This window comes from Indicator indicator, chromosome 15 (genome assembly GCF_027791375.1).
Source record: "Indicator indicator isolate 239-I01 chromosome 15, UM_Iind_1.1, whole genome shotgun sequence".
NCBI classification, from domain to species: Eukaryota; Metazoa; Chordata; class Aves; order Piciformes; family Indicatoridae; genus Indicator; species Indicator indicator.
Genome location: NC_072024.1, coordinates 3,635,115 through 3,779,293, shown reverse-complemented (window position 1 = coordinate 3,779,293; position 144,179 = coordinate 3,635,115).

Here is a 144,179-nt window from a genome sequence, read left to right as displayed (position 1 = left end):
CTTGCCCAGGATATATGTTTCAATTATACCTCAGTGCAAAACACATCTGCTGCAAGAATCTTCATATGCCAGGATCTTGAGTAATGAAATGTTTTAAGTGCTGGAGAGCCCAATACTGGAATCTTTACTCAGGCAATCTCCCACAAAGGCAACCATTTCTCTCAGCATCTTTGATCAATATCCCAATATGCCAGACCAAAAAAGCTTTAAGAGCAACATGGATTCCTTCTGTTCTTATCAATAAAATATGTAATTAATTGGAAATGGAAAACTTGATTAATTTGGGTTTGATTTTCTTTTTTTTTTTTTTTAATTTCAATTCTAACAGCCGTATTTTCAGATGGATTTGGCCTTCAACTGACATGAAGAAGGGAAGCTCCAGTGAGCCTTAAAAATCTGATTGAATTTGAGATCTGGAAGGAAGAAACGGCTGAAAAATCACAGATTTCACAGAATGTTAGACATTGGAAGGAACCTCCAGAGATCACCAAGTGCAACCCCCAAAATGAAATAACTTCTGTATAGTGACTGCATTTACTTTCTGCATATCAAGTACTTCCAGTGCAAGTGCTATATTAGCATGTTAATTAAAACAGAAGCTACCCCAAGTGAAAAAGAGATGGTACCATGCAGCCTTGGAATGCTTGGACACTGAGAACTCCTGAGGACTCAGTGATCATTAGTATCTAAAGGGCTGATGTCAAGAATATGGGGACAGACTCTTTCCAGTGGTGCCCAGTGATAGGTCAAGAGGCAGGAGGCACGAACTGGAACCCGGGAGGTTCCATTTGATCACAAGGAAAAAATTCTTCTCTGCGAGGGTGCTGGAGCTCTGGAGCAGGCTGCCCAGAGAGGTTGTGGAGTCTCCTCCTCTGCTGTTTCCAAACTCACCTGGACATTATGATTCCAGGCAACTTGTCCTGGGTTATCCTGCTTTAGCAAGGGGGTTGTACTAGATGATCCCCAGAGGCCCCTTCCAACCTTCTCCATTCTGTTGTTCTGTGAGGTCTCCCCACAGCAGGAGCCATCCAGGCTGAGCCCAAGTCTATCCCAGGGCTGCTCTCTGGGCCAGGAGGAGATGAAGAAATGCAAACGTGGCAGGTAAAACAAACAGACAAAAAAGCCACAAAAAACCCCAACACAACAAAATACAAACAAAGAAATGTAAAAAACTACAGAAAAGACTCAAGGATTTGAACAATTTACACTGTGTCACATCCCGAGCTGGCTTTAGAGACTCAGATTGAGACAGGGCACTGCATTAGTGTCAAGGACAAAGCTTTTATCACCATAACCTGTTAGTGAGGTGCTAAATCTGAAGCCTCCCAAGACTGGGAATAAACATGTGTTTTAATCTGATTTTTTCCTGCAGCCGGAGTTGATCTAAAGGGCTTTGTAAGTAACTATTTAGAGTTGAAAACTGCAGTGCTGCATTCTTGGAATGGCCATTGCATTTTTGTGCACAAAAGTTGTTTCCTACTAGAGTAAAATCCTGAACCAAGTGAAAATAATCCAGTAAAAATGGGCAATAGATAGAGATACATGACATTTATACGCTTTCCACATTAACAGATCTTCTCTTATAAATCCCTGTTAATCAGGCATTCCATCAATATAAAGTTTTCCATTAAATTCAAAGAGGAACTCTAGCAAAGTGCAATCATAGAGCTTGTTTAATACAGTGCAATGATGCCAACATTTCCATCTCATCTATCTAGCTGCAGAGCTTTTTTCCTCTGAGCTCGTCAGTGGAGTAGCTGAAAGCTCAGTGACAGAGTGGAAAATTTTCCTGAATATCTACAGGGGAGAAAATAAATAAATAACTAAAATCCTCTTCTCTGACTTTTGTCAGTTTTAAAGCAAAGCCAGTAACAGCAGAATGGTGAATTACAAGTTCCAGGACAGATGTTTACAGGTTTTTTGAGCCCACAGATCACCAATTTAAAAATTGCCTCGACCTATCTGAACAGCTTCTTCTTTTCAGTTCTGATTTTTCAGGTGACATCTGTACACTTCACAGGAGCTGAAATGAAAAGCTGCAGTGCTTGGGGTGAAGCACAAATGGAAAAAATAGGCATTAAGAAAAAAAAAGTTGTATTTTTTTTATTGTCCAGTATTAATACAGGAGAGGAGGGAAGAGGCTAAAACAAGCAAAAGAGACAAAAGGAAAGGATTGAGTAACTCAGACCTCATAATGAAGCACTGTGGAAGGAAACAACAGTTTTGAAAGGAAACATTGTGCAGTCTTGTTAAAATTAAATGGTAGATATTGAGTTGGATTAGACATGAGAGAGAGAGGAAAATGAAATGGAACAGCATAGGGATGAGAGATGCTTAATTCACCCAGCTTCACTGGCAGCAAGTCAATGAGAAGGAGAAAGGCTTTTCAGGGATCATTAGGCTTCTGGAGAATTTTTGTTCCTTTGATTATAGAGGGATGTTAAGTGAGATGTTGAAGTGGGATGGAAGCTTCTCTACCTCAGGGCGCTCCTGAGGCCAGCACCTTCTACAAGGCTCCAAGAATTCCTCTTACAGCATTTTTTTTGTTTGTTTTTCAATAAAAATCAGCAGTGGTATTTTTTTCTTTTCTTTATCGTCTCAAGCCAATTTGTTGTTGTGTCCCTGGTGGAGTTCTGTCCTGTTCAGTCTTGTTTGCTCCAGGCAAAACATCCCGGGCTTGACTCTCTGCCTTGCCACCTTCAGCTTCCTGCAACAACAGACATCCCCAAAGAAGCTGGATTTGTTTTTCTTTCATCTCAGAAGGAAATGAAATCAAAGAATGAAACATTACATTTTGAAACACACTACAATGGCTTGTGTCCTAGGTGGTCTTTGGTGAGATTTATAGTCTGTTTGCAGTATCACTGACACTACAGCACAGTCCAAGAAGGCTCTTTTACACTGCACACTGTATTCCTAGTATAGCTGCCCTAACCCAGTAGATTGCCTGGGCTGAAAAGAAGGTCATTGGTCATAAACATCTTCCATGTCGGTCCATCGTACTTTGTTTGGATTGAGTCATGTCCTTTGTTCACTTGTGCTTCCCAGCCCTGTGTCACCAGCTTCCCTACTTGGACTGGTGACAGTGACACAAGGCAGAAGGCTTTACACAAAGCACAGGCTTTGCAGGTGAAGTGAAGAACAAAAGCCCTCTGGGGAATTTCCTGGGGTTGGAGGAACATCTAAGGCACCAGCTGAGTTTGCTTACGGGTGACCGTATTTTTACATGATCCAGAGCTCAAGGCCTGTTGCACAGTCCCAGAGAAGCGAGCATCCCCATTGTAAGATGAAATATAAACAGTCAGGTAGATGAAGTGGAAAATGCAGCAGGCACAGTGAAAGGCTCAGAATCAATTTATTTTCCACTGCTGAAGACGATCACATATGCCAGGCTCATCTCAGAGCCCTGCTCCACCACTCATGAGTTGCATGCTCACCCTTCAGTAGTGAAACCTATTTATTTGGTCCAGCTTGAGTTGATGCATTCAGTCTGTGTACAACTGTGGACAGACAAGAAGAGATAGTTGGAGACACATAAACCATTATATGTCCTCTCTCTTACTGTTTTAGCACGACTTATCTTGACTGTCTGATCTAATACCACAGCTTTCCACATCAGGCATAACTGCAGTAATGTAAATGGACTTTGAGAGAAAGGAAATCCAGGAGGAGACAGGGTTGAATAGCAAAGGAAGACACTAACGTTTTCATACAAGGGCAGAATAAAATATTTACCTTTTCCTCACGTTTATCTCTTCCTCCTGTGCCAGTTCCGTGTCTTTCTGCAGGATGACGTGCAGACAATGAGGTTTCTTTTCAGGGCAGTATAATATTTCTACCCAAGAACCACTCATGTGCTTCAAGTTAAATATGTTCTTAAAGGCATCCTTGACTCACGACCCAAGACGTCATTTGTCATTAAAAATCCCTCTCTTCTATTTCTCTTTTGGAGCTAATAAGGATGTGCATTTACACAGCAAATCCAATACATCTCAAAAACCCAGTTCTGCGAGCAGTACATTATTTCCTGCCTTTCAAAGGCTCTTTTAGAGCAGAATATAATAGATTGTCTCTTAACAAGTACTCCCCCAAAAGTAAGAGAAGTCAGTGTGGTGTAGACTTTGCTATCAACATGTTAAGCAACTGAGCTGAAGCCCAAGTTCCTCTCATGAGCTGTATTTTCAGCAGGAGAAAAAAAAGTGTATTCTTAAATCATGAGGCAACAAGCAGAAAGTTAAATCACAGTGACAGCAAAATGTAGTTTAATTCAAAGTTAGCAGGTCAAGAAGGGCTATGAAGGATCCTCGTGCTTACCCCAAGCTATTAATTCAGATAAAAACTACTAGCTGCTTCAGTCCTCAAGGATTTTATTTTTCATGTTTCTGCTCGTGAGCTCACACAAATGAAGAAAGGATTATTTTTTTTCTCTGAGACATAAGTTTCAATTGACTTGTCTAACTTAATGCCTTGGACTGGATTACTTAGGAAATGTCCCTCTTTGAGTGCCACAGCCAGAAAACTAGCAGTGCAGAGAGTTGTGCCTGGCTGCAACTCCACTGCTTCCACCCTATGGAGGCTGCAAGCCCTCCATGACATGCTGCCTTCAGCATCCATGAAGATACATAGCAGCTGCTAGCATCTGTCCCTTCAGCTCCCCAGAGTACAATGAAGCAAATAATTTCTTTAATTATTTATCAAGGGCTGCTTCCTCAGTCAGTAAATTTGTTTTGCTGTCTCCTGGAGGCCTGGCTTGCTGCTTTATTAGGTTCTTCTTCCTCATATGTTTGAAATATGTTTTATTATTCATAGTAATATCTACTGCAAGGCTCCTTTCTTTTTCTGCTTTTCTTTTTACCATCTATTTTATGCTATTCTTTCATTTTGTTCTGTAAGCTTTTTGTTGCTTTTCTTTTTCCTGTGCCTGATGTTTTATGAGACAAGACTTGACCTTTAATTAACCTTTTAGCCACTTTTTTCGTTTGCTTCCGTCCTCCGTCTTTATATTAGAAAAAAAACTTTGCATATGTATTATTTTAATTGACCACTGAGTCATTTAATTCCCTATCTATTGTCAGGGCTTGACTTGGGGGAGAACTGAACTATTCTTTTGAGTGAAACTCCTCCAAATAAGCATATTTGCAGTTTTGTAATGAACTCTTTTAATCAACAGCTATGAAACGGCCAATGAAACAAATCTGTATTCAGGGCTTATGCAGTGGGAGAGATGATTTATGAATTTAAACAACAACAACAACAAAACATCAAAAAAACAACCAAATAAAAATCCTTCTTGCCTTTGCTGAAGTGGTGCCTGGTTTTGGCTCAACTCTCCAACTGCCAGGAGGCAAAATGACCTTTTATTTCCCCCCCCCCCCCTCTCCATTTTGGCAGTCATACCTAAAATGAATCAAGCCAACACCTTGCAAATTGCTTGGCTACTCTAAGAAGTCCAGAGGGGTTAATTATTCTTGTTAACAATTAGGAAGAGAACTGAGGGAGGAAGCAGGAGGCAGGAGTGGGAGGATGAGAGTGTAGGGAGAAGAGAGAGGGGAAGAGCAGAAGTTGCTGAAGTTATTGCTGCTCTTTCACCCATCCACAGTTCAGTCTAAAAAAATCACTAATCACTTCACTAATCACTAACTTGATGAACAATAACTTCACCATGAGCCAGCAATGGGCTCTTGTGGCCATGAAGGCCAATGGTCTCCTGGGGTGTATTAAGAAGAGTGTGGCCAGCAGATCAAGAGAAGTTCTGCTCTCCCACATACTGTGACCTAGTGAGGCCACATCTGGAGTATTGTATCCAGTTCTGGGCTCTTCAGTTCAAGAGAGACAGGGAACTACTGGAGAGAGTACAGTAGAGGTTACAGAGATGCTGAGGGGCCGGGAGCATCTTTGTGAGGAGGAAAGGCTGATAGACCTGGGGCTGTTTAGCTGGGAGAGGAGCAGCCTGAGAGGGGATCTTCTCGGTGCCCAGCAACACTTAATGGGTGGTGGGACAAGAGGCTGGGGCAAGAGTCTTCTCAGTGATGCCCAGCAACAAGACAAGGGGCAACAGGCACAGGTTCCATCTGAACATGAGGAGAAACTTCTTTGGTGTTAGGGTGCTGGAGCCCTGGAGCAGGCTGCCCAGAGAGGTCGTGGAGTCTCCTTGTCTGGAGAGATTCCAAACCCCTGTGGCCATTGTTATCCAGGGCAAGCTGCTGTGGGTGACCCTGTTTTTGCAGGAGAGTTGGACTGGATCATTCCCAAAGATCCCTTCCAACCCCCACCACACTGGGATTTTGTGATTTTGTGTTCTTCATACAAAAACTTGGTGTCTGCAGGTGCAGCGATAAAAATCTTGCAGTGCAGCACATTTAAGCAGGAAAGAAATTTGAAGCGTGTCACCGACACCCCCATCCCTCTGTGCAACATTACAGAGCTTGCCATGGATTTCACCCCAGCAGAGCCTGCCTTTCTCATCAAAGGTATAGAGTGATAATTCAGCAGGGATTGTTCTCTGCAAACAGCATGCTCATTTTTTTTATCACTGCTTCCATATGCAGTTTATAGTCTTTCCTTACCTCAAAATCGTACACTGCAATATGAAAGCAGCCAAAGCCCTGAAAAACAAACACAAGAGAAAAATGGAGTTAAGTAAAGCTGACAGAGAATACAACCTGCTCTTTTATGCCTGTACAAAAAAGAAAAACCCAGTGAAATATTAATTGCATCTTGAAAAATCATGTCATCTACTCTGGTACAGATGATGGCTTCAATCATACTGATGCCAGATGTTCTTAATAGAATTTTGACGTTTTTCAGCTGGTGGAATTTTGTCTTTCATACCTAATACTCTGCTAGGAGTGCTGCGTACCTACATTACCATGCTCAATGGTCTTTTAAGACAAAGAAAATAACTCTTTTAAGGCTGTAATTATGTGAAAAGTACAGAAATATAGAATCATTGTAGAATGGTTTGGGCTGGCTGGGACATTTAAAGGTCCTCTAGTCCAACTCCCCTTCAGTCAGCAAGGATATCTGCAACTAAACCAGCCCCAACCAACCTAACCTGGCTGATTTAGTTTTCTAATGTTTAAACAAAAACTTTAAATATTTTTAAACACATACTAAGGACAACTTAAGTTCCTCTTTGGTTTGTTTCACAGTGTTACAGATGTAAAAATTCAGTCAGTGGGAATTATCAAATCACTGTGCTGGATTATTTTAAATTATTTACATTTTTTTACTAGGTAAACCCCTTCTTAGAAGGCATTATCTGTAAACAAGCTCTGCTCAGCCACAATGTTTTCCAGAGCATGTCTGTCACTGCCTTCATGGAAAAGCAGACAGGAATCTCTGCACAACTCTTCATTATTTCTGTAGATTCACAGCCTACAAACACTTAGAGTTTATGCATAGTTACACAAGATTCATGTTGTATGCTTTAAGGCAATGTATTTATAATGAGTAGAAAAAAATTTGCTTTTACTTAGAATACGTCAAGACATCATTTAATTTCCCATCTACAGCTGAGTCTCACCAAGTGATTTGGAAAGAGACAGGTCCTGTGCTGCTTGCTGTGTTTGCTGCCAAACAAGCCACACATATTCCAAAATTAATACAAATGTTTTGTGCAACAGTAAGGGTTCTTTCACATCATTTTGAATCATTACTTTGCAATCCTTATTTTATTATTTTCATTCCCCCTCCCAAAAATAAAGAAGACTCCACTGTTAATTCCCAAACAAGGACTGGGAAGCAGAATGGTTGCCAAGGCAGAGGGTTTCCCTGCCAACACAACACAACTTGTGCAGTGATCTTTGTCAAGCCTGGAAGCATCTGTGAATAAATACCCATGAAACTGCAGTGAATCTCCCAGAAAGTTCACCTTTCTCACACCACCAACACAACTCAAATGATTGGGCACTTTTGCAACCATTTGCTGTGACCACCTTGCTGGCATCTTGGGCTGCCCCATCTATTTGAAAACACAGGATATTGGGAACAGCTGCTCCTCTACTCAGTACATTGATGGCTTATCTTCTTGTTCAAGGCAAAATGTCTCTAATTAGAGCACAAATCAGAAACACCTTGGCACACAGAATGTTTTACTTGGTAGGAAGGAGCAGTATTAATTATTTTACATTAATTTCTAAACAAACAAAAAAAAACAATGAATGAATACATTGAATTCTTTTGATTATTGGCAAAAGGTAACATGAAATCTGTCAGCTTCTGAGTAGATAAAGTGGCATATTGTTTGCCACCATAATGGACATGTAATTGAACCTTTTTGAAGTGTAAAGGATAAAACAGATTTGAAAAGAGCATTTTTTTTTTCTCCCCTATAATACATTTCAACTTGGCTCTACAATAAATTAGAAAGTCTAACTGGCTGCAGTTCAAACTCACGTCTTGGGCCTTTTCATTCTAGACTGAAAGTTGATGCTGATGGAAAGCCTTTTACTGAATTAAAACATTTTGGATGAGGTAGTTCATTGGGAATTAAGCTGATCAAAACACTGATCTCAGTATGACTTTACAGCTCTGCAACAAAGATTTTATCATGAGCTGATAACAAGAGTTTTCACTCTCACTCCTCATTATGTGCCAGCTTCAGTTTTCAGGATTTAATCTATGTTATCTACAGTGCATTTCATTCTAGAGTCTACGAGCATATTTTCCACCACAAATAATGTTTTTTACATGTTGGCAGCTTCATCTTAGTGGGAAACTCAAGTACAAAACACCATAATTGATGAAGTGAAACCAAATATTTAAAAATCGGGGTAAAAGTCCAGAAGATATAAAAACATTTTGTGGTTTTTTTGTTTGTGGTTTTTGTTTGTTCAGTTTTGGTTGGTTGGTTGGTTTTGGGTTTTTTTTTAAACTTAATCTTCTTGTGGAACATCTCTTTCAAGGCTTAATAGGCAACAGTTACCTATCCAAGTGAAGTATATTTAAATACAGTCTATTTCAAGGAGGCTTACCAATACTTTTGTGGAAATTCATGTAGCATCCTTAGTTCAGCTAATGCTACTTGCTCAGTGCCTGGTCACTTTATCCCTTTTCATTACTTATAAACTGATCTGAATAACAGAGCTGTTTCCTTAGTAAGTCTTCCATTTTTCCCATTCCTTCTAAATCACATCTCTAAGAGTTCTGCTAAATGGAGAACAGATACTGTGGATATCAGAAGTTAAAAGACACTTTGCCACAGCCTTCCCTGAAAGCAGGAGGATCTGTTTTTTAACATACTCTCTGCATTTTAATACACTTTCTTCAGTCCCACAATAGAGGCTAGCAAGATGTATGCTTAAGAATTGATCACTTGGGCACTATCTAACTCCAGACTTAAAGACTGGCAACAGTTTAAGGAGCACACAGCTTTTTATGTGTGTTAAGCTGTTCACGTCAAACTACCTTATGCCCAGGAGACATTTCCAGTAGGTTTGCTTCACATATTGTACTGCAACCTTTTGCCCCAGCTTACACAAGACCTTAACAGGGATATAATTCTTGAGCATCTCGTGTGAAGCTGTTCTCCCCTTAGCACTGCTTGCTTTATTTTCCCATGTATTCTAATTTGCTAAAGATGCTCAAAATAGGCTCAAATTGCTCCAATTATGCACAGTTCAATGTGATATGGGTCACAGAACACAGCAAGGGTGAGGAGAAGACTGGCATATAGGAGTAATAAATCAGAGTTTTACAAACTAACCAAAAAACATCTAACACTTGCCTCATCCTGTAAAAGAACAGAGAAATTTTCTCATTCTTTTTTACTCAGTCTTGCTAGGTTCTAGTAACAGAACTAGAAATGTTAGAGCAGGTCCAGAGGAAGACCGTGGAGATGGTCAGAAGGCTGGAGCACCACTCCCCAGAAGGCTCTGGGGAGACTTTAGAGCAGCCTTCCAATATTTGAAGGGGTCTACAGGATAGCTGGAGAGGGACTTTTGATAAATGAGTGTAGTGACAGGATGACCGATAGTGGCTTCAAATTGGAAGAAGCTGGATTTAGATTAGACATTAGGAAGAAATTCTTCCCCCTGACCTGGTGAGGCACTGGAACAGGTTGCCCAGAGAAGTTGTAGGGGCTCCAAGCCTGGAACTATTCAAAGCCAGCTTGTCTGAGCCCTTGAGCAACCTGGTCTAGTAGGAGGTGTCCCTGCCCATGGCAAGGGGGTTAGAACAAGGTGATCTTTAAGGTCCTTTCCAACCTAAACCAGCCTATGATTCTATGATTTTATAATTCTGTGATCCTATGACTCTTTTACTGTATCCATCACCATTTTGAGGATTCACTTCTAGTCCTTAGCTGTCAAGGGATTTCCCTTTTTTGCCCTGTTCTTTATAACTTCATAAATAAGTGTGTGTTTACTTGTCACAGTTTCACGGGAGCCAGACCAAGAGGAGTTTTTCCCCTACACTCATATTTCTATCATATCCTGCATGGTTTTTTTTTTTGTTTTAAACTGGCTGTGCACAGTGGATGAAGCATAGGCCAAGTAGTTTGTGAAGGTTTGGTTTAGAAATCACAGCTAACCCACAAACTGTAAAATGCACTGAGCACTGAAATGTCCATTAGCCATCTCTGGTTTGGAATTTCACGTGTTAAACCTCTCAATAATCCATCCATGAAAATTCTGTACTTTTGGGAAGTATGAGGTAACAGGAATTGTTTCAGCCCAAACTGCCTGTCTGTCTTGCTAGCAATTACAACAAGGTGCAATTTCATGGGACACTAAAACAATTTGTCTTCCTCGCACAAAGAGCACAGTGAACTCTTCCAAGCTATCTTGGTAAAACTAGATGTTGTCCCTACTCTCCATTCACACCACATTTAAGTTCTTTTGGGCCACCTGTTTTCCATGGAGAAAGGTCCTCCCCATCCCTTGCTCTGCACATGGCTTTTCCTACCAAGCTGTCAGCACAGCAAAGGACACAACAGCTGTGCAGACACATAATCCTACATTCTCTTCAGCTGCTGCTTCTTCTTTCATTAAAGTCACAGCAAATCATAATGGCTATTAAAATATTCTGCAGAACAACAGGGATTGAGCCAACAACAAAGCAATCCCAGTCTTCTGCTTCCTTGCAATCAGGCTGAGCTGTTCCTGGCTGCTCACAGTGTTAGAGTGTACAAAGGACCATTACTTTCTCTCCCTCTATATCAAACAGAATCTCTTTCCTATTGAGTGTCCTTTTGTAAAACCTTTATGATTTTCAAATGGGCAAGACTCCTGGATTACATTTTTTGACAAGATAGATGAGAATGATTTTCACATGAGACTCCTTTTCACATGAGACCAAGGAAAGTAATGAGCTGTAATCTCTGAGCTGGAAGATATCTATCTTTTTTAATTACAGGTAGATTATTTCTGTATTAGCCCCCATGGCAAAAAAGCAGCGCTGCAGAGGTTTCTCAGAGCAGTGCTGCATCAAGAGAAAGGGATTAAAGGAATTTTCCAAGTCCCTGTCTCAGGGGATAGGGCCTCAACCACATCCCTGGGCAACCTGTTCCAGTATTTCACCACCCTGATTTAAAGAGCTTCCCCCTTATGTCCAACCTAAATCTACCCTTCTGTAGTTTAAAATCATTGTCCCCTGCCCTATCACTACAAGCCCTTCTAAACAGCCTTCCTGTAGTTCTCCTTCAGATATTGAAATGTAGCTATATGGTCTCCCCAGGGCCTCTTCTCCAGGCTGAACAGCCCTGAGTCTTTCAGCCTGTCTTCATAGGAGAGGTGTTCCAGCAGGTCTATGTCCCTCTTGTGTTGGGGGTCTCGTAGCTGGACACAGTACTACACAATTTTAGCTTTTCCACTTGTGTGGAAAGAAAAAGACAAGTCTAACAGGAACTTAAAACTGACTTTAGGGAGGAAGTCCATGATGAAAGACATCTTTGGTAGACCTCCTAGATACTGAATTGAGTGCTGTACACCTGGAGATTATTATGTGAGCATCCAGAAATAAAGCTGAAGAGCAGAAAGATGTAACAAAGTAAATTCATGCTAAAGGAAGTCTTTACCAAGTTTTACTTCCTGTGTTGCACCTCACAGGTTATATAACTTTACATTTAATGGATATTCTCAACTGGAGTCCTATTTGTGAACTGGAGGGAAGGTTATTACTATGCTAATCAGTTCTGCAGAGTAAATTGGTTGTAAGAGTCTGGTTCTAGGAAAGGTACAATAGGGGAATATTTTTAAATTAGCACACTATGAAGCCTATTCCCCCCCTGATGCCTGTGCATGTCCCCTATTGACATTAATTTCAGCCACACAACTTCTGTAAAAATCAAGAGGTATTGCATGACTCTGCTCCAATGCAATCTGAACATATACACAGGAAGGGATGATAGCCACTTTCTGATTTGCAGCCACAGAAGTGTTGGCAGGTTCCAAGCACAGCTTCTGCAGTAGGAAAGATTGTTTCAGAATCCCAGCATGGCACAACTAGAAGGAACCTCTGGAGATCACTTAGTCAAAACCCCCTGCTAAAGCAGGGTCACTTGCAGCAGGATGCTCAGAATTGCAGTGTCCAGGTAGGTTTGGAATCTCTCCAGAGAAGGAGACTCCACAACTTCTCTGGGCAGCCTGCTCCAGGTCTCCAGCACCCTCACAGCAAAGATGCTTTTCCTTATGCTTCTGTGGAACTTCCTGAGTTCCACTTTGTGCCTATTGCCTGTTGTTCTGGTGCTGGGCAGCACTGAAAAGAGTCTGGCCCATCCTCTTGACACCTGCTCTTTAGATTGTGATCAGCATTGAGGTGAACAGCATTCCAGGGTGAACAGCCCCAGGTCTCTCAGCCTTTCCTTGTAGAATTTATGTCCACTGTTTGTGTCCCATCAGACACTCTTGGTTGAAGGAACATGGATTCTCTCACTGTTGAGTTTAATCATAGTTTCAGTCAACTCTCAGTTTTCATCATGAATTCCAGATGACTTTAGTGCTTATCCTGGACTCAGGCTAAATTCACATTTGCTGCAGATGGACTTGTGGAGTTTATCACTGGTGTTGGAAATACCTAAGACAATCAGTTCTGCAAAACACTCTCTCTCTTTGACTATTTTTTTTATTAAAAAAGTTTCTAAGGTTCACAAGCCTCAAATGAACCTTTAGAAGAGTTGATGGAGAAAATAATTAAAGCACTGAGAAAAATAGTGGTTTGGGAATCATAACGTGAATAATGAAAGCAGGCAATAATAATCTGCAGTTTGGTATGTGAACTTTATCACTTGAACCACATTCTTTTAAATTATTTTCCTTCAGTATCAGCCACCCCAAGGAGAGACAGAATGTTTTCAGTGTCACCATGCAATGCCCAAATGTCCATTTCCTAGATAATGTCTCATTGACCTTATGCTAGAACTTTTCTACTTGATCCCTCAAACTCTTAACCAACATTAAAAGTTGGCTTTGTATCCTACTAGTTCTACTTTAGTCACAATGTTCACATGAAGTATTTTGGAATCAATTCTGTTATCAAGAACCTCGAGGCATATCTGTTAAAGAGTCCTGTTTGAGAGGTAGATATCATTGATGAAGGAAATCCAGCAGCTAGGGAATTTCTGTAAAAACAAATCAACTGACACCTCTGCATGCTCCAAGGTTTTCTAAGTACATCCCAAACATGCCCCTACACTTAATGGAAAGTAAAATACTGCTGAGCATACTAAACTTCCTGCTTATTATGACAAGGCCAGGTTTTCATTTTGTACTTTCATTTATTTATATTTTACTAAGCAATAACTGATAGAATAATCAAGGATGTAGAAGACCCCTAAGATTGTCAAATCCACCTATCAACCCAACACCACCATGCCCACTAAACCATGTCCCAGAATGTCATGTGTAGAATCATAGAATCAACAAAACCTGAGCTGGAAATCCTTGAGAGAAAGTAAAGCTCCTTCTATGACATTCTTGACTAGAGTTTCAAAACAGCCCCAGCAGTACTGCAAGATCCTCTGGACAGTCAACTTTAATTTCCTTTCTTTCACATAAAGAATAAGTGACAGTTCTGCTGTATTAATTCCTAAGTAAATTTCTTTTGCCGAATTAAAAGGTTTTAGCATTATTAGAACACAATATTGTCTAATGAAAAAAGTTAAAGATCAGTGGGGGTTTCAAGGGCCACAGTCTTAATCTCATTGCAATAACCACCTCAAATATATGCCTAAGGATTATTAAAACACCGAAGAAATGTTGTATTAGAACATATGAACATCAAAGTATCAGTTTATTGGTCTACACATCAGGCATTCTATCATCTTCATCTCCTTTATCTCTGGCTCAAGAGACATTTACAAAGACAACCCTCCTGCTGCCTTTTTAAAAATAGTTTTGAAATGCAGACTAAAATTTTTTTTCTGGAGGAAATGAGAAGATAGTTAAGATGATCTGGAACTGTTTCCTTCTGAACCTAAATTGTGCAGGAGAAAGAATTCAGGGCTACAGTTGGGAACAGTAAATATAACCACAGCAAATACAACCCCACCATCCTAAAGTCCCACTGAAACCAATGAGCAGGACACGTCACACATATAGCTTCTGTAATTGGTATGGATTTTCTTCTGCAAGATGCCTTCAGACCCAGACCTAAAGGCTGGAAGGTGTTTTACAGTGCTTTGCCTAGCACAGACTATCAGACTCTCCTGAATTAATTCTTGAGAGAACTAGAGCAGGTCACCTGGGAATACTTGCAGTCTTAAGTTTGACAGAGAAGCAGCTACAACATATTCTCCAACAGTTAATCATCTCAACTACAAGCACTGATGATATTTTAGAGTGATTTAAACTCCTAACCACTACTAAACTAGAAGAATGTGTTTCTTGTATCCATGTTCCCTGTTCACAGTGAGTGACTAAGACTTTAATGATTTCTTGCACGATGGTCCAAACTTTTGCTTTTTAAGGACTACATATTTCTTTTATGGAGTGTTCACTGACCAAATATGAAGTTTAAAGACTTGCAACCTGCTGTACTATAATGGCTGGTGCCAACTTGCAGAACAGACTAAGAGATTTATAGCCATGATGAATCATAGACAAGGTGGGACTGATGGACATGCTTGGATTTCAGCTAACAACTCTGATTCTAAGATTATAGAAGCTTATTAGGACAAGTTATACCAAATTTTTAAACACATCATCCCTGAGGTCCTTTCACTACTCCCATCCTTCCCATCTGTGAATTCAAGAACTAAGTATGACTCTGCTGGCTGATTTAGTGCCCTTCAGGGCAGACCAGCTCCAACCCATTTCAGTTTTCCTGGTCCATACATCACTGATCTTATGATATTGATCTGTCTCTTCTCCCCAGTGTATCAACTCATGCCATTCTCCCAGTGACTGAGCAGTCATGAACTCTGATCCAAGGAACTCAGCAGAATCATGTGAACAGAGATAGAGGCAGAGCCCTGGGTTAGATTAGAGCAAGTGTTTTATGAATGTTAACCCAAGCTGGAGCCCTGCCAAGGGTCTGACATTTATTAGCCAGTATGGTCTGCAATGCTGCTGGGGTTTGATAATATATTAAATGTAATTTATATTAGTAACATGGTGTGGTCATCTGTATTAAGCAAAATAAACAAAAAGGTGTATGGAGCATAATATTAGCCATTATTGTGTTGGAAGATCATGTTCAGCCTGGTTAGCCACCATGACCCCTAAGGGCTTTCTTAGAATAACTGTTTCCCAGAGCTGAGCCTGACATCAGTGAAGATTCATTGTTCTTAGCTCTGATTTTACATATGTTTATATTAAAATTCCTGTTTCTTAATCTGGGTGCAAACAGGTAGTCCATATATAGATTTTGTATCAGTGATTTGTCTTCTTTTTAGGTGATCCTCCAAACCCAGAGTTATCAGGTGCACTTGAGGATCTTGGAAGTCTCCATCCTTAATGACACTATGATTTATTTGCAGGCTTGCTCAGTGACAACTATTTTTCCTTTGAAATTGTAAATAAAATGCCTGAAATAAGAATGGGCTAAGGAATTCCTGGAGTCCATCAGAAAATGAAGTATATGGCTAGTAACGATCACTTCTTAGAGTTAGTTTGAGCTCTGTCAGCCGATTTTTAATCCATTAAACGTGAACTGTTTATTTTGGATCTCTCCGGTTTTTTAATCAGTGTCATGCAGTTCCAGGTCCAATGCTTTACAGAAGGCTATTACATGAACATTATTATGGTTATCAACAAAATTTGTAATCTCATTCACAGAAAAGCAATTTTGACAGGATCTGCCTTCCCTAAGCCCACGTTGATTGGCATTAATTAGATTTCTAACGTTAATCCTTTATTAATCAAATTCTACATCAGCCATTCCCGGACCAGTATCAATCTGACAAACCTGTAATTACTGAGGTCATCTCATTTTACTCTTTTAAATACTGGAACAACATTTGCTTCTTCCAGCCTCCTGGAACTCCCCCACCATTCCTGAACTCATTTAAGAATTCTCAATAGCAGCTGGAGGAGCTGAAGCACAGCGCAGGCTCTTATCAGCCACTGCAAGGTTTGGTAAATTTGGAGTAGCACTGAGCTGTTCAGGGCAGTGCTTTCAGCTGTCTCATTGGTCACAGGCTCACAGCAGTGTTGCACAAGATACAGTCTTGGTTGATTAAGGGAGGCTTTTGCTAAACAGAAGGTAAAGAGATAGGAAAGAAGAAATAAGACCAAAAATAAGACCCCATGTTTCATAGTCCATGCCTGGTATAAGCGTGTTCATGAGCTCACTCCAAAGATCCCCTCTCCCGCCCAGGTGAGGAACCACAAGGCCATGCCAAGGCCTGGGGACAATATGCTCATCCTTGGTTCACATCCTGTGATCCCCAAATCTTGCTGAAAAATCAAGTGTTGCACCTCAGCTTTGACCTAGGACTACTTTAATCTTGACAAACAAGACATTCTATGCAAATCTTCAGATGACTTCCTTGAAGCTTTTTAAGATTTAACCATTAAGCATCCGGAGTAAAATGCCTACAAATTCTGTATGCATGGAAATACCTGAAGCAGAAAGCTGTTTTTAAATCATGGTACTGCAGCTGATGTTTGCTGGTGACCAACTGTGGCTCTTGTGGAGGTGGGCTTAGACGCCTGCATGCATTGCAGAAGGCAGCCTATGGACCACTTCAGTGTTTGACACAAGCACACAAGTTAGAGATCTCCAAGTCACATTTTTTCCTAGAAGATTTTTTCTAATCTTCTGCCAAAAACCTCACATCTGAGGAAGCTCCAGTGATGCAAAGAAAGGAAATGTCAATATTGTCTTTATTTTGCCATCTAATGAGTCTTTTCCAACCCTCTTCACTTTTCCACCACTTAGTAACTTGAGTCATAGAGTTGTCTGTATAGCCCCACTTCTCTAGGCTAATTTTGTCCATACCATTTTGTCTTAAGCTGTACCATTCCAGAAGGCTGAAGGAGTTATGAAACTCTCAGCCCTTTTCCCACAAGCAAGCACATGGTCTAGAAAATTTTACTAGGAAAGATTTTTTTTGTGTGTGTCAAGGAATCCTTTTTGTTTTAATGGTAAAAAATTATCATAGAATGACATTAATATTAATCTATATAAAAGAACAAGATAAAGATAGATTCTGCTTATTAAGTTTCAGAATGACAATCAGTAAAGTGTCTACTAAGTGTGGCTAAATTAAAATGAAACACCAAGAGAAGTATATATGACAGGCTATAGTGTATTAAATGGTTTCATTATCCTCTGATATAATGTATAACAAATGGATCTGGAAATTGATACAATGTTTTGAAAAAAGTATTGTTGGAGAATTACAGTAGAATTAGGCTGAATTTATGTTTCCACCATTGCAATTCTCCCTGCCATCTCCCAATGTTAGCTGTGTGGTTTAATGCCTGTTTATGTGTCTTTCTCAAGTAGAATTTGAAATTAGTTGATCAGTATTCACGTAAGACCTGCTTAGGAATAAATCCAAATTAGAAAAAAACAGGTGACATAAGAGTGCAGCACTTGCAACATCAGTAAGACAGAAATAGGTTTAAATTAGAAATGAACTAATTTCATTAGATATTAGCCAGAATTCCCAAAGATTGTGCTGCTTCTGTGTTTTCTACAGAAGTTCTCTTGCAGCACAGCCTTGTTATCACGTTAAACAATTTTCAGTGTGTTATACCTGAAAGATCACAACAGATTAAATTTTGTTCAATAGATTTTACTACTGAACCAGACTGTTTGAAATTCTCCATGAAATGTAAGATGGATTTAAAATTTATGAACAGGAGCCTACAATGACAGAGGACAGATTAAAAAAAAAAATGTGTAATTTAACATAAAGTATTATTAGTAATAACATTGCAATCAATCACCCTTCTTATCTACTCATATGCCTTTAGATTATATCTTTTAAAAGCCCTAGTGAAGACAAATCACACAGCACTGAGCTGAGCACTATAGCTGGGGTTTTCAAAGGACCATGGTGGAATTCATCACTCCAGTGCCCAGCTCCTTGTTGTAGAGCCACACAAGCTGCTCCTTCTGCCTGCAGAAAAATTAAACTAGCTTTTGTTTGAGAAAGAGAAAGAAGAAATTGAAGATTCCTTTTCTTGAAGAAAAACTCCAGAACCTCTCTGCTCCTCTCCCCCTGCATTTTAATCTAACATGAATGATTATAAAAACTGTTAAAACCAAACAAATGCTTGAAATCTACAATGCCATTTCACAGAGATTTTTAGCCCTCTTCTAATGGCTTGTTAGGCAGAAGAGGTTTTTGTTACTCCAGCTATTGTTCTGCCTGCAGAGTAATTTCAAGGTCACAGAAAGGAAATACAAATAGAAAAATGGGTGGGAGAAAGGCATTAAGTGGGAATAATACAGTTCTCCTTTAAAAAAAAGAACAGCATTAGGGGCTGAAAAGGAAAACCAAGAGACAAATGGAGTTTCATCAGCATTCTCTGTTGTTTTTGCTAATCCTTTATTCCTTCCAACATGTCAACAAGAAATAAATAATGTTTCAGAAATTCAGGAAATTAAGGAGGTCACAACAAAAAACAACTGGCAAAAGAGACTGCAATCTGAATTATCCGGGGGAAAGACATTTAGAAGCGAAGTGGAGCTGGTGCCAGTGATGTGGAAGAGTAAAGCAAATCAGCATAAAGGGAAAAAAAGTCTCAGCATATAAACAAACCCAGACACTTGCTGCAATTAAGCCCATAACCCTCAGCAGACAGTGTGCAGCCCGGTCCCTGGCTGCCAGCAGCTCTCCTGCTACTGCCAGCCCACAAGATTTCAGCAGCAAAAGTTGGGCATGTCAGCAGCCCCTTGACAGGAGGCAGAGCACTGGCAGGGATGGCTTGTTTGCTGTGAAAAATAGTCAGAGCTTTACCCTGAAACCAGGTTTTCCAGCCTGTGTGCTGTTGCACTTTAATCAATACTTCACTTTGATGACTTTGTTACATTAGGATGAAAAGTTTACAGTTAGCTCAAAACATCTTAGATCACAGAATCATTTTGGTTGGAAAACCTCTCTAAGATCAAGTCCAGCCATCAACCTAACACCACCATGGCCACTAAACCATGTCCCAAAGTGCCACATCCACATGTTCTTGAACACCTCCAGGCATGGTGACTTCACCACCTCCCTGGGCAGCCTGTTCCAATGCCTGATCATCCTTTTAGTAAAGAAATATTTCCCAATATCCGATCTAAACCTCCCCTGGCACAATTTGAGGCTGTTGATACTAGGGACAAGAGATTGACCCCCACCTCACTACAACCTATCCTAGAAATCACCCTAAAACATATCTTCCATTTTTTTTTAGTCCTCACCACCTAGGTGTTAATAAGCACCAGGATTAGGGAAAACTAAAACACTCCTAATCCATAGCAACCCAGAGGGAACTAAAGGCTACTTGCTTTTTAAAACTGTATGAAAAACTCCACAGAAATTAGACACTTTGAAGTCCTTGATTGCTTTGTTTTTCCTCTGGTCTCTGCCATCCTCTTCTGAAAGAGACAGCAAACCGTGCCAAGAAGATAATACATTCCAGGCATAGGAACACGGAGATGCTAATTCATGCACAGACAGCTCTTTTGCAAACCTATGCTAATATTACATGGGAAAAGCTGCTGGAGTTAAAGGACAGAATGGTTAGCTGCATTGCTCTTCTAGGACCAGCCCAAACCTCCTTATCTGACTGATCAAACAAGAATTTGGTAGGGTGTGTGCAGATGTGCAAGGTGTGGAGGTCAAGGTACCTGTCACAGGGCACTGAAGTGGCTAAGAAACGTGTTGCAAGACCAGAAACTGAAGCTGAGAGTGGTTGGCTCCTGAACCAGCTCCTGTCCAGGGAAGAGACTTACACAAATTCTTCTTTACCACTTCCATATTAAACTAACACTGTAGGGGCTGTGGTCTTGCTGTGCATATGGTTGCAAAGACTAATTTGCAGGTGGTTTAGCTGGGATGTGTTCAACCAAAGCCACAGGGAGATGTCTTCTCTCACATGAAAGTTACTAAATTAGTCCACACAGTTGCTGTCTTCTGTTTTATAGGCTTATCTTCAGAAAAGTGCCTCCTTGTCTTGAGCACAAGGTCTTTTGGTATTTCTGTGGTCACATCTGATCAGCTAAGCACTTCTTTTGCTGGAAACTTCCTCTCTTGAGGTCCTGGTGCACAAAGGGTGATGCTCTCCTCCCCTCCACAGTCCATCAGCAGCTACAAGGGGATCTCAAAGAACATCCACAGCATCAAGTCTTGTCTGTCATAGTGGGATGATTTCAACACAGCAGTGAGAATACAGTACACCTCAGATGAGTGAAATAACCTGCTATTTTGGAGAATGGTGCTGGGAAAAAACCTGGAGCCTTACCAGACATTAATAAAAGCCAATATGATGCACTCCTTTCCTTATCTCGTTCCAAATAAGCTTTCCACATAGCTCTTCTTTATTATGTTTCAAATTATGCAACATTTTTAAAGATACTGCTAGTAGTCCCTATTCCATTTCCTAGCCAGTGTTTTTGATGGTAATCACATACGTGACTTGCATTTAACTTAGGCTATGAGTTTGGGTTGTGTATGTTGCAGATTCACTGTTCTGAAGCAAATCTGATTGATAGCAATCACTGAAACAGATAGAGGATCAGCAGATTTCCACAGCAAAGATGACTGTATAGAGTACTTCAATGGTATTGTTTATTTGTTTAGAAAGCAGAGTTATCAGAGGTGAGCTAATCTGGTGGGAGGTAAGGTGAGAGGTTGGCTGCTCTCTTGACATAAGCAGTCACAGGAAGAGCAGGCATCAGGAATGGAGATGTAGGAAGGACTTTGGGGTTTAAAGTTCTAGAAAGCTGCTCCAGGTGATTTTCCACACAGCTGTGGGTATTCTGGATTACTTTGCTGAGTTATTTTGTCCTTCTCATGTGCAGCATGAAAAGTGTGGATGCACATCTGGGCTATGGCTTCCCTTTAGGGTTAGAAACCCAAGCAATAAAAGTTGCAGAGCCAAGGCTGGAACTGTCCCAAAGAACCCAAGTACTTAAAAGTGAAAGAGCAGTGGTTAAAGCTGTTATTCTGAAGGTTATGGAAGATGTCACCACCATAACGCCAACAGGAGGCCCTCCCAAGTTCACAGCTCTTCACACAGTATATACTGAGAAGAGATGTGGCTCCTTTCCCCCATGGAAACTCTGGGGATTTCAGGAGCCTCACCCTTCTCTGAGGCATTTTGTGGAATTACGGAGTCTGTGGAAGTGGACTCTCCATTTTGTTATTCATTAACTGCCTTCAGCTCTTTAGTATGCCACAGAATCCTCCTTCTACTGAGAGCCAGGGAGAGAGATGACAGAGCAAAGGGCAGCACAGACAACATCAAGAAGCCAGAAAAGCAAGGAAAGCAGGGAAATATCATTTCATCCTTTTCTTAGAGCCACTTATTTCCATGCTGAAAGGCAGCATGTAGGCTGAGATGCTTTTCTTTGCATTTTACATGGAAACTACAGAAACTGTTCTCCACTTAATGCTGAAGGGGAATGGCCCAGTGCAGTTCAATTCTGATGGTGTTAAACCATGACCATTAGGCCAACCTACCACTGGAAAGTGAGTAGAAGAGCCATTGAAACATTTAGCTTTTAACCGTAATGTGTCATCTGCTACATTGGATTATTTATCTGGGAATGAAGGGGCTGTAGCTTTCTCCTTGCTAGACCAGCTTCTGCTCTTCAAGGGTGCTTATCAAGATCATATGTAAGTGACATAAAATACTTGAGAGGACTTTCTCCTTTTCAATTGCTTCCACTACTTATTGCCTTACTCTATAAACCTGAGCTTTGATGGTCTACTCTGTTTCCCCACTTGCCCCCAGCTTTTGTATGCTGAATTTATAAAGGGCTGTAAGTGGGTTACTGATATACCCAGGAATTACCCATGTGCTCAGAACCCATTGGAGATGCAGTGAGACTGCTGAAGAATGATTGCTAAGTGCCTCAAATACAGAGATGGGACTCAGGAAAGCCAGATTAGCCTCTCCTCAGCAGATTCCCTTCAAACCCCTGGGGAATGTCCTTTCCCCCTGGGTTTCACTCCCTGTCCAGAAAGCTTGAATGCCTTTCCTTCAACTGAGCAGCATTGTGAGGATGGCATCCAAACACTGTGACACATAGGAAGTAGCTCTATTAGCTTGTAATAGGGCATTACTCCACTTAACTTTCTGAAAGTGCCATAGTTCTGTTCCTGTAGAAGACATCTTTCTTTAAAATGGATTAATTGAGTCTCAACCAGGCAGTAGCATGCCTGTATCCATTACTACTGGAGGTCATCTCTTTTTGCATAGACAGATCATGCAGTGTGAGCCACGCTGGTGGCACACAGCCTGCCTGGTACACCCAGCTCCATCAGCACTTCAGCCTCAGTGCTATCCTGGTGCTAAAATCCAGTATGTGTGCAGGCCAGGAAGGCTTCCTTTCACAAGGAAGCTGATGTTTCTTCACTGGCCAAATATAAAACAAGTAAATCCAAGCTGTGAGTAACTTTTTTTTCCATAACTGTGGAGATATCTAAGAAGCTACCTTTTTTAAGAGCAGCACACACAAATAAGAAAGCAGAGCTGATTTCAGGCAACTCTCCATGTACCTTAGCTTCTGGCAAATGAAGCTTTTCAAATTAGCTGAGCTTTTTATACAGAAAGGTTACAGGATGTTGTATTGCTTTGTGTTATGGCAGGGTTTAGAGCCTGCTCATCAGCCCTGCTGGAAAGGTGGATAGTACAAAGTAACTGTTGTGTCCCTAAGCCCTGAGCATCATACCTTAATTAACAGCAGAATCAGAGAATGGCAAATCAAAGCAGTTGATTGGGAAACTTATTAAAAATTTTGGACCAAACTCTATTATAACATGCACCTAGAGCAAATTTAATGCTGCAGTTGAGAATTAGTCCTGGTACAGAGGAGAAACAACATTACATTTCCTAGCTAGAAAAGATCTGTGTCTCATAACATCTGTGTTATCCCAAAACAGAAATATCAAGTCTTGATCTGTCCTAGGGTGAAAGAATCTTTCTCTTTGGCCAGCTGTCCATCACCAGTTAAACAGCCTTTCAAACTGTCTTGTACTCTATTCCACCTTTGCCATGCCTTCAGGTTCAAGGCAGAACATCCTGTCCAAAGCACAATACAAGTCAGGGCATTAATTTTCCTGTGCCTCTAACACACTGACAGTCTCTGCCACAAACTAGACCAAGTCAAATGAGAGATTCCATTTAGAAATTCAGTGTGAGGCTGAGACTCTCAACCTGCTCATGATGAGGCTGGATCATGTAAAGTTTATGAACAGTGAGCTTCTGTTTCTGTATTACACACATGATTGACGAAGTTCACAGATTGATACTTGTCTGTCAAGCCCCAGTGCTGCCATTTGAAGAGCTTTTTAACAATAAAATGACTATTGAGTAATTGACATTTTCTTTTGCCCATCAGAATATACACAAGCTACCTTTTTTTCTTTTTCTTTTTCTTTTTTTCCCAGCTAAATTTATCCTGAAATGTGTGCAGGCATGTATTTCCTGCTTCCAAACTGAAAATCAGATTACTGTCTTGAGTACTAGCTGGGGTTCTGATGAATGTTTATTTGGCACCATGTTCGTACTGTTATGCACAAGTGCATAGAATTAAAATAATAATTTCTACTTGATTTCATGCTTCTCTGGCTTAATGGTCTCTGATGTTTTTTAGCAGATCCATTATACATACTTAAATATAGAAAAGACTTGCTGCAAGGGAAAAAAAAAAAAAAAAAGAAAGAAGAAACTGGTGACCAAATTTACCCCAGAAGTGAAGTTGGAAAGAAACCTGCAAATATGACTTCTGCTAGGATTTGCCACTATGTTTTTCCTGGAAGTATTTGTAATAATCAGTGGTGTACCCAAACCAGTTTTCTGCTTGTCTCTACAAAATCCTGACAACTCCTGTTTTTCCTTTAAGTGCAGTTAAATGTAATTAGCAAATTGCTCAAGGCTTGATTAAAATGTCATTTTGTGAATCTGTGCTATCTTCAGCTCTTTTTCTGAAGCCACTCATCACCTGCTCAGCTTAACCCCATGCCAGTCAAAGATCTTGTCACCAGGGATAGGGAAATTTTTGTTTTACTGTCCAGCTTGACAGCATCCACTGCTTTCTATCCAGCACAGATGGTAGGAACCCAGAGCGGCAGGAAGAGGTACCAAAAGGCTGCTGAAACTTCCAAGCAGAAGAGGGGTTGTCATTTTGGATGGCACTGTCAAAAGCCATGCCTTGGTAAAACATCCCTTTGGGGAGTGACTCTGCTGTGCTGTGGAGTGCTGACATGCTGAGAGTGCTCAAGCAGTCTTATCTGAGCTGGGACTCGAGAATTGAAGGAAAGAGATGGAAGATAATGTAAATACAAGTGATGGTGTGTAACATGTGCAAGCCAACATTCCCACCCCCAGAGCTGCACCAGCACTGTGTGTTCCTCACAGCTCCCATCGCCCTTCAGCTTTCACAGCATCTTTAAATATTTGCTGTTTCATTCAGGCTCAGCTTTAAAAGAGAGAGGTCAAAACAGTTTCATTCAGAGCAACTAGGAGCTGCAGAAGTGAAATGCTTCCATTTGCATTGCAACAAATAGACTTCCAGTGGGAATGCTCTGGCGTCTGTTCTGGGAAGGCTTAAGTGTTCATGATCTCACCATCTACCTCAGCTTCTTCAGCTGTTGTCACCATCTAAAGAGATTGTTTAGTTTGATTTTAAAGAAGACTATTAGCTTTTCTCCTTTCTCACAAAACACAAGTTATTTTTATCTCAGTTCTGCCTGGGGAGAACACATTGATATTGCTTAGCTCTGCAAGAACTATTTATGCCTTATAGATAGGATCTCACACCAGGAGAGCTAATACACTTCAGTTACATCTCTAAAAACAGAACTCAGCTCCTCTCTGCTACCATATGTGAACACACACACACACATTCCCACACTTCAACATCAAAGATGTTTCATAACTTCTGTCCTTCTCCTATTGCCCAGCTTCCCGGGCAGCATTGCTCCTTCTGTGTGGCTTTCTATGTTCTTCTAAATTAGGTTACTTTGTGCTGGTTTCCAGCAATTTTGACATATTAGCTGGCAGAAATAAATCGTGAAAGGAAATCTAAGGCTCACCCAAGCACTTGTTAACACAGCTACTCATGTTTGGGTTTTTTTTTCCCCCACTAGAAAGAAGGCCAGAACCTGAGCATTTATTTGGAATTCTCTAGCACTGCCACGTTATAACCAAGGTTGTTTTACAATTACATCTTCATTGTCTCAACACAAATCATGCTTTAAATGATTAAATAAATCTATGCAAAGAGACAGGATTTTCTGCACTGCTGTCCATGAGTGATTTGAATGCGAGTGGAATAGATTTGGACCTGTCCCTGAAAAAAATTAATTTTCTAGGGAGCTGTGAATTTTGCATATTTAATTATTACATAAGTGAGCTTGTTTGGTGCTATTCTGGTAAGCCTATATTTTATTAGGGCTCTGGTGATTTATAATAATACATGTTTGTTCAGCAGTAACTGGTCTCAGATCATTATCCTATCAAATATTCTTTCTTTATTTATCCCATCTCATTTTTAACCCTTGTGGGTTTTGTTTTCTTTCTCTTGTCACAACATTTTTAGCTGGAAAGATGTCAATCTCCCTTTGAAAATACTTCATAGCAAATTAAGGTCACATGTTTCTGGACCAAACATTGGGTAGTGCTTGAGCATGCAAGCAACACCATCTGCAGACTTTGTGGTGTGCTCTTGATGGATAGGGACTGCTCTAATAGTAACGTAGCCTCTGACCTCCCCACACAGTTGTTAGCCTCTAAAAAATAGACTTACTGCACTGACAGGAGGCTGGATGTTATTAACTGATATCAGTGGGAGTCCTGCTCTTGATACCATCAAGGAAGAGAAAACTTCAGACCATTAATGTCATGTTCCTTTGAGGTTTGTGGCACGCTTTATAGCTAATGCTCCAATGGAGACGTACATCTCCAGTATAATAGGGAATGAAACAATCCCCATCTCGTGTAACTCACCTCAGGGCTACTGGTTTAGATCCACAAAATGGGTGCCAGCTTAGCTCTGCTTTCCTAGCTCTGGAACCACCTCCTGATGGTATTCTCAGGTCCACCATGCTCTTAGTGGGATTCTGTGGTCCTGCAGCTCTGCCAACAAAGCCAGCCAGGTTACGATAGCAACATCACCATCTGCCAGGAGGAAATACTGAGGAATATATTATGGCCTCATTCTTGCTTTTTGGTAGGTGATGTACTTGTCCCCTGGCTGAAGGGGACTCTATGCCATTCACAGCATATAGATCTGAATGTTTTCCTGACTAGATCAAATCAGATCCTAGAGGGAGAAGGTAGAAACAGAGCCCTTTGTTCAGCTGCCCAGGGTTAATCACAAGAATGTAGGTGATTTAAGTTCAAATCCATCCTCCTTATTTGCAGCAGAGAATTGAACTTGACACCTCTCCTCATCCCAAATCGGAGTGCATTAACCATGAGACCAGAGAGTCAATTCCTCAGTTTTCCTTTGCCTTCATCTCAAACACAATTAAAGTTGACATTACTCAAACAAAGAGGAAAATAAGGGAGAGATTGGGTATATCTCAGATGTTGTAGTGGCTTCAGAATTTTTCTGTAGGAGCAGCAAAAAGAGCACTAAACCTTAACTCAGATGAAGCAGAAAATAGAAGATGCATAATACTGAGAGAGATGAAGCCACAAAGTGTGGGTCTACCTCAAAGTCTACCAAAATTCTGAGCTGTATTTTCACTGACGTTACAGAGGTCATATCAGCAGGTGGATATCCAATTTTTAAAATAATTTCTTCACATTTTTAACAGAGAAAAATGCTGACATAGTATTGAAGGTATCAGAGGGATTAGTCCAGCAAGTATTGATTGAAATAAATATTTCAGCAGAATAAAAACCAGTCAAGGTATTACTTTCAGTAACAGAGTTTTGAAGCCCTATTTGTTGGATAGGTAATGCTCATTCAAAAATAATTTGAGAGATGTTCATGAGTAGATCCATCTGTTTGGAGAAGGTATAACCTAATATTTCAAAAATTGCAGCTCTGCATAACATTAGTTCCCTATAAAGCTAATATTCAAAACAAATCAGAAAAGTACTGAACTTAATTTATTATGGTCAGAGGTCAAGAGAGAGCAGCCATAGTTCAGATGGGAAAAATCCTGACATTCAGATTTTAAGTAGAAGGGAGAAATAATTTTATTTCCCCTTGTTGTTGCAGTTTTGCTTTTTAAGCCTGGCTTCACTCCACCTTCCTTCACCACGTCTAGATGTCTTATCATGAGCAGTTCCATACAACTGGTCTCAAGTGATGCATCCCTTTGTCATCTTTAGAAGTGCTGAGTAAGAAGCTCATTTGTAGACCGTAATAAATGCTTAAGAGGTACTACACATTATTCAGACTTGCAGCTGGATAGAGCTGGCTTTATGCCCCATCACTAGGAGTCTGTAACTACCTATCAGAACTCTAAGAATTAGTGGGTTCTGTTACAGTTCACAGCAAGTAAACAAACTTATTTCTAGAAGCTTCTATTATCTTTATATTAATCTTTGAGCTGTTGATTAATGGAACCCTACTAAAAAATATGAGCAGTGTATGGAAATACACAAGGAGAAGAATAAAGGTGAAAAGCCTTCTCAGTTACCCAGACTTGAGTAACTATAGAATATTTGCAAAGTGATCATTGAAGAGAAAACCCTGAAAGTCCCCCAGGTTGGCGCAGTCATCTGAAATCCTCAATATATGTGCTGTAGCAGCATTATATTTTAAGTAAGTATTAGCTTTGGATATGGCCAGTATTTAAACATTTGTTTTAGATGTTCACTGATCACTTGAAGGTGAATAACCCTCTTCTAAGTGTATTTTGTCTTTGTTATGCTCAAGTGGGTTTCCTGTAGTATCTCATGGGAAGGGCACAAAGCAGGAATATTTTAGAAGCTAATATTGTTGAAAAGCAAAGCTAGGACTATGGATTTTATCCACCCACACGTAAATCCACAAGATGCTCTGCAATGCAAAGCTCTAATTGTCAGGGTCCTGACTTCCAAAAGGTAACATACAATCTTAAATTCAGGATCTCACCTTCACAGCATGGTGAGAAAGGTACTTCCAAGAGCCAGCAGGTTCAAAATAGAGCTACAAGCATCAGGGCAAGCACAGGGGGCGAGACCCATACCTCTAGGTCCTGCTTTGCAAAAGCTTTTCTCAAGTATGCATGTGCAGGCACTATTTCATTCAAGGATGACAAATGCAAACAGCTGTTCCTGGCAGGTAAAACGTCTACACATGGATTTTGGGTGAGACTTTTAATATTTGTGATCTCAAACAGAGCTACTTTGCCAGATCTTGCGCTGCTCCTCAGATAGTTAGGAGTTCAGAACTAAATTCTTAAAAAAAAAAAAAAAAAAAAAAAGCCATTTGCAAAAAACACTGAAGCATGTTCAGTTATTTTCCAAGTGACTGGTCAGTTTTTCTTTCCTTTCATGTCATTCAGTCACAACCCTCATCCATGAACACAGGCTATGGCAGCGGAGGCAGCAAGGACCTAAATTGATGGCATCATGTTGTTTTGGCTTTTCTTGCCAGGTCTTGTTCGCTTCTTTAATCTCTGCTGGCACTGTACTCTCAGCCCTGAGTGCCACCTGCAACAAGGATCCACACTGAACCACTTCCCAGATATATTGTACAGGTTTCTCTGACAACAGAAATCCTCCTTGGGAAGTCTCAGTTATTTTTTTCATGCTCCAAGCAGTCCTCAAATCTAGTTTATGAGGATGATACTATTTTAGTTCTCATCATTTAGATTTGGAGTATTACACAACTTTGGATGAAGACTCCCAGTATGCACAGCATTATGGTATTGGAAGACCCTTCATATCTCACTGTGTCTTTTACAAATACACTGTGACAGTTTCCTCTTAAGGTTTTTAGAAGTTAAAAGTAGGGGGGGAATCTAAAAGGACAGGAGAAACTCAGTTTCCAAGTCAAAATCAGGTGTGTAGAGCTTTTAAATGCATCTTCTGGGTACTGCTGCTCATCATTTTTCTTCAGATTGATAGTCAAGTCTTTTTTTCATTGGAATGATAACAACAACAACCACCACCAAAAGTGCTCAGAGGTTTTTGTGTTTTTGTGATGAGCACAGTAAGCCACATACTCTTCACACTAACACTTTCTTTAAATAGAGGCAAAGTCTGAAGCTGGTTAATGATATTGATACATGTTGATTTTATACTTTCCTGTAATGAAGTGTGGAGCAGAGAAAAAAACCAAACCAATAGACCAGTCAAGTAAATAAAGATTGTGCAGAGCTTAGATGATCTGGTCCTGAGGAACAGCAATAAGCAGAAGAATACACAGCAAGTGTGGTGGGACATCTCTAAACCCACAACTACTATTGCAATGGTGCTTTGAGAAGCTCCATGAGCCAGAAATAGCTTTTGGCCTGAAGAAAGACTACAGGAAGGCAAGGAAAAAATAATTATGAGCTAAAATGTGGAGGGGTTTGTGGAGATGGCTGCAAGGGCAAGGTGTTTCAGGCTTTTTGGTCAGAAAGAAATGTGTAATATTTACATAGTTTGAAGCAATAGAGAGAAGAGGCAAAGGTGACTTGTAGATCAAGAATTCAAGTGACCTGGAAAAAATTAAATTACTTAGTAAGAAAGATCTGGAAAAGAAGGTTAAGATGCTACTGTTTTGGTCGTGTTTATATTAATGAAGTGATCTAAGAACAGCAGATCAAAAGCTTCATTTTGATGTAAATTAACTTGTGCAATATCTTCCACTTTTCTGTTTAAAAGTTTTTTGTATTCTTGGACCAACTTCTGTAAGTCAGAAGAAAAAAAAAATAAAGTTGTGGTTTATAAAATGGCAGTGTAAAGCTAGGATGTGCAAATTTCTCTGCAGCATGGAGAAATATTCCTATTCCACCATTCCTCCTTCCCAGGCACCTCAGATTTATGTAGTCAGTCAAGTGAAATACATCTTCAGAAAATTCTGCAGTGTTAGAAGACTGACATGTACATGAGACAATGCCTTCAGCCATCCACACAGTGCTACTGCATTAAATTGGCTCTAATATATTATGATTCCCACCTGTAAATGAAATAGCAATAAACCATATCTGGCTTTTCAAGCATTATAAGCTTGAAAATGTTAGTGTCTTACATATTTACAATCATATGCACATAAACAGAGCTTGAGCCATCAACTCCTGATATAACAGGGCCACATGCAGTGACAAGGGATTTGCAGCAGTGATTTGGATGGAAAAATACTGGGGGCTGGAATACATCTTCCTTTTCATACAGTTTGCAATGTGTTAGTCTGATTCAAATATCACTTACAGCATTCTAAGGTTAATATTTGCAATGCCCTGGCAAGTCTTTAAGAAAGCACATCTTTCAGATTATATGCTTGCATCAGTTGGACATGCTTAGGGTCCAGACCACTACAGTTTCTCAATATTTGCAAGGGTGCACAGGATCACTCACATGTGAGACAAGGAAAAAGGCACAAGGTGAGATATTATGTAAAAGCTCACAGGAAAGTTGCAGCTGAGTTAAGAAATAAACACTTCTCAAGACCCAGCCTGGTACCCTAACCACTGTTTCTCCCTTCATATCTGCTGCCCATCTCTACATAACCAACTTCCACTGACAAATCACTGAGCCAAAAACTGTTCTTGAAGTTTCTTAGTTCAGCACACTCATAAAACAGATTAATTCACATATGGAGTAGCTTTCTGCTGGTGGATGAGTATCTCTGAAGCCAGTGGAGTGCCCAAAACAGGCTGCAAGAAAATACTATGGTGGGATGCAAACTTCAGGGAATTCATGGCTCCTAGCAAACACAGGTATCAAAGAGGGGAAGACTGAGAATTTTCAGTATCCTATAGATCATACTAAAAAGTACCAGTTCATCAGCAGGGAGACTAAATCTGGCTGTCGTTGCCTGGGTCATGGGAATTGGGAGGTGTCTGGCTAGGTCCCTCGTCCTGTTCTGTCTAAGAAAACTAATGTGAAATAGAGATTACAAGATCTGATGTAGGAATTTAAGGAGGTGAGGGACCAGTCATACTGCTTGCTGATAGCACTGTGTTTGCAAGAGGCTTTTGAAGCAATTACCTAGCCCTTCTACAAAGTGTGAACACACCTGACTGGTCTGAGCAGAGACATCGGCACACAGTATTATGCCTTTAAATAAGGTATAACCTTCCCAATCAGAATGAACACAAATGTCAAAACATTTCTAAAGAAATTAATTTGAACAGTTTGCTGAAGCTGATAAGAGAAGAAGGATTTTGGTACAATTTGACTCTTTTGATTCTTATTTTCCCTTTCTGACATATTCACATATTGCTTCAGTCTAACATTGCCTTTGCTTTTTCAAGAGCATATCAGATTTTATTTGAAAGTAAAGCAAACAATATATATTTTTTAAAGCCTTCATGTATATTTTATCCTAAAGCAATCTGTATCATTATTGATTGTTCCTGCAATAAGAAAGTTAATAGGATGAATTGCAAGTAGTTGCCATAGTAACTACCATTGGTCTCTTTCTCTTGAAAAGGAAGGATACAATTAATTTGTATTTTAACCTCCTTTATTGTTGGAAAGCCTATATAAATGCAGCAGCCCAGGTCCAGATTCATTATAGACCTCTGTGTCATTGTCCTCTTAAATCATCTTTTCAGATATATTTTTTTAAGTGTTTATTGGAAGGAAAGTTGTCATTCAGTGCATTTCCTGGTGTCTGTTTTACCTAGGATGAAAGCAGAGACGTTCAGAGGACTAGGAGTCTTTCTTTTCCTATCATTCATCCAACACTGCACAGCCCATGCCCTACCCTTTCCCCCTGCTAGGAAAACACTTTGGAGCAGACAATTACTTTGACAAAACACATCAGCTCTGAAGCCAGTGCACCATTTTAGGCTAGACTTGAGTTGTTTTACACTGTATTACTGACTGGATTTTAGCTGGCATTTTGATACTTCTATCCTGTCCTTCTGGCATTATTAATGAAGGTTCTGGCAGTTTTGCCTCAGTAAGGACATCAGGATTTGGCACATGTTAAACCCACTCCTTTCCAGGTTAATCAGAGGAAGACATCTGCTAGCTTCTGCAGGAGTTCTTCTGGGGGCTGTTTCCTTACTACAGGCATTAGAAGACAGAAAAACAGTGGACCAAGGTGTTTCTGATTTGGTTTGCACTCCCTTTATACCAGAGAAACTTTATGTCCTTTTTATACCTTCTACTTTACAACTGTAAAGTGGAACAGTGAACACTTTGATATTTCCTTTTCTTTGATAGGAACCATGTTTTATAGGGGAAAAAATGTTCTATAGGTTTTCTTAGGTTTCACATAGACAGTTTCACTTTGGTTAGTAAGGGAAAAGCAGAATCATAAAATAGTAGAATCATTTTGGTTGAAAAGACCTTTAAGTTCATCGAGTCCAACCGTTCTCTATCAAGTCTGGATCTAAACCATGTCCCTCAGCAGTACATCTCTGCATTTTTTAATCACTTCCAGGGATGGGGATCCAATCACCTCCCTGGGTAGCCTGTTTCAGTGTTTGTGAACCCTTTCAGTGAAGTTTCCTTTAATGTCCAATCTAAACATCCCCTGATGCAAGCTGAGGCCATCTCCTTTCACTCTACCACTTATATCTAGGGAGAAGAGACCAACACTGACTTTGTAGTATCATGCAACAAAACAGATACATGATGGAATAATCTTCAGTGTGTGTACTTTCCATTAAAAAAAAAAAAATTGAAAAAGTTTAAATATTATCAACATCCATATGTATTAAGCATAAGTCTGTGGAAGCATAAAGGAATGTCCCTGCACTACTGCACCTTTTCTATTTTCCCTCCATTAGATCAACTGTTGATGACCACTGCCCCACCTCCACTGTGGTCTGGACTGGACAAGAAAAATCCAGTGACCAGTGACCTCTACTGCAAGGCAGATCACTATTGGATGGGGAAAGACACAACTGGGAGTCACAGGGCCACACAGTTTTGCAAGGGGTCATTTGGACTCTCAGCCTCTATGCTGAGAGGAGAAAAACCCCACAACATGCCATGCAGTAAAGGATGCCCACAACGAATGAGAAGCACAGATTTGTTTATCCCAAGACATTGCACTTACAGTCATTTATAAAACACTAAACAGCTCCAAGGAGCTTTGGATTGGGTACCAAAGATTAAAAAAAAAAAGTTTCTTTATGCGTAGTTCTTCCCTACCTCCTTATGGAGGCCGAGGAAATTATTCACAATGAAAATATCACCATATGCTCAGGTATGAGCTGACAAAGACATATTACAGTTTTACTCCACAAAATGAGAGGTCAGCCCACAGAAAGATTTGCCTGCAGAGTGTTTGGGGAAGTCATCCACCACAATCGCATAAAAAGAGAGAATAATATTGGGAGGAAGAGGAGGATGAAGATCCCACAACTTCTAAGATGCATCAGAAAGGAGGGGGTTGAAAAGGTTGAAGGCACTGAGATAGCAAAAAAAAGGTGGATGACTAATATTGCAGAGGTCGGGGAGTGGGATCCTCACAGTCACAGTTGCAAGAGGGGAATATTAAGCAAATTCCTTTCTGAAGAGAGAGCAAAGGTAAATTCTTGTAGACAGGTCATTCATTTTTACCACCTCTTACAACTTCAAACCCCAATTTAAACCTTTATTAGATCAGCCCAGACATAAGCACTTGCTGAAACATGACTCAGAGGGTGTTTTTGATTTTTGTGGGTTTTTTTTCTATTTTATTTTTAGATCAGCTACGGAATTGTTTGTTACAAGTGGGCAAAGTGAGGTCATTCTTCTTTTCTTTTGATGAAATTACTATAGCCAGAGAAGGGAACATATAAGAAAAATGCTTTCCTAAAAAACCACCAAACAACAGAAAAAAAAAAAAAAAAAACAAAAAACCAAAAAGCCAACAAACCAACTTGAAACAAATAACTAAGGATTTAAAAATCTTAACAAATGTAGCAGAGCTCAGAAATTAGAATATTAGTACATGAAAGAAGAATTAAGATAATTTAAACAGTCATACAAAGGAAAGACTTAAAAAAAAGTTTGTGGTTTTTAGGAGGTTTTTTCCCCCTCCTTCCTCATGAGCCTCAAGTGAATTTTTGGTTTAGTTTTTAACAGAAAACAATGGCTGTATCTGTTCATGTTTGTTGACAAAAGCACTTTTGACAGCTCCAAGGAAGGAGAAAGATTTGAAGGGAAAGAGGTGTCAGCCACTTCACCACAGTGATGTTTAATGGTATGTGTGAGGAAGAAAGACAAGAGGAAGAGATTGTTGGTATCAGGACTTACCTCCTGAGAAGGAATAACTCAACCACTCCAGATGCAGTTCTCCATAGAAAATTGGATTTTTAGCTAACAATTCTCCTTATTTCAGTACTTGAAAGTCAAAATTTATACAGGCACCTTCCCTGCTAGAAGCAGAAGGTACAAACCTAACAGGTAGGCTTGTTAGCTACTTCTGCTAACAGCAGCAAAGACAGGCTGTACATGGCCAAGCATCTAAAGCCATCATCCCCCATTTCCAGGTGTTTCAGCTAAACCTATCTCAGATGCACCTATGTGACAGTTGTGCCACAGCATAATCTTTAATCTCAGGTCTAATTTAATATTTCTCAACATCACCACATCTCTGCCTCTGCACCTGTTATGTGCAGGTACCCAGCAAAGATTATTAAGGTTATTACGTGGCAGCATTCTCAGCTTTTTATGGCTTTGTATTGTTGGTACTCGTTCGTCTCCTTTTTTCTTCACCCTCTCAAAGGATGTCGACACCTTGCCATAAAACAGCAGTTTTATTTCCCCTTTTTGTAGTTAGTTATTTCCCAAAGGACAGAGAAAGCTGTTGTTTTGTCCCTCAGGACCGTGATGTACCTACAGTGAGCACAACCCATGTTTTCAATAGAAACAGAGGAAATCTTACCTCAGAGGGACCTCTGAGAGAGCATCCAAGCCTGGTGCCATCTTCTTCATAGATTCATGAAACGGTTTGGGCTGGAAGGGGCCATGAAGACTATCTGTTTTCAGCCTTCCTGCCATGGGCAGGGACACCTTCCACGAGCCCAGGTTGGGCTCAAGGCCTCATCCAACCTGGTCTTGATCACCTCCAGGGAGGAGCATCCACAACCTGCCTGGGCAACCTGTTCCAGTGTCTCACCACCCTCACGGGAAAGAATTTCTTCCTAATATCCAGTCTAAATCCATATTTCTCCAGCTTGAATCCATTACCTCTCATCCTCTCATGACAAGCCCTTTAAAAAGTCCCTTTCTAGCGGGCTGCTTTCATACCTCTGAGGTTTTCCCTCAGCCTTGTTCAAGAGCTCCTCTGTAGCAGCCTGCTAGCTCCTACACCAATGATGCAGGCACACCCATAAGCTAAAGGCTGCAAACTAGTGAAGCTCTTCTAAGCTGGTCTCAGAGCACACTTGCAGACCTCCCATCTACACTTTGTCCTCTATTTATGAGTTATTACCCTCTGTCCTTATTAAATTCTTTCCCTGAGCGTGACTTGTAAGCATGGCCCTGTAACACAAATCCTGCTCTCAGCTGTGCCCAGTTTTGGATGATTTTGTCCCACACACAAACAACTGATTGCTCTAACCTACAGGAACATGCATACCCACAAGAGGAAACAGGGCTTTGTGTTATCTCTGTCATTTCGCCCTCTTTCTTTAAGCAATAAACCTTCCAATCAAACATGGAGATTCTCATTGTGCCTTCAAACTATAGCTGCGGTTTTGTGGCAGGTATTTCAGTTCTAAACTTTTTGTGTGTTATCAAAACAGCTTCCAATTTAGAAGGAAACAAAAACCCTTGCTCAAGCATTTTTTTAATTATAAAGAGGATATCTATTCAGGTTTCCCCTCGTGCTTCTTTTGTGTACCCCAGTTAGATACCAAGGGACTGCTTTTATTTTTCCTTGCCAGGGTAAGTTGTGATGTCAGTGGAGCTATTTTGAATAACCTTATTATAAAATAGGTCAGAATCAAGTTCTTTTAGTGGATGAGAGTGATCTTATTACCTCTTATTAAAATTTCCCATTGAGCTTTACAAACTTTCTCAATGCATCAGCAGAACTTGTGATGAAAGCTCTAAAAAACGAAGCTTTATTCATTATTGTTCTTACTATTTATATATGCAGTGCTATGGTGTTATCTGTCATTCTGTTAGCTCCACCACTCTGGAAGTCTCATTTTGTGGTCTTATCTGGAGTGTTAGTGGGCAGGTTGATATAGTTATATGGTTTGGTTCCTTCACTGGACTCTCCCAATATCTCTTCCCTTGTAACCCTGCATCATTAATTTCATTATAATAAATAAATCATGTATATAGCAGTAGTGCTGGCTGAGAATAGAGCTGGTCATGTTAGGCACTATGAAAAAAAGACCTGAAGAACAGCAACAAGCCAAGATGTGGTTGATGAAAGGTCTAAACATGAACTAGATGGACAAGATCAAGACTGGGACAAGGAAAGACATACAGAGGGAGTAATGTGATCCTGCAGACACCCTGTTATTCCTGTGGGTTTGTTTATAGCTTCATCCCCCTTAGTGGGTGGCAGGGCATTACTCTAGCAGGATTTAACCACTCCCAAAGCTAAACAAAGGGGAGGGTTGTTGCAAGAAGTCAGACTGTTTAGGTGAAAAAATATTCAATCTAAAGGCTGCACAGATTCTTAGATAGGTCCAATTTGGTAAATAACTCACGTCCCAAGGACAGCAGCATTGCCTTAAATTGCTTCCTGCTACTGCTACCCTAGCACCCTTCACCATTTCAGTTTGCCTTCTCTTGATTCAATTTAGCAGTTCCTTTTCTCATCTTTTCAAGTATATTCCAAATTGTAGGCTGTTGGTGGGCAATAAACATTCAATTTTAGACCCAGACTGCATTTCCCATCCAAATTTCACATGTGGGGCCAGAATGTGCACAGAAACAGTCAGTTTGTTCCTTTGGATCTCCAGAACAGGCATGAATATGCTTTGAATGGCCAAGCAGGTCTCCTGGGCAGTAAGGAAGAAGGCAGCAGCACATGCTGGACCACCCTATGTATCAGACACTACAGATACCAGGAGGGGATCACAAATGACACAGAGCCTTCTTTCACCCTGCACCATATTTTGGAGGAGCTGTGTTTTGATTCAGGATAATTAGTGGGGGAAGAAACTTCTGGCTTGCTTATCTCCATGAATGAAATCTGAAAGAAGACTAATAAGTTACCTCAGAAGATTGTTCCTACTTAAAACTTCCTCTGGAAGGCAATGGAAATTGTTTGATTGCCAACTTGAGCCTTGATGTTTGAAATTATGAGGAGAGCATGTGCAGGAAGATGGCAAATCTTGCTTTTTTAAGACCTTGTATTTCTTGCATTGGGGATGACAAAGCTGTGTGTTCCCATTATGCCAGAAGCAAAATGCTGGAAGACTCTCAGTAAATGTGCTCTGCCTGTGCTGACACACGTTTGGCACCATTATTTTTGCTAATGTCATTAATGAATTTGTAGTGCCTGCTGCAGCACTTCAGTTCTATCGTCATTCTATTTTCCAGGAAAATGTTAAAAGGATAAACTAAGGCAGAAAAAAAAAAATCAAACTGATTTCCCAGCCAGAGAAAACTATTGCATCTAAATTGTACATTAACTGGGCTGCGTTCCACACAAAGGAACATGAACTTCTGCTGCACCATTTTTTTTTTCACATTCAAGATAATTATGTATTTGTCCTTGCCTTACCTTGTTCCCTTTTTTTTGCAGCTCTAGTTACTTTTTTTCTAGTAAGAACTCATTTAAATGCTCATATTAATAAAAGGACTGGTCAATGTGATGGGTTATGTGAACAAAATCATGTGCTAAATCCTCCACTGCTATTAACTGATACAGCTCCCAGTGATCCACAGCAACTGAGGGCAACCCCACAGCCTTTCTCAGCTGAATATGAAGGTGTGGAAAACTACTTCTGTATCTTAGTAGTGTGTCCTCACCAGATGCTTTTTAAATGTTGTTTGTTGAGTTTGATTACTGCTAATAGGGAACAGGAGACAGAAAGGGAGTGGTAGGGCCCCAAGGACACTCAGGGGCCTTGATGGCCCTAATTGGTCTCACAGAATCACAAAATGTTAGGGGTTGGAAGGGGCCTCAGAAGATCATCCAGTCCAACTCCCCTGCCAGAGCAGATCCACCTTTCTAGCCACCAGACCTCACAGGTCACTTTCCCCTGTGCTACTCTCCTATGGGTCAGTCCCCAACCTATACTGGTATATGGGATTATTCTTTCCCATTTCCACCCACCCCACCCATAGACCCCACCCACAGGACCCCACCCATGGTCTCTATTTAAGGTCAGCCCTTGATGCTTAGTCTGGTTTGAAGTGTGCTGAAGGAGTGTCAGTCTCTGACTTAGCTAGTTTGTTTGGGGGCTGCTCTTCCTTGCTGGACCTTGGACCAGCATTGTCACCACAAGTTTGATGATTTCAGTGCTTGCTGCCTCTGGACATGTTTTCCTCAGTATGCTCAGGTACTGTGACAGGACTGGGTTCTAGGTGGTGAGCTCTAGCTCATGCTTGGATTCCTAGCTGAACTTTCCACTGCTAGCATGTGGGTAAGAACCCAAAGATGTGCTGCTAAAGCATGTGGGATGTTGAGTTACCATACCTGGAGTTATTTACAAGATATGTTGACGTGATGCTTAGGGACATGGTTTATTGGCAGTGCTGGGTTAATGGTTGGACTTGATGATCTAAATGATTCTATGGCTCTGTGCTGTGGAAGGAACCTCTATCAAAGGACTGTGAAGGGCCTCTTCTAGGGTAGAAAGACTTCCCCTGAAATAGAAGCGTCTATAACAGAGAGAGCTTGTGTCACTTCTGTGCTGTCTGTACCACTGTTGGAGGCCACAAAGGCTGTGGCACAGGCTTTGGTAAAATCACTGTGTTTGCTTGGAAAAAAAAAAAAAAAACAACAAGGTGAGGGGAAACTGGGATAAAACAAGAGCTTGGCTAGCAGCAGACTTGACAGCCATTCTTTCTTGCTGGTGTATATATGCATTGCCTATTAGGTTGTAAAGAAAAGGCTCCTTGAGAGCCTGAGGATCATGTTATATATCCTAGAGAGAGGGTTGAGAAAAAACAGGCTGGAGAAGCAGTGCTCTGAGCAATGGCAAGAAGCAGGGTGCAGTTGGTACATAGCACTGTCTATAACCCAGGGCCGATTGCCCAACCTCCAAGGGTATTATTGTATTTTGAAATTCTTATACCTGTATTTTAAAGGGTATGCATGAAATAACATAGCTGCTGTTGATTCTTTGTAACTTTTTTTCTCTGTCACACCACAGTTTTTAAAGACTCTTTAATACCTGAAGTTTGCTCAGATGCTGACTATAAAACACTTGCTGCCTTGTTGATGGCAGCTTCATCACTGAAAGGTTTTTCTCCTTGACAGATTTGACATTAGCTTTTCTTGGTATCTTCTTGTTCTACCTGTGACTGGCTTCACCAAGTGGCATATTTTCTATGCTTCTCTTACTAAATCCCTTGTTAGAGTGTGGCCTCATTTGACTAGTGCTCTTTGTTAGCAGTCAGTGGGGCTCTTGAATCTGCAACAATAGCTAACATGGAAGCGTGGTGAATGCAATTTTGCATGAAAGTGCACAAAAGACCTGGTGAAAAGCAGATTAGGAAGTACAAACCCCATAATGCTCTTAGTTGCATTCCACAAGGTAAATTTGCTTTCATCTCTGAAGGACAATAGGATTGTCATGGCATAGGGGGAAAATAAAAGCAACTTTAATATTGCGTAAACACTCTTCCTTTTTTTCTTCTGGTTTGTCTCAAGACTGCTGCAACAAATCCTGTGTATGTGGAAATCATCCAATGTGACTAGACCTTGGATTTCTGCTTGTAGATGAGCCTAGAGGAGAATGTCCAAGATCTTTGAAGCTGAAAATTGAAAAATGAATAGCAGTGAGAAACTAGATCTCTTGAAGCTCATGTATAGCATTTCAGAATGCTTCACAAAGCTGATATATAATTCCAGTTAGCATATAAGCTGCTTGAATGGTAATATGTTGGGCTCCTTTGCTGTTTCCTTGCAACTGGTGAAGCAGGAAGAAAAATCAAGTCATAAGCATGTTTTAACCTCTAAATTTCACTACACCTGTAAAACAAGAGGTTGCCTCAACCCTTGGAGGAAGGAGTAATAGCTGATAATTTATGTGTGCAATTGGAGGAAAGCACAGTTCCATGGGGTGATTACTGCAATAAATAACTGAAGTAGAATACCCTTGTCCTAATATAAACTAAACTACATTTTTCCCAATACTCTGCATAAAGAACCTGATCTGGACTGGGAGGCTATGGGGAGGGAAAGAAGGTAGGAGAGAATCATATGCAACCTTCCTGTAGAAGTCAAAGACATCAGAAAGGAAGAATTTCGGATCCAGTAGATGAGGTCCCAGTTTTTTCTGCAGTAGCATCAGTGATGTTATCACTGTGTTATGACAAGTGAAAACAGGTAGTAACAAAAGCAATAGATGTTATTGCATAAGTAAAGTGTTTAAGGTAAGAACTGTCCTTTTGTTTTATTGGAACATTACCTGGCACAGCCTTGTGCAAACCAATGAGTAGAACTTCGGTGAGCTGCTGGCCAAAATGATGACAATACTATTACATAGCAAATAATAAATTGATAAACATTTTTGGCTTAGCTTCATTTTAAGAATGTCTACATGCAGCAGAAACATCCATGAAGTTCAACTCCTTTCTAAAACAACTAGAAAGTTAGTTCCCATGGCCAAGCCCCCAATGTATTTTGCTGCAGAAACGTGAGCACTATTTGTTTTATCTCTTTACTGTGGCTTTTGTGATTTATGTTTCTTTCCCACACCTGGTCTGTTGCTAAGCTTAATAAATAAAATATGGGACAGACCAGAAGGTACAGACGTTCCAGAACATAATTTACTGTGGATGTGGAGAAGCAGTTGCAAGGTTGTTCCATAGCATAGAGTGGAGCACCTGACAGAGGATGTCTCTTTAACCCCACTTGACTGTTCCCCACCATGTCTGCATCTGGCTGTGCTTATTCCAAGGTCCTTGTGTTGCCCTCACTTCAGCCATGTGCATTCAAGGGACTTAACTGAATATTTTTGCTAGCATTAGCTGCTGCAGGGTACCAAGAGAGGGGTGAAACGAGATAGTCTCTCTGCTGAGAACCAAGCCTACCATGAAAAGCTGCAAAGGTCAAAGCCAGCTTGAGTCCCACCTAGAAGCCTGAAGGCAGCCAGCTCATCTGTCCAAGCAGCAATGGGACATGCTCTGAACAAAACATTCTGCTTACCAGGCAGGTGGCCACTGTTTCTCCTTCCAAACTGCCTCTGAGGGCAGCCTTGAGTAGGGCTTGCTGCTGTACACTGAAATGGCAGTCAGAGGAGGAATTACACCATATTTCTCATCCAAGATTGCTTGGCCCAGCAAATGCACATGAAAGCCTTCTCTTTGGTTTTGCTGCCAACAGAGTCCAGCAAATTCCCTGAACTCTGAGCTCAGTCTACAAACCCATGGCTTTGCACTTCCAGCGCCTCAATTTGTGACTGCTACCCTACTCCACTGCCTTCATCAGCAGTCACCCAGCCAGGCTGCCCTCACCCAGACACACCTTATCATTCTTGTTGCTATTATGGTAGAGCCTATGTGACTGTGATTACTGTGATTTATTTTTTAATGTTTAAAACCTAGCAGTAGATATCCAGCAGACTTGTTCAACTGGACTCATGCCTGTAGACATAATGAACGTCTCTAGCTGGGCACTACCACTGCAGATGAGGTAGCCAATAACAGTCCCCATAATACTCCTGGGTGTATAATCAAAGAGAAGTTGACAGAGAAATTAGAACAGAATGCAGAAATGATTTATTGGTTTTCTGCCCACAGTGAAGATTTTCAACTTTAGGTATTTTCTTTGCTGAAAATCGAAATGTGCAGTTCATTTTACAGTTTCTAGCCCCTCTTTAAACTCTGCAGTAAGAGTGCTGGAAATTCACTAAATTAAGAAACTCAGCATGAAAATCTTGTGGTGATGTTTTTCTCAAATACCTATTACTCAGACATGACCTGCCTGACAAATACTTCATGTTTTTGTTGGTTTTTTCCCCCCTACACTATATTTTTCTGTACTTGAGCTCTTCAGCAAAAAAGCCCAAAGAACCCACTCAGAAGTCCATAGCCTTCTCCATCTCTGAAACAATAACACTTAGCTCTGATATCTAAAAATGAACAAACATCTCTCAGACCTCAGGGTGGAGATTCCTATTCCTTTACCAGTTAAATAATTGGTCCTAGAGATCCCATTACTGTCTGGTTTTTCCCTACTCCTTAATGTGTTCACTCCACTGTCAATTGTTCTGGCACATTTGCAGTGTTGTGCTTCAGACTCAGTGAAATAACAAAGATTAAAAGTATCATTTTTTTTCTTTCCTCCTTTCCCATTTTCCCCTCTTCTTATTGATCATAGCTGAGACTGGAGCTGTTACAGAGCTAGAGACTGCATCCAAATTTTTGTGAGAATTTTGTGCTAAAGCAAGGTGTGGTGCACAGATGTTAACTACCAATGTTTGCAAGCAGCACTTTATCACATTGATTCAAGTAACAGAGGTTAAGTCATTAAGAATATAGAATGGTAGGAAAAGATGTTGCTTTCCATCTGGTTCTTTCAAGCCTTTTTTTTTTTTTTTTAGGCTAAACTTTGGGTTCAGAAGGAGACCAGCACAGAAACTGTTGTGTAGATGTTCAAGCTTTGAGTCAAGCTGCATGTAAAAGGGGTGAAATAAACTGTAAAGCTGGTGTTTGAGGTAGATGTTAACTAAAATTCTGCATGTATTTAAAAACTTCTATTGTGACTACAGAAGATTGAAATCACCAACAGAATTGGGTCTTCAGGCCATAAAGACAAATCCACGTTCTGTTGTCCCTTTCAGTGTACCTGATGGAGCTCACGAGCCACAGTGGCTGTTATGAGGGGAAAAATAGCTGGTGACAGGTGATTTTAGTGAAGCTGACAGTAATGTATGAAAGAGAAAGTATCTGACCTTCTGAGATGTTGTTTCTATTTGTGCCTTCTCTCACAAGTGTTAGGGAGCTGCTCTCCTACCATGCTCACTGGTTCTGCACTTCTTCATTTTATAGCAATCCCAAACTGCATCCTGTAATGATTCATTTTCTGCATGCACCTGCTGAGCTATATTTATTCCATCTGTTTGCTGTAGGAAATGGACTGGACCAGAGAAGAGGAATTGGTGTAGGAGTGAGGGGTTTTAGGTCAAGAATGATGATGTATGGGAATATGAACAGCCTCACAGGCTAAATTCAGAATCCAGGAATGAGCTGTGGACCAGGAAGCAATCAATACATCCATGGGAGAGTAGTGCAGGGTCCAGGTTAATGAATTCTTTGAGAAACAGGTTAATTTCTCTGAATTCTGAAAGATCTTGCACAAATATGTGGACTTTCAGAAGCTGTATGATGTATCTGGGAAGCCAAATGTCAACCTAGATACTTGGAAGTTTTCCTTTCAAACGTTTTTTATCTTCCAGCAGTCCTTAAATGAAGAGCAAAGTACTTTGTTGTTATTGCCAATCTGATTCTGTAAACAGCAGCTAGAAAATAAGCAGCAGAAGTTGTAAATGAGATCAATGCAAATGCCTTGGTCACCCTTTGCTGTGGGAATGTTAAGTAATGAACAGTTAGATAAGCAAAGGTCTTTATTAGGACTGCAGAAACTGGGATAAGAAGGAATTGCCTGGATGCAGCTCAGTAGCAATGCACCAAATTTTCAATTAAATATTTTAAATTCTTTATATTTACAAGATCCTGCCATTTAGGTTTGTGTGGTTTTTTTTTTTTCCCAATAGTCTTGTTAATGAAGACAAAGACATTAGAAGTTATCATCTATGCAATAATAAGATTGCAGAAGACTGCCTGTGTGAGAAGTTGACCCACTGGAGGCAAGCACTGAAGTGGCTTTGTTACCACCTCCAGGTTTCTACCCTAGATGATAGAAAACACAGTGAAGCTGGTCAAATTATATCAGACTTACCCAAAGCTTTTAATTAAAGGAGGAGACCTCTGTTACATGCAGAGTAGTGATTTTTTTTTTTTTCTTTCAGGAAGCCTTTTCTTGTTGGCCAAATCACTGTTAAGATGATCTGACATATGCTGCTCACAACCCCCTATCAGGACATGCTGTCAGTCATTTTACCTTCTCTCTGCTGCAGGCGTACTTCAAGATGATAGAAAGCTTCATCAAAACCTATAGGACTTGCATTAAAAACTATGATGACATCTTTTACTACAGAAAACTACTTTTACTTCTATAGTTTTCTGAGATCTTGTATTATCCCTTCATAATTAGTGGTTATTATCTTTTCCAACAAGAAAAGCATGTTCAGTGTCGCAATTACATCAGAGTCACATTAAAGCAGCAGCTCCATTTGTTTCTTAGCCTTCTAATAAGAGGGAAATAATGAGGAAACCAAATATTTCCTGGAAAGTTATTTTCTAGCATTTGTTTTTTGCTTTCTCTGGAGAGGTAAATCAGCCTTGTTTCCAGTTGTGGGATAATTTGTGTAATATAACAGGAGTTTTCAAATTTATTTTCTTGCACTTTCTTTAGCTCATGACAAAAAATATTTTGTTGCAAGGAGAAATAAATGTGCAGTGATACAGATTTGAAAGGGATGTGAGTTGCTTTGGGGTAGTTTTTGTTTGGTTTTTGCTTGCAGAATTTACATTTTGTGCAGAGTGGAAGATTTGCTCCTGAAGAATTTAAAATTGAGGTATTTGAAATGTTGAGAAATGAGAGGGAAGGGGGGGCTACAAGGGCACATGGGAATTTGCTCCTGAGGAATTTAAAACTGAAGTATTTGAAATGTTGAGCAACAGGAAGGAGCTGTGGTACAAGGGCACATGGGAATTTAGTAATCAGGTTTGCAGTCTTGGGAAGAAGAGATTGGCTGTTTTATATTTAAAATGCTGATCTTGGTGGCAGGCTGCATATACTCCAACACTGAGTATTTCCTTCTGTCTGCTTGACACGATACTGACTTTCACAACTGATTTTTCTGGGGGTTTTGTTTGTTTGTTTTTTCTTTTGCTCAATCTTGTAAATACTGCATGTTGGTTTTCTTGTGTTTGGGTTTTTTGTTGTTTTTTGTTGTTTTTTTTTCAGTAGAAGTTGTTATATAAAGCTAAAATTAGTTTGGATACTGTCATACTTTTTGGAAGGAAAGCAGAATGCTGTTCAGTAGAAGTGACATTGGGTTATAGTGGAGCAAATGAATAGCTGATGGTTTAAATGCCCCTCTGGAACATGAATACCGACATTTTGATTAATGTCTTTGTCATGGGCAAAGATTATTTAGTTAATGATTTGCAGTTTCCTTTGCCTGGAAAGGCATGCCAAATCCCAGGGTGAAAGGGAGGAACCAAGCAGCTTGAAGTCATTGGGTTATTCATGTGTTTTCAGCACATGGCCAAAACCTTTTCTGCATCAGGCCTGAAGCTTACAGGAAAGTAAACCTCATGAAATAGTAGAAATAAAAATCTCTGTTATTCATACTTTTTGATTTAAGGAATTCAAAAGCTTAAAGGAACTCTGGGGGTGTGTGGGCATGGTACAATTCAGTGCCTTCTGCTGACTGCACTCCTAGATTGTGGAAGCAGCAGCAATGCTCCTTCGTGCTGCTGTTGCATGGCAGTGATTCCTGGACAATGGAATGGACCTTTCTGCTTTGCCTAGGGGCACAACACAGGGCCCAAGCCAACTTTTTCCAAACCTGTGCTGGCTTGTGAGAGAAACTGTTCTGTTTCTGTCCCATGTAATGAGAATGGGAGGTGTGGAAGGGCACAGTGTAGCATTGTCCTGGCTGCCAACTTTGCTGGTGGGGCTGCAGAATGAACAGCATCAAAGCTGGCAGCTGAAGCAGGGGGATGAAGCAGAGGTGGCCAAGTGAAGAAATGAAAATGTGGCAGTGTTTCTGGGTTACCTGAGGCAGCAGTCACAGTGAAGAGGAGAGGATGTGCTCAAATGACAGGATAGAGTCATCAGAACACTGCTGGCTTACTCCAAAGGCTCAAAAAGAACGACAAGAAGTTAGGGATCTTATACACTAAATGCCTTTATCAGTAGAGATCTTAATGCTGACTTCAATCAGTAAACCCAGCTGTGATAACAGTGAGAGCAACCTTGTTCATGGTGCCATTTTTAGTCTCAAAGCTGTTTTTGAGCAAAACATTTCAATGTTTACATGTGAATTTCTTTGTAAGCAAATTTATTTTTCATGTCCTGTTGTGTAGAACCTGTTCCCTTCTGTTCTATACGCCCATTATATTTTTTTTCCTCTCATCCTTCTTTCATTCATAGCTTTCGCAAAGATTGAAATGGAAGAAGCCCTTAAAGGTTTAAACAACTTCAGCAGTTACTTTTAAATTATCTTAACATGTTCAAAAACCTTGCCAGATTTACCCTTTGGAAGGCAGTAAAATAATTGTGAATGGAATGTGACCAGATAAAATGAATATGATTTTATTATTCATGAATACTTTACCCTGAATGCTTTAGTGCCTACATCTCTCTATTATATTAAATTATGGTGAAACATAAAACTGTCACACTGGGGTTTGTAGATTGGTATTCCCTATGGATTCCCCTTATGTTTTTCTATAGCTATCCCTGCTGCTGCTAATGGAACCAGTCCTTAGATACCTTTTCCCTTCTAGTTCTGTTCTATTTCTCTATTGACTGCTTCGAAGCAGCTTCATGTCTGGTGGGGAGGTTAGGTACATCTTTTCATAGTGAACACGCAAATAACCCTCATGTATTCCCACCCACATATGTACTTTTGTATCTGGCTTGCTCTTTCATAGTTCTTTTTTCCACACCTTCTCTCTGGGTATTTTTTTTTCTCCAGATATCACACTTTAGGGTATACTTTAGAAGTGATGCTAAGATATTTAGGTGAGGCTCCCATTAAAGTTAATGAGACATGTGGCTAAATGCCTGTGCACTGCATTAACAATACCCTTTACTGTTTATTATCTGGCTTAGAGAAAAGGTCACATTGGCTCCTTACTCCTAGATCTTTACTTTCTCTTTAGATCTTAGAGGTCACTGAAAGAAGAATGCAATGCACAGGGCCTTGGAATGCTTTTTTTTTTTTTTCAACTGGCAATATTGTTCCTGTAGCTTCATTTTCTTTCTCTTTTTCTTTTCTTTTTTTTTTTTAATGTGGAGCTATAGAAATTACAAATTTAAAAGGAGCTTTTATCCCTAATTGTCGAGAGCACAGTGATGGCAAGTTATTGCTGAAGCACCACAAGATTCACTGTAGTGCTTTGTGCAGAAAATTCCATCGGAACCAGGAACAAATATCAGATCTTCAGAGAAGAGACTTTTATCATGCCGTGCATTTACTGGGTCCAGCACAATAGGATTCAGGCTCTTGGCTGGGGGATACCTTCCTTATTCCATTACAGATAATACGCATTAACTATAAATATGTGCTGAGGCAAGCTGATAACAGCACAGGTTTTCACCTGTGTCCTTGCCTGAGAATTTTTGGTTAGAAATTTTGAGGCTGCAGCAGGAGGAGATGACAGTGAACACAGGTCTGATGTAGGATGTGGAGAGATTAAAAAAAGGTAAAAACCTGCAACTTTGCAGCTGGGTCCTGTGAAGTGGGTGAATACAATTCCAGTCCCTTCATATGGACTTGGCTTAGAGTAACATCTGATTGATCAGCAAATTGGTGTTTCTAAACAATGCTGCAAAATGTTCTAAATAATAAATGTTATTTAATTTTCTTGTATGTTACTCTTCTCGGGGGATTATGATATTTAAGTCTTGGTAAACATGACTGGAGAGCCTAAGGTGAAACATGCACTAAATGTAATCTTTAATGTGAGCAAGAATCCAGCTTCATATCCCTTTTCCATTCATCTTATTAGCCCAAAGGTAATCTCTGTGCTCTATTATAATGGGGCTCCTCTGGTATAATGAGAAGTGAGCTATTCAATACAGTCCTCATCAACAGTGTATTTTTTCCATGTTTCTAAAGCTCAGTAGAAAATGGCATTAGCCATTGTGTTGAGTCAAGGAGCTCAAGTACAGCAAGGTTAAATACAGCTTTTACTCTAAAAAAGGAAAATGAAACTTAGATTAAAATTCTGAAGTTGAAAAAAAATCTATTGGGTGAAACGAAACATTAAAATTAAATGACTAGCATGGGTGGGTAAAGTTCAGTATCAATAGGAGTGCTTAAGATGAGAAGGTTTGTATCCAACAGTGAATTGTTAATGATGTTGCTACAGTTGACAGTTTGTTTCTGAAGGCAGATACTGTCCTAGTGTTGCTGCTTTGAGATCTACAATTATATAAAAAGAACATGCCATTCATCAGTGCCTATCATCAATCATTATGCAGTCTTTTGTGTACTTTTCTGTCTGTTATGGCAGTCCATGGGAGTGGAAAGGACTATGTATTTAGACAGCCCCAGATGCACACAGCTCAGAATCTGACCAATTTCTCTTTAAGTGCTCCTTTGAGGAAGAAAGAGGGGAAAAAAAAATCTGAAAGAGCTGATGGATAAAAAACAAGTGTGTGATCAAAATGTCCTTCCAGTACAAACGGGGGCCTACAAGAAAGCTGGGAAGGGACTCTTTACCAAGACATGTAGTGGTAGGACAAGGGGTAGAGAAGAGTAGATTTAGATTGGATGTTAGGAACAAGTCTTTTACCAAGAGGGTGGTGGAACACTGTAACAGGCTTCCCATGAAGGTGTTGGAGATCCCATCCCTGGTGACATTCAAGGTCAGGCTTGACAGAAATGTGATCTAGTTGGGGATGCCCCTGTTTACTTCAGGGGATTTGGAATAGATAACCTCTAGAGGTTCCTTCCAACCAATTACATTCTATGGCTCTGTGAAGATTTCCACACAGAGCAATGATTGCTAATTTTCTCTGGCAACAAGGTGAACTGTGGTATTAGTCTGTATGGACAGAAGTATTTTGACTACTTTGCTCTTTATTCAGGGAAAGAGCAAATTTTCTGCGGCAGAAGGCAGGAACTAATTAATTGGTTAATAACGGTGTCATTAATATGCTTATTACTCATTTCCTCTGCAGTACCTCACAGGTGTTCCAGTCATAGACAAATAGCTGATGTGCTAGGTTCTGTACATGTGCTGAATGAAATGGCTTTTGCAGAGGAGCATTCAGGAAATGCTGTGCCCTCGAAGGGCTCTGATCTTCCCTTCCCAGAAGCTCTCCAAGAGTAGCTGTTCTTGGTAAGGGCTACCCTGCACTTTCTCATAAAGCTGTTGTCTTCCTCGTTGTTCAACATGTGTGAAATATTGCCTACATGAAATTAGCATCAATCTCCAAGTCTTAAATATGAAGAAAAGCATCTACACAGCATCTCTGCTTTGCTTTCAGCCATGATGAGCTTTGGTTTGAAGCCTGATTGTGCCACCCAGGGTGCAAATTAACCAATCTGATGTGTGCTTATATAGTGACATATATAGGGAAGGGACAAATCTTTCAGTCCCATCCTGGTGACTTGGGAACTGAAGTCCTGATATCAAAAGAGATATGGGAAATGCAACTGGGCAAGTAATGAGCTGTGAACAAATATTTCTTTTCAGCTTCTTCACAAAGCTTCACTGCGACTTGTAGAGTAAGAGGTGCAGTCCTCCCTTTTTAAAGTGTATGAATGAAATGCAGAGAGAAAACTAATAGGTGCAAAGCTGATGTGAGTTTTGGCTTTGTGCCTTCACATGCAGTCTTGTCTGAGGTCAGCTGTGAGACTGCAGCTAACAGATGATGCTGGAGATGGGAGCTTTGAGAAATTGCTGGAAATGGGTTTACTGAGTAAGTTTCTTCATTTCCTTGGTCTGCCTCTTAAGGAATGTGATTTTGCTGCATTGAAAACTTTCCTATGTTCTGAAATGTATAAAGCAGGACACCTGCAATACAAGAATAAGAAATAATAGCAGTAATTGCATAACTGACACAAAAGAGTTGTTGATGAGGCCTCAGCTGAGCTGACAAATGAGGATGCTGAAATGAACTCCTCTATTTACTCTCCAGATCACTTTGCTCCTTGCTCTGTGTTTTAGCAGTTGTTAGAGGGTTACAATGGGAGTTTGGCAAGCATTTCAGGACTCACCTGGCATTTTACCTATCATCTGTATGTTGAAAGAGATCCTAGCTCCTCTCTGGAGGGGACTCAGTATTGATTTATGTAAGACAAGATTACATTCATGTAAATGGGTATTTGGCATGTTGTGTTTTTATTTCTAGTCAACATTTTTTCCACAGTCAAACTGTGTAGCCTTAAGTTCCCATGCTGGCACAAATGTAGCTTCTAACTTTATTTATAAAGAGCATCTGTCTCTCTTTACCTGCTGCTTGCCCCATGTGAGGTACATCCCTCAGATGGTGATAGGGAGCAGCCTTAAATTTGCTAAGGAAGCTGGCTACAACAAAATCCTGCAGTTTAAATGCCATGACATTTCCTAGCTATTAACATAAGAACATTATATTAAAATTATGTTCCACAGGGACTGTAGCATCGTATGGCTTGGGAGATTTCACTTGCTTTTTCACAGGCTTGCTTGTTCAATCAGACTCCAGTTTAAGTGACTGCATTTGCAGTTAATACAGCCTTTCCAGAGGTACCACTTGGAAAACAAGACCTGAAGTCCTTGTGGTGGGTGTTTAGGTATGGGGTTGTTTTTTTTGTTGTTTCTTTTTTTTTGGGGGGGTTGTTTTTTTTCTCTGAGATGCTCTGATATAGCTCCTCAGAGTTCTTCCTAGCCCTTGTGAGCATATCTAACCTTTATCAGCTGTGAGCCTGAGAAATCCCCTGAGCAAGCCTTCTGTGGCTGAGTCTTTAAATAGTCAACTAGTTGGCCCCATTCTCAGCTGGTATAAATTTGTACTGGCCTCATTGCCTTTCACGCAGCTATGACAATTTACATCAGCTTACCTGCTCTCTTGAGTTCTGAATGGCCTGAAAATGAAGGCAAATGACAGCTTTGCTGAAGGTAGATATTTAAATGGATATATGCCACTCTATGCAATCAAACAAACATACATACTCATAGCCTCCATGTGCAGTGATTCATGTCCCCCAAAACTGGAGTATTGGCCCTTAGTTATTTGTTGTCATCAGATAATCTAAGAGTTCTACTAAACCTGGTATATTGTTTCTGTAGTTATAATGAAATAGGATCTGTTGTTTTGCAGTAAATTGGAAACTATAACTTGTGCTTTGATTAATCTTCCTCTGAAACATGGAGGTCATTCCTAACTTCCAGATATTTCTATTCTCTGTGTATATTAATTTCCAGTAGCCTGGGGTTTAATACACATTTCTCTGTTTCATTCCCACAATTAATAGTTGTAAGACAACACAGATAAAAATGCAAATGAACAACTTATCTTTATGCTTTTCAACTGGATGTTTACAATTGCAGTTACAATAAGCTTTTAAAAATGCCCAAACAGCTTTTCCTGCAGATAGGAGAATTATGAAGCTACTTTTATAAATCAGGGATTTTAAAAACTGCTGTCATTTTAAATTGCTATATATTTTATGTTTATTGAAACTGTTTTAAGTATAAATGCAGCACTGTCTTTATTTTTTTGTAATTCCAGAGTGACACGATTGGCATGAAGAAGAGCTCATAGACATATCACAGAATCACAGCATGGTAGAGGTTGGAAGGAACCTCTGGGCATTATCTAGTCCAACTCCCCTGCTAAAGTAGGGTCACACAGCATTGTCCAGGCAGGTTTTTTAAGTCTCCAGAAAAGCACACTTCACAACATTTCTGGGCAACCTGTTTCAGCACTCTGCCACCCTCACAGGAATGATTTTTTTTCCTTACATTCAAGTGGTACTGTCTGTGTTCTAGTTGTGCCCATTGCCCCTTGTTTTGTCTCTGGCTATCCATGACAAGAGTCTGGCTCCATCTTATTCACCCCTGCCCTTTAAATACTGAGAAGTATTGAGAAGATCCCCTCTGGGTCTTCTCTTTTCAAGATTAAACAGCTCCATGTCTCACAGCCTCTCCTCATAGGAGAGATTGCCTCATGGATGCACAGCTGTGAAATCATCCTGGAATTCAGTGCGGGGAGGAAAAATGTATGAGAAAATTGTAGATCTTGACAAAAAAAAAACCCAAACAACAACAACAAAACCCACAAAAACCAAAAGCACACACCAAAAAAAAAAAACACAAAAAAACAAAACAAACTGAACGAAAAATAAACCAACCCACAGGGCTGTTACAGCTGGAGCATAATAGGGGCACTGGGAAATTAAAACTTTTCTGTTTTCCCTGAGCTGTGTTTCTACAGCTGGTAGTGAGAACTTATTTTTTTTTTTTTAACTGGCACAATCAAAAATTAAGACAGTTGGGAAGAGTGCTCAAACAAGCCAGTAAAGTTCTCATTTACCTTGCAACTAAAAAGAATTGAATTAGGGCAAATCTAATAAGCCCATAGATATTGTAAACCTGCTATCTTAAATAGACTGTTTAAAATTATTATTTTTTTTCCCCTAGCTTAGAGACAGGCCAGCCTTCAGGAAAAAAGAGATTTTTTTCTTGTCCTTTCTCACATAGAACTTTTAATTACTGAGGTGGGTTTTCATTTTAGAAATAAGAGGTTACTCCAATAGACCTTATGGCTACATCTATAGCAGTACAGTAGTATCGAGAACCTGGGCCCTTGATTCACCTAAATTAACTTCATGTCTAACAGATTTTGATGTCACTTGTGATTACAGAATGAGTTCATGCTTGAGCATGGGCCAGAGGCTGTGGGACAAAATTAGCCTGATACTAGAATGTGTTAGTAGACAATATTGACAACCTGAATCCTTTGTAGTCCACTTTACTTTGCAGTTTTTCACATCCTCAGTGTGAGGCAAACTGAGCTAACTGGGTGGCAAAGAAGATTTACACTACAGTGGAGGCCAGACTACTAGACAGCAATAAAAGAGAAGTAACTTAAGAAATTGCATCTGCAAGCCAAGCTCTGGAAGTAATGGATCTCCCAACGCGGCAGATAGTTTGCAGTGTAGGCTCTGCATATCTCAAGAGTTTAGTTTTTTTGTTTGTTTTCAGTGGTATAAGTTTTTGGTGGAATAAATTCCTCATTTTACTACATTGCATGGTGTAGCTCTGTTAGCCAAGCCACACTTTTTTATCAAAGTGGTTTTCACAGGCAATTATTGTTACTAGCAGTCTTGCCAGGTGATTAATTATCCTGTCATGTATTCCTGAATCTCTATTTGCTCCTCTTATCTGTCAATCCAAGGTTTTTGTGCTTGCTCAGCCCATCGGTGTGTTATTCAGAAATAGTGATGTTCCAGGCTGTGTGCTGGGCAGCATAGAGCTGAGAGTCTTAAATCGGAGGACAGATATAGTAATATATTTATTTTACATCAGGGAAAATAAGATGGATGCATCCCTGAGTGTGGCATGTAGAAAGACAAGCATCTCTAATACCACAGAACATCACACTTCCTTTACACCTCCTGGACTTGAATCATTGTGTTCCAACTCCAATCGTAGTGTTAAAAGTTGAGTTGGAGACAAAAGATAAGTAAAAACACACTAAGAAGATTTTCTCTAGCCAATTAAGCAGGAAGAAAAGTGATAAAGTGTATGCAGAAGGAAATGTTGGCTGGGCAAACAGAATCTCATGGCAACTGTCAGCAGGCTACTTTATGTAAAGATAAAAAGGCAGTGGATGCCTCAAGTGCCATATATTTGTGTATCCATCACCTTAATCCAGGAAACCAAACCAAATAGTGCATCCTTCTTGTCTTCACAATTTGATAGCAAAGGGTATTAGAATAGGCATCAAGGCCACAAGTACAGTGGCCTGCCTTTTTAGGCTGTTTCCTCTTATTTTCCATCAATATTTCCATGCAAGCTTCCACTGTGTTTCTGCTGGCAAGCAGAAGAGCCTAAAGTTGAGCTGGCACCAAGTTAACTCTGTTTGCCTGTGGTTCTGCTTTAGATGCAAGATGTATGGTAGAGCTCTGTGTGAGAGTAAATAGAGTTCTGCAGAATTTTTGGTACATCATCACCTTTTGTGGCAGCTTCAGCTGCGCATTGAAAGCTGTGCACAGCACCTGTCCTTACAGCACAGTGAAGAGAGTCTAAATCGCTTCTTCCTCTTCTCTCATCTCACCTTCATGATTGTAGTCATTCCTGGGTTATGCCCTACTCCCAACGCCTTCCTACTTGCCCCAGAAAGGGTGTTTGTTTCATCTTTTGTTTACCCATTTTATGTATTTGGGATGGCAGTGTCCTCTGCTCCATCTCACAGTAAAGAGTTTGAAATTGATAAAAATCCTTACTGCTTCTTTCCTGTCTCACATATTTCCCTTTTCTTCTATGTTGCTTGCACAGAAGATGATACAAGTGTCCTGAACTCTTACTGGCCCTCTCAGCTTCATTCTAAAAGCAGAATATGCTCAAGCCACATCCAGCCATGGAAAAGAAGGTTGCCTTTGTCAGCACCACTTCTTCTAAGGGACCACTGAATGGATTTCTGATGTATTTCTCTCTACAGTAGCAGCACTGCAAGAGCCAGCACCATTGTCTGCTGTGAAGATCATGACATGGTGACAGAAGTGTCACCCATCCAAACTAAAAGTTTCTTGGGGTGGTGGGTTTTCAAGGTCTGTTATTTGCCTGGTCTTTCAGTCAGGTATCAGGTTTCCTATCCAAGACCTAGAGAGGCTCTTGATTGCTCTTTTGCAGCGCTAAACCATATCCAGCTTGCCATGCCTAAGCTTATATCCTGCTAAAATGCAAGCTCTCTGCTGTTAGTCAGTGACTCAGAAAAGCTTGAAGATCCCTTTTTCTATATCACTGTCAAAGGATGCACATTGAAACTAACATCATTTTTTTTTTTTCTGGGCTTGGGAAAATCCCAGTCCAGAGGAGTTCAGCTGCCAAATTCCTGATTGTTGTTCGGGGAAGAAGAGGAAAGCCTATGTTTGTGACAATTCAGCTCCATGCATATGGACATGCCCTGAGCTCTTGAGAGGTGGAAGGGAAAGGAACAGGAAGGAAGAGAAACACTTTTTTTTTTTTGAAAGAATGTTTTATCAATGAATAAGAATTATTTTATTCTGGAAGAATGATTGGAGATCTAGAAATTGGACCTTATTTACTACAATATTGTTTTCCTTGGAAACACTGAGTTTAACAGTACCATCTGTCAGAAACAGTAGTGATAGAGAATTACACTGGATAAGGCAAAAGAAATTACTCACTTTGGTCTGGTTTATGAGGATGTAAGTAAACTAGAAGAGCAGATAATGAAGTTCCCAGGCAAAATTTGAGCTTTTTTGGTATCTCCTCTAGTATTCTTTGCATTAATATAGCTATATCTACCCTTGGTAAGTGAGAAGTAACACTCCCCTTTTTTTTTTTTTTTTTTCTTTCTCATATATGTATCTTGCTTTTCTAATGTTGGGTTTTGGTTTTTTGGTTTTGTTTTGGGGTTGTTTTTTTTGAGTTTGCAAGTGAGTTTGTTGCTTCTTTTCTTCCTACCAACCTTTGAGTTAATGTTAACAGCAGAGTTCCATCTATAGATAGCTGCACAGCCTTCTCAAGCTGTCACTGAGTTCTTCCCACCATCTGTTTGCCATCCTGAAAGACTGGCAAGGTTCTATAGGCCTTCTGTAGGGGAGGATTATGTACCACTTGCTCATCAGCTCTGAAACAAGCTTCCAAGTCTTTTTGTCATTGCTGGGTTTTTCCTCTGCTTTTGCATGTGAGAATGGGCGGCAATTCTGTTTGTTCCTCAGTCCTGCTGCAAGCTTCCAGGTCTTTCTGGTGTTTTGTCCTCTGTTGTTACTAGCAGTGTTGTCAATGCAGTGCTGTCAATGCAATGCCTGCATTGTTTACAGGCATGCCCAGGTTCTGGATTGGGATGAGTTTGCTGGGAACAAACAGTGAAGCAACAGAGTATGTCAGCTTCTACTCTGCTTTTGTTTTGGCTGTGAGTTCCTTGGCAATGAGCTTTCCTGAAGCTGGGAAAGAATATCACTGCAGCACCAAAATTCTCTCAAAAGCTCAGTTAATGGCACAAACTCAGGAATGTGATTCCTCTCTAATGGGAGAGGGGGCTTGCATTGATTTAGATTTCTAAACACACTAGAACTATGAGAAAATGTCATCTCCTTGGATCAGCTATCAGAGAGATGAGCCCTGGAATTAAGTCCAAGAGAATTTATGCCTGAATACTGCCTCCAGTTTTTGCTTCTTGCTGGATGTAAATATTTAGGATATATTTTTACACACCAAATTTGACGTACTTGAGAATATAATGTAGCTACCTGAAATATATGCTTCCCTTATTATTCTACATATGCCTTCATTTATATCACTTGTATAATAATACCCTAGGTACATAAATATTTAACAACACACAGTCTCTATGCATTAAGCAGGAAAATTCAAAGCCATTGCAGTAATGTGAGGTATTTCTATTTAGTGCTTGTTTTCTGTCAGTAGGAAATGCTGAATACCATTTCAATGAACTTCTTTTGTGAGTAACCTAATTATCTCAAAACTGACTTTCTGAAGAGAAGGACTTTTGTTTGGGGGAGTGGAAAGGAAATCAGAACAACAAAAGAGGGAACATTGAGTTAATTTTAAGTATGAACATCTATCTGCAATGTTACTTGTTGTCTCCCCCTTCCCTCCTCCCCCCTAATTATTTTTTCTTTAATTTTGTGCAGTATTGGGTTGCTCACATGCCTCAAATTGCTCTGCTTGCTTCTTTCTTTCCTGAGTTGAAATGGCAAAACAAGATTTTATTGTATTTTTATGTTTCCAGTAAAGGATTTTTGGCCTTATAAATTTGTAAAATCATTACAGTTTGGTATAGGAAGCAAGAGAGTCTCCATTATTTCTTTCTAAGCAGTATTTAACCTCAAAAAGAAACACAATTCTGATCTCTTATGAAACCTGCTGGAGACATTGTGGCTGTTTTACGTATTATGTGGTTATCAGTGGCTTGAATCTTCATTAATGCCATAGTGTACTCGGGAATTTTTTTCTTTCATATACAGTGAGAGTTTTCTTTGCCCAGTTAAGTTGGACGTGACAGAATACAGTCTCTTTGTCAATAAAAAAGGTACTTTGTAGTGGTGTGCAGTGGTCTGACAGTGTGGAAGTTCTCTGTGGGTAGTTAGTCAGGAACTGTAACAATGGAAAAGAACAACATATCATCCAAGGTAGTGCACTGTGCAAGTCTGTGCCCAGTATTTTTAATCTTTTTACGTGAAATAATAGTTGAGGAGTTACCCCAGATGGGAGTATGTGAGAAAGTTAGCCCTGCTTGGGCAGCCATTGCAGAATGGAAGGGTTTAACTGATACAGTAACAGAAAAAAAATTCTTAGCTTTCAAACAACTTTCATTTAAATGCTTTACTCCCCTGGAAGGAACAAATAATGCCAATTTAAAGTAGTATTTTGGCTATTGTGTTTCCCAGTGGTCCCAGACTCACAAAGAGGAACACCTCTGCTCTATGCTCTTATTTCCATCAGACCCACCTATAAATGCACTAAGTGCAAATATTAGCAGTGTGCCAGCTTAGGAGTAGATGTGGAACATTCAGGCCAAGAGGCAACACATCTACAGGAATCCACCTGAAAATAAGGAGGTGGTAGGCAGAGATATAACTAACCTTAAACCATGAGGTTAATGTCAGGTTTCTAAGAGGAAAAGTATCTCCCAATAGATCCATCTAACATGCTTTTTATCAACAAGTCTCCATATAAATATAACTACTGCTACTGTTGAGCAAAATCTATGCGCAAACACATGCTAGGTACAAAATAATGGAATAAAGCAAATGACATCTAAAATTATATTAGCATACTTGTGAAGAAGTCATGTAAATAAAAAAATTAGAAATAAATCTTCTAGAGTAAATCTCTTGTGCAGTCCTGGTGCTGGATCTCAGGAGAAGGTTCATGCTTATTCAAACACTTCTTAGAAATCAGACTATGATGGTAAGAGATCTCATTAGGTTAGAATCAGAGACTAGTTCAAATATGATTTAAAATATTTCATTATCAGTAGTTCGATTACTAATTCAGAGATTCACAGAATGGTTTAGGTTGGAAGGGACTTTGAGGATCATCTAGTTCCAACCTCCCTGCCGTGGGTAGGGACATCTTCTACTAGACCAGGTTGCTGAAGGCCTCATCCAGCCTGGATGTATCATTTGAAAATGTTTCTCAAATTTAACCCACATGCTCAGCCAGTTTGTATTTCTGCTGTGGAGATGCTGCACAACAGGTGATTATTCCTACAGTGTTTAGAGATATGTGGAAATAGTTTCTGAAATGAATCATAGAACAAATCAGAGTTGGAAGGGACCACAAGGATCACCTAGTTCCAACCTCCCTGCCATGGGCAGGGACACCTCCTCTGGTTTCAAAGATTGACATTGCTTCTCCAGGTGTTACAAGAACACAGGACAGGGTTCTGCTCCCTGCTGAACATCTCCTGTGTTGTCTCTGGCAATAAAATTTTCTTTCATGACAAAGATACCCTGTAAAAAAGATAGTTGAAAGAAAACAAAAATTACTCCATCATGAAAGCAGCAAAAAAAAAGACCCTTAGCAAGCTGCTATCTAGTGAGGCAAACCAGTCTGCAAAACAAATAATCAAACACTTTTTATGCCCACACCTAGGTCTTTTTAACTGTACTATCATTTTAATCACGCCTGCTGTCTGACATCCCATTATGTGCATCCCAGCATTGCTAGAAAGGCAAGATTTTGATTTGAGAAAATAAAATCTGATTTCTGAGTACTCTGGAGTAACCTATTCTTGTGATGCTGAGACTTGCAAGCTGTCCCTGGGGTTCAGAAAAAAGCTAATCTTTCTTTCTTATTCCTGATGGAATCTTGGTATGCATTGAATTGACAGGTCCAAAATCTAAAGAGACCCTTGAGCCTTTTTCTTACTGAGACAACAAGAGATAGCTACTCACAATTAAACAACTGAAGGTTTTTTTTTTGGGGGGGTGTTGTTTTCTTCTTTTTAAGCTACAGCTATGTTCCAGAAAAATCTATCTAAAACATACCAAATTTCACATAAATTCCCAAGATTTCAGATCGCTTCATGCTCCTGGAACTTGGCCTGAGGTAGGCAATTTTACCCTCTCGTTTGTTAAATGGGAATAAGATTTTCCAGATTTGTTTTCTTGAGGTGGAAGCAGTCATGTACTTCATTGCTGTCATTACCTGCTTGTTTTACAAATTATCATCTCTGAGAGGGTTGCTGTAAGTGGAGTTCAGGCATTCTTAGAGCAATTTGCTGAACACCAAGGACAGTGGACTAACTTTTTCTTTAGTGACACAGCTCCACAAAACAGTGGTTTGTTTTTTCTGATGTGCAAAAGAGAAGCTGAAGATTTTGACAACAGGAGGGCTTTGGAAACAGGTGAAGATGACAAAAGTTGGGTATTATTGCTGTAACATAAGAAAAAACTTTCTCTGTGAGGGTGAAAAAACACAGGAATGGGCTGCCCAGAGATGTTGAGGAGTCGTCTCCTCTGGAGCCATTCAAAACCCACCTGGACACAGTCCTACTGTGTGACCTACTCTAGGTGATCCTGCTCTGTCAAGGAGTTGGGACTCGAGGTCCCTTCCAACCCCTAGTGTTCTGTGATTCCATTCTGTGTTACAAAAAAGTTATTTATTTCTTTCACGATGTAGGCAAGTCGTCAGACTTCAATGACCCCTTTGCTTTTTTCTGCTTTTCAGTGTGGGCTTGAAAGTTTTAGGACAGCCTATAGCCACCACTGTTGTATAGACTACCTGGTGCAGCTGGCCTTTGAAAGGGCTGCTAGCCAGTACACATCTGGAAGAATGCATTTCCCTAGTCTGAGCTGGTGAATCTTAAGAGTTTTCTGTTTTGCTGTGGCTCAGAAGAGGTTGCACAATGCAGAGCTACCAGTGACTTCCCTACTATATACATAGTCAAGCAAGGATTAGATAATGACCTTCTGAGTTTCATGACAGTATGAGAAACTTCCCATAGGCACAACCTAGGTGGGGAAGGTTCTATTCCAGGTTTATATTTTACCTAGGTAATTGTCCAAATTATCGTTGTCAAACTTTTATGACGTATTTGTGAACAGATTTGAGGACCACTTACCTGTTATCAAATCCAGGGACACCTGAGTTTTGGCTTTGGACCTGTTGGTGTATCCCTGTAGAAGTTTCTAGTGCTTTAGAAGCAGCAGGAGTGACAAGAGGAAGAACAAGAAAAGCCCAGATATTTGTGTAGCGCACTCATCAAAAAGGACAGACAGAAGGATATTTCTCTCTAGACAATGCTGCTTGCTAGGCTAACTCCTAAATGTGAGACAGTTGTCAGATTAACTATTTCAGATTTCCAAAGAGGCTGTTGGGAAGCTCAGCTGGAACCAGTTCTTGTGATATTTTGTATTCCTTAAAACTAGTATTTCTGCTCCAAACATAAATGATATTATTCCAAATGTGAATATAAGAGGGGAAAATCTGCATAGAAAGTCAGCCTGCCCTAATGAAGGCAGGTCATTAGGGAAAGGGGTGGAGAAGGAAGAGTAAATAACTGGGGTAATGGATTCAGTAAATAATTAGGGTGATGGATTTAGGGAGGCAGTTGCAGTCTTTTGGCTTAAGTTCTATGAGCATCAAAAAATTATTTTCTTTCTTTTTTCTTAATAATGAATGATCTATTTTGATTTATTTTTCACTGTAGGGTCTTGCTATGAGTAGGGTCAGGAGAAGACTGCCTTTTGTTGCAAGCTATAAAAGATAATGTCAGCCTTTAAGTAAGTTTGTGAGAGAACAGAATGAATGTAGCACACATGGTCTGAAACCAGAATGTAAATGAAGTGATTTCTGTGAGTTGCATGAATATACGTATATATTTTAACATTGCTATAAAGAAAGTTGCAAAGCAGATAATAGTGCCTTAGTTAATGTGCATAGGTCTTAACTCCACTCTTTTAAAAAGCCTCAATTATTTCGAACATTCCTGGATGTTTAAAATGGAACAGCTTTATAAAATGGGAATATAGAGAAGATTAAATGTTGCAAACAACTTGAAAAGCTCCTGAATTCTTGCTGGTGCATGCAATAACTGATAAAATCTGTAACTAGAGTGTTTCTATACAGTGATACCCCTGTGGGATACCTCTGAACACATTTATTTGAAATATTCTGGAAACAACGCTGGAAGTGTTTTCAGTAAGCAGTGCAAAAATCACTTAATTCTTTTTCCTCTGCTCCGTTGAAATCATCCCTGATACACCAGTACGTTTTGAATTTTAATGATAAGATTTTGACTCTAGGCTGAGCTCTTAGAAAGAATGCAAAGGAAAATGAAACACAAGTTGAAGCTCCACATTCCCGTTTCTTCCATGCCGCTAACATCAGCGTTCTACATGATCTCATTAGTTCAAAGGAGCCTCCATTTCTCCACACACTCCAGTTTTCAATGTCTACCTTCTGCTCAAGGCTCCATACTGTTCTGTCCCTGCCCAGAAGCAAGAGTTAGGCCTATGTTGGCTCACTGCAGTGAGGGGGACAATACAAAGGAAGCAAAAGCTCCTTGTGCTTTCTGGCCATGCCACCTCATCCTGCATGCTTGATAATCTCTATTTGTGATGCAGGGGACAGCTCTGCAGGGGCACCTGAGCTGAATCACCAGGGAGTCCCACAGGGCTTAGTCCCACCATATTTGCATATTTAATAATTCCATGAAATTAGCGTGGAGGAGGAAAGGGAATTAAAAATTGCCTCCAAAAATTATGGAGCAAATTAGCTGATCCTCTGAATATCCAAGCATAATTAGAAACCAATAACAGCTGGAAAACAAATGTCAGCCTCAGCTGGAGGTGTCAGGAGGAAGTCATCAGTGAACACTTCTTTTTTTTTTTCTTCCCCCAGTATAAACAGCAGATGAGGTTATCCCTAAAATAAACACAGCCCATCTGTTGTCCTCAAATCTAGTGAAGAGGGAAGGTGAAAACAGGCACAGATCAGCATTGGGTGGTATGGAACACACTCAAGCTCAGGAAGCTATTAGAGGTGGAATCAAGAAGCTCTTTGGGATTTAATGCCTTGCATGACTGTTCCATCCTGTCACTTCTAGCAATGAATTTTTGCTGAAAGTTCCATCAGGGGCTACTTTCCTCCATGGGCTGTGAAGAAAGTTCCACACCTATGAATAGAAGTCTCAGAGGGAAACACACCTGTAGATACTGCAAGATCTCCCTCAACCTCAAAGGATTCTCAGTCTCTGGGACCTGAAGCCTCTCTATGTCCCTTGAGGAGGAGACTCCACTAATACAAGCAAAGGAAATGCTGGAAATGGAAACTCAGTCTCCATCTGAAGAGCCCATAAGCTAAAGTAATGCTGAGGAATCCATCTGATTGTTGGTGAGCAAACCAACAGCCCAAATCCTAAACAAAGAGATGGACTTAAAGCAAATATAAATTTGACTTAGAACTGAAGGATGAAGTTTTCTAGTAGGGTTAGAATAAAATAAATATTCAAGCATAGACCTAAATTTTTCAATTAAAAAAATGTATAGATGAGTTTTATTTTTAAATTAAATTTTACAGGCAAAAGTTTAATGCTACAAACAAACAAAAGTCTTTTAACACTGTCCTGCTAAACTACTTCAAACCAGAGCTGGAGTTAAAAAAAAATAGGTGAGGTGTATCAAGTGTGAGGGAGCTGAACTAGTATCATAAATTTGTGAGCTATTTGGAAATCTTAATGTTTTGGTGAGTTGTACATGAGAATTTGTGAATACAGCCTCAAAAAATGCAATTTCAGAGTTATATGACAGCAGCATCAGCAGCCTGCATCAGAACCACAGCCCCTTGTCATGGGTGCTGCACAACCATAAGGAACTGAACACATGTCAAGAATCTCAGTGGAATTATTTACGGCTGCAGAGTTTCTTGGCTGGTTTGACAGGTGCTGAATTCACAAGAATCAGATGTGGACCTTACCAGTGGGTTAAGCTGCAGGGGCACAAAGTTTTGGCAGTCTCTTCTTGTAATTATTTTAAATCCAGCATAGATATTCTGACAATTCCTTCAATTCAGTAACCTAAAGTACTTAAAGTTCCAGTTGCCTGATAATTTCCTAATTGATGCAGACACTTCTGTAAGAGAACACAAACTTCCCGAAAAGAGTCTTGGTTTTGTATCAATTACCTCTCAGATTTCTTAGATTCCTGTACCTCTTTCCCTTGTCTGGTTTCCGTCCAGAATTTACTGGTCCCCAGAAAAAAAATAACTTAGGGGAAATGATGCAGGACTCCAGTATTAAGCAATGGAAAACCAACAGCAGCTCTCATGTTTGGCATCTACAGAGATTTGGAGTGATAATAGAATCATAGAATTGTTAGGGTTGGAAGGGACCTCAAGGATCATCCAGTTCCAACCCACCTTCCATGGGCAGGGATACCTCACACTAGATCAGGTTGCTCAGAGCCACATCCAGCCTGGCTTTAAAAACTTCCAGGGATGAGGCTTCCACCACCTCCTTCGGCAACCTGTTTCAGTGTCTCACCATCCTCATGGTGTAAAACTTCGTAACATCCAATCTGAATCTCCCCACTTCTAGTTTTGCTCTATTCTCCCTAGTCCTATTGCATTGCTCACCTGGAAAACTCTTGACCCAGACTCTGAGTTTATAAAAGAAACAGAGTATCCTCTAATGTCGAATATGTAGAATAGATCATATTGAATGGCTGCTGATCATATAGGAACGAAACCTTTTAAAAGATTGTGATGTTAAATCAATTTGATTAGGTGGCATTGGTAAAATAATGTATCAGAATTCAATCTTGCAAGAGTCTTTTAGATAAAATGTTCTGATAGAAATTCCAGCCTAAAAGATATTGTCATTCTTAACTTCTGAATAGAGAGTTTCAATTTATTGTGCACAATGCTCTTAATCTCCTAACCTTTCATTTGAACTGTGCTGTGCTGTTCTCATTCCACCCACTAATGATTTGCAAGGGTTAGAGCAAGGATTTTTCTTTCTAAATTTGTTTCTCATCTCTCAATGCCTATCTTGGACACTGCTGGTAATGTCATTCAATAAGCTACCCTAACCAGAAGGAACACTAAGCAAACTTTTCTTCTAAGACCACAAATACTTCAAAAAGTGCTTTCCTTCTTCTTATGATTTCCACAAGACTCAAGGAACAAGGCAGGGAAAAAATAATAAAATTGCTCTTACCTCCTGAAAGCAGATATTCTTCCTTTCCAATATAACAAATAGATCATACAGCATCCAGGTGCTTTGTACTACTTAAAAGACTTCCAAGCTATAAGCAAGTACATAGAGAATATTTGCAAGTATTGCATCCTCCTCTCTTTGGAATGAAATTGAGTCACATTTGGTAAAGCCATAGGTCAGATACCATAAAATGGCTATTAGGCAGATACCATAAAATAGTTATTGGACCAAACTGAAACATACTAAACTTCATTCTATATTTTCCTTGCATTCATTAGAACATTCAGCTTGATGGATTAATTTGTCCAGCACTGCTGTTGTATCCTGTACTCCCTGACACTAATAGCAGAAATTTTATTTGCTTCATTTGAAGTGTGTATATATATATATATATATAATGGAACATAGTGTGATATTTTTCCCTGAGGAAAAAAAAAATAAAATGGGTTTTGAACTTCACTTTCATCTGGAAAATCTGGCCAAGGTTTTTGAATTTACTTTAATTCACTGTTAAAAGTCAATGTAAATGTTTGATTTCTTCAAAATGTGAATGAAACATTTAGAGCTTGGATTTAATGCTGTTAGTTAGTCAATAACCAAGAAATGGAAACTGTTCAAGTAGCTCTTCTCAGGATTCAAAGATATCCAGAAACTGGGTTTGGATTTAAGTTTTATTTAAATTCCAACCTATTCCTACAATTTCTGCTCTATTTTTTACAAAGCTCAAAATCCACCTGAAATGTTTCAAATGGAGGCAGATAATGGGAGACTGTCTTTTTATCTGATTTCTCAGAAAGATCTTACTAGTCCCAAAGGATGTGCTTCATTTAACTCATTGCTAATTTTTGCAGCTGGGTTATTGTGAGATTTTTACTAAATATTATGTGAAACAAAGGATAATCTTAATTATTGAATTCTTATTTATATTCATAGTATTTTAATTTTCCAACAAAATAAATTATCTGCTTCAAGACCTTGGAGATTTTTCTTCTCTCTTTACATAAATGTACAACTCTAATTTTTATTTTAATATTTTTTTCCCCTAAAATATGTCTGTTTTGCACTGGGGTATAGTAAGGACAAATCAATGAGAGAAGCATGAACAGTGAGTCATCAGGGGTTTAAAACTGCCTAAAGGTAGATTTACTCAGAGGGAGCTATGTATTAAGATATCCATTCTATTAACTATCTGCCACCATGGATGCTGGATAACGAAAAATTACCAATTCTGTAATCTTTATCCCATATAACATTACTGGGGCCAAATTTAGGAAGTCCAGTTGGATTTAATGCAATCCATTCATGAAATCACAAACTGTTCTGTAAATTACCAATCAAACTAGAATATATGAGTATTGTGTCCACTTCTGGAGCCCCTATTACAAGAAAGATATGAATGTGCTGGAGAGTGTGTCCAGAGAAAAGCCACAAGGATGATCAGAGGGCTGGAGCACTTCTCCTGTACAGACAGGCTGAGAGAGTTGGAGATAGTCAGTCTGCAGAATAGATGGCTCCAAGGAGCCCTTATTGTGGCCTTTCAGTATCTGTAGGGAGCCTACTGGAAAGCTGGGGAGAGACTCTTTAGGGTGTTAGGTAGTGATAGGACTGGGGGAATGGAGAAAAACTAGAAATGGGGAGATTCAGATTATTGGATGTCAGGAAGTTGCTCTTCCCCATGAGGGTGGTGAGACACTGGCACATGTTGCACAGGGAGGTGGTAGAAGCTTCATCCCTGGAGGTTTTTAAGGCCAGGGTGGATATGGTTTTGAGCAACCTGATCTAGTGTGAGATGTCCCTGCCCATGGCAGGTGGGTTGGAACTGGATAATTCTCGAGGTCCCTTTCCAGCCCTGACAATTCTATGATTCAGGGGAACAAAAAAAAAAAAAAAAACAAAAAAACAAAAAAAAAACCCCAAACAAAAAACAGGAAAGTAAGACTAATATACAACGTTTTCTCTTTTTTCCTTTTTTGTTTTTTCGCTATCATTTTAAGATTTGAGGAACAATACTTAGAAAGTTTACTTTGCCCTACAACTGGAGCTCTAATTTGCAAAACGTATGCTAAATATCCTTGGAAACTGTCCTGTGAGAAACTACATATGGTTTGCACTGTGCAGAGTGGCCATGCCTCTTTGAAGACATTGTACACAAGAAGTTAACATTTTCGCTTTTTTTTTTTTTTCTTTTAAAACATGCTTTGGCTAGGAAAAAGTTTTCTGACTATTAGATACCAAGTTACACTGGAACTCTGAAACTCTTCAATGAGAGTCTGAAGAGTTTAGGCTAAGAGAACTTCCTCTTCCCTTCCAAACACAGTTTTCAAAGCTAAATATTTCTGCCTGTGCTCCTCTACAGAATGAGTCACATTTTCTTTTTTCCTCAGAATAAGAGAATCAAAACATTTTTTTAAAGATTTTGCTTGGGTAAGTATTTTCATGTGTGATTGATGGAATCAGAAAAGAGAAATTACTGTGTAGAAAGATGTGCCAAAACTCTGTAGAACTTCAGGAAAATATCTATTGAAAAAAAAAAAAGCCTTGGTCTTCATGTTCTGGAAACCAAAGAGACAACTGCAGCAGTCAGGGAAGTAGGGCAAAAAAAATAACAATATTCCCCAAGCTGTGGTTCCTGTATATCATTTGATTCCTATATTAATCTCAGTAAAGCCTTACAGGCACCCATTTATACACATAAGTAAATCCAGAGTTATATTTACTTAATCCACTTTTGCTGTAAGTTTCATGTTATTTTTTTAGACTTCTGCAGTTCTTGCACAACGGTTTTAACTTGTCAGCAAAGGAAGAGAGCTTTCCCGTCCCTTTATCAAATCTTTTTTGCAGTTGTCTCCCTCAGCTTTTTGCATAAAATGAAATAATTTTTTTCCTCTTTAATATGCTATGAGGATTTTTTTTTAACTGCAAGAGTAAGCACTATAATTCTTTATTATCATCGAAATTCAAACCCAAGTGCATTTCCAACAGTGAGTCAGTGAGCAGTTCTGGTGTGCCATTGTACTGGGAGGCCCCACACATTTCATTTCACTTAAGGAGATCAGATTTGACTGCATTTTTTATTTGTCCTTGAAGGAAAAGACAGTACCATCTGCTCAGCCTGCAAAACTCCTGGTTTAGGAACTCTCGGAGTTCTGAAAATAAGGATAAAAAGGATTAAGCCAAGTAGCCATCTAAGGTTAAGATCAAGCTTCTGTAAAGCAGAAGCGTAAGAAACATCTTTTGTCTGAAATCCATTTTAAGTCTTCAAAATGTAGCTATAGTGGGACTTAATGCATAGAGCTTATGCAGCTCTGAAATAAAAGAGAATTTCACCAGTTGTAGGAACCTGTGTTTCTCAACTATTACATAGCAATGCAGAGATCAATTTAGTACAAACTCTGAATAGTAATGATTCTTGAGAAAAAGAATGAGATTAATAAATGATAGCTTCACCAGCAGCCAAGGAAAAGAAATTGGCTGGAGGGTGGGTGGCATTAACCTGGGCACAACACAGGGACTGGACCCAACCATGTGGTGGGGATATCGTTACCACTATGACCAGATGGAAAAATAGAAATGTTTGCAATGTTTAAACCTAGTTATTCTTAGGGAAAGTGTCTGCAATGCTAGGCTTTTATTGTGATTTTTGCAGACAGAACAGGAGCAAGCTCTGGAGAACCTGCTCTGGGCTTGAGGAGGGTTGTCATGTTGGGCAGCCAGCAGTGAGGGGAAGAAAGATCCCTGAAAGGTAGGAAGATGGAGAAGGTGAGGATCAGCACCAGGAAAGAGGAAGAAAAGTGTGAAAAGGGTATTTTAGGGAGACAATGCAGCTACTTGTAGCCAGGAGGGTACTGGGGGACATGATGGAGCTGCCTTGTGAGGACAAAGTGGAAACTTCAGTTTCACTTCCCTCCTCTAAAGGTTTTCATTTTGGTGGGGTTTCTTTGGATGTTTTGGCTTTGGTGTTGGTTTTTTTGTTTTGGTTGTTGTTTTTCTTTTTGTTTGTTTTTAGTTTTAAAAGGCTGCTTAGTGGTAAAACTTACAGACACACTGACCCTAAGGCTTGGATCAGTGGGCTCTGCTTCTGAGCTCTGGCAGAGCTGCCCTCCAACTATGTCTACAAGGTGCTGCTAGGGTCAGGGCACAGGCACTTCATAAGTTATAGCCAGGGTCTGGTGTGGGGGCAGCCCTGCTGACCCCATCAGTTGTGATCAGTGGTGGGTGATTGCCCATTGGAATGTGCTGCCCAGGGAGGTGGTGGAGTCACCATCCCTGGAGATGTTCAAGAGAAGCCTGGATGAGGCACTTAGTGCCATGGTCTGGTTGATTGGCTAGGGCTGGGTGATAGGTTGGACAGGATGATCTTGGAGGTCTCTTCCCACCTGGCTGATTCTATGATTCAGCTGGTTGTTGCAGGCTTTGGGCCTTTGTTGTGGGGCTGGAGCCCAAGGTGCTGGCAGCCCTGTTCTGCAGTCCTTGGCATAGTGTGCACCAGGTTGGGTCTGGAAAGCCCATCAGCGGGGCTCACCTGGGGCTGGGAAGGCACTCAGTTTTCCAGCCTGCTTCCTTCTACCTTGCTGTTTCCTCAAGTGTGTCCTGTTAATAGGAGGAAATTGACAGAAAGGAGAGGGTGAAAAAATTTTGTTGTCTGAAAGTGATTCCTGCTCTTCTCAGGTCTTAAGCATGTGGCATCTGATGAAAGGAGGGATATAGCTGATCCTGGCTTTCCTCAGCAAAGCTCTCAGTCTACCAACGACCCTCTCTGGAGCATGCCAGGTGAAGAGATAAATTAGTTTAATTGCAGTGCATATTGTGGTCTGGTAAAGTTAATGTTGGGGGGGAAGATTTTCAACCTACCACACATATATATTGCAAATGTTAACTAACTTTTTTGAACATCACACAACTTGCACCTCAGAGCTTCAAATAAGGAGAGAAAGTGATGTTAATTGCATGTAGCAATGCAATTCAACGTAGAGTGCATCTTGACAGTAGTGCAAGTCATAATATTTCTTTAAAAAGTAGAAAATTTACTGTATATTGCTTGACTGAGGTTGGATAAAACCCAGATTTTTATCCAGACACTCATTATAGTTGCATATATTAAATTATAATTTCAAGAAAAGTAAAAATAAACCTTACACAGGGTTCAAAAGAACAACTGAAGCATTTCTTGAAAAAAATTAACTTTTGTGTTCATAACATGATAAAAGGAACTGTTGGTGGCAAAACCTTTTTAAGAATATGCAGATTTTAAAATAATAGTTTAAAGGCGTGAAGGAAGGCTCAATGTGAATGCTGTTCCATCTCTTTAAAAGCTAGATATTGCTCATAAAAGAAAGCAGATCATTTACAATTTTAGAGGAGAAGGAATTTTGCATTAGAACAGTATTTTCAGCTGGACATTGGCATTAGTATGTTATGTTAAATTATCAAAATCCTTAAAACATTTATAGTTTAAAGAAATCATTGGTCTGTGCACTTCAATTTTTCATATACATGAGTCAGTCATGATTTTTGCCTTTTGTGCACAGAGTTTTGAGTAGCTTTAAGGATTTGTAATTAAAGGAGGGAGTAACTCATTCTTTTCCTCCCCAATGAAAAGATGTATTTATATTTTGGAAGTATGCTTTCAAAATTTGCTCTAGGTTTCTACCCTAGTTTTGCTCAAAGTATCTTTGCAGTTGCTCAGTGCTTTATTTAAAGTCGTCTAATAAGGAACATGGAGTCAAGATTCTCTCACTGTAAGAATATTAGACTTTAAAAAAATGTCTTTATCATCATTTTGCAGTCAGTGTTTAACTAAATGAATGGGTATTTGATCCAATATTAAATAAAATATATATATATATTTGTAAGAGTCTTTATAATGAATTCCCTTTCCTTTCCCAAGTGCCTCAAAAATAATTCAGATTTGAACAGAGCCTACCCTGTCAGGAAAAAGAGTATGGAAAATATTATGCAAATACATGCATAAATATGAATCTTCTTTAGTGCTTGCAGTTCTGATGCTTGTGATTTTAGCCACTGAGGGAAGGAATCCGTCCTGTCTGTAATCTTGGCCGTCTTCATTATTTCAAATCCTACTATGATAAAGTGTTCCAACAATAAAACCCACCTCTTCCTTTTGCTGTTTGTATCTGAATTGCAAATAGTTGTGATTTTATATGAATCAACTTGTCCTTAAAATGAGGGTGGTTGTCAGTGCAGTCTTTCCTGTTACAGTGTGGCTACTGCTGTGGGAAGCAGGGACTTTTGCTCAGGGGACTAGATGTAGGCAGTGGTGCCTGGCATGCTCTGAATGCTGTCGAAGCAGACAATCTCCTTTTGCTAAATCCTAAACCTTCTTACTGCTAGAGCCAGAGGATGCTTACTGGGCTACCAGGAAGGGAGCTCAGGACAAGCTCTGAGAAATGCAGTGTTATTTTGCCTGTTACAGAACCAGTGGGGTCTGTAGGTGGCTTTCAGGTTAACCTGTTAATGTCAGCATCAGCAAGTTTTTAGCTGGCTTCCTCCCTCCCGCAGATAAGGATTCTGAATATGCAGCAGCCTCAACATCTTCATCCTTCTGCTGCTGCTTATTTGAACAGCATAGAAGCTGTGTGAAATAGGAGGCATATCTGAACTCTTGCAGAGGACAAGTACTCATGAGCTGCAGATCCAGAGGTTCCAGAGGTAATCTCAAAGATCCAAACAGGGGGTGGAAGCATTCACTTGTATGCTCCTTATGTAAGCCTTACACTTCCGTAGGCATGAAGTTGCATCTTTTCTACGCCTAAAAGGAATGCTACTGACAGATAAAGTCCAATGAACTTTGATGCTAAAAGCTCTAGGATACAAACTTCTATTCTTAATTTTCCTCCTTCTTGTCACAGCTTGAAGTGTTTTCTCAGTCATCAGGAGGAGGTGATCCCACTGGGAACAGCTTCTTGTGAAAGTGTTGATCTGCTGACTGTGACTGTGAATGTGACTTCTCTGAGATGTTATTAAGCACCCATATGTCATTTACCTCATTCTTCTCAAAGCTCAATGCACAGCATCTGACACATTTCCATGGTGAAAGCTGTTATTACCAAAATTGTATTTCTGAGTATTGTAGAATAAAGAGGTAGCTTATGAATCTTTTTGTGTGTATATTCTTATATTAAAAGATTACCTGAAATATTTCAGATGCTGTTATCTGGATTTCTTTCATTCCAGAGTTACCTTGGTCAAGAAATTAGCCTGTGAGCTGCCTAAGTGATCTAAACACTTCAATGTGTATAAACCTCACAGATATCGGTGGTGTTACCCTAGTCTGCATATACATGGAAAAATTTCATCTATGCTTAAAGCTTAGGCTTACATTGTTTGCTGTATTACTATTAGCATCAACATATAACTTTGACTTGATCTATCATCTTGGATTAACTTCCCTGCTTTTCTCAGAGTAGATGCCTGTGTGATTCTTAACACTCCTGGGAGTCTTGTGAGAGCCCAATGACTTTATTGTCTCAATGCATGACATACCAGGTCTGAATAGACAGGGTGATGGCTTTGGTAGCCCTTAATAACTTGCAGGGAGAGCTGCTGGCCTAGCAGAATGGCTTAACAATGAAATGAGATTAATTTCTGCAGAGGTGGGAATTTACACTTTCCTTATTTTAAAACCACTGCAACAGTGCCACAGAAGGGCAAATTATCTCCTTTTAGCAAAGGATGTCCCATCACTTGCTTGTGCTCTTTGTAAGAAAAGTCCTTTGGCTCATGAACCATTTCATTGTCCCAAGTTGGAGTTACCATAAAGCAGGTAGAAGTTGCTGTGGTATCTAAGAAGTCCACAGCCCAGCTTTGCAAGTTCTGTTGTAGGTCATTTATACAAACTGCACCTGCTTAGCTTGTTCCAGTTCATTAAGAGAAAGCAGTAGCACATCTCAGGCTTAGACTTGTTTTTAAAATGCAGTTGATGAGTCCTCAGATACCCTCAGTAGAAGTTTTGCCCTTATTTCCCTTAAATAAGAATCATCATTCAGATTATATCTGTGGTCTAGAACAATCCTTTATTGCCTTTTCTTCACTTGACACATTGTTTTCTGAGTGACTTAATATTCTTCTATCTATAGGCATTACAAATAATGTTTCATGATCTCATCTGATTCTTCTTTCAGTGGCCTTGAAAATCAGATCTGGTATCCCAGAATATTCCAAGTCTTTAGTCTGTTTAAAAACAAATAACCCCAAAAAAACAATTTAGCTATAGCCTCATCTCTAAAATCTGTTATTCAACTTGATGTGAAGCAGAGGGAAGGTCTGCAACAACAGAGATTTGGAGGTTGAAATTAGCACTGGTTTCCCATGAAGGCCCAGCTTACACTGCACTAGCAATCTCCAATTAGTCACTAAAGTCAGGGGTAAGGACTATAAAGAACTTGAAGAAGCATTTCCAGCTCTACTTTCTGTACACCTACCTCCACTGGAAACAATGTGGTAGCACAGGGGCTGTATGTGTAAGGAGGGAGGAGAGGTATTATGGAAAGTTTTGATGTAAGTTCAGCATACAAAGTAATAATTATTTCATTTTACTTGTGTGTAAAAATGATTTACTAGCACATCTTTAATACAAAAAGAAAAAAAAAACCTCTTGCTTGTAGTGAACACACTCATCTGTGCTTGCAAACATAATGCTCTTTGCTTCATAAGCTCACAATGGAAAGAGAACTTGCTACACATTCAGTCAATGATCCAACAGGAAATTAAACCTTTTAAAAATGGATGAACCAATGGACCAAGAGTAATGGAAGAAAATGCACAAAATAGGAAGAGTGAGTCATTAACTTGATTTAAATATGATCTCTTTTTTTATTACTATTTTTTGGCAGTACGGCACCAAGGTCTGACATCATTTCCCCTTTCAAAAATGCAGCAAGATGAGAATGGAATCAGAGCTTAACATTGAGAAGATATATATATATGTATATATTTTAATTAGAAAAAAGAACAATGTCACACTAGGCAGGAGAAAAATAGCAGAAAATGTGGATATCTGTGAATCTCAGCTTGATATACAAAGTCACCCTGTTCTATAACTTTCAAGGAGAAAAGTATTTGCTCTTGGTCTGTAATATTTAATTACACATAAGGGTAGAAAAGACAGAGGAAAGTTCCTTCACTTTGAATATGGAGAATTCAGAGCTGGCCAAAAATGTGTTACTGTGTAATCCCCACTCACCACACCACTGGCATCTGATTTCCTGGACCTCACTATCATCTTTATCTAAGGACAGTGGCATCACATTGTTGAAAGAAAAAAAAAAGTGATTGCAATTTGTAGACAAGGTGTCAGGTCCTTCCCATTAACACACACACATCCATCCAGGGTAAAACTCTGCTTGATTAGGTGTATGGACACTTTTGAAGAAATATATCCAAAATTATGTGGTGGAAATTGGTACATTGGTGGCAATCTTGAATCTCAGGGTGTGATATATTCGTCTTTGCCACAGTGAATTTCATTGCTGCTATAGCAGAGTGAGTTTAGCCAAGCTGACAAGTGAGTTAAAGATTAGATCAGAAAACACTGAAAATCTTGTTTTGCTTACCTTTCAGTTGCAAAATGGCCAAAGAGTAATCAATAACAAAAATAAAAGGTCTTCCAGGTACCTCCTCCCAGCCCTTTTTAGATATGTTTAAGAGTAGTGTATTAATTTCCTTCACAAGGATTTAACATTGATATTGTTTATGAAATTAGCAGAAAGTCATGAAACTTTTGATGGTGATTAAGGGTGACTTTATAAAGTTGCTTTCTAGGGTTTCCTTTCCTTGTTTTTGTTCTTTGCACCTTATTTTGTTTGCCTGTACGCACATCACCTGTGTGGGGAATTGTGGTTAGGCTTGTTTGGGTTAGTGATAGAGTTAAGAATTGCATTAGGGTGAGTATTGGGGGTTAGGGATAAGTGTTAATGGTTAGGGTTTGGGGTTCAGGTTAGGAGTTAAACTTAGGGATTAGGGTTATGGTTAGGGAACTTTTTCCCCTTCTCCATAAACATGCTTACAAAATCATTTTGGGGAAGCAGGAATGCGAGAAATGAACTAAACTGTCTCCCTGGAGGGGTATAATTTTGTCCACAGGAGCAGGAACACAGAAATATTTCGTCTCAGACCCGGATCTGTAAGAGCTGCTGATGAAAACGAAAATGTTTTAAGAAGTGAACTCACTGAGCTGTAGCGGTTAGTGGAAGTGCAGTTAAGCAGGAGGAAAGCTTATTTTGTGCATGTTCTATATGTATGTTTTGACATGTCCTCTCTGGCAGTTATTTAGGTGGTTTATTGTGGAGAATCTGTTTGTATTAGTGTGACGTTTAACGCTACCTGAGCTAGTAAGAACAGGGGTTAGAATCATGACAGTTCAAAACTATCTTTCAGAGGAAGACTTTTTAGCCATCTCTTTGCCACTAAGGCTGACAAATTCACTGACAAAGAGCAGTAATAGTAGGGTCAGTTGAGTAAAGAAGGAATCAGGGAATTTCTTGGTTGATTGCAAATTTAATCCCAAGGTCATGTCCTGATCAGGAGCTTTGATGTTATGGTGCTGTATGGGGAGCCATAGACACGACCAGGTCTGTTTGGACTTGCCAGTAGGATTACTCTGTAAATGAGATACAGCAATGCATTTTTAAAGCAGTAAAGAGAGGGATGCAGACAAATCCTATTAACAAATAACAGGATTTATGCTTGCACTATACTCCTACTCACCACCTTGAAAATTTACCCCATGCCATCTAACCCGTTGTTATGCATAAAATCAAGTAAATTATAGTCCCTTTAAAAATAAGCTGAAAACCCCCACCAGATTCCACTGAAATATGAATAATGATTCAACAGTCATCAGCCGTGGTTGCCATAAGAAACAAGATTTCATAAATCTATAAAGTGTAGAAGAGACACAAACGCCATGAGCAACATTAATCTACTAATATGATAAATGAAATGGGATCTTATTTTCAGTGCTGGTTCCTTTTTTTGTTGTTTTTGTTTATCCCTAGCCCTTACTCTTTGTCAACAGATCAACAGAAGCAGCTGTCTGAATTCTAACTGTAAAATTAAACAGTTTTAGGAAGCCTGAAGGCTCAGTTTGATGGACTGTAAGATCCACCCCTTGTTAATAGTCGTAAATGATTAGCTTCTTTTTGAGAAAGCCAGTATGTAAAACAGAGGAGTTGCATGTCTGAGTCATTAAGTCACTTTATATTATATTCTGCTGTTGTACAGTCAACAATACCATATATAAGACAAAATCTGCTGTCTTTGCAATAATATTTTAAAACAACTAGCATATCATTTTGAGGAAGCTGTGTGTAAATTACCATGAACACAGAAAATGTTTATTAATAAAAATAAAAAGTAGAGCAAGCAAGGACCTGGCACTGATTGTACAAGCTGACTTGCTCAGTTTAAAGCAGAAATCTCTACTTTCTATGCCTTAATTCTTATTTGTGTGATGAGCATAAATTACTACAGCACAAACAGGTCCCTAGGTGATCCATGCATGAAGACAAAGTACTGTATGACACATTGTCAAGAATGAAAAAAAAAAAGGTTGATAAATATTGGGAGTCTTAAACCTTGAAATGGGATAGAAATTGTCAGAAAGGAAGCAAAACAAAAAAAGGATTGTTCTCTGCTGTCTTTGACATCTGTAGCTTTCAGGAAATCATTGTGCTTAGATCTGCATAATGGTAAGAGAAGTGAGGGGATGTGATGAACTGCTTGGAAGATTGGAAGGGTTTGGAAGAAGGGATGGTTTGGATAGGGAGAAAGCTTGTTCTGGAGTAAAGGATAACCCACTGAGCTCTCTTTTCTCCATTTAATAAACATCTTGGTAGAGGAACCATGCTTTTGAAGTTATATTTTTTTTCTGTTTGAATATAAAAGTGTCTCTTGGTGTTTTCTATCCTTCTAATCAAATTGTACATACATTTGATGTAGGCTCCCATGCATGCTTAGAATAAAATATAACTATCTTAACTTTCCTTTCATTTTAATAGTTAAAAAAGAGTTGTAATTAAGTAAGATTCATCTTCTCTGTATGTACACAAATGGCACTGTAATAAAGGTATTAAAAGTCACAAAACATTATTAAGGCTTCAGGTAACTAAAGAAATATTTCATCAAATACTGTAAAAAGCTGAGTGAAGCAGTTAGGAATACAATTATATCTCATTTGTTGCATTTAGTTTTCTATTACTTTTGTACTAGATGTATTTTTCTTGCACAGTTACATATTTACACACACATATCAAGGTGTGTGTATGGCACACAGTGACTTAAAGTCACTGCCTAAGGTCTTACTTCACACTGTGTACCTGTATAAAATTACATGCATGCTTGTTTTGTAGTGTACCTGGACTTCATTTTTGCCCAAATATTGTTATAATCTGTAAAGCAGTTTGTTAGAGAGAGGCAGGTAGTCATATAAAAGCGTTTCTCAGTATTACTGTTTCTGATTCAGCTCCTCTCTGAGACCTCTTCTGGAATGCTTGCAATACTTCCAAATAACTTCTATTTGTCTTAGGTAGTAAAATGTCAACAAGTGTCTCTTCTAAAGACACTGTGTTTTTTTTGGTTTTTTTTGTTTTTTTTTTATAAGAGTCTGCTCACAGCCTTCCAAAATCAGGAAACTATAGATGATTTCTAGAGATTTGAATGAAGTGTTTTGAAATGTTTCATTTAGTTATGCCTTCCTCCTGCTTCCTTATAGGCTTGATGCCTTTTCCACTCACCGTTCTTAAATCTTCATCTCCCTTCCTCTTGAACATTGTGTGAAATTAGAGTTAAAAATACTTAGGGATGAGGAGTGCTCTCCTTTGATTGTAAATTCCATAGAGTGTGCTTGGTAGAGCAAGATAAAGAAGCATAAACAAATGTAAGATATTATATGGGCTTGACTTGTGACAGTATGCTTTTACAGACACCTGATGCATACACCTGCTCTAGTTTTGCAAGATAAATTTAAAAAAAAGGCTTACCAAGGAACTAATTTATGTATAAAATGTAGAATTAGGAGGTTTGGATAGACTGAAAATACTGAAAAACTTTTAGGCTTTCAGTTGGTAATGTCTCTCTTGGTGAGGATCGACAGGGCTCTGGGCAACCTGATCTAGTTGATGATGCTTACTGGAGGGGGGGTAGGACTATATGACCTTCAGAGGTCCATTCCAACATAGACCATTCTATGATTCTTGACTATCTTCTGTTCTTCAGTGGCCAGTTGGAATAATACGAATCTTTCTACAGTAGTTTTCTGTAACAACTCAATAGTAGCTCATGATCCCACTCAGTAACTTGGAAAAATTAATTTATGTGTGTTCACTAGACATTTGTCAAGAAATATAAACATTATTCATGAAGCCTAGCTTTTGTCCATGATTAGTTTAGATGAACAGGCTTTCATTATAAGAAATAAATCCTTTTAAAGACTTAAATCAGTGCTCTTCAGATCCAAAATTATTAATTCTCCTACTTAAGGGAATAGAGCTTTCGTTAAGCTACTATGAATGCCACAGATAAATTATTAACATTGCCTTTTACATAATTGCATGGCTAGGTGAAATGCTTATATATATATATATATTTCACTTATATAAAATGTGTATGAATCTATATATTGCACTTTAAAGGGAAAAAATGAAAGCTGCAGCAGTCTCTTGCACAGAATGGATTCTACTTTGCATTTGGAAAGTGCTTTAAATCATTGGAGCTCTGCAGTCAGTTTACGATTCCCATCAAAAAGCACAAGGGACATATTTCACTGTGGTCTATCCATTATTCTGCACATACTTGAAAAGAGAACCTCAAACAAAGCTCTCATTAGGAAACATTGACATAAGACTAGCAGAGAGAATTCATTTACTTGCACATGGTGATACAGCAAAGAAGTCAGGGAGAGCTATATATTACCCTGCCACAGGAGGTGGAGGGGTTGAAAAGGAGATGTGCATCTAGACATGCGTTTTTGTACAGCTCTTCCAAGGTTTCTGTTTGTTCTTATTTCTGGTAGCTTGAAAGCAAATGAAAATTTATAACTGAAGTGTCAGGAGCAGGGAGGGCTGGCTGCTTTTGAAGCACCAAGAACTCCAGGCTGAGCCTGTGTGATACCAAGGCAGGCAGACACATATAGTCCAAGGTCAGACACAGGTGGGTGCTCCTGTGGTGTAGCCCAGGCAAACACTAAGGACCCAGACCTAGCTAAATTGGGATGCTGGAGCTCCCAAGTGATTCTGGTCAGGTTAATTAATCCCTATTAGTGTCCTCAGGGCCCTGATACAAAGCAAATAAATACCTAATGAGAGAAAGAGACCCTCCAAGAGGCCAACTATGTCATATTTTGTTGTTCAATCTGCAAATGACATTTATTGTAACTCACTTTTGACTGTTGCCATGATGCCAAATTTGCTGTGGAAACAAGTTTGCAACTTTTCCATTAAAAAGTAGTTCAAATCTGTAGTGTGCTTATACAAAGAACTCTGAAGGGTTTTGTCTGGATCAGCTCTGTAGCTGTTTGGTTTTAAACCTCTTGCATATGAAAATTGTTTTCTGGACACTTTTTTTTTTTTTTTTTTCCCCAGCCAAGCCACAGCTTCATCTGTGAGTGAAACAGTTCTGTGGCAGAGGTTATGAACAGCAAGATCTCTCCATGGCAGCAGTGTGCTGCTACTTGGCATATTGAAAGTGAGCTGAGAATGTTAGTTGGCTTTAATTGTGTTCTCTGTGAGTAAGTGTACTGCTGATTTTAAGAATCTCAGTAAAAGCTGAACATATTTCATGTTGTCTGAACTACATCAAATTTCAGTAACCTGGAAAATGTACCTTTGTCTGACATAAATGCCATGGAACCAAAAGCGCAGGTTAGTGATACCTGTGACTGACTTCAAGATTTTTCTGATCAGATTTGTCTCAATGTAGGATCAGATAATGGCTTTGCTGGCAAGTCTGTGGACATGTGGATGTTATTCTCAGCATTAATACCATGGAAGATTCAACCACAAAGCTAAATAAGTGTATGAAGGAAAGGAGGAGGTGGTATAGTGGAGCCATTGTGTGGCTGGTCTGGGCAGAGGACCTGGCTTGGAAATGTGATGTGGATCCTGGTAGTATTCTTGATGCTGCTCTGGGGGCTAGAGTCTCAACATTAATAGCCTGCTCAGTGTGAAATGAATCTCAAAGGTATGACTGATGTAACCAGAATCATAGAACACCAGATTGGAAAGTACCCCAAGGATGATCTGGGCCAACCTTTCTAGGTGCTAGCATGGTTTAAATGTGATGGTCCAGCTCCCTGTCAAGTTGAGTCTTAAAACTGACCAACATAGGGGAATCTACTACTCTTGGGAGATTATTCCAATCTCTGTTTCTTCTGGATTCCAATTGGAATCTCCCCAGGAATAACTTGTACTCATTGCCCCTTGTCTTTTCCATGTGAACTAGTTTGGTGATAGAGAAATGCATACTTCCTTGTCTTGTTTCCATTCTCCTTTACATGTGGACATGAAAAAGCACTATTCTTTCAAACAAATTCAGCAGAATTGGGAAACAAGATTATTATACGCTTTGAGAACACATCAGTGTTCAAAGTGTTAATTATTAAATAAGGAATTAACAGTCATGTTAAATGGGAATACTGATCTGCATGTTTGACATCCTGGTGGATCTTAGTGAGAGAAGCTTTTTTGACTACACAAGAGTCAGCTCTCAAAACTCCCATGGACCAACACATGAATGAGCACAACGTGCCACTTACCAACCACACTGCTGGCTGGTTGTTGCTTTCTGACTGACAGCTGAGGTGAGGGTAAAGGGGTTGGAAAGGGAGAATGAGTTCTGCTAAGAGTGATTTATGAATTTCAAATAATTGATGTTTCAAACCAGTGTTCAGTTCTTCATCAGTGAGAAGCACAGCTTGTTTATCACATTATTAAATGGATGAAAGGAAATATATGCATATTGATGTAAAAAAAAGCTTTATAAATTGTTGAGTGGGAACTTTTCTAACAAACCCTAATGAAGATAGATAATAACATGGAGATTTTCTAACTAAATTTAAACTGTTTTCCAATCCTGTCCAGAAGGAGCACATGGACCTTTGTAGTCTTGTATGTGCTTTTTCTGCTAAGAGGTGGTAATAGCATGGAATCTTGAAGGCTAGAAAAGACCTCCAAGATCACTGAGTCCAGCCAATAACATGAAGAGGAATCTCAAAATCTGTTTAAATTGTAGATTTAAAATACTTTCAGCTAAGGCAGGAGTTTAGCTCTGTATTTTCTGCCAGTGACAGTAGTCCTCAGACTTCCATGGACCTAGACTTAGATGAAATGAGATTAAGGCTGAAGGAATGGTTTCCAGAAATCAGTGGAGGAGCTAAGATGGATGGGAATGAAATACAGCACTGGCTGCTTGACCAGCTGGCTACCCTCAAAAAGTTGCATATGTCTGGCCCAGTAAATATTTCCACTCATACAGAATACTTACAGTGAAATGGTTTCCTCTCTAACAGTTCTGCATCAAAACATCCTGAGCTTTTCATCTAGGGCCAGGGTACAAAGTGACCTTTAGTTCCTGTTAGTATTTGAGCTGGTTTACACACATCTGCAATAAAATCACAGGTACCTTTGCAGATTTAAGAAGTCGTTGACTAGTAGTTTGAGGATGTTTACAACACTTAAATAATGAGTTTGGTAGAGTTTTGTTGGCAGCCAAGGAAGAGTAGCCCAAGGCGGTCTGGCACTTTCCAGTGCTCCTCACAGCTACTGCCCTGAGCAGCAGCCTGCCTCCCTCCCTCTGCTCCCTCCCTCTGCTCCCTCCCTCTGCTCCCTCCCTCTGCTCCCTCCCTCTGCTCCCTCCCTCTGCTCCCTCCCTCTGCTTCCTCCCTCTGCTCCCTCCCTCTGCGTTCCAGGTATTGCCAGTGAGGCAATACAATTATTTTTCTGTGCTTTTCCTAATAAGAAGGAAATTGCATTGCAGGCTGCTGGTATCCAGTTCATAGCCTGCTTGTTAAATGTCCATCCACGCAGAGGGTTCAGCAGTTCCATTGCATCATAGGTGTAGGGAGCCCAGCTTGGCACTGCCTGGGCTGGTGTTGTTTGTCAGGGATGGATGTTGGAGGATCTGACTTGCTTGTAGAGGGAACAAGCTGTGTCTCTTTTGCAGAGAGCCTGGGCATGAGCTCACGGTTGTGCAGGTGTGCTTGAATGACTCTCTGGTGCCTGGGAACAAGCAAGACAAGAGAATATTTAGCTTTTCTAAAGGTATTGGTCCCTGGAATATAAGGATTATGTTGGATTAAGGTTTGGATTTAGAAAGATTCTTGAATTTTAAACTAATCCCTTTTCCTGGATCTTGTAGTTTCTTTAGTAGCAATGTTCATTGGGAAGCAGGGTGAATATTTAATGTTTAACCGCAGAGTGGTGTCCTGAAAGTTAGAGTTTGGGAATCTAAAGAAGTTAATAAGCAACAGGAAGAGGAAAGAGACATGTAAGTGCATGATTTTGCCTGAACTCATGGTGAAATTTGCTGTTTCAAATAACCTCTGCTTGTTGGCATTTGTGTAGGCAGTGATAAGTTCCCTCTTGTATTGAAGGATGGAAGGGGCCAATACTTAAGATGTGTTCAGTCCTCTGAATACTCAGAAAAAACTGTTCTTAATATTGGTCCAAAGTGAAGGAAGGGTGGGTATGGATGGATGGAGAAGGAGAGATGAGACAGATTGAGGGAATGTGGAGAAGAGGGAGTAGAGTATGAATGCCAGGTTTCTGCTAATGGATATTTAAAGTATTTGGGGTCTGGAGCACTCAGACACAGCATTTAATATGTGAGCATTAACTCCAGCTGTCATGCTGTATAGCGGACTAGCACTATCATTACTTTATTACTTTGATTAGTTGAAATTGTATCTTATAGCAAGAAAAAGAGAAAACAACAAAAAACCCCCACTGTAAATGCATTTACCAGCAGTTATATATATGCCCAGCACTGGCATTGTAAGGAGAAGCTGCATTACAGAGACAACATCCATCACACTTTAGATTTGAGGCAATACCCTCTTTCTAAATTAACATCATCACCTTATGACAGCTATGACCACTGGCTCAGCTATAGTTGATGAGCTTGTCATTGTTTCCAATATAAACTCTGTCTTTAATGGATTTATTTGCAAGTTAGATCTACTTAGCTATAAAAACCTGCTCTAGGTTGGAACTTGGCATATAGGGCCCTCCCTAGATGATTTTCTTCTCAGTCCTCCTGTGCTTGATTGAAAACTTTTTTGCCAAATCCAGTCAAGTATAGCAAACTTTTGGAATTAGTAATTAGTAAGGATTTTGATGGCTGTGTGGCTTTGTTTTTAGCCAAATTGTTGTTTCTGTAGGGAGCAGGTATAATCAATTTTTTTGATGATATGATGTTGCATATCCAAAGGGTGCTTGAATATTATCCTGCCCTAAATTGTTCACTGAAAAAATTCAGTCTCACTTCTCTCTCCAAAATTCCTGTCATCTCTGTTCCATCTCCTAAGAATATCAGAAATGTGGACAAGAAAATGTCAGACTGGATTAAACAAGAATGTAGTCCTATGTGTTCAACATGTAAAACCTTAAAATTGAATAATGCCTCAAAAATAGGCTGAATCACTATATCCCACAGAAAGAAATTACTTCTCTCTAAATTTTGCCCCTGTTCCTTAGGTGAAACTCTCCCTAGAAAATTCACCCCATAAATAAGGAGTTGTATTTAGCTGGAAGTATTTTTTTTACCAAAATACTGTTTCTTGGGTGGGAGGGGGGGGAATAATTGAAGTTTTTAATCTTGACATAATGCTCTATCACCTGTTTACAGAAATTCTGCCCAACAATGCTAAAAGAAAACATAACAGCTGGTAAAAGCTACTCACTCAACACTCATTTATCAGCAAAAATCTACATGTGAACATCTGATGACCAGATGTCTCCATGTGTATTGCAAGATAAGACTTCTTAACATTCCTTGTATTTAGGAAAGAGGTAATTAATCAGTTCTTTTTTTGCCAGTTTTCACCTCAGAGAATTAAAATTTTATAAAGCACTCCCATGACAGAATGCATGTTACCTCTCCAGAGGGATTATGTTTACTTGCAGGCTTTTGAGTCTGTGCTGTACAACCCCTATAAAAAATAGAACTGAGGAACAGCGTTCGAGCTCATGTTCATGTAAAGCACATTGGGCTCTCCTTTGAGAAGCACAGTCACTCATGTGATGTCTTGGAGACAGTTCCTGATTCAGCAAACTCATACAAGCTTGTATCCATTCCAGGTTGGGGTGTCTGGGGCTCTGAGCAACCTGCCCTAGTTGCAGACGTCCCTGCTGACTGCAGAGGGTTGGATTAGATGAGCTTTAAAGGTCCCTTCCAACCCAAACCGTTCTATGAGTCCCTTCAGTTCCTTAGAGCTGGCTTTAACATCTTCAAAATATGTCAACCATGGAAAGAGGCTGAAGAAGTGCAGAAGGAGGCATGATTTGCCCCTTGGAGCACTAGGGGCAAATAAAAATGGTGAGCTTGACACCGAGCAGTAATACCACGTGCTGCAAGCTTTCCCGAAGCCTGGAAAAACTGTCAGGAACATTATCCTACTAATAATCCATAATACCTTGTTGTAGAAGAGCTAATCAGTGATTTCTGAACCAAACTGGCAATTCAGAAATGAGTCATTGCTCACATTGATTTTTATTTTGCTTGTGGTTGGCATCAGTGTCAGGAAATACAGCAGCAGCGTTGCCATCCTGTTGTCGCTGTTACGATTCAATGAGGCAAGACTTTGACCTAATCCTACACAAGTTCTTTCCTAATGTGTTTTGGTAGTTTAGTTAGTAAAACATATTTTGATTAAGATTTGAGAGGAAGGCTACTCTTAGAATGACATAAGGCCTCTAGGGGTTGGAACTAACAATTTATTATCAAGAAATAACTAATTATTTCTTACCAAAACCTTTTTATTATCAAAAAACCCCTATTTATTATAAACCCCCCTATTTATTATCAATAAGTAACTAAGAATTTCTTACCAAAAACTGTTCTTAAAGATTCCTACTAAGAACACAGACTTTGGGGCTAGGGGAACTTGTGTTTTCAGTAAGCTGAGAAGTACTCACCAATGTTTAATACAGGCATGTAAGAGGATTACAGAGTATCTGTGTAGCTAGAGAGAAGTAATATCCAGATGTTAAGGATGTCTTCTCCAAGTTTGGAGAGGCACTGAAAGTACTGACAGTTCACCCACTGACACAGCCATCCCTGCTATTTCCAGTCTCTGGAAAATTTTAGCCAGCACCGATTTATTCTTTTTCAAGGCTTACATTTTTTCCTTCTTTCCCTGTCAAACAGAAAATTTGAAACTATACAGCTCCCAACTCTGAGCACTGACAGGGTGGTGATGTGAGTTATAATCCAGGTCTAACATTTCATGATTTATGTGGCTAGAAGGGAGAAATAAAAAACACAAAGGAACCTTCTGGGTTATGAGTCCTTAAGAGGCAGTCACTGAGACCAGGGGTTGTTCTGCACCACACTGACTCTGCTAGCAGTGCTGGAGGGAGGAGAGCAAGGGCAGGAAATGTACTAGGAGGTTTTTAGCCTGTATGGTAGAGTAGGTAGAACTCAGAATATAGAAACATTTCTTTGTGAAGGCTTGAGAAGGGCTTCATAAGGATTTGATGCTCTCCACCACCACATCTGCTGAGAAAATAAGTCTGTGTCAATATTTGCAGGTCTGAGAATTGACTGGATATCAAAGATGCTCAGTAAAGTGATTGCAACCTAAAACCAAACAGGAACGTCCAGACCTACAACTGTGGTGATAGAGGAAAACATTCCTACAAATCCAGACCAACAAACAGGTCAAGTAGAATAAGTTAACAGTCAGAAATGTGTCACAAATTTGATTGATACTAAATGAAAGTTACTATGAAAATACATAATAAATGCAAAACAGAACCATTGGATTGAAAAGAAACTGTCAGGTGGACCTGGACATCCTTCTTGTGTGACCTTCTCTGGGTGAACCTGCCCTGGCAGAGGGTTTGAACTTAATAATCTCCAGAGGTCCCTTCCAACCTCCACCATTTTATGATCCTATGCATAAAAATGATTCTACTTAAAGAAAAAAAAAAAAACCAAAAACAAAAAGTTCATTATCTTTGCTGAAGTTTAGTGTTTTTGGGGAATACAAAAAATGTAGATAACAGCTTAAATTCCATCTTGAATCATGATCCTTCTATTCCCTCTTTGGTGACTGCAGAAATGCATCTATCCTCTCAGTAGAACAGATGAGTTATTTCTTTACTTTTTCATAACTATCTTCCACTCAATTTTCACTGAATGGAAAACTATGAAAAGTGTTAGAAAATTAAATCATTTTCTTGGTGGTGGTTTAGGAGTCAGGGAATATTTATTTGGTATCCTAGAGGTCATTAAAACTTGGAGAGGGAGCTCAAAAACAGAGGTGAACCTTGGGTGGGAGGAAAAAAAAAAAGACAGAGAGGAGATATTAAATCAGGAAACGTCTCCCCTTGAGATACTCCAGGAAATTCCCATATCTTAATTCTAATTTCTTTAGTATAAATTTTCAGAAGGCTTTATCTTTCTGTGTATCAAGGAATTATCTTTCATTAATACACCCATAAAGCTGGGTGCACTGCATTGTTCACACTGCTGATGTTCCTTAAACTTTTAAAATGGATTCTGCAACAGCTCTTTGCTTAGCTCTTGGCATATACATAATGCATGGTAGTGTACTGCCATGTAAAGATTTTAATTGGGGTTTAGTTTGGATCATCTTGCTCTTTAAGGCATAATTTTCTATCAGAATTCTGTTCCTCTATTCTTCTGTGTCCTCTCTCTTAAAGATATGGTAACACAGCACTCCTGTACCCACTGGAGGAAAACAGATTTTGCTGCTGCTGTAAGAAGAGTAGAAATCAACTCCTACCCAATGCTCCCTACTGAGCTATCTGCTTTTTCATGTCCCCTACTTCGACCCTCCAATGTTTAGTCTTCAGTCATGTGAAATACATGAACTCTGTGTTCAAAGATTCTGCTGGGATACCTACATAAATAAAGTACATTAAAGGCTGTCAGGGACCAACCCCCAAGGATAAATCCAGAAGCTTTAAAGAGGGAAACGTGAGTTCTGTTGAAACCAGAATGTTCATACCAGCATATACAGCTACAGATAAGGCCTGGAATGATAAGCAGCAGATAGGATCAGGCTATAATGTAAACTGGCATCAAAATTCAGATAAATACATGTTTTATGTACAGTGAAATACTCCTGTAAATAGTTAGAGACCTTCATAATCACAACTTCAGAACTAGAAGTGTAATTGTTTTATCTGATTTTCCTATTAATTTTTTTCTTTCTTTCTGAAATGTAATTTCCTTATATAAGGAGGGAGGGATTCTCTGCTCATTGATTATTATTGGCTTTTATACATTATTTATTTTTGTCATTAGTTTTTCAATTTAATTGTCTTTCCCATCTCTCAGCAGTCTGTGGAACCATAGGAACTCCCTCTGGTGGTCAGACAATACTGTTGGAGTCGTGTGTCATCCCCATCACCAGAGTGTTTTTTCCAGGAAAGGGTGGTTGTATCCCAGAATACCAGCATGGCGGGGGTTAAAAGTAACCTGTGGAGATCATCTAGTCCAGGTTCACCTAAATCAGATTGTACTGGTTATATGCCTAGCTGTGAATTTCATGGTGTCTTTCTTCCAGTCCCGTGATAAATGTGGCATTTACAAACATAATATGATGTGGACAAAATAGCTTCATCTGAATCACTGTAAACTGAAATCCACTGGCTTCCAAAATTGTTGTTAAAATTCATAACCCCACCCAGCTATAGAGAAATCCCTTCTTGGGGTGAGAGGAAACCTCTGTAATGGTTCTCAGTTTTCACATACTTTTCTGTAACCAATACAAAATGCTTTGTCATTAACCATTGCAGAAGTACAGTCCCACAAAACACCTTCACTCACTGCACACTCTCCTTTCAAACCACTGAAAGCCACTTCAAACGCTGTGGCTTGAAGGAAATTCTTAAAAGCACAAGTGTTTCCTGAACTAACTGTTTAAAGACTGGCCAGCTCTTCCCCTCTGCTCTTATCTCCTAGGGGTGGTGCTACCCAGGTGAGTTTTCCCATACCATTCCTAGTGGCAGAGAAGGATGCTCCTGGTCTAGTTCCACACTGCTTCTCCTTTGCTGCCACAACCAATTATTACTAGTCAGCTCAGCCTCTGTCTCCACTCTCTCTGCTTTCTGAGAACATGCTGTTAATGGACCGTGCTTGTAGCAAGCCCAGGTCCCTAATGGAGGTCTCAACCAAGGAAAAGGGACACACTTAATCTCAGGTGTTCAGCAGGAGGAATCCACATTAAGGGAAAATGTTACACTACAGGCCAGTGAGTTGGGTGACACAAGTGATCATTTCACTTAACCAAAGAGTCCAAAGGTAGTTGCTTTCTAGTATGCAGGTATTGATCCAACCTATGCCTAGTACTCGTACATAATGCATGCACAATCTCTAGTTATTTTACGAAGTACTTCTTGAACCAGGGGAAAGGAACAACCCCCCCCACTCTGAGTGAAAGATTGCACAGAAGCAGTTATAAAAAGCCCAACAGAGAAAAGGCCTGGTAAATATTGTGGATGCCACTAAAATATACTAGCAATCCTGTTAGAAAGATTATCAGTTCAACTGGCAAATGAATTCTAATTTTGCCTGGAATATGGAATTTAGGAGAAGAGGAGGGAAAACTACCTCAGGTACAATCCTGTGCAGTGATACCAGCAGTTCCACAGCTGCTTGCTGTTTCCTGTTACTGCATTTCACTGCTCTGCAACATGTAAAATTATCTCAAATAACCCTCACCTGATGATGAGCCATAATGAAAACACTTCACAGATGCTACAGATACTGATGAATCTCCAAACCACCACCAACCAGACCTTCCCATGCTGCATATCAAAACCTGTACAAGTCTGAAGTGCAGCAAACAACTGGTGTAGCATTTGCTGTTGCTTAGTAAAAGCTAAGAGGTGGTTTTAACATGCCTTAAAGTTTAGGAAGTACTTTCATTTTGCTTAATGCTTTGTACAAATTGCATTCACCATTGTTTGTGCTGAACAGGAATGAATAGCTTCAATCAATCACAAAATAAAATTATATTTTGACCAGTTTGAACATGGCCTTTAGAAATAAGGTAAGGCATCTGACTCAATGAATGCCAGTCCTAGGTGCAATAGAACTGCAGTATCATTCAGCATTTCATTGAGTATCAATAATATCACAGACTGTGCTAACAGATAAAAAAGGGTTTCTGAGAATATCTTTATCCTCACTGACATTTTCAAGCCATTCTTAGTCAATAGCTCCCTCTTTAGTCCTGCAGCAGGGATCAACATTAATTTATCTTGGCAAAGTCGCTCTGTTTATGTGAATAATGGCAAATGCATTCATTAGCTTTTGCAAAGAAATTTATTCCAGAAAAGCTAAACAAAATAATTTGCTGATAAGTGTAAGCTTCATGACAAACAGCATTTGCAGCTCTTGCAGTCTTGCTTCTCCTTTGTGGGTTATTTTGTTTGGGAGAAATTGTCCAGGTTGGAATATAAAGCCTTTGATCTCCAAAGTAGAAACTGATGATGTGATGTTAGCAAAATAATTGAAATGGAGGCAAACACAGGTGATATAAGAAACCAGTATGCTGAATAACATAGCATGTCTTAAACTGATAATGGTACAACAATTGGAATACATGCAAGGAAATGGGAAAGCTTCTCCACACAGAAACATGCAGAGCAGTGTGATTATAGTGAAAAACAAAGCTCACTCCAAGATCAGGATGATAATTTAACCCATTTTATGAGATCTTCCACTTGTCGCTTGACTAATCCCAGCATTTTGCCCCATAAGTATGACAGTGGTGTTTAATTCTAATGGCCACTTAAGTCAGGAAAAGAATATAATGAGAGTAATAAATGCAGCATCCTGTTTTTATAATTAGAGTAATAAATACAAAGTTATGTTTCCATAATTGATCTGATTGTTATTTCTTTTTGTTATACCCTCACACTTGAGGGCCTAGGAAATAGGTAGTGAAAATAGACTGGAGTCATAGACTGATTTGGGTTGGAAGGGAACTTTAAACGTTTTCTAGTCCAACCCTGCGCAGTGAGCAGGGACATCTGCAATCAGATCAGGCTGCTCTGAGACCTGTCCATGTATCAGAGTCCCTGATATAGCCAGAGATAAAATTATCTCAGTTCTGGATTCCATGTATGTGTGGTAAAGATAGACAGGAACAGGCTAGAAATGTCTTTGACAGTCATGGTATCTATCCAATGTCAGATGCTGCAGTAATAATAGAATAAGTGAAAAAAATGAAAGTACAGTGAGAGTAATAGGAAAACTGTGAAATTAATGATATTCTCAAATCTACCAATATTTACACCCTCTTCCTATTCCTTTATGGCTTCTAATCGTAGTTTTCTTACTGTATAGACATAAAGAATCCTCTTGTGTTTCATCTTGCAAAGTTAATGTTCCTCTATTCCTGTGAGGAACCCAGTGTTGTTTTAATATATTCCTTGAAATTCCCAGTCTGTGGCCAGTGTAGATTCATGGAAAATCATAGCAGCTGAAGTCCTTTTATCAATTGCAGTCATCCTGGGTAGTGCTTTTCTTTCACAGTATAAAGGCATAAAAGGGGAAAGGAACCTCTGGAGCACTGAACTCCCGTTGATACAGAGAGGACACTGCTTCAGTTTGGGGTTGTTTTATTTTTTTTTTTTTTTAATGTAGTGTGAAGTCACTGTTAGTTCAGGGCTGGGTAGTTGTGGGTTGATCTTTCTTTCTTTGTAACACCTGTGAGAAAAGACAGGCGCATGTGTGTGTGTGATGCCACAAGATAGATACAGAGCAACTGGGAAGAAAAAAAAAAACAGACAAAAAGCATCAAGTTCAAAGAGCTGCTGCTTCTTCTATCCACTGCTGTCAGTAGCCTTATTTTAAAGGACAAATATCCAGGGGCCACTGTCAGCCTCCATATTCTAAAGCTGGTTTAATAGATCTGATTTTATTTATTGATAAGCATTAGAATAACATAAAAAAAAGTGATGTTGTGCTACAAGTGCATTGTTCCTTGGACAGACATTTTTTGTTTCTGATTTTGTTTCTGGTTTTGTTTTGGTTTTTTTTCCCTTTTTTTTTTCTTTTCCAGTTCACCTTTAAATAGTGTACTCTAGCACTTGACTCTCATTGAGGCATGTTAGGTTTACCAAACAAGCACACTAACATGATCTGGAAGTGTAACTTCCAGGGTGAATTCTAAATGCTCCAGATGTGCTGAAACTGTCCAGACTAATTCAGATAATTTATGAACTGGGAGTCTGCCAGCATTTATCTGCATCAGTGTTATGTAGCAATGCTTTGCACCTGCTTCTGAGCTGCTGGGAAGGAACAACAAATTTATTAAGAATCCTGTGACTATTTATTTTACATTTTTGCAGTGAATAAGTTATTTCCTGTATACTTGTAGGCACAATATGTCCATATCAAGAAGTGGGCTGAAAGACTTCTATAGATGCTGTCTTTTTGTACTTGTAAGTGGCAAAATCAAACTTCAGGTCTCCCACTCACCCTTTTTTTTTTTTTTTTTTTTTTTTTTTTTTTTTTTTTTGTCTCCCTTTCCCTTTAAAATCAGGAAATGACTCAGTGGTGCTGCTGCTGAAACCAACACTTTGTTCAGGCAGTGACACATCAGATGTCTTTTTTGGAGTTTTTGGGTTGTAGTTTTTTCCTGCACTGAATAGTTTGGTGGGGTTTTTGCAATGCCAGGGCAAACCAATCTGTAATGTTAGAAGAAAATTACAAAATAACAGGCATCCAAGGCAGATAATTTTGTGTGTCAGTTACATAGAGGTGGTGTCATTCTCCCAGTGAGTCCCCCTGAAACAGCTGAGGAAGCCATCATCAGGCACAGACCCCAGAGAACCTTCTTTTGAAACAGAGCAGGCAAAATTCATGCAAACAATTATGCAAAAGAAATTTATCCACTAGCTGTTGAAAAAAAATGTAAATAATTTACTCAATGTGTACTGTTTGAAAATCTAAGCAGTAGCAAAGTAGCATGAAAATATTATTGTCAAAAAATTTATGAGATCACTAGTGGGGAAGAAATTATTCATAGAAATCCTATGTGACTCATTTCAACAGTTCTAATTCAAGTCTTTCAAAGCTTTTGAAATGGTTACACTAATTGATTAACCTTTGATAACTGCTTATCTCAGGCCAGGAAATGTGTGGACCCTTTGTGGTGGGACACAGCTGAGCTCCAGTACTTACCATTTATGGTTCATCAGCCTTGTGTGCTCTTAGCTCTAGGGGCACTGAATTACAGGAATTAATGTGCAGTCCCTTAGGTCTGATCTTTTCATGGATTTCCATTCTTAATAGGTGGAAAATCCTATGAAAGGTCTAGAGATTTTGGCCCTGCTTTAGGCAAAAGCTAAACTAAAGCAGGAGAATTTTAATAAAATTTCTGTGACAAAAGAAAAAAAAAATGATTGTACGTTTCACCAGACTCTACAATGCTGGGATCAGTTTTAACAGAACCTTGATCTTATATCCCTTACCTGGAAGCTGGAGAAAAAAGGACAACTGACACATTTAAACTTGTGCAGCTATAACTGGGATTTACCTTCCATTTCCTCTTTCTCACTTGCTATATTGAGGCTGATTGGGGTTGGCGGTTGTGTTTGTTTTCATGGAGTGTATTTTTTGAGGGTTGTTTGGAACTGTATTAGATGACCCATATCCTGACAATGTCAAGAAATGTATCAAATAAATATTCCTCATGCTTATAGACTAAATCCAGACAGTATGTTAACATACACTGCTTAGTCTTTATTCCTATCCACTCTAGATACATGCAAATACTTCTCCTGATTGCACTTACCTTTCTGGTCGGAATCTTTCATGTGACAGATTCTCATGGAAGTTAAAGCTAGTTTATAAAAATTCTTGTGGGGAAAGGATAATACCTTAGGAAAGCAGATGATACTTCTGCACAGCTGTCTTTTGCATAGTGCTCTCTGGAGTTGTGGTTGAAAGGGGAGTAAAATTCCTCCTCTAACTCAGAGAATCAGAGAATTAACCACATTGGAAAAGACCTTTGAGATCATCAAGTCCAACCTATCACCCAACACCATCTCATCAACTAAACCATGTCACTGAGTTCCTCATCCACTCTTATTTTAAACACTTCCAGGGACGGTGACTCCGGCACCGAATGGGCAGCCCATTCAAATGGCCAATCTCTCTTTCTGTGAATAATTTCTTCCTAACACCCAGCCTAAACCTCTCCTGGTGCAGCTTGAGACTGTGTCCTCTTGTTCTGTCACTGGTTGCCTGGGAGAAGAAACCAACCTCCACCTAACTGCAACCACCCTTCAGGTAGTGTAGACAGCAATAAGGTCTCCCCTGAGCCTCCTTTTGTCCAGGCTGAACATCCCCAGCTCCCTCCATAGGGCTTGTGCTCCAGACCCTTCCCCAGCCTTGTGAAGCCCACTGCCATGAACCTCCTGCCCCATTTGCAGGGCAGGCATAGTCTGTTGGGTGGTATACATTCTTGATTTGTAGATTCCTGGTGACATTCAGACCTTCTGGTTTTAAATAAAAGGATCCTTCCCCCAGAGCAAGCTCTGACACTAATAAATGGAGCATTAGTCCATGAAACATGACTTGCAGAAACTACAAAAAATTTGGGTAGTGCTCCAATCTTCAATGTGTGGAGTGTTTCACTTAGAGCATCCACTTGCTTTATTCACATAGAAAGGGGGACAGGGAATTGACCCAGCCATTTTTTAATCTTTGACACCAATAATGGCAGTGTGGACAACAACCCTTCAATGAGTTTCTGTGATACACTTTTATTTTCAAGTTAGGCTTACACAGAGCACAGAAATTGTAATCATGTTCTTTAGTACATGCAAAATATTGGTAGCATTTAAAATAGGTGGTTTAGATTGATATTTAATTTGCATTTAAAAAAAGCATTTATTAGCAGTTAATGAATCAATTGATTGCTCAAGGAACATTTATAATGAGCTGTATTGCTTTATAAAAAAGAAAGTTAGCAGCTAAGTAAGAGAGAATGTAATTGTCACTGCTCACTGCAAGTGTTACTCTGCACCAAATCAGAAGTGGCTTATAGAGAGGTGTGTTGTGGTGCTGGGTGATGGATGAATTTTGCAGGAACCTCTTTAAACAAAGCTGCTGAGATGCAAGAAATCTGTCCACAGATAAAAAGCATCCCTGTTTGAAAATAAAAGTGAATTATTTTCAAGGTCTAATATTGCTTATTAAATGCTCTGTTTCTTGGTTTTTAAACTCTCTCTCATACTTTAAATTTCAGAATTCCCTTTGAATGTTACTAGGTCTAGAGCAGGAGCTGTGGTATGCCTCATCATCTGGTACAATTGCTGCTTTCCAGAAATCTTTTTAGAGAGAACTACTCTCTGAATTTACTTCTTTGCTTTCCATCAGGAAACATGGGACAGTTTGCCTTAGTCTTCTTTAGTACAGCTCAGCTGAAATGTCAGAATAAAGTAGTATTTCATTTCTGTCTAAAACACAGGGCCTTTCTTGTTCCTTTTGTCACATTTGCTGCTTTGTATTTCTGTTTTTTCTTTCTCTACCATCTGTTTTTAACAATACAAAGATTATAATTTTCAATTTTTTGTTAAATAAAATGCCTCAGGTGTTAATTCATGCTTCACTGGTATTCTCCTTTAGTTTATCAGTGCTAAATACAGATCATTGTCTGACTCTGCATTCTTTTTCATTAGACAGTTTATTACTCTGGTGTGATTTGATCTACCTTAGTGGACTGGAAACAATGACCACAGTCTGATTTATGTCTAAACCCAGGCTACAGGGATAGCTGCATCCTAATTTGGATCCTAGAAATATTACCCTTGCCATGTCTAGCATTTCCAAATTATGAACTTAATTTCATTTTGGAAGCATTCATCTTCAGCTGAATAGAAATAGCATTTCTACACCTCTCTCCTATCTTACATTTTGCAGCTGAAATTCCAAATTCTGCAGTGGAAGAGTATACACAGTTTATTCTTCCGCTTATTGGCAGAACTAACTCCTTTTACTGACTGATTTCCATGGTCTACCCTGATAGTATTTCTGTTAACATTAAGTTAGACTGCATTTTGCTGCAATTAGTTTGCACTTTGTTGAGGTACAGTAACTGTAAGCGAGCATGTGTAGGTCTTGCAAAGCTACAGCACTTTGTTGAGGGGAAGTAATAGAAAGTTGCCAAAATAATAACCCATTTTGTAAATATTATACTTTTTGAAAGTAAAACCTGAAAATAGAACAAGAGTAGTTTTATAGGAAATCATCTGTTTGTCGAGGAAATTGAACATATTTTGTCTCACAGCTCAGTACTAAGGTTTTCTGGTCTTTTATTCTAGTTTTACCTTTGATACTGGAACTATTCAAACAGAAACAGTGATTTTCTTCTGCAGTAAGTTTGGGAGCTAGTAAGAATTACTTGGAATCTATCTTCTTTCATATACTGGTGTTTTTATTTTTTTCTCTTTTTAATTGTCTAGCAATTATTTAAGTGCCTGTCTTCATAGGAGAGGTTCTCCATCCCTCTGATCACCTCTGTGGCCTCCTCTGGACCCCCTGCAAGGAGGTCCACGTCTGCCTTGTGTTGGGAGCCCCAGAGACAGACACAGTGCTCCAGGTGAGGTCTTACCAGAGCAGAGCAGAGTGGGGAAGAATCACCTCTCTTAATCTGTTTCTGTTGATGCAGCCCACGATGCCTTTGGCCTTCTGGGCTGCAAGCACACGCAGCTGGTTCTTGTTCTGCTTCTAGTGCACCAGTACTCCCAAGTACTTTTACTGAAACAATCTTCCAATTAACTTAGGCAAGAGTGATTTTTTTTCCTCTGTTATTTACACAGGGAAAGAGGTGAGGTAGGGGTGCTTCTGGCTGTATTAATGACTTCTTCTGCAGTTTTGTGCTGAGGTTTTAGTTGAGGGATAACTTGTTCTGCCTGCTTCTTATTCCCGGTGATCACCTGTACTCTGAAGGGAGCACACATCAAACTGTCCACCCGTAGGGGAAAAAATATATCACAATGTGGAAAAGAAAGATTTTTATAATCATTTCCAGTTAGTGTTTCCTGTTGAAACCTGCATTTCACAGCACCTGCTGCACGGTGGTATTGTAGCAGAGTTGCTTATTATTCTAAACTCTCTGAATATTTCAGATAAGATGATGTGGGAAATGACAGCCATTGAAAGTGGCAGTTATAACACAGCATTAGGGAGTTGCACTTGTTTTGACTTTTCCTCTCCCTAGAGTAAAGAGTTATTTGTTCCATATATATGCAGAACATCCTCTTACAGAAAGTGTGGAAATCTTTTGTAATATTGCCTAACAATTCCCTCCCAAGGTAAGCACTTTTGTACCAGCTTGTATAGTAAGTGGAGGTATTAGAAGAAAAGACAGACGTGTCTGGCTTAAGCAGAAGCTGCTTTACTGAATTAAGGGTTGGTTTGGTTTGTTGTTGTGTTTTGGGTTGTTGCTGTTTTGTTTTTTTTTTTTCCCTAGGCTGGTTGGTTTTGCCTTTTGGTTGGTTTGTTGCTTTTATAAAGGATTTTGGGGTTGTTTTGATGTTGTTGTGTTGGGTTTTGTTAGTTTGGCTGTTTGTTGTTTTTTTTTTTAACGTTGTTGGGTTTGGTTTTGTTATTCTTGGGCAGGGTTTCTTTTTGTTGTTGTCATTTGGTGGGGTTTTAACCCTTAGTGCATTTAACATCAAAATAAACTGTTGTGTTTTAGAAGGTAGAGGGCTGATTGTATTTAGCTCTTTTGCAAAGCCAGCTACAAACAGAAACATTTTGCTGTACCTCCCTGCTGAGACCTGTGACTCCCTGTCCAAATGGTCAGCCAGTTGCTCCTCCAGTCAGTCACTGATTTAATCTCTATCCATGAGCTTTTCTAATAGACATCTTTTCTTCTCTCTATCACACATGTGGACACACCCACTCCATAACCAAGGGTGTAATTTCCAATGACAAGTTAAGGAAAAGTTGTAGGTTTCTGTTCAATAATTAGCTTGATACATTCTTGGGTTTTATTTGGGAAAAGAAAAAAAAAAGAAAGAGAAAGATGCTTCCTGTTCTTTCCTTGCCCTGGGTACTGGACCATTGCTAGCCAGAGTACATCAAAATGCTGATTTCAGCTTCTCTGAAAACCTGAACTGAGAAGTTCTTTCTGACAAGTTAACCTTTTGAAAGGCTAATGCAAAACACTTTCCATGGAAAGTTTTTTGTTTTTTTATTTTTTTTTAACTACCTAAAAGTTTTCAGTAGAGGCATCTGGGTTGTTTTATATGTAAAGTAAAATACTTCCAGCACATTTTTCTTTACCATCTAATTTTTGAAAGGTTTTATTTTCTTTCTTTTAAATCAAGCATTTTTATAAATATATTAATGCTAAAAAGAGGGGCAAGAGGAGCCTCCACTCTTTATTGGACGTGGAGGGTAACATTGTGACTAAGGGTGAGGAGAAGGCTGAGATTCTAAATACCTTCTTTGCCTCCATTTTCAACAGTAAGGCAGGAGGACTTCAGGATAACTGGCCTCCTGAGCTGGTCGATGGGGTCAAGGAGCAGTGTTGTACTCCTGAAATCCATGTGGAATTAGTTCGAGACTTGTTGAGTCACTTGGATATTCACAAGTCCATGGGACCTGATGGGATTCATCCTAGGGTGCTGAAAGAGCTGGCAGATGAGCTGGCCAAGCCTCTCTCCATCATTTTCCACCAGTCCTGGCTCACTGGAGAGGTCCCAGAAGACTGGAAACTGGCCAATGTGACACCCATCCACACGAAGGGATGGACAGAAGAACCTGGGAACTCCAGGCCTGTCAGCCTGACCTCAGTGCCAGGGAAAATCATGGAGCAGATTGTCTTGGGGGCAATCACTGTGCACCTGAAGGATGGCCAAGGAATCAGGCCCAGCCAACATGGATTTAGGAAGGACAGGTCCTGCCTCACCAACCTGATCTCCTTCTATGCTCAGGTAACCAGCCTGGTGGACGTGGGAAAGGCTGTGGATGTAGTCTACCTGGACTTCAGCAAGGCCTTTGACACTGTCCCCCACAGCAAACTCTTGGCCAAACTGGCAGCTTGTGGCTTGGACAGCAGCACTGTGCTGGGTTAGGAACTGGCTGGAGGGCCGAGCCCAGAGAGTGGTGGTGAATGGTGCCACATCCAGCTGGCAGCCTGTCACTAGTGGTGTCCCCCAGGGATCAGTGCTGGGCCCCATCCTGTTCAATAGCTTTATTGATGATCTGGATGAGGGGATTGAGTCCATCATCAGTAAATTTGCAGATGACACCAAGCTGGGAGCAGGTGTTGATCTGTTAGAAGGTAGAAGGGCTCTGCAGAGGGACCTTGCCAGGCTGGACAGATGGGCAGAGTCCAACAGGATGGCATTCAACGAATCCAAGTGCCAGGTGCTGCACTTTGGCCACAACAACCCCATGCAGAGCTACAGGCTGGGGTCAGAGTGGATGGAGAGCAGCCAGGTGGAAAGGGACCTGGGGGTACTGGTTGACAGCAGCTGAACATGAGCCAGCAGTGTGCCCAGGTGGCCAAGAGAGCCAATGGCATCCTGGCCTGCATCAGGAATAGTTTGGCCAGCAGGAGCAGGGAGGTCATTGTACCCCTGTACACAGCACTGGTTAGGCCACACCTGGAGTACTGTGTCCAGTTCTGGGCCCCTCAGTTTAGGAAAGATGTTGAATTGCTGGAGCATGTCTAGAGAAGGGCAACGAGGCTGGGAAGAGGCCTTGAGCACAAGCCCTATGAGGAGAGGCTGAGGGAGCTGGGACTGTTTAGCCTGGAGAAGAGGAGGCTCAGGGGAGACCTCATTGCTGTCTACAACTACCTGAAGGGAGGTTGTAGACAGGAGGGGTTTGGTCTCTTCTCCCAGGCAACCAGCACCAGAACAAGAGGACACAGTCTCAAGCTGTGCCAGGGGAGGTTTAGGCTGGAGGTGAGGAGAAAGTTCTTCACAGAGAGAGTGGTTGGCCATTGGAATGTGCTGCCCAGGGAGGTGGTGGAGTCACCATCCCTGGAGGTGTTCAAGAGGGGATTGGACGTGGCACTTGGTGCCATGGTTTAGATAGTCATGAGGTCTTGGGTGACAGCTTGGACTTTGATGATCCTTGAGGTCTCTTCCAACCTTCTTGATTCTATGATTCTAAGTTTTCCTTGTGGAAAACAGAATCAAAACTTTTATTTTTCTCCTCTTCTTTTCTGAATGATTTGTCAAAGACAATGATCTCTATAGGTAATTATCTAAGAATAAAGCAAGTGATGATATGGTCAAAGGGGTGAGACTTTTACCTCCATACATAGCTAATGTAGAAGAATATATCAGAATTAGGAAAAATAGATTTTTAGTAAGAGCATTCGTGGTAACAGGTTTTTGTTTGCTTGTTTGTTTTTGTTTTGTTTTTTTTTTTTACATGCTGTTCAAGTCTGAGGACATGTAGGAATCTGGCTGCCTCCCAAAATATAGGACACCACGTAAAGACTCACTTCTCTGAAACTACTCAAGTTTTCCCAGAACTCTGCCTTCTTCCATCCTGTATCTCTGAGTGAAAGCACAGTGATATCTCTGTTCCCTGGAAAAGAAAAGGAAAATGGGGCCTGAGGTAGCATTTCCAGAAGTGATTGGTGACTTCATGCCTGCAGAGATGTAAAGGAGCTAGTATAGAATACCTGATGGTCCTTGTGGTGGATTGGAGGCCCTAGAGTTTTCTCATGTTTCTGGTTAGTGCAGAATATTGTGCCTTGGCTGGGGTGTTCATGCTCTCTGTTAATTTCTTTGGAGAATAGCTGTTGAGAATGGCCTGAAAGAGATGTCTTTGTGTTTGTGTGTAGCTGCAGCTGACAGGGTAATTTAGAAGCAAATGAGTTGCATATCAACTGCTGTGTCAGTCAAAATCTTATTATGACCAAACTCAGTGTCAGACTGGAATACCATTACTCCCCTCCACCCAGAAGTGCATCCTTCTCTGCATTTGGCTTTGTTAAGCTCATTCTGCCTTTTCTCCTTTACCCTTTTATGTTTTATGTTCTTTCTCTCTTTGGGTGACGCCAAACAATCCATTTGTACAGACACCACGAATAGAGTCCACCAAAGGGAGACTGCATGTGTTCTTGGCTTATAGCACAGATAAGACTTTGTCAAGGTTAAGTGTAGAAAGAGTATAGGATGGATTTGGTGATGAGATGGTGGTTGTTGTTCATCTTTGACAGGAGTGTTCTGAGATATCAGCCCAAACAGTTCAGGTAACTGGGCTACGATATGCTTCTCCAGAGATGGCAACTAGAAAATGTGTCTGTGCATAAGAAATCAGATAAACCTTTTCTAGGAATCCTAATTCCTGAACTGTGCAGGTAAAACCGTTATCAGGTTTCTCTGAAATGTCTGCTCAGTGCCCTGAACAGTAATAAAGTTCTGTATCTACATCTTAGAGATACCTGCAGCTCCCATTTCATCTGCAGACTGATAAGGAGTACTGGATCTTTCCCTTATGACTGCTGTCATAGGACACCAAATTGCTTTAAAGAGCAAACTTCTGAAGTTTTAAAGTTTTGCTTTCATGGAATCATAGAATCAGTCAGGGTTGGAAGGGACCACAAGGCTCATCCAGTTCCAACCCCCCTGCCATGGGCAGGGACACCTCACACTACATCAGGCTGGCCAGAGCCTCATCCAGCCTGGCCTTAAACACCTCCAGGGATGGGACCTCAACTAATCCCTGGGCAACCCATTCCAGGCTCTCACCACTCTCATGGGGAAGAACTTCTTCCTCATGTCCAGCCTGAATCTCCCCACTTCCAGCTTTATTCCATTCCCCCCAGTCCTATCACTATCTGATATCCTAAAAAGTCCCTCCCCATAGAAAGGTTTGGGTTGGAAGGGACCTCCAAAAGTCATGTAGTCCAATCCCCTCTGCAGTAAACAGGGGCATCCTCAACTAGAGCAGATTGCCCAGAGCCTTGTTGAGCCTCACCTTGAATATTTCCAGGGAGGGAGCTTCAACTGCCTCCCTGGGCAACCTGTTCCAGTGTCTCATGACCCTTGTGGTTTTGATTTTAAATAGCATATTTGAAACTCCTGTGGGTTTAGAAGCCACTAAAGGCAATTATTTGCAACATAGTTTTGCCAAATTTTGTTAAATACCTGTAGTCCTCTGTGCTTTCAGCAGCTCCTTCAGTTCCTTCACCAAAGTAAATGCAATTGGAGACTACAAAGGATTCTTGGTTAGCCATGCTGCTGTGTAATATGCAATGCATCCTGAAGGAAGTTCCCAAATATGAGACTTGATCCTTATTTTCCAAGTTCACTACAAAAGATCAGTTGTTCCTCCACTCCTGCCTGTGGCCTGCAGCATGTCCAGTGTGCTCATCACTTCTGCAACTAAAGCCCATGTAATAAAGTTCAGGTTTTAGAGCAGATTTGTGCATCTCTGCTGTACAAGGAGAGATGAAATGTGGCCTCATTTCTAAATTATTTATCTCTTTTATGGGATCATTTTAGACTTTATGACAGATCTGCAGAATCTGAACTCTAGTGGCAAAATGATCCATGAAGGGATGGATCTTGGCTTCAGAGGAAAAACATTTTGAGCCTTACAGTGGACTGTCAAACAATTTGCGCATAAGACGTTCTATCTGAACATGAGGAGGAACTTCTTTAATTAAAGGAAATGGAGCACTGGAACAGGCTACCCAGAGAGGTCATTGAGTCTCCTTTTCCAGAGATTTTCAAAACCCACCTGGATGCATTCCTGTGCAGCCTGCCCTTAGGTGATCGTGCTTTGGCAGTGGGGTTGGAATCCATGATCTTTAGAGGTCTCTTCCAATCCCTAGCATTGTGTGATTCTGTCATTCTGGGATGTTTTTATGATACTGCAGGATCACAGAATCATAGAGGGGTAGGGGTTGGATGGGACCTCTGGACATCAAGTCCAACCCCCCTGCCAAGGCAGGTTCCCCTAGAGGAGAAGGTCACACAGGAACACATCCAAGCAGGATTTGAATGTCCTCAGAGCTGAAGACTCTACCACCCCTTTGGGTAACCTGTTCATTTTTTTTTTTTTTCAATCTTAAATTAAAGAAGTTCCTCCTCCTGTTCAGGTGAAGCTGCTTATGTTCCAATTTGTGCCTGTTACCCCTTGTCCCATCACTGGGCACCATGATGTGTAAGGGAAGCTATGCAAGACAGTGCTGCTAATGATATACAGCCTGTACAGAGACTGAGGGAGGATCTTATCAGTGCTGATCAATATCTAAAGGGTGAGTGTCAGGAGGATGGAGCCAGACTCCTCTCAGTGGTGCCCAGTGGCAGGACAAGGGGCAATGGGCACAAACTGGAATACAAGAAGTCCTACCTAAACATAAAGCAAAACTTAGCTTTGAGGGTGACAGAACACAGGACCAGGCTGCTCAGAGAGATTGTGGAGTCTCTATCTCTGGAGGCATTCAAACTCACCTGGATGTGTCCTTGTGGGATTTACTCTGGGAGACCCTGCTCTGGCAGGCAGGTTGGACCAGATGATCTCCAGTGGTCCCTTCCAACCCCCACCAGTCTGTGACTCTTTTCACAGGAGGCTCACAGGGTACTGAATTTGGAACAAATTGCCTTCCAGAAAGGATTTTAATAGCCAAGATAAAGAGCCTACCAGTTAATAAAAAACCCTGGCAAACTGTTGAACATGAATGTCAATGTTTTTAATGGATTGCCTTTTTTATTGTGTGCTGCATGTTTTTGTCAGGGGAAAATGATAATTATAAACTAGTAACAATAATGAGGTTTTGAATATTCATAGGCAATTAAAATATGTCTCGGTGCATTTTACCAACACCCAGTGGGAAATGGTGTGCTTTTTTACTTTTTTTTTTTCTCCTCTGTAATAACTGGTTCACAATCTTTGGTGAAAAATACAGGACAGAAATCAAAACACCAAGCAGGGCATAACACTGACAAAGTTCAATTGATTGGGAAGAAAAAAAAGCAAATGTTACAGCACTGATTAAAAAAGTGTCTTTGTAGTCCTGCCTTCTCTTTGGCAAAGAAATCTCATGGGGAAGAAATGTGCTGTAATTTAGTGTTGGAAAGGTGCAGGGGGGTTTTGTACAAATTTTTCTGTGAGTATTAGCGATCTGTTTAGAATTAAAGAATAAGTGATAAAGACAAGCAACCAAACAAACGGGGGCTGGGCTTTTCATTGATGCCCAAAGACAGGACAAGTAGCAATGAGCACAAAATAGAACCTGGAAGGTTCCACCCAAACTTAAAGAACATTCCTGTGAGGGTACTGGAGCAGGCTACCCAGAGAGGTTGTGAAGTCTCCTTCTCTGGAGAGATTCCAAACCCATCTGGACACGATTCCGTGACCCTGCTATAGCAGAGGGGATCTGGACTAGATGACCTCCACAGGTCCCTTCCAACCCCAACATGCTGGGATTCTGTGATAACCCTGTTGCAGGCAAGAAAATAGTAGGGAATTTTTAAATTTTAACTGAATAAGTGGAGGATGTATCTACTAAAAATCTCTGAAGCAACATTTAAAGCTTTTTCTCAGAGATTTTTCTTAGTTCAGCTGAAAGCTATTGGATTCATCCCACAATTAAATGAAGTTTAGCTTTTGTTAGGTAGTTTGTCAGATTTTTAGCAGCTGATAAGGATCATTTTGCTGTTGAAGATGTATGAATCATAGAATCAGTCAGGGTTGGAAGGGACCACAAGGATCATCTAGTTCCAACCCCCCTGCCATGGGCAGGGACACCTCACACTACATCAGGCTGGCCAGAGCCTCATCCAGCCTGGTCTTAAACACCTCCAGGGATGGGGCCTCAACCACCTCCCTGGACAACCCATTCCAGGCTCTTACCACCCTCAGTGATGAAGAACTTCTTCCTCACATTCAGCCTGAATCTCCCCACTTCCAGCTTTATTCCATTCCCCCCAGTCCTATCACCACCTGATGTCCTAAAAAGTCCCTCCCCAGCTTTCTTCCTAACATCCAATCTGAATCTACCCATTTCTATTTTTGTTCCATTCCCCCAAGTCCTATCATTACCTGACACCCTAAAAAGTCCCTTCCCAGCTTTCTTGTAGCCCCCTTAAGATAGTGGAAGGCCACAATAAGGCCACCTCAGAGCCTTCTCTTCTCCAGACTGAACAGCCCCAACTCTTCCAGTCTGTCCTCATAGGATAGTTGCTCCAGCCCTCTGCTCATCCTCGTGGCCATGAGCCCATGTTATTTCATGGATGTAGTTGTGTTTCTCAGTAGCTTTTTGTAAGAGTGTGCTTATTTTTGAAACTTAAATAGGGCTTACTTCAGAATTCCTTCCTCTTGGCTTTGGAAATGTATTTCTCCTGAGATCCTTTTTTCAGATTCAGTGTACTGGAAATATTTATGGTGTGTTCATGCGCTGTGACATCGAGTTGTCATGAGAACAATTTTGTTGTCATGCATATCAATGCATAATGAGAACCTTTAGCAACTTCATTAGCAACTCTTAGTAACTTTACAAGAAGGATCTTAAAGGAAGAAAGCAGCATCAGCATGTGCGTTGTGGCAGAAGTCTGCCTACTTCCCAGGCTGACAGTTCCTATTGAAATGACACAGGGAGTTCTGCAAACAACATTGTCTGAAAGGAGAAAAAAATGAAAAGGAAAGGTTAAACATGGTATTTCTGTAGTCTCAGATTTGATTGATGAGTTTGCAGAATATGTTGGGGAAGAGTTTTCCATAGCAGTTGCTATAATCAACTTCTGAGTGCTGTATTTTCGCTGAAGTGTGTTTAAAACCTGTGCCCTTGCCAACTGAAAGAGGTGACTGCAAGGAAAATGTAAACATCTAGGAAAATAAAAGGTCGCTGTGAAAAACAAAGGAAACTGAAGTTTCTGAAGATAATTAGACAAAAAAGTAATTAGGTGTCTTTGTCTTGACTTTACAGTTCAGCAGGGCAGGGCAGCATTTGCACTTAGTACTTACAAGGTGATCTTAATTAGTCTCTTCTGATTACAGGCAGTATTGTGCAGGAAGAGAACACTAAAATGACAGAATGAAGCAAGTGCTGCATTTTCTTCTGTGGATATTTTTGCCACAGCTTCACAATCCTCTTTGGAGCCCAAGTGTCTCTAAATTGGGTATCCTTGCAAGATGTGAGCAATCTACTCTAGGTGAATCTTCTTTAGAAGTGGGGTTGGACTAGATGACCTTCAGAGGTTTCTTCCAACCCCACTATGCTGGGATTCTGTGATCTGCCTCTGTAGCAGCAGTGGTTGCCATATCTGTATTCCAGTACCTGGAAACAGGGATGACTGTTGGACAGTGTCTCCCACAGTACAAACAGGAATTTGGGCAGCTTCTTATCTCAGTACTTCAGGTGTATCTTTCCTCAGACAAATCCAGTTTTAGAAACGAGATATGGAGAGATGGAAGGACTTGTTGCATGTGACAGAGGAGTTTAAGCCTGTTCTGACAAGGACTGTATATTATGTGTTTCCCCCTGGACTGTTCAAACTGGGGCCAAGTCGAGTTGTTCTCCAGTTGACAGAGTTGTTACTGTGCCTGCTGTAATTCAGATGGACTTTCACCTAAGATTTTTCCCTTTTCTTTTTTCCTTTCACTCATTTTGAGCCAAAGACACATCATTTCTCAGGTTTTCTTTGAACTTCTCTTTGTGATGCTTCAAGATGAGAGGAGTGAAATGTGTTCTTTCAGTTTCTCTGGCTTTTCAGTCATAAAACTTAAGCTTTTATTTGTCTTCTCTTAATGGTCAGGTTCATTTATTAACTCTAGTCAGCCCAGCTATAAAGTCAGAGCAGACGCATTATCAGAGTATTTTGTTCATCTAGCCAGTTTTCTGTTGTATGTAAATATATATTTATATATACTTCTTGTATTTATATTTAGGATACCAAGCAATCCCTTTAGCTTGAAGTTAGGAACAAGAAGAAACATTTCTAGGAATCTCTGACCTGAGAATTGTGGGTGGGAAATAAAAATTTTAAAAAAACCCACAGACAATATAATACAAGAATTCAATCAACCTAAGCTCTTCAGATATGTCTTTAGAGTTTGGCAGATTGCAACTCTTACTACATGGAAATATATTAACAGTGTGAATTATGTGTATTTTGTCCAGCATTTCTTCTTATTGTATCAAATAAAGCAAATTATCACACAAAATAAATCTAAGCCCAACCCAAATCCTGATAAACTGTTTTAACTTGGGCTCTGTAACCGTTTCCATCATATATAAATAATAAGCCTAAAAGCTTGTAGCCATTTGCTTTCACAGCTTCTGGGAAGCAATTCCCTAGCTCACCTTTCTTTGCCTACCACAGATCTGAAATCATTTGCTAAGTCAAACTTTTGCATTTCACTTTAAACTTCACCCTTGATGCTTTGGCAAGGCAGCTCTGAAGAAACTCTCACATTTTGTCAGCAAAACCGGTCATGATCTCCTAGGAAAGAAGGATACTTAGAAACTCACCAGGGACTAATTTCTTTAATATATTATAATACATTTTTATATGCCACAATATTACATTGTTCTCTGATGTCCCAGCATGTAGCAAATGATTATGGTTTCATTGTGGCTGTTTGCAAGATTATGAGTGATAAGGTAAGCTGTATGCTTTCTACTTTTTTTTTTCTTTTTTTTTTTTTTTTTTTTTGCTTCTTCTTCTAGTCCTTATAAATAATTCATGGAGCAAAATTACTGTCCCAGAAAAATGCAGTCTGTTTCATCAGCCCTTTCACACTTTATTGATCAGCACATATAATTTTTTAATGTGTAACATCACTGGAGTTTTGAATACTAGTGAGTTTCTTTCTGTTTCACAGAATGCTCCAGCAAAGACTTCAAGAAAACTGGGACCGTTTCCATGCAGGTATTATTTTAGACCAAAGAAAAAGAATAAACCTAGCAGTATAAATTATGTTATTTAGGATCCATTTTAAGTCTTCTGTTCACCAGATAATAGAAGAACATATAAAAAAAAAAATCACATGAAATGGAAAGAGAACAATAGAGAAGAAAACTGAGCTGTTTTGAAGAGCAAGCGCTAGAGTCATAGCTGGTGTAAATCTTCACACTTTCTTTATGTTCAATGGCTTGATGCTGATTTTCCCTGGTTGTAAATCTGCCCAGCTGGTGTGTAAAAGGAATGTGATCTGTGATGAAAACAGAAGGAAAACGTAGGAATTGTTTTAAAGGCCTGTATGTTAGCAGGACTTAAAAGGCACTTTAATATACTGCTCTTAAAAGCTGTTTTGAGGCAAAAGCCTTATAAGCCATCAGCTTCTGAAACTTGCTCCTAAACCTGCCTCTTAAAGCCACGCTATGTCTTTTTCACCCATTTTGTTCAGCTTGTTTGAGGTGCTGTTGGTCTGAAGAGGAAGGTTCATGTGCAGTTTTTCTTTGATATGGTCCCACCATTTTCTAGGTGCAATGTAAATGAGTGAGATTCGTTCTGAACTATGCAAACAGATTTCACCTGCTTTACTCAGAGAGAGAAACCAAACCCAAGTCTCCCTAGAGCAGCACCTGACAGCCTCAAACTCTCTTGATCTTCAGAGTATATTTAGTTTTCTTCTTTACTAGGTAGAGCTATATTTTGGTTATACCAGTGGATCAAATTCTTCTATCTTTTTATCTGTCCAGTGTTCCCCTACCCTACAAATCCTCCAATTCCAATCAGTGGATCTTCTTACATGGCATAAAATATTCTTCATTGTTTTTTAAGGAAGATACTCAACTCCCTTGGGCTTCCCAGGACTGATCATTGTGCAAGTGCTGAAAGAAAACCGACCAAGCAAACAAACCAACCTACTTTCAGATTGTTTTGTTGTGTGAGATATGATAAAAGATGTTCTCCTAGGTATTGTTCTTACCTTGACAATATTCTTCTTTATGTGGCAATTAAAAACCTGCTTGAAGGAAGATTTCAAATACCTTGGTGCAATAGTTAGAAGGTAAGGTGTAAACCTGGTTAGAGGTGTTTCAGCAAAGTGTTTCATCAAGAAAGAAATGGAATATTAGGAAGAGAACATTCAATTTGGCAAATATACAGTGCAAAACTTAGAGAGCTTTTGGCAGTGCCAGAATAAGTGTTTGTAGCATGTTATCAAAATGAAAGCAATCCATATCTGTTCTGGAACTGGTTTTACTTCAACTATAAACCCATAATAATATATTAGATACTAAAGAAAAACCTCAGAACAGCTGAAATATTTTTCTCAGACCCAACATTAGTTTTTATCTCTCTTGCAGAATGTTTTAGGACTTTAATTTTAGTAGAAATATGATCACTTGAAACATAGCAAATTTGGGGTTTTTTACTGGTTGCTAGAAATATTTATCTTCAAATGTGTAAACATGCTCAAATTTATGGTGCTATTGTGGTGTTTGCATTCTGATTTATGAACAATCAGAATCTGGGTTATGGCACTTTCCTTTCTAAAGTAAACACACCGATAGAAAATAAAAGTGGACACCCCATCTTTTTGTGTTCAAAAAAAAAGTATGTAAAGCTTGAATCATTACATTGCTATAATGATGCCTTTGCAGCTCTCTGCTAATATCTCTATTATGGAATCATTGCTGTAAATCTTTACATCAGCTTGTAGTAAATGGGCAAGCGATGAAATTTTTATGATGGCTGGTGTGAAAGATGTATTATAGGAGTGATAATAGAATGGTCTTGGAAGTAGCCCTTAATGAAAAAAGGGAAGGTGTTCCTCTTGTTGCATTCACTCTGGAAATGAGAAGGGATATTAAAAATAAAGACCATAGTCCTGAGGACCAGTGATGGGCTGGTAATAATTGCCCTCTACCTGAAACCAATAACACTTCATTTTTGGGGAGTTCCAAGTTAGCTAGTTTCTTGAAACAGCTGGAAATAATAGTAATTAGCTATGGAAGAGTTCAGGCAAAGCAGACAATGAACACTGCTGCTGTATCTTTGATGCAAGAAAGTTAATTCCCTTTCTAGTATGCCTGCAAGAGAGTTAATTCCTTTTACACGTGTGTACCAGAAGCATGTGATGTCAATTTACCCTCTGCCTTTTCCACCATGAGACAAGAAGAAGATGCTGTTTCTCTTCCTGAAACCCAGATGGTCAAAGACCTAGGGCAGAGATGTTAACAAGACTGCTTATTTTCTACTGTCTCTGTGGACCATGCGGGCATAGTCTCAGAGTAAGTTGCCTTTACTTTCTAGCAAGCATAGTTTGATTGAGAGCAGAATGCCCTCCTGTATTTGAACAAGAAACAGCTCAATAAATATTTGTTAGGATAGAAAGAATTCAGCTGGTGGCTACTCCTGACCTGACTCACTGCTGCTTTTTGTCAGGGATGTGTGTTAACTCACACTCTGCCTCTTAGAATTTGACTAGATGGAGTTGCTGTTGTTGATTAAACTGTAATATCCAGTTTTAGCACCAAGGAAATTCACACAATCTAACAGCTGCGTGTCAATAGCATTATATTGTTTTCAGGTTCTTCTGTGCTTATTTCAATAATTTTTCCTGAATGAAGGATTCCCTCTAAAATAAATAAATAAATAACATATAGTCATGACAACAAGGTGATGCTAAATATTTCACAGGGCAGGAAAAAAATCAGGGACAAAAGGTTGGTAGGTTTCAATTTTAGTGGTAGAAACACTACAGATAAATGCTGGCATACCTGGCAAACATGCTTGCAGAGTTTGTTTCACAAATGTTAATATTGTAATGGTTACAGATGTATATTCCATCTCCCCCCAAATAACCAAATCAAGCACAAGGAGCACCTCTCCTATGAAGACAGATTGAGAGAGTTGGGGCTGTTCAGTCTGCAGAAGAGAAGGCTCCAAGGAGACCTTATTGTGGCCTTCCAGTATCTGAAGGGGGCTGCAAGAAAACTGGGGAGGGACTTTTCAGGATGTCAAGTAGTGATAGGACTAGGGGGAGTGGAGTAAAAATAGAAATAGGTAGATTCAGATTGGATGTTAAGAAGTTCTTCCCCATGAGGGTGGTGAGACACTGGAACAGGTTGCAAGGGAGGTGATGGAAGCCTCATCCCTGGAGGTTTTTAAGGCCAGGCTGGGTGAGGCTCTGAGCAATCTGCTCTAGTGTGAGGTGTCCCTGCCCATGCCAGGTAGGTTGGAACTGGATGATCCTTGAGGTCCCTTCCAACCCTGATCATTCTATGATTCTATGTGTGGATTATTTTAGGCCTGTGAAATATATTCTAAGAATCTCCAATATGATTCTTTTTTTGTAGTTTTTTTTTGTCTGTTTTTTTTTCTTTTTATTGTGAGAACAATTTGCAGTTTTGCAAGTTTTATGGCAGTATCAGAATTGATACCCATTAGAATTTGATAGCAGACTGGAAGATAAAATAGAGTTATGTCTGAGTAATAAATTGGGCTATTAATTTAGTGTTTAAAGCTGGATAATAAAATATTTTAATTTCTCTTTGTTCCCATTGCAAAATCCATTGCTCACAAGCAAACACTGTGGGTCACTTTGATATTAACAACACTAATACACTCTCATCCAAACTTCTTACAATTAAAATTTAGTTTTTTGGTTTGACAGAAGCAGAATGAGTTCACTCTGTGAAATACAGAGTCATGGACTATATATCACCTCCTCAGTAAAATTAATCTCAGGTTAGTGAAGATAATCTTTATATACCTGTAGCAGAGATGATTCAGTGGAGATAACTGCCAGCAATATGTCATTTTGTAGTCTATATATAATTAATATCAAGACCACTGTCCAAATTTTTTTAAGCAGAGAAAGGCAAGAAATTTGAAGGTGTGTCTGCCACACCAATATTAAATTATCCATTCCCCCCCCCCCTTTTTTTTAGCACCAAAAGAAGTTCAAAAAGAGATAATAAAATTATATGTTGTGTGCATATCATTCTCTGTGCTTCTTAGCAGGCAGTGAACAAATTTGTAGCTTATTCTAGATGCATCTAAGCCAGATTCTGTTGGTCTAACACTTGAGTATTTACTTAGAAGAAAGAAAGTTTATTTACAGGGCCTCCAGGTTGTATTCCAGTTTAGAAAAACAAAGTAATGGAATTCTGAAAAGTAGAAAAAATATTGTAATTGTACTTGCTTTGTGATGGGATTCTTATCCTAAAGTCTGTCTCAGGTAACAATACAAACTGGTTGAAGTAGTCACTTTCCCAAATGGAGAGTTACATCTTGCTGCACTGGTTTTACTCCATTCACCAATTACAACCCAGTTCTAATACTGCACGAATAAGAAATAGCAGTTCTATCTCTGCCTTAACTGTTGCCTTTACAGCTGGTCATCTGCTGGAGCAGGATGGTCAGAGAATCCTGGAAGTGTTCAAAGCCAGGTTGGATGGGGCTTTGAAGAACCTGCTCTAGTGGAAGGTGTCCATGTCCATGGCAGGGGGCTTGGAACTAGACAAAATGTAAGGTCCTATCCAACCCAAACCATCCAGAGGGCTGGAGCATCTCTCCTGTGAAGTCAGGCTAAAAAAACTGGGGCTGTTCAGCCCAAAGAGGAGGTGGTTCTGGGGTCACCTTATAGCTATGTTTCAATATCTGAAGGGGACCTAATGGAAGGCTGGGGTGGGGTGGGGACTGTTAAGAATGGCTTGTAGCAATAGGATGAGGGGCAATTGTTTGAAACACTGTCAGGATAGATTTGGGTTGGACATAAGGAGGAAGTTCTTTACAGTGAGAGTGGGCAAAGACTAGAATAGGTTGCCCAGGAGTGTAGTTGAAGCCCTGTCCCTGGAGACATTCAAAATCAGACTTGATGTGGCCCTGAACACCATGATCTAGTTGGAGGTGTCCCTGCTGACTCCAGGGGGTTCAGACAAGATGACCTTTGAGGTTCCTTTATAACCTTGTGCAATTTGTGAATCTGCAAATTGTATGATTCCATGATTTTGTAAGGCCCTTTCCAACCCAAACCATTCTAGGATTCTGTAACTTTTCCCTCCCCCCATTTACTATTTTGTGGACCATGGTCACATTCTACCCCATGTCCCCCTGTAAAATTCAGTCTTCTAAACAGCCAGACAGCTGTTGGATTGCTGGGTTAGTCATGACAATCCATATTATCTACTTAGGTCTTCATTTATTATTTCAGTGATGGGGGGGGGTGTGGGGGGGGGTGGGGGGTGTCCGTGCCTCTGGAGTTTTCTATAGTAATTAATTTCTGCACTGCAAATTTATTTTTAATCATGCCAGGACACAAAGAAAATTAATGGTGCTCGCTGGTAAACATCTGTATTTCATGGTGTGTTGAGTTGTCAGCACCTACCATTAGTGGCAGCTGCCTGCTATTGCTTGGTATAAAGTGCTACATTCTGTTCTATCCTGTTGAAGGAACTGGAAATTATAAACAATTTTGAAATGTTTTGGTAACTCTGATTCCCTGACAATAACCTGAACAGGTCTTTGAAGAGCAGTAATTGGATGCTATGCACTGCTTGTTTATTTTTTATTTAACTTTGATCAGGCTCTGAAGGTATAATAAAATTAAATATAAATAAAACTGCATTAAAGTAACAAATATTTGACATTGTGAGGCTCAGACTTCAAACAGTTGGAAGCTGTCTCCACTTTCCCTTAATGGGAAGGATAGAATGAATGCTTTCTAATGAGGAGATGTTAGAGGACATGTTTGCACTGTGTGATGGCTGCTGCAACATCCTGCTTTGAATTAAGCCACAGCTTCAACTGCCTGTTTCAAAGATAATCTCATCTTGAAGATGATTTTTTAGTGTAGTACATAATACATGATCCTAAGTAGAAATTCATAGTCTTCCACTGACCACAACATTCAAGCAGCCCTACTTAGCACTGTAATGAACTTCTATGCATTGTAAACAAGTTTTCTGATGCTTGGGAACTTACTTTTTTAAAAAATTACTATTATTTCATTAGAAAGATAAAAAAAAAAAATAGCCTATTTCTACAGAGGGGTTTAGCTTTCTTGTTCTGAAATTGAAAATATCTGAGTATAAAAAAAAACCCAACAAAATACAACAAAGAAAAAACACCCCAAAAAAACTTATTGCAAGCAAGTTAGTTATTTCTGGTTTTAATACTGCTCTTCCTTCACTCAGACATGAGTGGAAACATGGATTATTTTTTTTTCCAATTTGTTTTGCAGTAACTAATGCATACCAATAGGGGTTTTGAATCAAAGCTATTTTTCATTTAAGTTTTGGATTTCTTATAGATTTAGTAGATATTAATTATATCTTTTTCAAGAAGGAGGGGGGGGAAAAAGTAAGTCACTTAAAAGTAAGAAGAGTCATAGAAGTCTATGGAATTGGTTTTGTGTCTTACTTGCAGCTTTCTTTATTAGAAAATGAAGAGAATAATTGAAATTATATACACCAGCTGAAGATGAGTTGATTGAAAACCTAATCTTGTACTTTGCCAGACCTGATCAAATAATAGAACGTGACCTAAAGCTGGCTAGAAAATTCTGTCATCATAATAATTTTCAAGGGACTCTTTGTAGTTCAAGAAAATATAACAGATAATATAACATAATAACTGATCTAATTTTTATGAAGGGAAATTTTCCTGAACATCTTTGTTAGAGACTGAAGCAGCTCTAAAGATCTCATGTAAAAATCATGAGAGATCTTATTTCCTGGTGTTACAGACCTGGATATTCTGAGTCACTGATGCCAGCCTAACTAAAACCATCTCCTTTATGCTTGCAGTCTTGATCCCAAATTTACCACCAAGATTACTAAGAAATACTTCACAGAATCACAGAATGTTAGGGCCTGGAGGAGATCTCCAGAGATTATTCAGTCCAACCCCTCTGCCAGATCAGGATCACCCAGGGCAGGTCACACAGGAATGCATCCAGGTGGATTTTGATTGTCTCAAGAGAAAGATTCCACAGCCTCTCTGACAGGCTGTTCCAGTGCTCCATAACCCTCACAGTGAAGAGGTTTTCCCTTATGTTGGTGAAGAACCTCCTCTGCTCCAGCTTGCACCTCTTATCCTATCGTTGAACATCACTGAGCAGAGCCTGGCTCTGTCCTCCCACCACTCACCCTTCACACATTTAGAAACATGAATGAGGTTACCCTTCAGGCTCCTCTTCTCCAAGCTCAAGAGCCCCAGCTCCCTCAGCCTTTCCTCACAAGGGAAATGTTTCCCTCCCTTTAACATCTTTGTGTCTCTACACTGGCCTCTTTCAGGCAGTTCCCTGAGATCCTTCTTGAACTGAGGGGCCCAGAAGTGGACACAATATTCCAGATGTGGCTTCATCAGGGCAGAGCAGAGTTATGACAATGTTCTGACAATGTTGTTTTTGCCTTCAGATATATTTTTTTACTCCTGGTTATTCAAGGAGTAGACTGTGTGGTGGATCACTAGTGTTCTCCTGACCACACATAAAAGCAGAGAATTAAAGTGGTTGACTTGTCTTAATATAGCTCCACTGGAGCCAGCTTTGAGAGGTGTTCTTTCCTTCCAGATCTGCTAACCACTTCTCATACTGAGACAGCATTCAATGTCTGTAGAAGATGGATTAAAGTCTTTTAAAATAAGCTGGGGGCTGTCTTTTTCTAAGGCTGGGGTTTGTTTTGTTTTGTTTTGTTGGTTGGTTTGGTTTGGGTTTTGGTATTGCTTTGTTTGGGTGCTTTTGTAATTTTTTTTTAGTGTTTTTGGTTTTCTTTTTATTGACATGATTTGACAAGATGAATTCCTCCTTTGTAATTATGTATATGCTGAATTCATTTTCAGCTGATCAAAATTCTTCTGGGAAATCAGCTGTGTCAGAAAGCACTCTCTGGTTAACAGATATAACTAGATCTCATTTGGAAATGTGTGAAATGTTTCAGTCCAAGACCAAATTAAGTGTATGGTGATCACATATTCAGGTAGCCTATTTAGTGTCATATTTCATAAAGAGTGCTGTTTTGAAATCTACTGTCAGTTGCAAAAGCAGACATAAAAGAATGAGAAAACCTCTTTGGCATCATGCAATTATATTTAAATAACTAAACACATCTTAAATATATAAAGACTGCAGTTTAAAATCTGTCACGGGCTCATCTACGCAACTGAGGAATGCATTTGGTTTCTGAAAAGCAGCAATACAGAAGGTTCTTCTGGCCTTAATTTCAATTTTGATGCAATCAAGTCCTGTTCTTTCCTCATCAGAAGGCTGGTAGAACATCTGGGACTTTGTTATTTTTCACCTCTCTTGATGCCACTTCTGGACTTTTCTCATCCTTTCTTACTCTCATCGTTCTTTGAAGCACTGACCCAAAATCTAATTCTGAACAAACTATTAAGGAGGTTTTTTGTTGGTTTTTTTTTTTTTTTTTTTTTTTATATTGGGTTATATATAGGTGCTTATATGTTGGTTTAATTTTTTATCTGATAAAATGTATGTAATCCTTTTCCCTTTTTATCTGTGACTGAATTTTCTCCTGCCAGCCTACTCTTTCTTGATTTTCTTCAGGCCATGTCAAACACAGTATTTTTTTTCGTGGAGTGGTAGCATTTCTAGAGAAGCTTTGTGTCTGTAGCTCTGATACACACATTTCCTGTACTTGGGACCCAAGTGAGCAACATCAGATCTGCAGCTTGTGAGGTGGGTTGAAGTGAAGAGCAGTGAAGCCTTCCTGCTGTGAGCCATTTCCAAGTCTGTTCCACCTCTCCACTGCTCTGCACAATGCAAGTTTACTCCAGTGCTGAAAATTTTCAGAGCTCTTTTGTCTTGAATTGGATGCAGTTTGGAAGAGAGTGTTTTATATCAGTTGTAAAGCACTGTGTAGTGGCAATGGCTGACTGCACTGTAGCAGAGCTTTTATTTCACATGATTTTTAAGGTGCCCATAACTGATCATTCATAATGTATAAAACACAGTTGGATATTGGGGCTAGTCGTGGAGGTTATATATCAGCTCAGGATTTCTAGCTGGGATGACTGAGACATTCATGCTCTAACCATGCAGATTCCATGAGCTTGTCCATCGTCTTCTGCCTAATTTTCAGCAGGTGGTGTGCAACTGAGTTTGCAGTTAAATCAGCAACACAAGAAAACCACAGGTTTTGTTACTCTTAAGTCCATGACAAAGAGAAATCTGTTTGAACTGGGACAATATTCTGTGCAGCAGAATGGATGATAAATCTTTGTGGTTTATGGTAATATGAGACTCTGAAATTGGTTTGGTCACCAGGTATGGTCAATACAGGGGAAAAAAAAATCCTGTTTGGTAGTTGGTGGTAAATACAGGTAAGCAGAGTATACTTCTCTTACAGGTAACATAAAGATTACCTGACCTGCTGTAGACAAGCTTCATTTTTGAAAGATGTAGCTTAAATATTTTCAGACCTACTGTTTCATCATTGTGTGAACAGAAAGAAGATTGTCAGTGTCTAGACTACATCTTCCACAAAATCTTATCTCACTTGATTAATGTCTAAAATCTGTAGATGAATTGTTTGAATTTTGTCCTTGAAAACTGCAAGAGCAAAGTTCCCAGCAGAAAAAGGTATTTCTTTCTGTTAGACAGGTTACTTTCAAAAGCTGATCTTCTTCTGGACTTACTGAAACAATATTTCTTTTGATTTTATTGCCCATTTATGCCTTTTCCTTGAATAAATGTGTCCAGTTCATATTTTTCAAGGAGAAGGCATAAATAGGTATAGCACTTTCAGTAACACCTACCTAAAGCTGCACCAGTCTCATCACCAGACCTGTCATGAGATCTCCTCAGCCAGGCAGAGTAATCAAACTAGCTATCAAATCTAATGATTACAACTCAGCACATAAACTTTCCAAAAAAAACCTTAAGATTTATTGTAGAATAAAATCTCTGAAGTTTCAAGTGTATTAGGAACTGGCACTGCAATGGATAAAGATCATGTTGTTGCTGTTATCCCATAAATTAGTCTAAGGAATTAGTTAATCAGATTTTTTTAACCATTTCCTTCTCAATATACTAAAGTTTTTATTGGGCTGATTGTTTGGTTTGGTTTGGGTTTTTGTCTGTTTGTTTTTCAGCATGAATATAATTCAGAAGTATCCTGGGGTGCATTAAAAGGAGTGTGGCCAGCAGATGAAGGGAGGTTCTCCTCCCTCTTTACTTTGCCCTGGTGAGACCTCACCTGGAATATTGCATCCATTTCTGGTCTCCCCAGTTCAAGAGGGACAGGGATCTACCCCAGAGAGTCCAACAGAGGGCTACAAGGATGATGAAGGGACTGGAGCATGTGCCCTGTGAGGAGAGGTTGAGAGACCTGAGGCTTTTTAGTCTGGGGAAGAGAAGATTGAGAAGGGATTTAATCAGTGTCTATAAAAATCTGAGAGCTGGGGGTCAACAAGGAAGGGACAGGCTCTGCTCAGTAGCACACTGTGATAGGACAAGGAGCAATGGATATAAACTACAGCACAGGAGGTTCCACCTCAACATGAGGAGGAACTTCTTCACTGTGAGGCTGACAGAGCACTGGAACAGGCTGCCCAGAGAGAGGTTGTGGAGTCTCCTTCTCTGGAGAATTTCAAGACCTCTCTGGATGTGTTCCTGTGTCACCTGCACTAGATTCTATCTTCCTGCTCTGGCAGGGGGGTTGAACTTCATGATCTCTAGAGGTCCTCTCCAACCCCTAACATCCTGGGATCCTACGTTTCCAGTGCAAAGAGATTTCTGTTAAATATCATGTGCTTGAACTATAAATGATCAATGAAAAAAAGACAAACCAGCAAAGGCTTTGGAGAGAAAAAATTCTTACAATAATTCTTACTGAGCTTCTGTTATGAAATTAGAACACAAAGGAAGAAGTATGAAGGTTAACTTGCTCTCCATGGTGAAAAAACTTCTATTGTACCAGGGAACCACAATGGAGATGGTAAATATAAATCATCTAATTTCTAGACATTTACATACAAAGAGGGGAAATCTGTAATTCTTCTATCACTGTTGGCAAATAATGTCCTTGGGATGCTTGGGATGATGTGCTTTAGCCTTGTCCTCAGAAAGGAGCCAGTTATAGTTGTTTTTTTCCCTTGGTAAAATTGAGAGGCACAGAGCAGTAGATTTTAAGGGCTAGAGCCTAGTTGATTTTTTTGCCATTGTGTAGTCTGAAACCCTTTCTGGATAAAAGGCACTTCAGAATACAAGTAGAATTACTCATTGGTTCTGACGAAGAATTAACTCATGGTTCTTTGCATATACTCTGATGTTTTATCACTAGAATATTAAGGTAAGAGACTTGTAATTCATTGTATTGAATCCATGCAGCAGAAGGAAAAAATGTCAGAGCTGATGGTCTCTGTGCATGTGTGTGCCTCTAAGAACAGTTCCTGAAAACACTCCTGTGAGTCAAATTGTTGAAACACAAGTGTCACATCTTCTCCTGCTGGCTTCAGCAAAGAAGTTGTTACATCTGTTTTTTTCCCAGATGTATTTGTTCTGAGTAGCCTCATTGCTAACAACTATGAGTAGAACATTATTTGCTTGTCACTTCCAGTGAGAAAATACTGTCCCACATTTCAGACATGACTAAATTATATGTAACATTGTAAATTTTATCTATATGTATCTGATAAAGAAGGGTCCAGGCTGATTAACACAGATGCTTCTACAGATGTTTTGGTGACAAATATGACTTAGTCTTAGACCCAGTGTAAGCTACAATTCTTAACCATTGCTGTACTCTAATTTATAGCATCTTTGTGGTATAAATTCCCTCCTTAACAAATGGTAATAAAGCTCTCTGAGGATTCATGAGCATAGTTCATGCACTAGTGGACTACAAATGTGAAGCAAATCTGGCACTTGGGCATTGCATCTCTAGAAAGAAGTTATAAATGTTTTCATAAATGTTTCCAGACTTGTAAACTTTGACCAAATTTCTAGCTCTTTTCAAAAAGCATTTGAAAACATCTTCCGAATTCTCCTCATGAATGAGTAGGTTGTAATTCCCTTGATTTATACATGAGGGGTTTGTGTGTGAATACATGGGGAGAGTTGTACATCTCAATTCATTCCCTCCTGTAGGGACATCCCTGATCCTGAGGGGGTCTTCTGTGCATGCTGGTGAGGTAGGACTGAGCACTACCCTTATAGTTCTGCCAGGACCACTTAGCTTCCAGTCACACAGTAATGGAGCAAGCTGCTGATCTGGAGGAGTTTACCAGAGCTGCTTTTCACTCTTTCTGACTTAAAAGGACTTAAAAGTTGTAATTATTATTACTTTTTAATGATGATGTCTCTACTTCCTCTTTATTCAGAGTAAAAGTTTGAGTTTTAATCAAGAATCAAGAATCAAGAAGGTTGGAAGAGACCTCAAAGATCATCAGTCCAACCTGTCACCCTACACCTCATGACTATCTAAACCATGGCACCAAGTGCCACGTCCAACCCCTCTTGAACACCTCCAGGGATGGTGACTCCACCACCTCCCTGGGCAGCACATTCCAATGGCCAACCACTCTCTCTGTAAAGAACTTTCTCCTCACCTCCAGCCTAAACTTCCCCTGGCTCAGCTTGAGACTGTGTCCTCTTGTTCTGCTGCTGGTTGCCTGGGAGAAGAGATCAAACCCCTCCTGGCTACAACCTCCCTTCAGGTAGTTGTAGACAGCAATGAGGTCTCCCCTGAGCCTCCTCTTCTCCAGGCTAAACAGTCCCAGCTCCCTCAGCCTCTCCTCATAGGGCTTGTGCTCAAGGCCTCTCGCCAGCCTCGTTGCCCTTCTCTGGACATGCTCCAGCAATTCAACATCTTTCCTAAACTGAGGGGCCCAGAACTGTACACAGTTTACTCAAGGTGTGGCCTAACCAGTGCTGTGTACAGGGGTACAATGACCTCCCTGCTCCTGCTGGCCACACTATGCCTGATGCAGGCCAGGATGCCATTGGCTCTCTTGGCCACCTGGGCACACTGCTGGCTCATGTTCAGGTGCCTGTCAACCAGTACCCCCAGGTCCCTTTCCACCTGGCTGCTCTCCAGCCACTCTGACCCCAGCCTGTAGCTCTGCATGGGGTTGTTGTGGCCGAAGTGGAGCACCCGGCACTTGGATTTGTTGAATGCCATCCTGTTGGACTCTGCCCATCTGTCCAGCCTGGCAAGGTCCCTCTGCAGAGCCCTTCTACCTTCTAACAGATCAATACCTGCTCCCAGCTTGGTGTCATCTGCAAATTTACTGATGATGGACTCAATCCCCTCATCCAGATCATCAATAAAGCTATTGAACAGGATGGGGCCCAGCACTGATCCCTGGGGGACACCACTAGTGACAGGCTGCCAGCTGGATGTGGCACCATTCACCACCACTCTCTGGGCTCGGCCCTCCAGCCAGTTCCTAACCCAGCGCAGAGTGCTGCTGTCCAAGCCACAAGCTGCCAGTTTGGCCAAGAGTTTGCTGTGGGGGACAGTGTCAAAGGCCTTGCTGAAGTCCAGGTAGACTACATCCACAGCCTTTCCCACGTCCACCAGGCTGGTCACCTGATCATAGAAGGAGATCAGGTTGGTGAGGCAGGACCTGCCCTTCCTAAATCCATGTTGGCTGGGCCTGATTCCTTGGCCATCCTTCAGGTATGCAGTGATTGCCCCCAAGACAATCTGCTCCATGATTTTCCCTGGCACTGAGGTCAGGCTGACAGGCCTGTAGTTCCCAGGTTCTTCTGTCCATCCCTTCTTGTGGATGGGCGTCACATTGGCCAGTTTCCAGTCTTCTGGGACCTCTCCAGTGAGCCAGGACTGGTGGAAAATGATGGAGAGAGGCTTGGCCAGCTCATCTGCCAGCTCTTTCAGCACCCTAGGATGAATCCCATCAGGTCCCATGGACTTGTGAATATCCAAGTGACTCAACAAGTCTCGAACTAATTCCACATGGATTTCAGGAGTACAACACTGCTCCTTGACCCCATCGACCAGCTCAGGAGGCCAGTTATCCTGAAGTCCTCCTGCCTTACTGTTGAAAATGGAGGCAAAGAAGGTATTTAGAATCTCAGCCTTCTCCTCATCCTTAGTCACAATGTTACCCTCCATGTCCAGTAAAGAGTGGAGGTTCCTCTTGCCCCTCTTTTTAGCATTAATATATTCATAAAAATGCTTTTTGTTGTCTTTCACGGAAGCGGCCAGTTTAATTTCTAACTGTGCTTTTGCCTCTCTAATTTTTCTTCTCACATGATCTAACAACATCCTTAAACATATCACCAGTTGCCTCCCCCCCTTTCCAAAGGCGATAAACCCTCTTTTTTTCCCTTAAATCCTTCAGGAGCTGCTTGCTCATCCAGGCCGGTCGTCTTCCCCGCCGGCTCGTCTTACGGCATGTGGGAACTGCCAGTTCCTGTGCCTTTAGGAGCTCCTGTTTGAAGTAGGTCCAACCATCCTGGACCCCTTTCTTCTTAAGGGCTGTTACCCAGGGAACTTTCCGAATAAGTTGCCTGAACAACCTGAAGTTTGCCCTCCGGAAGTCCAAAGTGAGGGTTCTGTTACTGCTCCTCCCTATTTCCCTGCATATTGAAAACTCCACTATCTCATGGTCGCTGCACCCTAGACAGCCTCCAACCATCACATCTCCCACCAGCCCTTCTCTATTTGAGAACAGCAGATCAAGCAGAGCCTTGCCCCTGGTAGGTTCACCTAAGAGCTGCATCAGGAAGTTGTCATCCATGCACTCTAGGAACCTTCTGGACTGTCTCCTCTCTGCTGAATTAAGTTCCCAGCAGATGTCTGGTAGGTTAAAGTCCCCCACAAGGACAAGGTCTGATGATCTTGAGACAGCTTCCATCTGCTTATAGAATATCTCATCGGCCTCCTCATCCTGGTTGGGTGGTCTATAACAGACTCCAACCAGGATGTCAGTTTTGTGTGGCCTCCCTCTGATTTTAACCCGTAAGCATTCAACCCTTTCTTCTGCAACCTCAAGTTCTGAGGCATCAAAAGATTCCCTAACATACAGGGCCACCCCTCCTCCTCTTCTCCCTTGCCTGTCTCTTCTAAAGAGCTTATAACCCCCCAGTGCAGTACTCCAATTGTGAGAATCGTCCCACCACGTTTCTGTAATGGCAACTACATCATAGTTCTGCTGGTGAACCAAGAGTTCCAGTTCCTCTTGTTTGTTGCCCATACTGTGTGCATTGGTGTACATGCACTTCAGCTGGGCTGCTGATTTCACCAGTTTGTGTGGTCCTCCCTCCTTTCCAGGGAGACTGGTTTCCACACCCACCCCCTTCAGACCTAGTTTAAAGCCCTCCCAATGAGTCCTGCCAAGCCCAGTGCCAGCACCCTCTTACCCTTTCTAGATAAATTCAACCCATCTAGGTCCAGCAGGTCAGGTGCAGTAAGAGTTGCCCCATGATCAAAGAAGCCAAAATTCCGCTGCTGGCACCATCTCCTAAGCCAGCTGTTGATGGTGTGGGTTTTCCTGTTCCTCTCAGTGTACACCACTGCTGCTGAGGGAACTGAGCAGAACACCACTTGAGCTCCTGCCCCGTCAATTGATTTCCCAAGGGCCTTAAATTCCTTTTTAATCTTCCTGGTGCTGCTCTTTTCAATTTCTTCACTTCCAGCCTGGATTACCAGCAATGGGTAATAGTCAGAGGGCTAATATCCTGCCACATAGAGTTTTAAGGTGAAAGACAGCTGCTGAAGTTCCCACCTTCACTCTGGGTGAGCCTCTGCTGTGTGAAAGGTTTGCTTTCTCACACACAGCCACAGGTGCCTGGTTTGCTACATCCCTGTCCTCCTCTCTTTAGAGGAGAGCCTTTCAGAAACTGGAAATATTGCTTGATCCAAACCACAGATAGCTCAGTGGTTTGTACTGAGCTGCTGTGCATCCAGATGATTGATCTCCATCATTCCCAGTGCCACTTCTGGGATTTTTAGCTATTTCCTAAACCTCCTTTATTCTTCTCACTGTCATCATTAGTAGCAAATTTTCCTCTTAGATGCTACTTATCTCTTAAAAATATTCAAGTACATGTTGGAACATGTTCAAAACTTTTTAAACTGTTTTTTTTTTTCCTTTAGCAGGAAAGAATAAATAGTGAAACAATACCTTCAATTAGAGCTTAATGTAATATAACTTTCTTTCTCTAGGTCCGTCTGGGCACTTCTTCTTGTGCATGGAGACTGAGCAGACTAGGTCAGGCTTGGTGGGGCTCTGAGTAACCTGACATGCTCAGCACTTTCAGGAAGGCATCAACATCTGTTTTGGCCAGGCAAAGGTGAGCCAAATTGAGGTGGGACACAGTATTTATTGGAGCAGGTTCATTCTTAGTGTTGGTGACCTGCTGTTTTCTGGCCTCTCCTTTTTTACTTCAGGATTTTGTATCTTTCCTTCTCAGCACTTTTTTTTTTTTTTGCGTTGAGTCCCTGAGCTGCTCACTATCCCCACTTCACTGATGTTATCTCTGCCTGCAATGTTACCTCTCCCATTTTCATGGCTCTGCTCTGCACTTTTCCATGACTCTTTCTCACAAGTCAGTCATTTCCTTGGAAACCTGAGCCAGGGCTCTGCAGCAATGCTGTATGAGAAGCCAGCCTGCAGTTGCTGACAACTGAAACCTGTGGGGAAAGATGGAGGGTCAGAAACATTTATCCTTTATTACATCACATCTGTGGATATCATTCCATATTGTGACAGCCTATTTCCTTTTGATTCTTATTTATAAAATGTCAAAAATATTTAGAAATCTTATCAAGGTTCAGTAGGTTCCATAATCCCATTATATGAGAATCATTACTTAGTAATAAGCAGACAAGCAATAAAGAAATCAATAGCCATTCCAAAAGCACAGTCTGTGTTAAGAAAATATGCTTTTCCCTCTCATAACACTAATAAGAATGGTGGAGTGTGTTTTGGTAGCTTTGTCCTACATGTCAATTATAACCTTTGTGTGAGAGGGAAAAAAAAAAAAAAACCACAAACCAAAACAAAAAACCAAACCACTGCAAAGTTGTACTGCAACAGAACAATGGGGAAAGGTGAATGGGTCTCATGTAAAATCCTCCCTGCTTGCTTTTTGCAAACATTTGAGTCAGCAGATTTGCTGTTTGCACACAGAAACATGGTCCTAAATGTCTGCAGCACTGTAACCACCTGCTGAGATACTACAGATTGCTTTTAGGTGGATTTAAAGAGTGTTAAGTGAAAAGGAAGCAGGTTAATTAGTATTACTCACACCTTCTCAAAGACACCACAAAATCTACCTAGTAATTACGTCTCTTTCAATGGCCTCATGGTTTTCCATAATGCTGAGAAAGAAAGGGAAGGAAATGAAAAGGAAACACCATGACAGCATCTTGAGGTGCAGCCTTGGGGCTTCTGAGCTGCCTGAGATGGGAAGCCCTTGAGTGAGGGTTTCCACTGACATGGGAAGAGTCAGAGCTCTCATCCTCTGCCTGTGTCTTCTGTGCACTGAATAGCAGGACCATAAGTCATGACTTAGCTCTTTGTCTCACAAAGCAAGTGACATTACTTTCATATTCTTCTTACACATTTTTGGCTTGGGATGTAAGCCACAAATATATAGGTGTATACAAGTATATAGGTATATAGAACTTGATGTCTGACATCAAGTACTCTCAAATACACTCAGTAGAAGCCAACATATTTTAAGGAATAGATAATTTTATCTGCTTTTGAATAAAAAGACTAGAATTATTTTGCTAAGGGGTTTTATGTGTGTGTTTTCTTAATCACTTATTTGTTGCTTGAAACATTTATATGTTAATTTATGGTTTGTTCTGATAAAGAGGAAGTGTTTTCTTTTTCCCTTCTCAAAATAAAATTTCTTTTAGATATAATGAATTTGTCACTTTTCCTATTTTCCCTTTACTTCCTCTTTTGTTTTTCCTTTTGCTTCTCTAGAATTAATGTTTTCTGATAGTACTATTAAATATAGAATTGAGCACATAGGAAAAAATAATCAGTCTCATGAATTATGACAGCTTTGTCCTGAATATATTAGAATTAATGACTTTTTTTTTCTTTTTTTTTTTTTTTTTTTTTTTGTGTTCTGCACAGATTATTTCAATGCATGGAGATTCATCAACAAGTGGTAGCTGAGGTGGGCTGCCTAACAGAGGTGTCACTGACCTTCTCATGCCTGAAAGAGTTCAGATAAGGAAAGGGTGAAGTAACCATGTAATGAGGAACCTGATCATCAGCCTCTGTCTTCAAAACTGGCAAGATATCACTAGGCCATTGGGGTATCTGGCTTTTGGGTTTAGTTTGTTTCTTTGCTTGTTTGCTTGTGTTTTTTATGGGTCTGTTTTTTTGCAATGATTCTGACCTTTCCTTTAAACACACAGCACCCCAAAGTTGTAATTGATACTCCTGTTAAATTAGCAACAATGTTCATCTGAATAGTTGCAGTAGAGGTTTCTTTGGTGCCACAGTCATACATGCAGATGTAACACAGAGTGGATATCTTTATCTGCCTGTTTACTTTTTATCAACTAAGTATTCAGAGTGGGGAGTTAGCAGCTGAATCTGAAGCTATTTCTGAAGCTGAGGACTTTTCTGAAGGGTGATCTTTCAGATCTGTTACTTAAGGGGACACACTGTGGCACATGAGGACATGAAGCTGGAATTATCCCTCTGCAGGGTTCTCTGCAGATGATGAAGAACACAGCAGCTCTGTCTTAGCTTCCTGATCACCATCTTCCAATTAACTTACCTGCTCTAAGTGTATTGACATACATGGACTGAAAGGTGTTTTGAGTTCATAGTCAGAGGAAATAATGCTGCAGTGCCTTTGGATCTATACCATGGATCCTCCTCTTATTGCAATCCCAAGCTAAAAACTGTTTTGGGTTGGTTTATTTTTATATTCAAGGCATTCTAAGGCATAGACTTTTGTTTGTTTCCCCCCTAGCTCAGATGCTGTTCTGCATTTTTGTCCAGAATCCATAGTTCCCTATTTTACTGTTTCTCGATATTTACTCTACATCTCACATCCTGTTTAAATAAATATATTGCAATATGCTTCTATTTTATTAAGCTTACATTTTCCTCTGATATATCCAAAGTTAAAACCCAGAAAGTGAATGCATTTTTGGTTCAGTAGTAACATGAATATGACACAAATGTTATAGATTCTTCATCCTCCATCTTCAGAAACTAAATTCCATGGGAAAACACTGAAAATGTGTTCTGGTAAAGCTTTTGGCAAAGCAGCTCCAGACACTATACATTCTGTACTTCTTTTAAATACTTCATTTGAAGACAGGCAAAACTCATACCTCCTTCTTGAAATGGTAAGATGTTAGGCTATAATAATCATACTGCTACTACTAATGATCACCCATGTCTTCTCTTAAAATGATTCAGATTGATTTGGATATCTTCAGGTTCTTTCATCTCACAATTTACCTAACAGTGAGCAAGGTTAATGCTTAATAAAGTAGGATGCCCTTTTTATAATCACTTCATTAAAAGTGAGTAGCAAGAGGTACATTAAATTAAAGTGTTTGTGATATGGGATCAATTTTCTGGAATCCCCCAGGTCTCTATATGCTTCATAAAGAGCTCTCTACTTTGAACGTATCTATAAGTGACCTACTGAGAATTTCTGTTCTCTTTAATTTGAGACATTTAAACTGCTTTTATTACCTGTAATGGTGTTAAATACCAAATGAGGGATAAATTGTCCTGGCAAAGAATTAGACTGCAGATCTACAGCTTTAATAATTCTTACCCGCACAGCATGTATAAAATAAACTACATGTTACTAGGAATAAAATTAATATTTATTTGCTTAAAAAAAAAGAATTAGTTTCCTTTCACCTCTTACAAGTGCTGAAGAAATTGTACAGGTATGAATGAGCATATTTTGAACTGAAGAGAAATGTAGGAGCCCTGATTTCTTGGGCCACACTGAATCCTTACACCTTACTCTTTGGACTCAGGTGCTAAAAGCTTCTAAGTGGCCTTCTGTTTGTTGAGCAGGCAAATTAGTTCCCTCCAGATGTTACAGTAGGTCTAGTTCTCAAGAGAAACAAACAGAAAAAGAAAAAAAAAACAACAACCAGCCAACCAAAAACCCCTCAACCTACATTATATGTCTGTGATGTTGTTTTTTTTGTTAAAAAATGAAAAAACAATCCAAAGATTGATGCACACATATAAGAGAATCAGTGTCTATCTTCATAGCTCTGTTTTCAATATAAAAATCTGACTTTTTTCCTTACAGTTGGATCGGTTTTGGTATATGGAGCATTAAAAGGGAAAAAAAAAAACAGAGTACAAAAACATATCTCTTACTTATAGCTCTCTAAGCCATGGAGTTTCTCAGTCAGGATTTGACATTTATGTGCCTTGAGTATATAGATAAGCAGCAAGAGTTTTGAAACTGAGTAGAAAACCGTGGGCTGTAGTTACTCTACAGCTACTCTCAGCTGGTTTATGAACAAGGGCAAAAGACCTTTCCAGACTTCTGTGTTAAACATTCATCCAACACCCTGCTGTAATTAGCAGTGTTATACATATGGACAGTGTAGTACACTCTCATTCACAAAGGTAGAGGAATCTTTCTCTTTTGTTGCTATAATATCCCTGTATCACAATTCATCCTTATTTCTGTAATTAAAAGTAATTTAGATGCTACCTAGTTCTTCTTGGATATATAATTTTGGAAGACTCAGATAACTTGCTTTGGCCTTTTATATTTCCCACTCACTCATTTTAGTTATGACTGTAAGATGTAATTTATCAAATGCACAATGAGAGGTTATCAAACTCCTGTTTCACTAAAAGAAAGAGGAACATTACCCTCAAGAGATAAATCTTTCATTAAACTTTACAAAGACCTTAAGCAGTTTCTGTCCTATTTATCTTTCCCAGTCTTTCTTCTTTATGCTCCAGCTGCCAGTGTTTTAGAAAGCAGCATGAGGCAGACAGCCAAAAGAGAAGCTGATTTCCTAGCCAAATGGATAAATTTCCTCTTCCATAACTGACATTTGACTTCACCTTAAAAAAAAATACTTTAAAAATTGCCTAAGTTTCAGAATTAGTTTTTTTCCCCTTTTTTTATAATGTCATTGCTAACTAAATTATTGGTCCTGTGCAGGCCCTTGTGTTTTGGGCACAGAGAAGGTCAAAGAAAACGTTCATTAGAAAACTGAAAATTGATTTGGTGAGGAGTAGACTCAGCTAATGGTTTGGAGTTTTGTTTGTCTGTTTGTGGCTTTGTTTGGTTTGGTTTTGTTGTTTTGCTTTGCTTTTTATTTGTTTTGGTTGGTTTGTTGGTTTGTTTTAATCTGTTTTACTTGCTTGTCAATGTTTTAGAAACTTAATCTCTTTTGCCTTTGGTAGGAGAGATATTAATTGTCTAAGGAATTTGAGCAGTTGGATCCTGTCAAAGAGGAATTACAGAGACAGCCTAAGTATGGAAAACAAACACCTTCTCACATACTCATCCTCTGTGAAAAGCAATTTCTTTTTCAACTATCATTGCTTTTTCAATTCCAATGCTGTCTTCCTCAATTTTTAAAATAAGTTTTTGAACAAGAAGAAGTTTTAATCAACTAGACAAAAGTAACTATGGCAGAGGAAGCAAAATCAGAGTTGTGATTTACCCAGGATTATTTCTGTGATGAAATATGAATTAGATTCTTCCTTGTAGGAAAAAAAAAAAAAGGCAAAATAGTTGGGAAATCTTGACTCAGGCAATGCTAAAAAGCAAATTTTCTTTCAGGTCAAGTAAGTTTCTTCTCATCCCATGCTTTGGAGGAGGCTTACATGACATCTTTATTTGGGAATTTCAGAGTCTTTGCTGTGCTTTACACTTGGACCAATTTTTAATCCATGTGAGTACATATTTGCATTTTTGCATATACCCACACAAGCACATTTTATGGCATCTCATGCACTTACAGAAGTTAGATTTCCAAGCTCTTTGTTACATTGACTACTGCCTGTTCAAATGCATATTAATATCACTGAACAGTGGCTGTGGCTGTTTCCACTTTAGACTCAACCTCTTATGAACCTTCATGAAGTGGACTCACTCTTTTTTATGTGTATAAGCATTAAAGATAATTACAGTAGGGAAACAAGCACAATATGAACAGTTTTGGAGACTGAGATTTGGAATGTGGTTGACTCATTTCACTGGATGAAATGAGCATTCTTGATTTTTTTTTTTTTTTCCATCTGAAACAAGACTTTCTGTCCACTTCTCTCAATTCTCCTCTATATGTAATTCAAGGTGACCATTTTTGTGCAGGATTGGAGTGAATTGCAGAGAGCAGCCTCTCCTCTTTTCTGCTGTGCTTTTTCCATATCTAATTGGATACTTGATATGGACAATTCCCAAGCTAATGACCTTTCTTTGCAAAATTTATTTTCTATTCTCTCACATAATGATGAAATATTTCATGGATCTGTATCTTCTTCCTCCTGTAACAAGTGTCTGAAATTATAGTTCGTTGATTAATTGATTCTGTCACAAAGTTGTATGGAATTACATTTCTTTTCAAAGTCCTCTCTTTCTCTCTGTTTAACAGTGATTTATTTAATGGCTGTAATGTATTCTGGCAAAATCCATTTAGTGTTGTAATATCTCTATTGAAATTCTCTAATTTATTCATAAAAAAGGCACTCACCACTTTTCAAGCCTTTCAGTCAGAAGACAAATGAAGCTTGACCTCTGCTTCTGCATTAAGCCTTTACAAAATTTATAATAAATTTTCATATTTAAGAGCAGAAATGTTTAGTTTTCATTTAAAAAAAAACATTAACTAATCTTGGAATGGTTAAGATAGAGTAACTGATATTAGATCATCTTCAATACTGTAATGCCCAAGCTGAGCTGATACCATCCTAGGAGCCAACATCACAGAATCCCAGCATGGTGGAAGTTGGAAGGGACCTCTGGAGATCATCTACTCCAACCTCTCTGCTAAAGCAGGGTCACCAAGAGCAATTTGCACAGGATCACAATGTCCAGACAGCATTTAAAGTCTTCACAGAAGGAGACTCCATAACCTCTCTGGGCAGCCTGATCCAGTGCTCTGTCACCCACAAAGTTTTTCCATACATTTAGGTAGAACTTCCTGGGTTCCAACTTGTGCCTGTTGCTCCTTGTCCTATCTCTCAGCAGCACTGAAAGGAGTCTGTCATATTCTCTTGACCCCTGCACTGTAGCTCTGAGTGCTGAGAAAACTCCCTCTCAGAATGCTCTTCTCCAAGCTTAAACAGCCCCAGGTCTCTCAACCTTTCCTCTTCACAGAGATGCTCCAATCCCCTCAGCATCTTCGGAGCCCTAATACCATCCTTGCTTGAGCTGGATTAGAAGAGTCCTAAGCATCAATTCCTGGAAAATTATTCTCAGGAGCCTTTTAAACAGTGTGTTTTCTCTTATAGTACCTCTTTTGCTAAAATGGTGTGTGGTTACACCGTGAACTCCCAAGAACAGGAGGGCTCTAAATTTGAACAGCACCAAGCCCAAAGGCATTCTGCTGTATGGCCAAGGTGCAGCAGAGGTGATCATGGCACAGTCTGTTCTTATAGTTGTTGTAGAAGCAGCAAGCTCACAGCACAGGCTGAATAAGATTTTCTCTTTCTTACTCTGGTGAATATTTTGCCACTGATTTGGGAGTTAGGAGAGTTAAGCCTCAGCTGAAAACTGGGTTCTGAGTAGCAGCGTTAGCATAGTGTCCTCAGAGGGATTCCTTGTGTGCGGTACCTTAGGTGTGTACTTGTTGATCCAAAGCAGTAGGACTGAGAAAATAATTCTGACTTTGTTTACAAACTGGAGCTGCAAGAAAAGGGGAGATGAAGTCTCTCACTATTTTTTTTTTTTTTGTGAAGTGACTTTCATGCATTTTTTAAGCATACCGGCATTAAAATAACATCCAAAATGATGTTTCTGCTCTGACTCCCTGCTCTCCCTGCACTTGTCAGAATATATTTCTGAGCTGCTTTCTTATGCTTGTTTAGTTAAAAAGATGTTTCCTCCACCTTCCCCTCTAGCTTGCCGTGTTTACTGGACAATGTTTGTCTCCTGAATGGCATTATAAAAGCTTCATTTGCTATTGTGAATGCTTCGAAGAGGCTCCCATAACCAAATGCTGGTTCTGCAGGCAGGAATGGAAATATATCTGGTGGTGCATCTGCTTCTGTGAGCTCACAGTGATAGCTTTAGTACTTTGGGTGTGGGAGCAGAGACAGCAGCAGCATAATTTAAGGTACATTTATGTGGCATGGCTTTCCTTATCCTTACTAGATGGTATCTGAGTACTCATCATTGTACTTCTTTTGTCCCCAGGGACTAAGAATGAGGCCCCTTACACAGAATAAAGAAATCTGTGGGAAGAGATTAGCTGAATAGAGTTCAGTGTGAATAATGCTTAGGAGTGTTGCTTGCTGTTGTGGCAGAGGAAGGTAGCAGAGTCACAGCACACTGGGAACTTGCTTTTTACATCCCAGGAGAGGTGGACACCCTTGATGGCAAACATATGCCTTCTGCTCAAATGAGAGTGCTCTGAGACCTTGCTGATGGGGAAGAGAGCATTGCTTTGGGATCAGGGAGTGGTCTCTGGTAGAGTGCTCTGAGACCTTGCTGATGGGGAACACAGCACTTCTTTGGGATCAGGGAGTGGTGACTCTGGAAGAGTGCTCTGAGACATTGCTGATGGGGAACACAGCACTTCTTTGGGATCAGGGAGTGGTGACTCTGGAAGAGTGCTCTGACACCTTGCTGATGGGGAACACAGCACTGCTTTTGGATCAGGGAGTGGTGACTCTGGTAGAGTGCTCTGAGACCTTGCTGATGGGGAACACAGCACTTCTTTGGGATCAAGGAGTGGTGACTGGAAGAGTGCTCTGACACCTTGCTGATGGGGAACACAGCACTGCTTTTGGATCAGGGAGTGGTGACTCTGGAAGAGTGCTCTGAGACATTGCTGATGGGGAACACAGCACTGCTTTTGGATCAGGGAGTGGTGACTGGAAGAAAGAGGCACAAGAATCCCACAGAGCCTGGCAGGGGAGCTGTTAAATGGAATTTCTATGATGGCAGGAAACTTTGAATGATCTTGTCTCTTGGGAGGCTTACATCCACGCTGTGGTTTGTTTTCAAACTTTGACAATGGATGCAGAAAGAAGCTACTGATGAGGCCTTCTACAGCAGCTGGAAGTAACATCAAGATCAAGTGCCCTGGTGCTTGTGGGTGACTTCAACCACTCAGATATTAGTTGGAAAGATCACACAGCCAAGCACAAAGAGTCCAAAAGGTTCCTGCAGTGCATTGATGACAACTTTCTCCTGCAACTAGTTGAAGAACCAACAAGGAGAAGTGCAATGTTGGACCTGATGTTAACAAAGAAGGACTGGTTGCAGATGTCAAGGTTGGGGGTAATCTTGGTTGCAGTGACCATGACATGTTAGAGTTTAATATCAAGAGACAAAGAAGCAGGGTGATAAATAAAATTTCAACCCTGGACTTTAAAAGGGCCAACTTTCCCCTATTCAAGACTCTACTTGGAAATATTCAGTGGACTAGGGCTCTGGAAGGAAAGGGGGCCCAAGAGAGTTGGTTGATGTTCAAACATTACCTCCTTCAAGCTCAAGAGAAATGTATTCCCTTGAAAAAAAAAAATCAGTCTTGACTTCAGTAAAGCTTTTGATAGTCTCCCATAACATCCTCATAGGAAAGCTCAGGAGATGTGGCATAGATGGTTGGTCACTGAGGTGGATTGCAAACTGGCTCCACAACAGAGTTCAGAGGGTTGTCATCAATGGCACAGAGTCAGCTTGGAGGCCTGTGGTCAGTGGTGTCCCTCAGGGATCAGTATTGGGTCCAGTTTTGTTCGATATCTTTATCAACCACCTGGCTGAGCGCATTGAGAGTCCCCTCAGCAAGTTCATTGATGATACAAAACTGGGGGGGTTGGCTGACATCTGTCAGGCTGTGCTGCCATCCAACATGACCTGGACAGGTTGAGAGCTGGCTGCAGGCAAACCTCATGAAGGTTAATAAGGACAAGTGCAGGGTCCTGCATCTGGGGAGGAATAACAGCAGGCAGCAGGACAGGTTAGAGGCTGCCCTGCTGGAAAGCAGCTCCACAGAGAAAGACCTTGGAGTGCTGGTGGGCAGCAAGTTCTCCATGGAACAGCAATGTGCTCTTGTGGCCAAGAGAGCCAATGGGATCCTGGGGTGCATCAAGAAAGGTGTCCAGCAGAGCTAGGGAAGTTCTTCTACCTCTCTACTCTGGCCTGGTGAGACCACACCTGGAATACTGTGTCCAGTTTTGGGCTCCCAATTCAAGAGAGACAGAGACCTGCTGGAGAGAGTCCAACAGAGAGCCACGAGGATGCTTAGGGGACTTGAACATCTAGAGAGACTGAGAGCCCTGGGGCTGTTTAGTCTGGAGAAGAGAAGACTGAGAGGGATCTGATCAATGTCTATCAATAGCTGAGGGGTGGGTGTCAAGGGGAGGGGGCCAGGCTCTTTTGGGTGGTGCACAGTGATAAGCCAAGGAACAATGGGTTCAAACTTGAACAAAGAAGGTTTCACCTCAACATGAGGAGAAACTTCTTGACAGTGAGGGTGACAGAGCACTGGAACAGGCTGCCCAGGGGGGTTGTGGAGTCTCCTTCTCTGGAGACTTTCCAAACCCACCTGGATGCATTCCTGAGCAGACTACCCTAAGTGATGCTGCTCTGGCAGGGGGGTTGGACCTGAGGATCTCTTGAGGTCCCTTCCAACCTCTGTGATACTGTGACACTGTGATCTCAGGCAATGCATGTGAGATTGTAGAAAACACTAAGAAATGTCTTCTCTAGTGCTTTTCCACTTCTTTCCTCTAAGAAATCAGTGGCAAAACACCTCAGACTTCATCAGAAATCCCAGACTAGTTCTATGATTGTGAAGCCTTTCCTCTAGGAGCCCAAAGCAGGTAGAATTTACCAAGGAGAACTTTGCAATTAGTCCTTGTGAATAATTTGTATATGTTTTAAATCATAAACTAGGTACCAAGTAGTAATCCTTTGGGTGAGAGTCATTTATGTAGAAATATTTTCTTTTCCTGTTTAACTCCCAGCTAGATATGAGTTAATTCAAAAATCTAATAAAACTTTATAAATAAATAAATAAATAAAAATATAATGAGCTTTGAAGTGCTCTAAACCTTGTTCAAGTGGAGAAATGCTTAAAAATGTGGTACTTGGAAATATTTTTCTGTGTGGAGATGTATATGTAAAACCTGAAACTCAATTAATAAGTCTGAATTTCTCAAAATGAAGCTAACAAAGTTTGTGCACTTTCTTTTTTTAATTTAGTGGTATATTTTTTTAAATTGTCCTATTTGTCTTAGTGCTGCTGCCATGTGTAGCTCCCAAATAAGCTCAGAAGAGCCTTATTAATATCTGATTAGACAGCAAGCTTTTTAGTTTGTACTGAAAAGCTTTAACAAGTGCAGGAAGGCAGCAAAAAAAAAAAAATCAGAGTACCAGTTGAATGCTCTGTATAATGAGCTTCTTAAATAATATCAGAGGTTTTGCCATTGTCAAATTAGTCCTTTTCCCATACCTTATTTCATTTGCAGGGTATGTAAAATATTGCAGGTTCCAGCTACTGAGCCCTTTTCAGATTCTTTTATTTTTTCTTACAGAATGGGAGGATGGATCCACCTAATTTAGATTCTCCACTTAAAATTAATTACAAGGTAACATTCACAAACCCACACAAATTTATTAAATATTACATTTAAACAATAACATAAACCTTCCAGAACTGCATTTTTCTGCACACATTCCACTATTTTTTTAAGCTTGCAATGCTGATGGCATATTTTTATTCTTTCTTTTATCTTTTTTTATTCTTTTATTCTCTTCATTATTCACATACCAGTAAAGACCTATAAATGCAACCATCAGTTTTAATATATAGCTGAGATTGTTGGGAGGAAAACTCTCTACATACCTTTATTATTTTTTTTAACATTTAGAATGGGTGAAATTTGAGTATTAGAAACCAGATGTCATTTTTAGTAATCTTATGGAACAGCTCCCAGTCTCATGGAAGTAAAAATACCATTTTAAGCCTTGTGTAATAAGAGATTTTTCTCTCTTCATATATATATATATATATATATATAAATAAGATATATATATAAAAAATTAATTTAGCATGCTATTGCCAACTACAGAATATAGTGATTTGTACTATTAATTATGAAAACTGATGTGTGACTGTGTGTTGCAGGACAGGGAGGAAGCTGAGGAGTGGTCAGGCTGGTAACAGCCTCCACTGACATTTCAGTGAGGCTTTAATTAATGATCCTGCATAGAATATTACACCCAAGCCATTTTTCACTGCTTTTGAATTGCTGGCCCAGTTTGTAACTACTTTCAATAGTAAAACTGAGTGCTGTTCACTTTTGTTTTGCAAGTTGGAAGCTTAGCCTTTGTCAGCCAGAAAATCAGCGTCTCAGAATATCAGGATCTCAAAGCATCAGGCTGAAAAGGGAAGCTTGTTTACGATCAAGGTAGATCCTCTGTAGCTCTTGAAATGTGGGAGCTGATCTTTGTTTATTTGTTTTCCACAACAGAGGCTCTGAAAAAAATGGAAATACAACAAACTTTTACTTACTTCTGCAATTTTGCCCTTGAGAGACTATGCAAAGACTGTGATTTGATTTTTTTTACTTGAAAGAGTTCACAGATATTTCTTGTGAAGCCCAAGAAGAAGACAGCTGAAGACAGAAGGATTGGTAGAGTCATCTGTGAACAACCAACAGCCTGGTGGTTCAGAGTGGAAGACCAGACAGGAGGTGAAGTGGGTGACTATTAATATACCTTGAAAATGTAAATAAAAACAGTATGTAAAATATAAAATCATAGAATTGTCTTGGAGGGGAAAGACCAAAAGATCTTGATGTTGTTGTTATTATTATTATTATTGTTATTATTATTAAATCACAGAATTGTCAGGGTTGGAAGGAACCTCAAGGATCATCTAGTTCCTATCTCCCAACCATGGGCAGGGACACTTTCCACTAGATCAGGTTGCCCAGACCCACAGACCCACATCCAGCCTGGCTTTAAAAACCTCCAGGAATGAGGCTTCCACCACCTCCCTGGGCAACCTGTTCCAGTGTCTCACCACCCTTATGGTGAAGAACTTCTTCCTAACATCTAATCTAAATCTCCCCTTCTCTAGCTTGGATCCATTCTTCTTCTTATTGTTATAAAAGATAATAATAGTAAATACATTAAATATATAAATATGTAAAATGACAGGTGCAAAAAAATAAAAGATGAGCCTTCTAAACATTCTTTCTCTAAACAAACAATATTATGGGAATTCTGAAGGATAGTTATCCAGATAATCTGAATTTATAAATGCTAAGGTGAAACAAGATAGAGCATGCAAATGCTAAATAGAGATTTATTTCCCTTATATTTACTCACTTTCCTGTGATACTCAGAAGCAGTACTTAAGCACCTGTCTTCCTTGAAAGCTGATAATCAGGAGATGAATTTTTATGTACTTCAGCTGAATTATTAACTTTGAGGTTCAGTTTCAGCAAAATGCAAACAAGGTTGTACCAAGCCCAGTCAGTGAGGACTTTTCTGGAATTCTGCAGTGCTGCTTCAAGTTGCAATATTGCTCCCTGCAGTGAAATAACTCTGTGCAATACAAAACTGCACCTCTGAAAGAGTGTCTTAGCAAAATAAGAAGTGAAAAGCAGGTTTAGTGTGGATTCCAGTGCTGCAAAAAAATTAGGAAGAAGTTTGAACTGAGTGGTTTATAACTTCAGGAGATAGAAGTAAAATACAAATGTTTGAACTGGCTTAAAGTTGGATCATTATTTCTGTCAATGTTTTTTTCTTTTTTTTTCTTTCTTTTTTTTTTTTTCTGAGAAGAGAGTATGAATTTCAACTGCATATCCTGGGCTGCATTAAGAGAAGCACAGCCAGCAGCTTGAGGTGGGAGGTGATTCTCCCCCTCTACTGCACTCTGGTGACACCCCACATAGAGTACTGTGTCCAGTTCTGGAGCCCCTATTACAAGATATGGATGTGCTGGAGCATGTCCAAAGAAGGGCCATGAGGATGACCAGAGGGCTGAGACAGTTTGGGTTGTTCAGTCTGGAGAGGAGAAGGCTCAGAGAAGACCTTGTTGTGGCCTTCCAGTCTCTTAAGGGGGCCTACAAGAAAGCTGGGGAGGACTTTTTAGGGTATTGGGTAGTGACAGGACTAGGGGGAATGGATCTAAGCCAGAGGAGGGTAGATTCAGATTAGATGTTAGGAAGAAGCTCTTCCCCATGAGGGTGGTGAGACACTGGCACAGGTTGCACAGGGAGGTGGTGGAAGCTTCATCCGTGGAGGTGTTTAAGGCCAGGCTGGATGTGGCTCTGAGCAACCTACTCTAGTGTGAGGTGTCCCTGCCCATGGCAGGGGAGTTGGAACTGGATGATCCTTGAGGTTCCTTCCAACCCTGATAATTCTATGATTTATTAACTGCTTCTGAAAGAGTTCTGATTTTTTTTTTCCTGGATATATATCTGTGATTACTTGTTTTACTCACACTAATTTTAAAGGAAAAGGAGAACATTTTGCTGTACACATTCTTTACCTGTTAACTCAAGGGTATTTGTACAATTTCTTGTTGAGTTTGCTTGGTTAGATCTTTAAAAAGCATTTCTCTTGCCAGAGAATGTAGTCTAAAGCCTTCAACTTGAAAACCTGGTATTTATTCTAAATGTGAGCATTTGAATGCATGTGATTACTAAACTCCATGCAGATTGTAACAAATCATAGAATGGTTTTGCTTGGAAAAGATCTTTAAGGTCATCAAGTCTAACCATTGTCTAACTGTACCAAGTCTGGTGCTAAACCATGTCCCTCACCACCACATCTCAGCATTTTTTAAACACCTCCAGGGATGGGAATTCAACCACAACCCAGGGAAGCTTGTTACAGTGCTTGAAAACCCTTTCAGGGAAGAAGTTTCTTCTAATTTCTAACCTAAACCTCCCCTTGGGACAACTTGAGGCCATTTTCTCTCATCCTCTCCCTAATTACTAGGAAGAAGAGACCAACACCTACTTTGCTCCAACCTCCTTTCAGATAATTGCATTTAAGGTTGTTGAACGATTATGTAATTTGTGTTAAATGATGGTGCTTAGGAATGTTTGATTCTGCTCTCTGCTTTGGGTTCTGAATCTAGAAAAATCTACTTAGCATGGTTGAGAATTTACTTAACATTTATTATCAGTGATTGGCATAGATAATATGGACAGGGTCACAGGTTTGGATTACCAGGGAAAAGTACAGAAAGACAAAGAGACAGAGATGTGCACCTCCAGATCATTGTGGCTGTTGAAGAATGAATAGCAGAGCAGGCCAGTATCCTACCAGATAGTAGTAGACTTGGTTTTTCACCAAAAAATGTTTTTAAATCTTAACTTGTTCTGCAGCAGAGTGAAAAGCTGACACCATCACTTTTGTGGAGCTGTCGTTTCAAGCCATCAATCTTTCCAGCATGTTTGTGTGTGCGTTATGGCATCATAAAGGCAGAGTGCAGAACACATGCACAGCACCCACAGTCAAATCCACAAAACAGGGCTGTGTGGAAGCCTATCCTTTACAGATAGAACACACAGGCCTTCAGCCTGAGAGGAAATTTGGCCATAAATCAAATTGCAGAGAAGCAAAAATCCCCACGCTGCATATTTAATTTTAGCTCTGTGTGTGTTGCATCCATTATTTCATAGTCTGCTCTTGAAAGCCACAGAAGCAAACAGGCCCCCAGCTTTGCTCCTGCAAGGTGCCAGTTTTATTTGTCCTGTTTTATTATGCCATAAATAATTTTTACAACCCACTTAAAAAAAAAAAATATATATATATATAAACCTCACATAATGTGCTTAACATCTATTATTTCCAATGAAAATTTTACTGATTTGCAGTGTGAGGATTATGCAAATTAATGCATAATCAATGAAAATCAAACTTCCCCTATGCCCTTCATGCAATGCATCCCAAAGCACTTTAGAGGGTAATAAAATTAGTGGCTTGGCTAAATAGGAGTAAGCTAGGTCAAACAAATAAGTCTTCAGCTTGCACTTAAAGGGTGAAATATGGTGGTCGTTGGGTAAGCTCTCTTATATTTATTTTATGCCATAATTAAAGCTCTCATTATAACAGCCTTTCATGGTCAGAGACCAATCACACCAGAAACAGCAAGACCTGGCAACGTTAGTGCCAGTGGCAGAACTCTTTTGAATTAGTACCATATTAAAATGATGGCTGCACAGCTGATGCTGTCTTCTGGTTTTGCATGTCATTTTTTTCTCATATCAGTTCACTTGTGGTTCTTAAAAGGGCATAATTTTCAAAATGTAATTCAGCATGCAGTTACAAAATATTGCTAGAGTAACTTAATGAACACAGGAATAGTGGAGTGCTTGTAAGGCCAGCTGTACTGTCTAGAGGTTTTGCAATTGAGCAAATGCAATTGACTTTCAATGGCCACCTTGGTGTCATCATTTTCTTTCTATTCTTCAAATAGTCCTCATCTAAATGTTTCACTCTTTGGGAAGGATTGAGTTAACACAAGGAGGTTTTCCATGACTGCATGGAAATGTGGTGCATATGAAGAGAAACACTCCCATTAGTAGGATCCTGATGTTGGTAGGATTGTGCCTTTGAGAATCACAAAATCACAGAACATAAGGGGTTGGAAGGGACCTTGAAAGATCATCTGTCCCACCCCCATGCCAGGGGAGGATCAGCTAGGTCACACAGGAACTTGTCCAGGAGGGTTTTGAATGTCTCCAGAAAAGGAGACTCCACAACCTCTCTGGGCAACCTGTTCCAGTGGAAAAGTTCTACACTCCAGCTTGCACCCATTGCTCCTTGTCCTGTCACTGGGAACCTCTGAAAAGGGCCTGGCTCCATCCTCCTGACACTCACCCTTCAGATATTTATAAACATTAATGAGGTCACTTCTCAGTCTCCTCTTTTCCAAGCTAAAGAGACCCGTCTCCCTCAGCTTTTCTTCATAAGGGAGACATCCCAAAGTTCTGGTTATGCAGTTTTAGTTCAGATTAGAACACAGCAATCGGTTGTGTTTTTCTGTTTATTTGTAGTGATTCTTAAACATTTCTAATCTCTCCAGTGGTAGTGTTTAGAATAATCATTATTTTGCTTTCTTACACCCAATAGTGATTTATTTACATTCTTCCACTTTCTCTGCTCAAACTTTGTGAAGAAAAATTAAGACAGTCTTAAAACCATCACAGTGATAACTGAACCTTCCTGACGTGAACACATGACTACCTAACAAATTTATAGCTGGTTTACTCCAAGTCTGGCCATGTGTTTTATTAAATAACAACATGCTTTGTGATTTAAAATACATTTGTGGACCACAGCTTCTCTTTCCTATTTCAGTCAACTAAGGAACTTCCGGAAAAAAGTCCTGGCTTTAGAGGTCTATGTTTGCTTTAAGTGACAGAAAGATAGGGATCAGTCACTCCTGTTTTTAAAATCAGATAGGAAGTGGAGGCGAAAATCCCAAAATGCCTCTATTTGTCTCTGATTTGTTTGGATTTAAACAGCCTCAATCTTATTCTTCATACTATAGGCTTTATGGATTACATCAACTGGCTCCCGATATGTGATGTTGCAAACATGTGGTTTGTTCTCCCTCTTGTGTTCATTCACAACCTGTTTTCTTAGCTTATTTTTGAAGCTGAAGTGCTATTCCCATTGTAAATAAATTCAAAATTCCTCTTGACATGGATAAGAAAAACATGGCCAAAGTCTCAGTTGTTACTTACATTAAATAAAATTCCACGGGATGGAGAAAACTCATACAAGTTTTCTATATTAAATTATTTGTCTGCTGAAGGAAAATAACTTGAAGAAAGCAGAAGTCTCTCTCAATCTCTTCTTTTTGTGTTTTTCACTTTGTTCCTGCACAAATAATAATTTATAGAAGAGAGGATTTGCATAGGTGCTTCATTCAGTAAAAGGACAACAAATATGGTTTTGTTCTCTGCAAGAATGTAGATAAGAAAAAAATTCCTTTTCCCCACATCATTTATTGAATGTGTCTTTTAGCTGGCTCGTTTTGAGATACCATTTACTTTCTTTTCTTTCATGTTGTTTCCAGTCTCCACTTTGCTCTCCTAGGCAGCATCCTGCTGCTTGTGTAATGCCTCTGGAGTTCTGCTTTGAACAACATATTAGATGTCAATCATTCTTGACAGGTAGAATTCTCCCAGATAGAATGATCTGGATTATTTTAAGTTTCCATTAATCATTTAGGATCTATGAAAGCATCTCTTTAACCTCACGTTTTTCATTCATGAGGTCTGGCAGTGTCCTGAATATTTATGGAAATGCAGCCTGATTAAAAATTGGAAGGAAAGAAATAAAAGCGGGTTTAACGTTTAGAATATCTTCTCAAGAGGATTGAAGTCTACCTAATGTATTACATATTCCTTAGCTGAAAAAGGTAAATCAGTAAGCTGTTAAAATTATGAAAAATCTAAATAAATCCAACTGATGAAGTGAACAAAACACAGCTAAATTATTTCTGCATTAACCGACTCTCGGCTGGCTCAAGTGGAACTCTAACTGTAATATAGGCATGAATAAAGAGCATTTAAATGATGATTTTGCTGTTAACCATAATAACCAGTAAATTAGCTTTCTGGGTGTAAACCCTGGGAAAAATGTTATTTATTTGAAAAAGAAAAGAAAAAAAAGTTGTCAGTGACAGAGCTATTAAGTTGAAGTTATATGTAACAAACAACCAAGAGGGATTTAGTACATGTCATAAAACCCTGTGTCTGGGACCCATGACAAGGCCAATAATGTCAGAGAAATGAGAGGCAATAAAGCTGGGCTTTAATTTATGATTTGCAAAACATCTGCTCAGATGAGAAGCATAAACCATAGGGCACATGAATGAGAAAGTGTATGTTTTGCAGAGGCTGTAATGAAAGGGCTAAAATTTGGTGCCTTGGATCAGTGATATAAAGCGTTGAATGATTTCCAAATAATTCTGTTGTTCAATTGCTCATTTCACTCTAAGATTGTAGCTGCTAGTGCTAAGTGGGGGTTGGGTTTATTCTATTTCTAGGCTTACCAGCTCTTTGTTTCTACCATTTCCCTAGTGTGACTGAGGAATCTGGGTGTTTACTCTCATTACATCTGTTAATGGGAGCATTCAGACAAAGGACATTGGATCTGAAAAGGGATTGAAGAAGATATTTCTAGGTTAGAACACAAAGCTGCTTCCTCCCTCCCCCCAAAAATAGATCAAACACAGGATATAAATCTTTTTCATGATTTGTACAACAAAACTAGCATCCACAGGCATAGAACCATAGGATTGAATTGTTTTGCTTGGAAAAGATCATCGAGTCTGACCATCACCTAACTCTACCTGGTTTGGTGCTGAATCACATTTCTCAGCATCACATCTCTGCTTCTTTGAAACACCTCCAGGGGTGGTGGTTCACCCGCCTTCCTGGGGAGCCTCTTCCAGTGTTGGAAATCCTTCCAAGGAAAAACTTCTTCTAATATCCAACTTAAACCTGCCCTCATCCTAAAGAGACACCATGGTGTTCTTCTCCAGCTATTATTTTATTCCACACAAGCAAGGTATCTCCCACAGAAAGGAACATGATAGGATACCGCCTCCTTCAGGTACATGACATATTTTATTACCAAGACAAGAATTTGGACAGGGAGTCAGGGAAAATTCTTATCTGGAAAATTGTGTCCTACATTTACCAGCACATGCTCAAAGAAGATGCACTTGTAAGTTTTTTTGCTTCTCTATAACTGCTTCAGACCTTTAGACCCAAGTGTTAGCTGATGGGAGTACATCCTGAGTTTAGAAAATGTATCTTTCCAAGCTTTTTGTGAAAGGAAGTTTCTAAGATCATTGATTTTCTTCTTCAGCTATGGATGACTGTGTGTTAAGCAGATGTTTCTTGCTTCCTTTCCCCCCATCCTTTTTACCATTGCTGTGTATTAGACTCTGGTGAATACAGAGCAGTAAAGGGAGAGAATCATCAAGCATTGTGAAGGTCACCTTTGGACAATAATTAGTATGACAATAATTGCTCAATTTGTGTCTGAAGCAAGAATGTTTTGAGATAAAACAGTTTCATTTTAGTATTTTTTCCTCATTCCCTGCTTGCTAGAGCCTCTGAAGTTATGATTTCAGGGGACATGCCCCAGGAGACATCTCCCAGCCTGAGGGAAATAATACAGAAATGAAAATGAAACAAACCCTGCAGTTATTCTCCCCACAGAACTTCAGCTAGACTTTGGGGATAAAAATTCAGTCAGTTGTTAATTTGCATTAATTGTGTTCAAATTTAAGGATGGTCTTGGGGTGGTGGTTGGGCTATGAAGGTATTTGTTCTTCCAGCCTGACCTGTCTGACCATGGTCATGGAAAGTTTTAGATGGATGTGGCATGGAAAGCTTTAGGAGATGAATGGAGGGTGTCCCTGCTCGCTGCAGAGGGGTTGGACTAGGTGACCTTTGGAGGTCTTTTCCAACCCAAACCATTGTATGGAGGACCTCTTGATTATCACAATGGTTTGTTCCAGTAACAGATCAACCACACTTGTAAAGTCGTGTGGCTAATTCCCACTTTGACTTTTTCTGACATTAATTTCCAGGTATTATTTATTTCCTGAAGCAAAAAATACCCCCCTTTCCCAACCAAGCTCCTGCCATTTTCACCTCATGAAGGTATTTAGGTACCATGGCCAAATCATCTGACTCCCTTTTGTGATAGATGAAAAAGACTGAATGTCCTTAGTTTTTTGTTCTTTTTTTTTTCCCTGAGAGGTATTTTTCATGTTCTCAGGGGAGACAGATATTAATGTTGAAGGTGGTGCTTGCTGAATGGATGAATGACAATTTAAATTCAGATAAGCAGGAGGGCACCTGAAATGTGCTGATGGGAAATGACCTGCCTGTCTCAGAGCAGCAGTGGCATGAGGAAGACCATTATTAATATTGTGGTTCTGTTAATTCAAGCTGTGCCTTTGTTGTTGCATAGAATCATCAGTGAAGACCAAAACC